Source organism: Marmota monax, unplaced genomic scaffold (assembly GCF_021218885.2).
Source record: "Marmota monax isolate L192 unplaced genomic scaffold, Marmota_monax_Labrador192_F-V1.1 WCK01_AAM20220418_F8-fsc00004, whole genome shotgun sequence".
Taxonomy (NCBI): domain Eukaryota; kingdom Metazoa; phylum Chordata; class Mammalia; order Rodentia; family Sciuridae; genus Marmota; species Marmota monax.
Genome location: NW_026692881.1, coordinates 24,649,916 through 24,794,094, shown reverse-complemented (window position 1 = coordinate 24,794,094; position 144,179 = coordinate 24,649,916). Strand labels below are relative to the sequence as shown.

Genomic DNA, 144,179 nt, shown 5'->3' with positions numbered 1-144,179 from the left:
ATTGCTAGTTATTATTGCTAATCTCCTGTGCCTGATTTATAAATTAAGTTATGTATATGTATATACATGTGTATATATGTATATATATGTGTGTATATATATATATATATATATATATACATATGTATGTGTATATACACACACACACACACACACATATATATATATATATATATATACATACACACAGTATATATACAGTTCTATCCATTGTTTTCGGCATAAGTGAGGGGTCTATTGTACATGATAAAGAAGTGGAGCTTAAAGAAACACTGCCTTTCGCAGTGTTGAGAAAATGCAGTTAAAGGACAAAAAATAACGTTTTTTGGTTGTCAGTATTTCTTTGACTACTTCCCTGCCTTTTTTGAGACTGGACCAACTTCAACAAAGATGCACACATTCAATACCAAGTCCTTCCCTCTTCACTAGCTGCCAGCCACCCCTGCAACTGGCTCTGATTTCCTTCCATAACACTCTCCTGAGCTCTGTGGCTGAATGTCATTGATCTTCCAACTGCCAAAGCCAATGAGCACTTCCAGCCCTTATCTTATGCAACCTCTCTGCAGCACTTGTCTGTTGCCAACTCCACAGTGCGCCCCATGTCATAATCATCCTTCAGGTTCAAGGTTCCAGGTGCTTTCTACTCATTATTTATTTAATCCTCACAAGTTCAGGAGGTAGGTTTCATTTCCCTCTCCACCTTACTTTTGCCAAATGAGGAAACTGGTGCAAAGAATCAGTAACTTACTTAAGTTCTGAGAGTCCTAGAAAATAACTGAACTAGGATTTAAGCCTTGGACCGATTGGATTCTGAATCTTCCTTATTATTGCTATTTTAAAAAGCATTATTATGATTTTTAAAAGTTTCTTATAAATTATTAAATTGTTATTTATTAGTATTATAGCAGTGGTTTCAGCTTTCAGATTTCATAGACTAGAAAAAATTAAAAAAAAAAAACCCTTTCTGTGGCTCTGGTATGGGGTTGCTAAATTGTGTGTATGTGAGTGATATGTGTGTGTGTGTGTAATCTTTCATTCATTAAAAAAAAGCCCAACAACAATATATTATCACTATCATTTATTTTTGTTTTAAAATTACCCAAATGTACTAATATGGAAGCATTTCCATATGCTACCTGCTGTATTAAAAATGAATTTCTGCAGATCTATCTGCTAGAATATGCACAGAGCATTGTTTGGAAGAATAAGAAATCAGTGACAGTTTGGTGTTTGGGAATCAGAACTCTGGTTTGGGAGGGAGAGTTCCCACATAGTCAGTGTAGGAGGTTTTGTACGTCTGTACAGTTTTGTATATGGAGTATCATGTATTAATTTTATTATTTGAAAATATACAAATTAAATAAATCTCTGAAAGAAAAGATTTAAAGCATCCAGAGAGGTATGGCTAATATAATTACAAAATAATTTGAATAAATTTAATTCTACCCTTATGTTTTCTCTTTTTGACATGCCTTGGTAAGAAGTTGACCAGGGTCTAAGATTGGCCTTGAGGTTGATCCCTCTGGCACACTTAGCTCTCACTTGCCACTCCCTATGGGCAGAAGGCATCCTAAAGTACTCCTATGCTCTCAGGCAGGGGCATCTTTTTCACTCATTCTTCCTATATCCCCAAAATTCCAAACACTTTTCCCAGCATTAAAAGATAAATAGGAGAGTAAGATCTGGCTGGAGCCAGTCACCTATGATTAGGAGCCTAGATTTGGGCATTTCTCATCCTAAAGGAACTTTTTGAACTTGACGGCATTTATTTTAGGACTACCTGGGTAATTGGTTAAACTAGAATATTTCTAAAGACTGTGTCAAAATCTGAATTTTGAACAAAGGTCCTGGGGAGGTGTTCTGATGTGCTAGGAGCCACTCTTTGAGGAACATGAACAGTCAGACTATGTATCTTTACTGGGAATGATGACTGAGCTTTAATATCAAGCTGAGCTTTTGAAGGAGGAGAAGGAGGAGGAGGAGAAAGAGAAGGAGAAGAAGAGGAGAAGAAGAATAAAGGCCCTGGGATCAATGACAGTCAAAAGTCAAACAGAGCAGTTCCCTTCCCCCGCCACACCAGAGGTCAAACAGGATGTGTCTCAGATGGAGTCCACTAATGCAAACAGGATCTGAAGAGAAATAGCAATTTTTCCTTTTTACTCTGAACCTCCATCTGACCAGTTCCGGAAACAGTCCTGATTAGAGCATAATTGATTTGGACTCAGCGAGCAGAGCAGCCAGGCCTGCACCCCGCCTTCCTGTGCTGAGCAAGCTGTGCAGGATCATCTGACTCTTTACTGCGTTAAAAACAATATGATATGACATGTGCTGGTTTTCTAACATTTGCAAACTAAGAGAGATTATATAGTCCATAGCTGTGCCATCTGTACTAAAGAGAACCGCTGGGGCATTTCTCTCCAGCCTCCAATGACAGCAAATAAACCCAAGGCATGTTCATTACATAAATACTAACTCTTTGGTCACACAGGATTTGGGGTCTTTCACTGGTCAGGAAATAATCATGTATTATTTTCAAAGCTGAATCCGTTATTCTAGTTTAAACAAGGATTCTAAACACTTTTTTTTTCCCATAGCACACATCATAGAGTGACTATAATTCAAATTTATCAGGGATTGAAAAAACAAACCAAATAAACAAACAAACAAAATCCCCATCATACCAGAAGGCTGAAAGGCAATGAATTGAGTCAAAGAATTCCAGTAGAGGTTTTGGTTCCTTATACTAGACTCCTTACTTTCTTTCCTCTTTTTGCCTTAGTCTGGGTCAAGACCACACTGAACTGCAAAGGGATCACCTACCAACCACGTAATAACTGCTACTCTGGAGCATCTCTACTGAAATGCTCAGAGGTTTGGAAATGAGTCCCACTTTTCAAAAAATCCTACTCCCTGAATGTATTGTCTCTCAAGATTGGGTTTCACTATTCAGTTATTCAGACAGGATTGGTGCAGTCTGACTCTGCACCAATTGTGCAGCACAAATATTATCTGAAATTACAGGAAAATATAGATATTTTGTCACGAACTATTCAGATGTTTGTTTATTTCTTGGCTCCAAAGGGCTAGTTTTGCTTATTTTCTGTTACATTGTGCTCTATGCAGACTTGGAGCCAGTATCTTTCATGCTTATAAAACAAAGCAGAGCAAGAAAAATAACCCTCAAAATCCAGATTGTTAGATCTTACATTTTAAAAAAATATTTATTTTTAAGTTTTAAGTGGTCACAATATCTTTATTTTACATTTATGTAGTGCTGAGGATTGAAGTCAGTGCCTTAAGCGCTAGGCGAGCACTCTACCACTGAGCCACAACCCCAGCCCCTAGATCTTACATGTTTATGATGCAAAATAAACGCATCTTTTACAACTCTTATTTTATAAAAAATCTCAAGCAAAATTTTTTAAAGTGGAGAAAATAATATAATGTTCTCTAAGCTTAAACAATTACCAGTTTATAGCCAATCCAGTCCCCATTCCCAGATTATTTTGAAGCAAATCCACAACATCATAACATGTTCTATATATGTCCCATATGTGGCTCTAAAAGATAAATGTTCTTTTTAAAAATATAAACATAATACCATTCTCACACTTAAAAGTTAAAATTATTTCTTTTAATATTAATTAGTTATTAGTCATCTATAGCTTTTAAACAGAAATCATACAGAAAGTTCTGCTCATGAAAATTTAGCATAATTCCTGCATTGAACTATGTGAAGACCCTTTCCATGAGCCCTCTTCAAAGGCAGAGATGCTTAAGAATTAGATGCACAGAAGTTCTTTCAAGGTTTTGAGACTGAACCCATGTGTCAAAACCTCTCCGGCTGCGGAGACCAGGTTGGCTGCCCTAGCACTGTTGACTTTGGTCTGGATGTTTATCCATTCATTTTTCAGACCTCCAGTCGCTTGTTTATCTTGGCCATCCTTTTCCAGCCCGAGACTTCCCACACCCTGCCATCTGGCACCCTCTCTGGTTTCATTCCCACAGCCCCAACTCTGAGCAGAAACCTCAGCGGAAGCTCAGATCCAGCAAAAGGTCCTGAGCCCTGGGCCCATGTTTCTGTCCGCAAGTCCTCCTATAGGAGAGAAGGGAGCAGAAGGAAGTTTTGGAGAAGATCCTCAAGGTTTTATTACCAAAAAAGTACAACTCTTCTTATTGTCAATTGATAGATTCATAATCAAGATCTCAATACCCGGATGAAGGTTGTCTTGTGAAAGATAAGCTTGGAAAGGAGATGCAGTGACAGATACCAAGTGACAGAACTATGCTTGGTGTTTCCTTTGTTTTCTTTCGTTCTTTTTTAAAAAAAATCCTTTTACTGAATTTTCAAATTGTATCCTCAGACCTGTAAATTGCTTTAGTCAAGATGGCAATTTTCTTTTTCAGTTATGAGGACTTAAAGTTTATTTATATTTTGACAGTAAAGATGATTTTGAATTAATCCCAAAATAAACTGAAGCAACTAGGTAAGTCTATTCACCATACCCCCCAAAATGAGTCCCACTTTTGTTGTCCTGAGAATCTCCCCTAAAATGTCAAACTAATCAATCCTTAAAGAATCTATTCATTACCTAGTCCAAAGAGTTGCCCTCTATAGGTTCCCATAAGAAGGACATCATCTCTCCTCCCCACCACAGGGTCTACCCTTTCCTGAGACATTGCTGTGTGCTGGGCACTGTGCCAAACCTTCAGTGTCGCATCTCATTTAATCTTCACCAGCAGTCCCAGGAGGAGAGGTGTAGTAGCATCATTATTTTATAAATGAGAATAAGGAAAGATTAGATAAACAGCCCAGGTCAGAGGGACCATAAATGGCAGTGCTGGATCATGTGGCTGAGTGCCTTGCCTTAATCTTTAAACTACATTGCCTTAACAAAAATCATACTCTACCTTGTATCAACACACACACACACACACACACACACACACACTCCTTGAAGTGATGTGAACTATTTAGCATGGTATCTGATAAATAGAAATGCTTAGTGCTTAATAAATGTTAGATATTATGATTGTTTTTTATTGTTATCTTACTGATGTGACCTGAAACAGTCTTGCTTCCATGCTGGGTGTTACTACAGGTGCAGAAGTGTGAGGGTCTGGCCTTCCTGCTGTAGATGTAGCAAATGAATACATGGGATGTAATACTTGAGACACAGCAACAAGTTATTTGTTGTTTACCTGAAATTCCAATTTGACGGGGCATCCTGTATTTTATCTGGCAGCCCTATTTTTGGGACTTAGCAATCAAGAGGGAAGAGCACAGCTTGATGGAGAAAGAGCAGCATCCCCTGCTAAGCCATATGGTGCTGATTAGCAGCATTGCTGCAGTGCAGAGCAGGGAGGGCACAGGGTGCTGGGCAACTGGGGAGGGCTTCACAGGGGAGGTGGGGCTCCCCAGCCAGGCAGAATGGGGATTTCAAAGGCTTCTAGGCTGGAGAAAGATAGCCTAGATTAATGGAAACAGTGACTTCTAAAAGGTGCTCAGAATGGAAATAATTTCACAGGAACAGAACCAGAAGAAAGGGATGATACCCCCGTTAAGTTGGTTTTGAAAGTGCATGAAATAGAAGGTTTTCCATGACATTAACCCAGATTGGCCAGAGACTTCTGCATTCCTGGTCTCCTGTAAGGGATGTGAAATAAGCTCAGATCTACCTTCTAAGGTCCTGTGAACCCCAGAGAAAAACAGGTAAGGTGTGCTGGGAAGCAGGTAAAGATTGAACATTGTTGTAGCACAGGTGCTGCCCTAGTCCTTTCTTGTTGAATATATGGGGTCAAGGAGACCCGCGTGATGTGTTGCACGGGACAAGGACTTATTCAGTGCCTTTATGTGTCAGGCACTGTAAAGAAGGACATACTTTAATTCTCATAGTAATTATATTTTACATTGTAATTTTCATTTTGTAAAAGAGGAAACAGAGGTTCAGAGAGTTTAGGTAACTGTGGCAGATAGAGGATTCAAATGCAGATCCCTCAGGTTTTGAATCCTATTTCCTTTCTTCTCCCCAACTCTGGCCTGAGTCAGTTTTTCTCAGTCATTCTAAGGAAACACTTCTGCTTTCTCTGTTTAAGGGACAATGATTGTGTTCTTGCCCTTTGGTGGTGAATTTCTTATGGCTCATATTTGTAACTGGAGTACTGCTGGGGATTCAGGCCTTCCTTCCTTCCAACAGTGGGGACTGTTGTCTTCCTTCCTATCTTGTGTCCTTGGATGGGTGAATCCCCACCAGGTCCTCTCACAGGAACTCCTCAGGCATCTTTTGCTGGAGTGCTAGGTGAGACTTCAGTATCATGCAAGTCCCCTAAGAAGCTTTCTTCAGTTTGGGTTAGTGACTTCAGAGGCCCCAATTCCCCCAGAACCTCAATTTTTGATGTCTCCACCAAAGAAAAAATGCATCTAATTAAAAGAACTTTCCAGGTGCAGGGTACAAAATCCAGACAGATTACAGGTCAGGGCAGGCTGCTGCCAGCTTTCACAGAAGTCTAGAAGCAGCTGCTTATGACAAAGACAAGGGAAAGGCGCTTCATACCAGAAAGAGCAAAGCATTGAAGTCGAAGGGCTATAAAAACAATCTATCTGACTTATTGGAACATGTTTTTCCAGCAGCCCTGGGTTGGAGCTGTGATGGCCTCCTGCAGGGGAATTGTGACCTCAACCTCCCCGCCTCCACCCTTCCCCACTTCAGCTAGAGGGTTTTCCCTATAACCTGACATGTGGTTTGCAGCAGGAAGTGCGAAATCCCAGGAATGAGTCCAGGCTCAGGTTTCAGACTCTAGAGAGACTCAGGTGAGCGGCAAGGAATGGCCTTTGTTTCCTTTAAAAACAGAGTTGAAAAGAGCCTTTCGTGACCTCTTGGTTTGGAATGAGGTAATTAGTTCTCCAGAAACTCCCACCAGTTTCCAGGACAACAAAATCAATGTGCTGTTGATAGAAAAACCAGGGATAACAAATTGGCTAAAATCACAGATTTTCTGTATTTTTAAAATAGGGACTTTTTTCCCCCTTACCAACTCAAATATAAAACAAAACAATTCCAAACACAACACACACACACACACACACACACACACAACCTAACACTCCCTCTCTACCCTTTGATTCACCTTCACTTTTTAAAACAATTTTAACTTTTGTGCTGGGTAAATATTATTATGCTTGAGAAGATAAGAAAAAAAAAAGGTGGGTCAAGTCCATGCCTAATTGTAGACAGAATAAGAACATTTTGGATATTTTCAGGCTGAACAGTTTTACTCTGAAGGGGTGATGGTAGGGTCACCTTATCAGAATTCCTGGGGGTGTCAGAGAGGAGGGAGAGAACCAGAATGAGAGTTTTGTTTATCAAAAGCGTTTAGGATTAAAAAAACAAAAAACAAAAAACAGAAGGTCAAGAAACTGCCTTGACTTTTTTTCCCCCCTGTTTTCAAACCAAGTAAGTAAAGTTTTGGTTTGTGATGGTCTATTTCAGAAGGAGGTACATAGTAGGGTCTTCTTGGAAGTCCTACCTTGAGCCAAGCACAGGCCACACCTGTGACCCCACCAACTTGGAAGGCTGCTGACACAGGAGAAGACCAATTTTGAGATAAGCCTGGGCAACTTAGTGAGACCCTGTCTCAAAATACAATTTAAAAAGGACTGGGGGTGTACTCAGTGGTCGAGTGCTTGTCTAGTACTTGGGAGGCCCTGGGTTCAATCCCTAATACTAAGGCAGGGGAGGAGAGAGGGCAGCGGAGGAATCCTACTTGATGAAGTTTCTGAACTCTGGGTTGAAATCAAAGCCTATTTCTTCCCTCCCCTTCTCACCAGGGCAGCTGGAATCTCTCACGGCATAGCCTGAGAATAGAGAACTCACTACTGTCTGAATACCCTCTTGTCCCCAGCTTATCTCACCTTCCAAACCCCATCAAATGTAAACTACAATAAGACCTTAAAGCATGACCTTATGCATCACTATAAAAAGGAAAAAAAAAAGCTTCCTGTTAAATTATGACACAATTCTAATATACCATCAATTGTAGGATACAACCCAATTTCAGTGACTTTAAAATGGGGCAAAAAAAAAATTCTTAGAATTGATAGACTGTAGTAATGGTTTAGGAAATTAAGTCTCTGTCACAGAACCTCTCCATGTTTCATCTTTCCATTTAAAAAATGAGAATAATAATAGTGCCTACCCATAGGGTTGCTGTAGGGATTCAGTGAGTTGGTTTGTGTAAGGTGCTGAGAACATTCCTTGGCATATTGTGTTCAATTGTTGTCATTCACTATATAAAATCCAAATCCACAGACTCTTATTCAGTTGAAGCGTGGAGGTTTTCCTAGTTGTTATTCTGCCAGGGAAAAAGCACAGTAACACCCACACATTGCAAATCATGATTTCAGAAAAATAAAAGCAGGCCAAATTGGGAGGATGGTAACAGATCGTTTCTCTCTGCCTTGGTCTCTGGGTGATTTCTTCAGCCAGGCTGGTCTGGTAATTGTTCTGTTGTGGGAAGAGGTTTTGCATTCATGATGCTCTTGTGGATTATTTTTGCCAAGTTTTTTGTTTCTCTAAGCACTTCCTGGAGCCACCCTAGCCATAGGAGGATTCTGACCTCGGGGGAAGCCAGGCGGGTTCAATGCAAACAATCCACGCTGAGCTGGGGCCAGATGGTCCCACACAGCAAACACTGATATTTCATTTGTGAGAAGCCAGAAACAAGCTGATTTCACCATTTTAGGCCTACCAAATGGAAAAGTGAACAGCCCATCTAGATGCAACTCAATTTTGCAAGTAGATGAACATAGGTGCAAATGAGAATTCCCTAAGTAATTGCTGGGTTCCATGTAGACAGCTCAGAGTAAAACCCACGAGGGCAAGGCTCCAAGTCCACATATGTTTTCCAGTCTCTTGGAAACTCTTGTTTTTTTGTTGTTGTCCTCAGCCTTCTGCTATCCCTAACTTCCTCCTGAGGTTATTGAAGAAATAGATACTTGGATGATTAGAATGTCATCTAGCTGGCACTAATTTAAAAGCAGATAACAATTTTCACATCCAACCAACTTTGATCGAAAAAGAAACTGCGTGGGAACGCTGAGGCTTAGGATGCCTAGATACAGAATTTGAAAAAGCACTGGACTGGGACTTAGGAGACCCAAGTCCTATTCTCTCTTTTCGGTGACCCAAGTGTCATTTTCCCCCAGTGTCTGGTTCTTAGATTCCTCATCTACAGAGTATGTCCTAGCCCTATGTCTCCATGAGCAGGGAACTTGGTAAATGCTTGGTTCTCTTGGCCATCTTTATAAATACCACACGATGGTGAAGCCAGATTTAAAATTAGGTAGTCAGTGTAGTTAGGTAAATCGGGTCTAATATAGAGTGAAATCTAAAATGGAGGCTATGAGAATGAATTCCCGGAAAAGTTGAGCAACTCTCCTGGAATGTTAATGAAGTCCAGGAAACAGCCCCCAACAGATTTGAAGATAGACCATCCCAAAGAAATGTTAATGAACAGCAAACTTGAAGATGCTGACTCAGAAGTGCCCAGATTACTTCTTTGGCCCACCTGTGTCCCAACCCTTTGGCCTTCCCACCTACATTCTATCACCAAAAACTATAAAAAGGGGAAACAACCGCACTTTCACGGATTCCATCTCTTGGGTCCCCTTCTTCCTCCGGGAGAAGTCTTTTCTGCTGTCCTTTAATAAACTTCTAGTTTCCACTCTACACTTGCCTCGGCGTGCTTCTCTGGTGTTATACTTCAACATTGGGGAAGCAAGGACTTGTCACCGGTCAACAGCAGTAACAATGGTAAATTTTATGTGTCAAGTGTCTAGGTCGTTGTTTGGTCACGTCTGTATGTTGCTGTAAAGACAAGGGGTAGATATGGTGTACAGTTACAGTTAGTGGACTCTAAGTCAATCATTGTTCTCCGTGATATGGTGGCCTCATTCAATCAGTTGAAGGCCTTGTAAGTAAAGACTGAGATTTTCTGGAGAGGAATGAATTCTGTCTTAAGAATGTAACATAGCATCATGGGTTGAAATTCTGTTAGCTCACTCTATAAATTCCAGATTCAAACCCATAACACTAGGTCTTATTTGAATTTCCAGCCTACCGGCCTGCCCTGTGAATTTCAGACCTGCCCCCATATTACATGAGCCTATATAATAAATAACCCCCCCCCAGCCATTTGCTCTAACTTACCTTGCACTTGACCTTCCTGCCTGACCTTCTCAGCTTTGAGCTTGTTTCTCTATATTTGCCTCACCTCTTAGCTCCACATGTCTAGCTTCAACCTTGTGTTTTTCTCCAAGATGACCATGATTTAAACTTTCATTTTGGCCCCAACTACTGTTTATTTTCCTGAGTAAAGCTTCCTCAGGTCTGTTCTCAGTTCTGAGATCTCACAAATTGATCTGGAGAGATCTTAACAGAGACAAGTGAGCTCAACTAGGTACAGGAGTGGCTGTCTTTCTACTCATGATGCCCTCGGTTTCTGCGTTTTTGTGGTTTATTTCAATGGTTTATTCCACTCTTGCCCTACATACTTCTGGTTAGAAGAAACTGCATTCTTTATACAAAGGGTTAAAAACAGCTGGAGGACTGGGAATGTAGCTCAATGATAGAGCACTTTTAACATCTGAGGCCCTGGGTTCAATCCCTAGTACTATAGCAACAACAACAATACAACAACTGGACTCATTTCCATCTCCTGGGTATTTTATTTCTTACTCATGTCTCAGGAGATATGTAGTTATAGGAGGGCATGTTTGTTAATTAAAAGGGAGTGTGTATAATCATTTTCGGCTTATTCACAAGGGTGATTTTTAAAAGTAAGCACAGGTGTGTGTGTGTGTGTGTGTATGTGTGTGTGTGTGAAGTTATTTCACAGCAAATGTTTGCAAAGTTCTTGGAGATTCATGGAAAGAGGTTGCCTGGCCAATGCCAAGAATTATTAGAAATACAGGCTTTGCTATTGTTGGCCCTACTCTAAAAGACTCTTATCACATACGAGTGTTTGCCTTTATAAGAGGCACCTCATAGGAAGTCTAGGGCATATTAAGACTTCAATGCATTGCCCGTCTGTCAAAGTCTGACAGGCCTTATATATGGTCTCAGTCTGCGGTATGTTTAAGCTATTTAGGTATTTTCCTCTCCTTTGTACTCTAGTGGAATCAGGCCGAGCTCATGTTATATAACAGCACCGTCTCACTCTGTAATGAGCAACTTCTAAGGAGGAGGTAGCAGAGGGAACAAAGCCACCTGGCCTTTGCCAGCCCCTCTTTACTTTGCCAGTGCACCTGCAGAGAGCTCTCAGGGTTCGGCCTCGAAGAGAGACTGCTTAGCATGTCTCATGGTGCGAGATGACACAGTGCCTGTCCAGGACACGCTGGACCGAAAAAATCACTGCCTTTGTTTCTTGGCCAGGTTTTATTTGAGCTCTCCAGGGACGTAGGGATCACCAAGCAGCTGTCCCATTGAACCTGCATTTTCCACTCTCACCTCACCTGCTTTGAGAAATCTGATTGACTCAGACAGAGACATGAAATATTAATAGGAAGCTCTCAGCAATCAGTGGCTCAAGAACCTGCAGGGTTGAATTGGGACTATGTCACGTGTTGGTTTTACGCCTCAGTAGAGCTTGTCCATGACTCACGTTGGAACCACTGGTGTGTTAAATCAGACTGAGGTTTCATCACTATGTCTTAATTATAAGAAAAATACCACAGGCTCATCCCTTGTCTGCTATTGCTGGAGTGGGAGGGGTAAGAGTTTAGCATTTTCTGATTAAACAGAAAACCTGATTCGAGTTGGTTTAAATGAAGGAAACAGATTGGATCTACTAACTAAAAAGCCCAGGGTGATGCTGGCTTCAGGACTGGCTGGCTTTGTGGCTCAGATGAGGTCATCAGGGCTTGGTTTCTCTCCATCTCAAGGCTCTACCTTCTGTTGGATTGGCTTCATTTTCAGCCTCCAAGTGGTGGACCCCGGCAGGTCTAGACTCCCCCTTGTGGTGGTAAGATGACTACCACAGTTCTAGCCTTCGTGGAATGAGGCTGGTGCGTTAATTTTCTATTACTTTAACAGTTGACATAGGTCAACTATAAAGAGGAAAGGTTTTATTTTGGCTTACAGTTTCAGAGGATTCAGTCCATGGTCACTTGGCCCTGTTGTTTTGGGCCTGTGGTGGTACAGTACATCATGGCAGGAATGTGGGGTGCAGTAGCTGCTCACCTCATGGTAGCCAGGAAGTGGGGAGACAGAGGGAGAGAGGGAGAGAGAGAGAGAGAGAGAGAGAGAGAGAGGCAGTCATAGTGATGAAACTCCCAGTATTTATTTTCTTCAAGGGTACACTTCCAGTGACCTAACTTTTTTTTTAATATTTATTTTTAGGTGGAATATATATATATATATATATATATATATATATATATATTATGTGGTGCTGAGGATCGAACCCAGTGCCTCACAAATGTGAGGTGAACACTCTCCCTCTAAGCCACAATCCTAGCCCCTTGACCTAACTTCTTTATAAGAGATCCCAACTCCTAAAGGTCCACTATCTCCCAAATAGCGCCATAGGCTGCAAACAAGCTTTTAACACTGGGCCTTTGGGGCCATTCAAGATCCAAACTATAGCAGCAGGGGTTAATAACTGTTTTCCCTAAAGGTGCCAGATAGGAAATATTTTAGGATTTGTGGAACCCATGGTTCCTGTTGCAACTCTGCTGTTAGAGTGCCAAAGCAGCCAGAGATAATACATAGATGAAAGAGGACAGCTGTGTTCCAATAAAACTTTATTTACAAAACAAGGCAGTGGGTCAGATTTCTCTAAAGGCTCTAGTTTGCTGGGTTTTGGAAGTAGAGAGTTGTTTTGGGGAAAAGGCTGCTCAGTCAGGGCCTAATCTTCTGGCTTTCCTTGTAATTGGGAGGCCATATGACTGAATTCTTGCTAATGGACCATGGGTGGAAGTTATGTGGACATTTGGGGTCAAAACCTGTAATTAGCAGATGAGCCCCTTTACAGCCTCCTTTCCATCTGCAGCTGAGTGCATATGAGCAGGAAGTTCTAGGAGCTGCAGAACCATAGGTAAAGGAGTTTAATTCCTGAATCACTACATGGAGCAGAGCCACCCTGCTGCGTCAGACTGTAATGTGAGTGGGAAACAGAATTCTATGTGTCTGAGTCATTATATAATTTTGGATCTATTTTTAACACCAGTTTACCTATTTTAAGTAATATAGAAATTTGTGTCAGAAAGGGAGTGAGACTATGTGAAATACCCCAAAGAGGTGGCACCCTGCAGTTGTACAATGGACGAGAAAGAAACAAGACAGTTGCAAAAGTGGTGACCCATGTTATCAATGGCAAACTATTTCTTAGAGCTGTTGCCCATAGTCTCGTGGTAGTGGTCATCTGCTGAGTCTGTAGCTCTAGGGGAAGCCATTATAAAGAGACAGAATGGGGCTGGGGCTATGGCTCAGCAGTAGCACACCGCCTGGCATGTGTGAGGCACTGGATTCGATTCTCAGCGCCACATATGAATAAATTAAAAAAAAAAACTAAACGTCTATAAGCAACTAAAAAAATAATAATAATTTAAAAAAAGAGACAGAATGTTGGTGTGCATTTGAGATAATTCCTTGCTAATCACAACAAGTTATTACAAGAAAAATTCAATACCTGGCAATAATTGACCAGTCCATAGGAAGAAATGAAAGGGAATAAAGAGAGCCTTCCGACTGGGAATAAGACTGGAAACACGTGCACACATACCCAGACTCTGAGAGGAGAAAAGCCCATTAAAAATTCTCAGTTAGCAGCAACTGAACCCTGAAGCAAAGATCAGATTAAGGGTGCAGCTCTTTCGTCCAAACTTCGCCTCAAGGTGGCTGTCATTAAGTCTAGAGAAAGCTATGGAAACAGGGAAACAAATAATTCAGGCTTTAGAACTGAGTCAAAGAAAGAACTTTGGGTGTGGTTGCTGGCCCTTGGAATTTATTGGAAGCAAATTAATGAGAAGTTTACTGTTTTTGAGGGAATTGTATTACCAGAGAAATCACAAGTCTGGGCAAAATAATCTTTGATCGCTTAAGCCTTACTCTGTGGTCCTAAGTTTTTGTGAGCCGGAAGCAGGGTCTAAAGGCTGAATAGCCTTCGAGGAGTGCACCCCAAAGTGGTTGGACTAGATAATGGACAAGAGGGATACCCAAGAGGGTAAGATAAGGGGCCCTAAAAAAAGAACAGACAAGAATTCTTCCCAGAAACCAGGCTAAGGGACATAGCAAGGGACTTAACTCTTAACCCTGTCAGAGGGTCTTCACTCTGCACACCTAGCAGGATTCTCTCACACGGTTAACAAAGGCTGGATTCCCCATTCTTTATGTTCTAAATAGGAGTCATATTGCTGTTATCAGGTTCCTGTTCCATATGGTATAGTGGATGTGTGTTAGAGGGGTGGTAAGTGGGCTATTGTTCATAGATTGCTGAACCACGAGAGGCTACAGATAAAACTGGCTGAGAAGGCCTGGGAGTGGTGATGGAATGGGACTTTGGGTTGTCTTCCTTGAGGGGGCATGAGATGGGGGTCTCTGTGGGGCCAGAAGGGTGCCAGCAGACTATTAGTGACGTATAAAAGTCTGCTCTTTAGTAAAAAAAAATCACTTTATTGAAGACTTGTCTTCTCTTCCATGAGCACGTGGCTTCCTGGGCTGTGTGAGTGCTTAGGTGGCCTATAACAGAATGTGAGTGCAGGTAGTGGAGGCCATGTTCAGGCCAAGAAGCCTGTGTGTCCCTCCGGTTCTCATGCCCCTTCTGCAGACTGCATGCAGCCGAGGGTGAGGCTGAGCTGGTGAGGCCCCAGGGGATGGTGCAGCCCCAAGCAGGAAGGACCCTGAATCACATGGTAGAGAGATGTCTTTAGGCTGTTGGGTGAGCAAAAAGCAAACTATTATTTTTAAGCAATTTGACTTTTTGCATCCTTGTTACCACAGCTGAGTGTTCTCAGTACAAGAACAACATGGTCTCTCTCTGCGTCTGCTTAGCCCTTTCTCTTCAGGTCTTATATTTAAATCTTTAATCCATTTGGAGATGATTTTTAAAACTAGAAAACTATGGGGGTTTACTTTCATGCTTCTGCATGTAAATATCCACTTTTCCTGGCACCATTTATTAAAATGATGGTCCTTTTCCCAACATGTACTCTTAGCACCTCTGTCGGAAATCAGTTGGTTGCCGTGAGGGGGTTTATTTCTAGGCTCTCTATTTAGTTCTGTTGGTTTAGGTATCTATTGAAGTTGTTTCAGAATTTACTTATGCAATCATGTCATGGGAGGCTCATCCCAACCTCATGCAGCTTCTCAAAGTATTTGTTACAAATGTACCTTCTTTTTCTGAGTTTTGGTAACCTGAAATTTCCCATTTATTTCACATTTCCAGAGACATTTTTTATTGCCCTCGTGGACTTTTACTACTGCTTATAGATTATCATTCCAGGAAATGGCCTATCAGCCTTCCTCCAACGCAGCATTGTTCAGTTCTCTCTCTCTTTTAGGAGAAAAACAAAAAAATTCAAAAATTTTCCTTTGTCTCAGCAGAATGGCTTCCTTCTTCCTCTGATGTCATGGCACCAAATTATGTTTGTTATCAAAAGATTCTCTAAGGAGCTTATCAAGTTATTTTCCTATACAAAGAAAATACATTCCCTAAAATGAACTCTGGTTCCAGCTGGTAATAATCATGAAAAATATTTAAAACATTATTTTATGTATACATGATAGGATATGGCCATTTTAGCCAGAGGACTTAATTAACTTCTACTTCAGGTAGGGTTATCACATACAGTTGTACAAGTTGAACATTAAGCAACTCTAGGAAGTGCCTTTTACATTATAGTCTATGTAATTAGTAATCCCTGAAGCTGTGCAGTCCCAACCTGTACAAACATATGTTATAGCCCTGTCTCCAGACCACCTGCTATCTTCTCAATGGCCTAATTCTACATTCCTGGGAGAAAACATTTGGGTCAGTTGTCCACTCCTGGTCAATCAAATATGCTCAAGTTGGAAACAACATGTTGTAGACACATGGATGCAGAACCTCACTTCTTTTGAGAAGTCCATATCAGGGAAGTAGAAACAGTTCTCAGAAAAGGTTTTATGAGAACATTAGACAGCTCAGAATGCAGCATTGCCAAGGGCCATGATAGAAAAAAACGAATAACCAGAAGGGACATAGAAATATAATCTAGGGGCTGGGGTTGTGGCTCAGTGGTAGAGCGCTCACCTAGCAATTACGAGGCCCTGGGTTCGAACCTCAGCACCATATGGAAGTAAATAAATAGAATAAAGGTATTGTGTCCAACTACAACTAAAAAAAGAAATATAAAAAAAAGAAATATAATCTAAGATAATCTTCAAACTGGTGCAAAAATTCTGCACAAGAGGGAAAGAATGATGAATTGAACCATTCATGTTTTGTTGCAGGGGTTTGAAGTCAATAAGTGAGAGAACTGGTTAGAGAAACAGGGAGGAAGAAGTAGTAAGAAGTGGAGCTGTAGAGACCCTGAATGGACAGCTCTGAGGGAGGGACGTTGGTGGAGAGGACTGGAGTGGAGTGGATGGGGAAGAGAAAGGAGACCACTGAGTCCTGACAACGGTGAGACACTGAAGACCAGCTAGCCTGCTGATGGGGATGAACTCCAACCATCTGGTTCCCAGACCAAGAGCCAGGGGCCCATTCCCTTTCTTCCTGTGCGGTCTGGTGTTTAGTTTTCCTTTGGTTCACATCAGAGACCTGCCTATTTGGCTGACCTTTCTTTTTTCAGTTTCTATCCTACAGTGAACCTCCATAACTGCTGGGATAGAGTTAACCTCACCCAGAAAGGGCACACTCTGAGCCTGCTTAGCTCTTCCACACCCCTATCCTGGGGAGGGGACTCACACGCCCACCCCCATCTCCTACTGCCAGGCAAATCTCCAGATTCTGATGCCTGCTGGAACCACCTAGAACTCTGGACACCGTACCTTGTACCCTTGCTTGTCCTTGCAAAATCTCAGTTTTGATATCTTCTTGTCCCCATCAACCTAATAATGCCCAGCACAGTGCTGGCACATGCCTGGAGACCAGTGAGTGCAGATACAAATGGCCTCTGTCCCTCTGGGATTGTGGCTGTGGTGTTGAGGAGTTAGAAACCCAGTGAGCTCTAGCTCTGCCAGTCCTTATGTCACCTTGGGCAAGCAACCAAATTTTCAAAGCCTCTCCACTTCTTTCCCCTGTAAAACAAGGGTGTTGTTATCTATCTGCTTGGGCTGTTGTGAAGTTTAAAATAGCAGATGTGTGAAAGTCTATACATAATAAGCCCGCTGAAAACATTAACAGTGTCTGAGTACAAGGACCCTGCATTTTATATGAGACTTGCATGTTACAACCTCATACAAGTAGAAAACAATCAAGTCCATCTCATGATGCAAGGTTCTTATTGACAAAGGTCAGAAGCCATTTATGTTGTTCAGCTGGAAGAGAATAAGAGTTTATAGTTTGCTGGACTTTCAGGTTGAAAATTTTGTGATGTTGGACGAAGTTTTAGTTTTAGAGTTATATATTATTTTCAAAAGAGAACCTTTATTATTATGTTTATACTAATCTCCTTTAAATATGCCTATATCAAATTTGCTTTGAATGCCCCTACACTCAACTCTGTGATTTGAGAGAGAGGTCCTGCCCCGCGGCTTGTTCCAGCACCGCCTTAGCCTCTGGATCTGCTCTGCATTCACTCTGGAATTTTTTTAAAATGTCATAACAACGTGCTTTCAAAATAATATGCTCATGCACCCCCGCCCCCAAGTGTGTAATATTGTCAGGGTGTTTTATCTGCTGTCATATATCTGGCACATGACAAGTCCATTTCCCCAAACAAACCATCACATATGTCCACACTGTCTATAAATTTAGAATTCTGACACCTATGCAATTACCCTCTGATGTTTGGATTAGTCTGAGTTGGGCATAATTGGAGGGAGATGGTTTTAAAGAATGAAGGGGATGTCACTCTTCTCTTCCTGATGTGTCCCCTCTGGAGAAAGTGATGTCAGAAATATGTAAGACTTAACCTTGCTGGAGAAAGTCCCAGCTACTTTCTCCAGGGTACAGGAGATGAAGCAGGACTGATCTGTAAGCATCCCCATCTCTGGGGGTGATAACAAGGTCACCTTGTACTTAGGTTTGGCTTTATAGCAATACATCTGGCATCCATAGAGTTTCTTTCTTTCCAACGTGCTTTCCTATTTATGATCTCACTTTGCCCTCACATGAGGAGGAAAGGGAACTGGTAAGGGAGACCAAACCTGAGTTTCCTCTGCTCGGTGGTGGTGGCAGGGCAGGTCACTTTGCCCTTCTCAGGTTGTTTTTCCATCTGTAACCAGCTAAGATAATTACTGCTGACTGTTCAGGGCTGTGTAAATGCAAATATGCCTGTGGGTTGGGCAGGGGGGTGCTTTGGGAAATACAAAAAGCTATAGACAGAAATGGGCTGTGATGTTACACACCTTGGAAGTTGGGGAGATGAGAGAAATCTAAGAAATGACACGATAAAGAGTTTTTTTTTAAGAGAGAAATAATTTTTTAAAAAATATTTATTTTTTAGTTTTCGGTGGACACAACATCTTTATTTTTTATGTGGTGCTGAGGATCAAACCCAGCGCCCCACGCATGCCAGGCGAGCACGCTACTGCTTGAGCCACATCCCCAGCCCAAGAGGTTTTCAACCTTTATCTTGTGAAGACACGCAGATGGCTAAATAAGACACATTGCTTTGGTAGCCTCCGATTTCTGATCTCTTGTCTAGAGATGCCCAAACTAGATCAACTGTGATTGATGTCATTGGCTTCTTTACCTCCAGCTGTCCCCAGGAAGTCTATCAAAGTACAAGTGGGTTAGACATTATGATCCTCAAACTGTATTCCACTCTAACTTACTTTCCACAAATGCAAACTGAGGATTCTTCTATGTAGCAAAACTTAAAGAACACAAAATTCATCGTTTTGTGAAGTAAAAGGATATCCAACAGCAGATGCTTCCGCCATGGCTGGATCCAGGAACTAGATGGTTTCACTATTTGTCCATCTCTGGGTTCTGCTTTTCTTTGTATGGAAAGTGTCAGACTGAGTCTTTTCATGAGTGATAAATAGCTCCTGGCAGTCTTAGCTCATACTCTCAAAGCTTAGCACCTTCTGTGGAAAGAGAGATTTCTTCTCCCAGTGGTTTCAGTGTACATCCTAGGATTAAGGCTCATTGGACAGACTTGGAATCACTGCTTCCTGTCCCTGGATCAGTCTCTGCTTTCCAGGCAACGGGGATACGGGATTGGCTGAATCCTCTCTCTTTTCTCTCACTCTCTCTCAATCTGCAGGATGGGGCATGAAGGTGGGGGTCAGCTTCATCTGAACCATATCATATGGACTAAGAGTGAATGTGGGATATTTCCCCAAAGGAAAATGGAGGGACTCTTACTAGCAAATAGGAGAATGGAATCTAGATGGGCTGAACCAACAGTCACTGCAGAACACCTGATGCTCGGACAATCATTAGAACCTGCAGCACACATCCCTAGTGGGTTGTGATTTACCAGTATGTCAGAACAGTGTGGTCGAAAAACCCTGATACAACTCAACCCTTTCATTTGCAGATTGTATAGTTGTTGCATTCGTTTGTTGGAGGCATAATAACAGTGTAAGTTTTGCTTGTGATTTTGATGCCTCATTAGAGGTTTTCTCAAGGTAAGGAGCCGACTTGGGGGGCTCTTCTCGCAAGTTTCCTGAGAGAATTTGCCCCACTGAAGGTGAGGAGGCCTGCTTTATTTAGACAGCATTTGCTCCTGTTGCTATGGAAAACAAAAACTTACGAAACTGAATACCTTTGATCTCCCAACTTTTTCATGGCCCAAGGGTGGTGGAAGGAAGTGCAAGTTTTATCACCTGGATTTAGAGAGAAGGAAATTGGAATAAAGAGAGAATTCAGGCTCATGTGTAGACAGCAGAGTTCACTACCTCCATGGAGGCCCTTCATGAGGCCCACTGTTCCTATAAACCTCTAAAATAAGCAGCCTCTGATACTTAAGTGCTTTCTTAATGAGATCAAGTCATTCCATCTTCTGGAGGTGAATGCATAATTATTGAATTTTTAGGGGTCAGTTGAGTTCAAAAAATGGTTGTTGAGGACTTACTACTGGTTGTATCACTGGGAGCTTTTGGTCATGAGTAGAAAACCCAATTCCAACAGTCTTAAAATAGAAAAGGACTTTATTTATTTATTATGGTATGGTTCTGAAGATCCAGCCCACAGCCTCTCATGTGCTAGGCAGTGCTCTACAACTGAGCTACACCCCCAGTTTCAAAAGGGTTTTTATTAACCACTTTGATGATGAGGTGTCCTTCAGGCAAGGCTTGACCCAGAAGTTCAACAATGCTATGAATGACCCAGTTTTTCCTCTCTCTCTTTTTTTTTTTTCCTCAGACTTCCAGGATGTCTGCTTCATTCTGTCTTACCTGGCTGCCTCGTGATCACAGGGTGGCTGCCAGGATATTCTGAGAACTTTCTTATTTACACATGTTATGAGAAAGCAGCTGTCCGGGATTTATAAGGGTGAAGCAGTTCTTTCCCAGAGAGCATTTCCTCACATTCTGAAGTTCAAATTGGGCTATGCACTGCCTGTTCCTAAAATAAACAGTAGGAGGGGAGATGATGGTAACCAAGGACCATGCCTGGTCCCACATTTCCCAGAGGCACATGGGCTGTGCGTGCGTGTGCAGGGGGAGAGGGAATGTATTCCCTCCATGGAATCTATGGATTAATAGGAGGAAGGGGAGAAATGCAAAAATGGATCTCATTAGAAGCTGGATTTTTTTTTTTTGTTAAATAAGTAGAACCTTACCACATAATTCTAAATATAAGAAAAAAATCAAATTTCAAGGTGAGAAGAGAGAATGATTTTAATTTTGGACATGGTAGAGTTCAAAATGTCTGTAGAATATTTGGACAATGTTTTTGAGGAGAAAGTTAAAAATAAGGGCCTAGGACTCAGCAATTCAGATTTTGGCTGGAGATCTAGATATGGTTATTAAAACCATGATAGTGGAGGTGAGTGGGGGCAGGGCAAATCCCCAGGAGAGTGCAGGGTGAGTGAGAAGGAGCCCTGACACCTACAGACATGGGGAAAAGAAGAGGGACCTAGCAGGTTGAAAATGGTGGACCACAACATGTGGGTGCTAGATACTTCCTCTTCCTAGACTGGGTAAGGGCTGATGTCATCCCAGGGTGCCATCTGCAATGTGCTCAGGAATCCAGGTACCTTTCTGTTCTTCCTATCCACTCTGAGCCAGCTCAAGGGCGTCTTCCAGTAGCAGCTTGGACGTTCTGGGTGTTAGCTATTGCCATTTCTCTCCACCTCCAACTCTGAAGGGAAATACTAGAGCTCCTCCAAATTCCGCCCAAGACCTCCTTGATTACCTAATGTAGAGACTACTTAGCACAACGTCCAGGCTCCACAAGCCCTCTCTCTTTCCCTCCTTCCTGCATCTTGCAGCCTATCATCTGTTTCAAAACTCCTTTTACATTTGTGGAAAGGCCTGGGCCTTTGGAGAATCTGATGACCATTCTTTGATAGACCTTAGCCTCTTGACTGTGTCTGTCTTCCTGTCTCAGGGACCCATAGCCCCATCTTTCTATATGTTGCTAAGAGTACCCCACCTAACCTCCCTCCTTCACATTTGTCCCTATAGATAACACCCTAGACTGCTGGACAGGGCTTAAGGACAGGATTGGTGACAAGGCCACATCAAAGGTGTCCCCAGCCCAGCTTTTCTCTTTCCACTTCTGTCATTTCTTCAGAAAAAAATTCCAAGGAGTTATTTCTGAGGCTTGGGGAAGGGAAAGGGGTTCAAGTTCTAGGAAGCTGCAGTTAATGCCTGTAATCTATACCCTCGGGCATGCCTCTCCCTCTGGCCTAGCATTGTCATCTCCTCTGCACCCCACCTCAGACCTGCCTGCTGGAACCCTGCACTTCTTCTGAGTGCTAGAGGAATATAAGAAATGACAGGAGGCCTCAGAGAAGTTTAAGTATTTGGCCAGGACTAAAGTTTGCCCTCATCAAGGTCGTAGGTACTGAATTCGACAATAGGGGGTGATTGGCTTCTTCTTCAAATCCACCCCTCACCTTGGCAGGAATCCACACTCCTCCCCACACCTTGATAGCTGAGCATCAGCTACTTGGGGTTCCCATTGCACCAGGCCTTGTTTTCTATCTCTGCTTATTTTGAGCGGGCAATTGATGTAGGCAGGAAATCACTGACGTGGACTTCCTCGGTGCTCAGCACTGTGTACCAACAGCAGAGCCACATGAGTGAATTTTTCATAGCTTTAACTCCTTTCTTATGCCAATGGTTTGCCTTCAGACAAGAATTATGCAAGCAAGATAATTAGATTAACTTTGTATTAAGATCTTGAATCGGAACGAAGGGAACGTAGGAAGTGAGTATAGTCTGAAGCCCTCCTGTCCGACATGGTAGCTGCCAGTCACAGGTGGCTATTTAACTATAAATTAAACTAAATTAAATTATGAATTCAGTTTCTAAACCATACTTTCCATAGTAGGTACTCAATAGCCATCTATGATCATCATATTGGAGAGTGCAAAATTCACATTCTCACTATGTACTGAGCTCTATTGGAAAGTGTTGGCCAGAGTAATAGAGGCCAACTTCAGAATATAAGCAAGGCTCTGCCTGGGCAGAATCAAATAGAAGAGGAGGGAAGAGCTGCAGGTGGGAGGAACTGTGTTCAGAGGTTGGAATGAACTTGGTATGTTGGGCCAACCCCTGGGAGGACAGGACTAACCGGAATCAGTGTTCCTTTTGAGGTGCCCTGAGAGCCAGCCTCACTCTGAAGATAAAGATCACAGGAGAATGAAACAGAGAAGCCCCTTCCTTCTCTCAGTTCCTAATCCCACAAACTCACCTTTCACGCTTATTCTACCCATTAAAATTGTTCTTACCCTGGCTCCTGAACTCAGGGGAGCTGTGACTTGCCAGCATAACTTGAATTATCCTCTCTATTTGAAAACACTGCTGGGGAAGGACTGGGATAAGGATCAGCACCTGTCACCTATGGCCTCACTCTGCTCCTAACCTGGTGTCTGAACCTCCTTTGCTAATTGGGAAATGACAAAAAGCCTAGAACCCCAGGGCCTTAGGCAAGAAAGTGAACTCTACAAACCTCAGTTTACCTATCTGCAGAAGGGGGTGGTCACGGCACTGACCTCACAGGATAGTTACAAGGGTTAAGTGGGATAATGTTTGCTGAGGACCTTGCGTATTTTCGGACAAGATGAATGTAACCTCTTCATGAGGTCATTCCTTATGTGGAAGATGTTGACAGCTTCACTGCCGTTATTGTTTCTGCTTCCCTCTTAATTTTTAAAATTTTTGAGTAAATGAATCATCAGATTTTTCTTTAACCATTTATGTTCTGTGTATTGTATAAGAAAATTTCCCTAGCCCAAGATTTTTTTTTTTTTCTTTTCTGATACTGGATTGAACCCAGGGGTGGTTTACCACTTAGCAACAATTTTTTTTTTTTTATTTCCAGACAGGATCTTGCTACATTGCTCAGGGACTTGCTAACTGAATGAGGCTGGCCTGCCTCATGATCACCCTGCCTAGGCCTCCTGAGTCACTGGTATTAGAGGCATGTGCTACCAAGTCCAGCTCCTATCCTAAGATCTTAAAGACAATCTCTTATATTTTTGTCTAAATGTGTCTCAAGTAAACTTTGTTTCCTACATCTTTTTTATTGGTTCTTTTTAGTTATACATGACAATAGAGTTTATTTTGGTATATAGAAACATGGAATATAATTTGTTCTAATTCAATCCCCAGTACTTCCTCTTCCCCCCCTTCCTCCTACCTGCGTTCCTTCCCTCTACTCCATTGATCTTAATGTAAAAGTTTTCTTAAAAGTGTGCAAATTATAAGAGTGCAGTTTGGGGAATTTGCCCCAAGTCTATGGACGTGGGGACGCCCTTCCAGGTCTCCTTTAGTCCTAGCTCCCCCTGGCCAGGGTAACCACTAACCTGACTTCTAATGTAGCAAACTGGCTTTTCTGTTTCTGAGCATTATAAAGACAGATCCTCATTGCATGCATTCTTACCGTGTTGTTTCTGTGATTTATTTATATTGTATAGGAATTATTATGTTTGTTCACCTTTATCACTTTATATTATTCAACAGTGTGGCTATACTACAATTTATTCATTGTACTCTTTAATTTTTTTTTTTTAGTTTAGATACCTTTATTTTGTTTATTTATTTTTGTATGTGGTGCTGAGGATCAAACCCAGTGCCTCACACATGCTAGGCGAGCATTCTACCACGGAGCCACAACCCCAGCCCTATCCATCGCACTCTTTTTGAACATTTGGGTGGTTTTATTCTTTGGGCTGCAGTGAATAGTGAGTGCTGCAGTGGTGTGTGCCTTTTAGTGAACGTATGCAAACATTTCTGTCAGTTGTGGACTCCTCGGAGAGAAGTAGCTGGCTCATTCCTCAGTTGGTACCAGAGTTATCGGAAATAAGGCCTGAGGCACATCCAGGTTACTCTATTATAGATAAAGGTGGGCTATGACTTGCCTGAGGTCACACAGCTCAAGTGCCACAGAACTGGGAGCTCATGTCCCACTTTGTCCTGCTGCTTCTCTGAGAGGTCAGTTGGACCCTCTTCAAGCTCTATGCCAGTCTTCTCCTCAGTCCCCAGATTTCCATCTTGTGAGCACAGCTGCTGTTCCAAGGAACACTTACAATATTGCTTACTTGACTCAGTTTCAAATTTCCTCTTTTTGACAGAAAATTTCCCCAAAATCCCAGAATGCATCTATGCCTCTTTGTTCCAACTCATGCTGTGATTATTGCCCCACCTGGGGCCTTCCCTGCACACCCACTACTGTCCTGAAGCACCTCCTTACAAGTTCAGCTCAGCTGCTAGCTTCCTTCTCCAGGGATCCCTAGTACTGGCTAGAGGGTGGCATGGACCTGTCTGATAATCCCACCATCCATGTCATCAGAGAGCCCTAGCCAGCCCGCAACAGCTGGTGATAACACAGATGTAATCCATGGACCCCAGCTCTGCTCCGCCCCCTTGTGGATTTGCAATGCCCGAATGTATTGCAATGTATTGCCATGATCCCAGAGTAGTGCTGGTGTGGGAGGTAGCCTTGGAGGATGAGAGATGCTGCAAACCCAAATGTGGACAAGGCCTAGGCTGGACTGGGTCCCCTATGATGGAGGTGGCTCTGGGGCACTGGCACACCTGACACAGGGCAGTTCTTTCTTCTGTTCAGTGACTTTGGCAACTTTGGTGTTGCTAAGCTATTGATACATGCGGCGAGAGCCCACTCCCTCACCTCCTTTAAAAATATCAAACTTCCAGAGAGCCTGGCAGTCCTATATATATTGCATCGTATACCGCTTCTGGTATCCCACCTCCCCTGCCTTCATTTCCCTCCCCTGTAGCACTTAACACCACCTCACATACTATATTTTTATTTTATCATTTGTTTTTCCGCCGAAGAAAAAAAAGTTGGATGAAGGCAGAGATTTCTGATGACTTTTGTTTTCTGCTCTATCATCACTACCTAGAATGGGGCCTGGCACACAGTAGGACTAAAAATAATTTTTCTAAATATGTGATTCTGTTTCCCCTCCTTTTTTTAGGTTCTCAAAAATCAAAAAAGTCAAGTTACCATTTCTTAAGATTACAAGGTATCACCTAGACATTTGCCACATAAAAGAGCTACTTGTGATTTTTTTTTTTTTTTAATGGGGACAATTTATTCTTTTGTATCCTGTAACACAAAGACTGGGCATGTGACCTGGGAGGAGGTGAACACTTCAGCTGAAGGATAGATCACCTTTTGTTGAAGCTGAGAATGAAAGAACCTCCAAATTCAATATCCCCAAAATGTTCTGCTGCAAGATAGGGGCTCCATCATCTTTGACTCCACAATGGTGCTGCTGAGCACAGTGCCTATCATATAGTAGCTGCTTAATAAATATTGCTGGATCCAATCTTTTTCAAGTGCTCTGTTCACTGCTCTTCTCAGTTTGAAAACTGCAACAAGGTGATTTTTCTCCAGCTTGAGACATCTAGACTTGGGGAACCTGAGCTCCTTGGAGAAGAAAAAAGTTCTGAGTATTGTGGACTATGTATGTTATCCACATTGAATGAGAGACAGCATCTATTATGCACTGGGAACTGTGCTAAGCCCTGGGAGTGTGGAACAAAAACTGAGGCATACCCTGCCAACAGGGAGCTTACAGTTGGGGGAAGCTGGCTCAGATGATACTTAACATGATTGGGATGACAAGAAGGCTTCCTTACAGGGGAAACATTTTATGTGGACCCTGGTGATGAAATTAGGTAAAAGTGTATTATTATTCAGTGGTGATGTGGGTTCATTCTGAGGGAATGGGATATACAAAGATCCTGAGGGAACAAAAGAAGGTAAGACTGGAGCCCAGACAGGGTATATAGATTAGAGGGTTGGACAGAGCCTTGCCTAGCATAGCAGTTTAAGGATCGTTATAGTTTGAATAAGTGTTCCCCAAAGGCCCATGTGAAAAGATTTGTACCCCAGAGTGCTGGGACTGGGAGGTTCTGTGAACCTTTGAGACATGGTGTCCAGTGGAAGGTCTTTAGGTCATTAGGGGTGGGCCTTAAAGGGAATTGTGGGAGCCTGGTGTCTCTCTCTCTCTCTCTCTCTCTGTCTCTCTCTCTCTCTCTCTCTGGGTCTCCTGTGAGACTACTAAGATGTGACTACTTGCTCTGACATTCCCTCCTGCTAGGATGTGCCACCCTCACCAGAGAGGCCTAAATCCATGGGGCCTCCTGATCTTGGACTCAATATAAAAATAAACCTCTCTTCATGAATATCCTGTGTCAGTTTTTGTGAAAGAAAGCTCACCAATACAAGATTTTAGACTTTTTAAATCCTGTTGGTAATTTTATTTAATGATACACATTTAATGTATACAAAATGTTTTGACATTGTGGAATAGTTACTACAGTTGAGCAAATTAACATATCCATTATCTCACCTAGTTACCCCTTGGAAGTTTGTTTTGTGGTAATGGCACCTAAAATCTACTCTTTCAGAGAATTTCCAGCACATGATATGTTGTAATTGCAGTCCTCATGCTGTATGTTAGATCTAGACTTATTCATCCTACATATCTGCAACTTAATACCTATGACCTACATCTGCCCATTTCCTCCCTACCTCCCACTCCTGGTAACCACTATTTTCTGTTTCTATGTGTCTGACTTTTATTTTTTATTTTTTTCCTCTCTTCAGATACCACATATAAAAGAGATCATGCCATGTTTTTCTTTCTGTGTCTGGCTTATTTCACTTAACACAAAAGCCCTCCAAGTTCATTCATTTTGTTGCACATGGCAGGATCTCCTTTTAAAATGCTGAATAATAGTCCACCATATGTGTGCATTGGACCACACTTTCTTTTTCATTCATCTGTCCACAGCACTTGAGGTGTTTCCCATATCTTGAGCCTGCTTGCGGTGGACAGAAGCTGCAAACTGGTGATCATAGTGTATGAGATTTTTAATCGATTGCTGCCCCCTTCCCTCGTTACTTTACACCCACATAATTCCAATCCCATCAACTCCAAAGAAAAGAAGGAAGACCTGGTTGGTGCTGGGGTCATACACTTTGGGATTTTCATTTTGCTTTCTCTATTTCAGGGTAGCTCCAGTCTTGGCTTAAAGCTGTTGGGAGGCCTCTTTATGTTAAAGAGCTGGGCGAAGTCATGGGGACAGGCTGTTTTCACAGCTGCGCTGAACTCCAACCCCCAATCTGTCCACCCTGCTCCTCACACACTCTGTGACTCTGGCGAAGAGGGAAAGATGTAAATCTTGCTCTCCCCCGTGTGTTCTGAGCTCATTTGTCTCTAAGCCTCACCCAGGGGCCTCTTAAGCTCTGACTGTGAAGTACTGAGCCAGAACTGCAGGAAAGGTGACTGCTGAGCAGAACAGCAGGGGCGGGCAGGGCTGCCCTGGTGTCTGCAGGTGTGCCTTGCTGTATACAAAAAGGACATTGACAAGACCCTAGACTGATGGGCCCACACTCTGGTCTGGGCCATCACCTCTTCTCATGGAAGAGGAAACTGCTTTTCTCATAAGTTTAGTAAACTAGGTGTTCTCCAAGGATTCCTCCAATTTTGACAGCCTATGATTTTATGACGATGTATAGATAGCAGATTTTTAAAATGCACCGTGGGAGCACAATTCTTTCTGTGCTGCAGACAGTGCACAGTGTTTTTCTTTTCTTTTCTTTCTTTCTTTTTTTTTTGTTTAGTCTTTACAGCAGCCTTTGGAATCAGGTATCTTTTTTTTTTTTTCCCACTTTACAGGTTTAGAGGGGAAAGGTCAGTGCCAAAGCTCTCCCAGCTGGCAAGGGGCAGAACAGGCATTCTGATGGTGAGCATCTAGGATAAGGGGCCACTCCTTGCTGTGTTGGTGACCCATTGCAGGCTGAGCTGTGGTCACTTCCAAGGACTAAAAGAAAACCCCAAATGGGCAAAATGCTTTTCACACTCACTACATGAGTGCCGGGACCCAGCGGACAGAGGACTTGAATTTGTATGGTGTTTTGCTTCTTAGGATTCATTGGGGCCTGAAGGTTACTATAATCTAGGCCACCAATTAGCAATTGAGTGGAAGAGCTATGTACTGCATAGCAGAGCCGAACTAGAAGGCACTTTCTGGAAACAAGTAAAGCCCAACTCCACACATAAGGGGAGGTGAAGGCTTCAGCTCACAAGAATGCACACAGTTCTTCCGCCTTCCCTTCAGGGGCTTCAGGCAAGGTGCTATCTTTATTTCTCTTTGAAATCTGCAGAGGTCTTGCTGCATCTGCTTATTTTGTGAACATAAGCCAATGGGAGGCTCTAGAAAGTCTCCTCCTCACTTTGCTGCTTTCTTCATAAGCTCTGTAAGCCTGCAAAAGTCTCAGTTGCCCAACAGTATGTGTCTGCCCTGCCCCCCATCCCCGCCTTAACCATGGCCATGTATTGTGGGGGTACTTCTACAGATAGAAATGTACCAGCATCTCACATATATCCCAATTATCTGGATTAAAGTTCCAGATTCAAATACTTTCAGAGACTAGGCAGGTAGGATGACGAGTGAGGTCCACTGGGTAAGCACTGGACTCTACTGGTCAACTCTAGCCTGTTAGGTGGCAAAATTTAAGCAGAAACTATGCACCCAGTGTCAACAGATTTTTTGGGGGGGTGAAATCTCTTCATTTTTTGAGTTGGCAACTTATTAGTCATTTTTCCTTTGCTTTAATAAAATATCCAAAGCTGGGTTTTTAATAAAGAAAGGAGGTTTATTTAGCTCACAGTTCTGGAGGATCGAGGGTGTGTTACTGATTTGTACTTGTCTCTGTTGAAGGCCTCTAGTTAGATGGCATCACATCGCCAGAGGGAAGATCCTGGCGAGACAAGATGCAAGAGAGGGAGGTTAGGCTCCTTTTCTAACAACTCCTTATCCTGAAAATTAGGGTCCAGTGAAAAAAAACCTGTCTTAATCCCTTCCAAAGGTAGTGCCCCCAATGACCTAACCAACTCTGATTAGGCTCTACCTCTTGAAAACCTCACAACCTCTTAACATTGCCACAGTGGAACCAAGCTTCCAATGCACGTAGTTTTGGGGGTTAAGTCACATCCAAATCAGAGCAGCAACTATTAAAAAGATTATATATATATACATATGCATATATATATATATATATATATATATATATATATATATATACATATATATATCTTAATGGCACATGCCTGTAAACCCAGCTACTTGGGAAACTGAGGCAGGACAACTCCAAGTTCAAGATCAGCCTTGGCAATTTAGTGAGACCCTATCTCAAAAACAAAACAACAACAAAAAGAAAGCCTAGGGCATTAGCTCAGTGGTAGAGTACTTCTGAGTTCAATCCTCAGTACAACAAAACAAACAAACAAGCTTAAAATACCATGTACATGTAGGGCAAGTTAAATACATTTATGAACAAGAATCAGCCCACAAGTACTCAGGAATCAGCTAATTCCACACTTGGCTTGTTGCACGTGTGGACGCAGCCCCTCCTCTTGAGTTTATTCTTGCCCCAGGGTTTGCTAAACCAGCTGGCTGAGAGACTTTAGCTTGAACTGATAAGAAGACTCAGGTTTCATTCTATTATAAAGAGCTGTGTGACCTTGCTCACATGAATCTCTTGGTTTGATTTGAAAATTCTCATCTATAAAATGAAGGAAAGTGAAGGAATCCCTAAGGATGCCTAAGAATCTTTCAACTTCCAAAATTCCATGTCATTGGCTTTAATTTGTATAATTGAATTATTTAATTTTGTTTGTATCTAGAATATTTAGACTAGGTACTTAAGAGCTACAGGATTAAGATGCAAAACAAATCTAATTTACAAGAGTGAAGTGACCTTCAAATGTGATTTTTCCCAGTGGATTCCCTAAAACGAGAAGCTAGGTAACTGCTCACTCTAAATTTAAAAGCCAACCCACTTCTCCACTGGGCAAAAGCCAGTTAGGAATTTCATTTGAAAACTGGGGAGAGTTGAAGGAGGAAGGAAGATAAACATATTAATAAAGAATGGTAAGAATAGGAAGCAAGGGTGCAGAGGATTGGAACTTTCATCCATTGCTGGTAGGAATGGAAAACGATGCCTCCCTTTTAAAAAAGTTTGTCAGTTCTTCAAAATATGAATCATAGAGTTCCACTCTTCGGTATATATATATATCCAAGAGGAGTGACAACATGTATCTTCAAAAACTCTTGTTCAGGATTATTTGAAGCAGCAGCATTAATCAGAGTCGAAAAATGGAAACAATTCAAAGGTCCACTTGAATGGATCAATCAAATGTGGTTTATCCATTTAATGGGTTATTTTGCAACAAAAGGAATGAAGATCTGAGACATGCTACATCAAGAAAGAATTCTGGGAATACTATGTTAGGTGGAAGAAGCTGGTTGTAGAAGGTGATATATGATTTCATTTATATGAAGTGGTTGAAGAGGCAACTTTATAGAGACAGAAAGCAGATTAGTGGTTGCCTGGGGATAATGAAGGAAATGAGGAATTATGCTACAGGATGTGAAGTTTTTAGGTGGTGATAAAAATGTCCTAAAATTAACTGCGATGATGGTTGTGCATGTACTAAAACCCACCGAATTGTATTCTTTAAATAGGTGAACTGCATGTTGTATTATACCTATATCTCAATAACACTGCTTAAAAAGGAATATTATGGATAAAATAATATTTAAGTGAAGTGGCAGATAGGTAGATAGTTAAGAAAGGTTAAGAAGGTAAAGGGAAGGGGTGGTGGTGCATGCCTGTAATCTCAGTGGCTTAGGAGGCTGAGGCAGGAGAATCATGAGTTCAAAGCCAGACTCAGCAACTTAGCGAGGCCCTAAGCAACTCAGTGAGACCTGTCTCTAAATAAAATACAAAAAAAAAAAAAAAAAAAAGGGCTGGGGATGTGGCTCAGTGGTCAAGTGCTCCTGAGTTCCATCCCTGATACAGGAAAAAAAAAGAAAGAAAGAAAGAAAGAAAGAAGGTCAGGGGAACCAGGCCCAGTGGTGCACACCTGTAATTCCACTGGCTTGGGAGGCTGGGGCAGGAGGATCGGGAGTTCAAAGCCAGCTTCAGCAACTGAGTGCAGCCCTAAGCAACTCAGCGAGACCCTGTCTCTAAATAAAATATAAAAAGGGCTGGGGGATGTGACTCACTGGTTAAGCATCCTTGGGTTCAATCCCTGGTACTCCTTCCCCCCACACACAAAAAAAATAAGGTAAGGGGAGAAGAACCTTGTGTGATTAGGTTACACTAATTACTAATATATTTTGGGGGATACCCATTTTATTCTGAGAGGGGACTGCATTTAGCGTGCGAACTCTGATTGGGGAAAGAGACGGTTAACCCTAAGAAACAGTGATTTTCATTCTTGGATGTGGTCCTAAGCACTAAATTGTTTTTCTGAGTATTTTTATGTAGTATTTTAAAGCTCGGGCAGCCTGTTAATCTATTTTTCAGTTACATGGGTTTGGCTGGTTTGAGTTAGTAATGAGGATGCATTATGGCAAGGGACGCTCATGACATCAGTACCAATGAGTCTGCCAAAATTCTGGGGGCTCTGCCAAGCCCCAGTGACTTGTCCCAGGCCTTGAAACATCCAAATTGCAAAATAGGAAGAGTGAAGGACTTGCTAGTTGGTGCTATGTTTGGGCGAATTCTATGTTTAAGTGCCAAAGGTGACAACATTCTGGCAAGAAGTAGTTACTCTAATTCAATTGCAAAGGTAATTTCAATGGAGTTGAAACCCAGGCCATGTTTTGTCAAATTCTCTAGGAGTAGGAGTCACACATCAAATGTCAACAGGAGTCTGGCAGGTAAAGTAGAAGAGCCTACTTATTCAATGGAGGGCTTTCTGTTCCATCTCGTGGGGGCAGCTCCCACTCTGTGTGTGTTGCTATTGCTGTATGGAAGGAAGGACCAGTGTTGTCAAACTAAACCTGTGATATTTCAAAGGAAGCTGAAGATGTAGATTTTTTTTTTTTTGAACTTGGGTTTGAACCTAGGGTCGTTTTACCACTGAGTTACATCCCCAGACCCTTTTTTTTTTTTTTTTTTTTGAGACAGGATTTCTCTAAGTTGCTGAGGCTGGCCTCTAACTTGATATCTTCTTGTGTCAGCCTCCCCTCCCCGAGTTGCTGGGATTACAGATGAGTGCCACCACACCTGGCTTGGATTTTTAAAGAGTGAAATCTTCCTTTTAAAGTCTTCCTATCTAATTAGAATAAAAAAGCGCAAGGACCCACAGAATTATTTGCAAATCACATATCTGATAAGAGATTTGCATCTAGAATATACAAAGAATACATGCAAGTCAATAATAATAATAATAGACCCAATTTTAAGAAGGAAAAATGATCGGAATAGACATATCTTTTTACAAAGATATACAAGTGGCCAATAAATAAGCATGTGAAAAAAAGCTGAACATCAGTAGCCTCAGGGAAATAGTAACCAAAACCACAGTGAGATACAACTTCAGACCCACTAGGATGGCTAAAATGGAAAAGAAAAACAAGTATTGGAGAGGATGTGAAGAAACTGGGACACTAACTCAATGCTGGTAGGAATGTGACATGGCCTAGTCACCTTAAAAGAATACAGCAGTTCTTCAATAGGTTAAACATGGAGTTGCCAGATGACTCAGCTGTTTTGTTCCTAGCTATCTACTTAAGATAAATGAAAACACACATCCACACAAAAAGTTGTACACAAATGTTCATACCAGCATTGTTCACAGGATCCAAAAAGGGGAGGCAGTCCAAATGCTAATCAACTGATAAAAGGACAATATTCCATCATGTGGAATGTTATTTAGCATATTTGGCAATAAAAATGAATTAAGTTCTGATATATTCTACAACACGGGTAAACATTGAAAATGCTATGCTAAGGGAAGGAGATCAGTCAAAAAAAAAAAAAAACCTTCATATATTATATGATACTATTTATATGAAATGCCCACAAGAGGAAAATCAAAAGAGACAGAAAGTAGATTTTTGGTTGCCTCGGGTAGGGAGAATGGGGAAAATGGAAAGTGAATGTAAAGGGCATGGATTTCTTTTGGGGGTGAAGAAAATTTTCTAAAATTGATTGTGGTGACGGTTACATAATTCTGTGAATATACTAAAAACCATTGAGTTGCACATTGTAAATGGGTTAATTGTACGGTATGTGAATCATTTCCCAATAAAGCTATTATGAAAGAATACTATAAGGACCACACAGAACGCATCTGCTGGGCTGCCAACTTTTAGTTTTCTGCATAGGACTTGATCATTACATAAAAGGTCTGGAAGGGGATCATTAAGCCTAGTCCCTTAGGAAACCAGAGAAGAGGGTGCTCTGCTAGTGGCAGAAACAGGGCCAGAACTTGCTTCTTGCTTTTGACCTCTAGGCCATACTAACTCTATCCAAAGCCCAGTTTTCAAGGCTTAACCAGGAGGATCCTGAGAATCATCATCAACAGCTGGATAGTCTCTTCCCTTTCCTACATATTGCAAAGGTCCCCTGAAGGCTTGTGAGGAGGGGATAAAATATGGCAAAAAGGGTGTACTCCTTAAAGGAAAAGACAGGCATAATGCTTCCCTGAGCCTTTTTCCTTACAGCACAGGAGGCTCTGCAAGTTCCAGAGAACACATACTCTGTATGTTTGTGATTCACTTACACTTAGCTCATCAATATGTTGTTTGTGCAAGAACCATTTGATGTCCAAGAAACCCTGGGGGCCTCTTAAAGGGTATTTTTTTTTTTTTGAACCAGAGAACTGAACTCTGCCAAGAGCAAATGAAACTCAGATATCAAAAGGTCTGAGTTCAGTTTTCTTTGAATACAAAGGGTGAGTAGATTCTGAGCTGAGCCAAATGCATTCCCCCCACCCTTAATTTACAGTACATTATTTTGGCAGACTCTACAATCCTGAAAGTTGGCTTTCTTCTTCCATTCCTCTCTAGGGTGTAACCACAAGCCTATCTTTTAGTTAACTCTACCAAAAAATAATGCCATATTATAACAATTTATGAGAGCCTCACTCATCACTGTTCTTACAGCTGTCGGTTTTATTAGAATGAATTGAGATGTTTGAAAAGGGTAAAACTGTCCTCTGAAGCTGTAATTTTGTTTGATTTCCTTCAAAAATTTATTTCTTTTTTCTTTTGTTTTTTAAGTCCTTTCTTGTGGGAGTTTATTCAAGGGATATTGCCACATCCCCTTCCCAGCAAATGGTCAGGCCACCGCCCAAGATTACTGTTGCTTGGCGTGCTCAGATTTGGAGGGTGCAACATATCCCTCACTGTGCTTTCCAAGGAGACAGGCTCAGAGTAATGATTAGTACTTTTATTTTCTTTTTTATAAAAAACAATGTGTCTGTTGGGTTTGATCCCCAGAACCAGGAAAGAGAGAGAGAGAGAGAGAGAGAGAGAGAGAGAGAGAGAGAGAGAGAGAGAGAAGAAAGAAAGGAAGGAACAGGAAAAGTTGAAATCATCCCAAATTCTGCCACTAATATAACTGAGGATAACAGTTTGTGGATCACTATTCTTTTATTCTAAAAAAGCATTTATATCTATATATCTATACCAATATATATCTAAAGCTATATCTGCATTGTTATAAAATACCATATTGTTTCATAATCTATCTTTTCCACTTGTTAGTTCATGATTATCTATTAATGCAATTATAATATCTCTTACATAAAGTTCAAATGTGAAGGAGACTACTTCAAAGATTCCGTAAGAGTTGGGCATCTGTACATCCCAGTAGCTCAGGAGGCTGAGGCAGGAGGATCATGAGTTCAAAGTGAGCCTCAGAAAAAGTGAACTAAGCAACTCAGTGAGACCCTGTCTCTAAATAAAATTCAAAATAGGGCTGGGGATGTGGTTCAGTGGTTGAGTGCCCCTGAGTTCAATCCCTGGTACCGAACAAAAAAAAAAAAAAGAGATTTCAGTAAGGAGTCTTTGATTTCAAGTGGTAGAGAACCAATGTCAACCTGACTAAAATACAGTAGGTCAGTTTTTGGCTGATATCTGAGAAGTCCAGTGGGAGATGTGATTTAGGGTATTGTAGTATTCAGGGATCAAATAATGTTACAAGATCTGTTTTCTCCCTTTTTGGTCTCCTTCTGCTGCCTTTGTGCTATTGGCATGTTGCATGTAAAGGCAGTAGTTCTAGAGCCTGTGCTTTCAGGCTCTTAGCTGGCAGAAGAGAGCAATGCCATGTTCCAGCACATACCAGGCAAACCCTATTGCATGGCATTGGTCCCATCGCCATCTCTGAGCCCATCATTTTGGCTTATGCTTGGGCCACATACTTGGAATCCAAGTGCTTCACTCAGGATAATTCAATTCAACTTTTCCCAGAGGTTCTCCCTAAAGAATTTCAAGAGCTGGAAGGAGGCTTCACTATGCTGCAGACACAAATTTAAGCCTGGTTCAGGGAACATCAAGTGCTTCTCCCTCTCTCCGAAAGCTAATGCCCTAAATTCTGAGCCAATTCTTTCCCCCAAGGCAATGAGATTATGAAATACTTGTCCCCTTTAAGTCCTCATTTATCTCTTTCGGGTATCTTAAGTTTTCTTGCTTACCACTTGATTTTTCCTACCATCTTTCAGATGTGGACTGGAACCACTCATTTTATTTAGTTTCTCTCTTCTTGGCTCCATGAACTTGAACACGGGGGAAATGGAACAGATGTTCTGATGCAACACATCTTTGGTTCTTTCATGGCTTGTCCAAGTGCTTATTGACTGCTGACTAGAACTTGGAGTTCTTGTGAGCAGCAAAACCATTTGGTAGGGGTTGGAGTTGTGGCTCAGCGGTAGAGTGCTTGCCTAGCACGTGAGAGGCACTGGCTTTGATTCTCAGCACCACATAAAAATAAATAAATAAAATAAATATTAAAGAAAATGCTAAGATATTACCAAAAGTTCTCTATAGGTTTAATGCAATGCCAATCAAAATCCCAACGGCATTTCTTGTAGAAATAGAGAAAGCAATCATGAAATTCATATGGAAAAATAAACGACCCAGAATAGCAAAAACAATGCTAAGCAGGAAGTGTGAATCAGGCGGTATAGCGATACCAGACTTCAAACTATACTACAGAGCAATAGTAACAAAAACAGCATGGTACTGGTACCAAAACAGGCGGGTGGACCAATGGTACAGAATAGAGGACACAGAAACCAATCCACAAAACTACAACTACCTTATATTTGATAAAGGGGCTAAAAGCATGCAATGGAGGAAGGATAGCATCTTCAACAAATGGTGCTGGGAAAACTGGAAATCCATATGCAACAAAATGAAACTGAATCCCTTTCTCTCGCCATGCACAAAAGTGAATTCAAAATGGATCAAGGAGCTTGATATCAAATCAGAGACGCGCCGTCTGATAGAAGAAAAAGTTGGCTACGATCTACATACTGTGGGGTCGGGCTCCAAATTCCTCAGTAGGACACCCATAGCACAAAAGTTAATAACTAGAATCAACAAATGGGACTTACTCAAACTAAAAGGTTTTTTCTCAGCAAAAGAAACAATAAGAGAGGTAAATAGAGAGCCTACATCCTGGGAACAAATCTTTACTCCTCACACTTCAGATAGAGCCCTAATATCCAGAGTATACAAAGAACTCCAAAAATTAGACAATAAGAGAACAAACAACCCAATCAACAAATGGGCCAAGGACCTGAACAGACACTTCTCAGAGGAGGACATACAATCAATCAACAAGTACATGAAAAAATGCTCACCATCTCTAGCAGTCAGAGAAATGCAAATCAAAACCACCCTAAGATACCATCTCACTCCAGTAAGATTGGCAGCCATTAGGAAGTCAAACAACAATAAGTGCTGGCGAGGATGTGGGGAAAAGGGTACACTTGTACATTGCTGGTGGGACTGCAAATTGGTGCAGCCAATTTGGAAAGCAGTATGGAGATTTCTTGGAAAGCTGGGAATGGAGCCACCATTTGACCCAGCTATTCCCCTTCTCGGTCTATTCCCTAAAGACCTAAAAAGAGCATGCTACAGGGACACTGCTACATGGATGTTCATAGCAGCACAATTCACAATAGCAAGACTGTGGAACCAACCTAGATGCCCTTCAATAGATGAATGGATAAAAAAAATGTGGCATTTATACACAATGGAGTATTACTCTGCATTAAAAAATGACAAAATCATAGAATTTGCAGGGAAATGGATGGCATTAGAGCAGATTATGCTAAGTGAAGCTAGCCAATCCCTAAAAAACAAATGCCAAATGTCTTCTTTGATATAAGGAGAGTAACTAAGAACAGAGTAGGGTCGAAGAGCATGAGAAGAAGATTAACATTAAACAGGGATGAGAGGTGGGAGGGAAAGGGAGAGAGAAGGGAAATTGCATGGAAATAGAAGTAGACCCTCAGAGTTATACAAAAGTACATACAAGAGGAAGTGAGGGGAAAGGGAAAAATAATACAAGGGGGACAAATGAATGTCAGTAGAGGGGGCAGAGAGAGAAGAGGGGAGGGGAGGGGAGGGGAGGGGGGATAGTAGAGGATAGGAAAGGCAGCAGAACACAACAGACACTAGTATGGCAATATGTAAATCAATGGATGTGTAACTGATGTGATTCTGCAATCTGTATATGGGGTAAAAATGGGAGCTCATAACCCACTTGAATCAAAGTGTGAAATATGATATATCAAGAGCTATGTAATGTTTTGAACAGCCAACAATAAAAAATTAAAAAAAAAAAAAAGAAAATGCTAAAAAAATTTTTATATAGGTGAATCAGGCTCTTCACCAGGATCAATGCAGGAGGAAGTGCAGATCACCTCTTAAAAATGTAGGCACTTTGATTTAGTGTCAGATGTTGTTCTAAGTACCAGGGACAGAAAAAGAACAAGAGACCCATTTTCCCTGCTCTTGAGGAGTGCACATTCTGGAGATCTTTAGTCCCACAGAAAATATATGATAATTTACTAAATGCCACTTATTGCTCATCTTTAATTGAAACAGAAACAATCCCTCCACAGATGGTTATGTTTTGTATGTGTAGGGTGTGTGGGGGGTACAATACACATAAATCAAATTTTTTATCATGTTAAAAAGATGTTAAGTGCTATGGAAAAAAATAAAGCAGGGTAAGGAAGGTTGGGTATGTCAGAGAGAGTTTACGACTTTGAATAGGGTAGTCAGGGTAGGCCGCATTAAAAAAGGTGATTATTTGAAGGAAAATGAGGAAGGGAGGCCTGATATTTGGGGCAAGAGCAAATGCAGAGACCCTAGGGCATAAATGTGCCAGTTTTTAAGGCTATCAAGGAGGCCAGTTCAGCTGGAGTAGATTCAGCAAGGTGGGAACAGTAGGACATGATGTTCCAGGAAGATCATGTAGGGCTTTCATCCTGAAGGAAATGAGGACCCACTGCCAAGTGCTGAGCAGAGAAGCATTTTGATCTTAGGCTTCCAAGCATGGTTCCAGCTTCTGTGTTTAGGCTAGACTGTGCAGTTGCGGGCATAATCGCACTTGTGAGGTGGTAGTGATGCACACCACAGGGGTGACAGATGCAGTGGGTGGAAATGGTCCGATTAGGAGATCGATTTTGAAGACAGAACGAACAGGATGTGCTGACAAACTGGATGTGGGGTAGGAAAGAGAAGAGGTAGGGACGATTTAAAGATTTTTGACCTTAAAGAATAGGAAATCTTGCCCTTAAAGAATGGGGTAGCATTTGAGACGGCGAACACTGAGGGAGAACGTTTCTGTTTTGTTCTGGTGAATTGGGTCAGGAGCTCCCTTCGGACACATTAGGCTTCAGGGGACTATTAGCTATTCAAGTGGAGTGGGCAGCTGGATTTTGAAGCTCTCTGGAGAAATCATTTTTGGGGCATCTATCTGTAAAGCCTTAGAAAATGAGGCCCTGCTACAAAACCTTGGGGCGCCTGTCGAGAGTCCTCCAGAACTGGCCATGTCCCCTCCTCTCAGCTCTCCTAAAAGCGGGAACATCCCCGGTGGCACCCCTTTAACCCTCAAAGCCCTTGTCTTTCCTCTTTGGGGAAAGAAGATAAAAATGAACAGTAATGATGACGCGCCCCGCAAGGCGTCCTTTCCGGAGGCCAGCCTTGCAGGAAGAAAGGCGGGTTCGGCGGCGGCCTCCAGCCTCTCGACGTGCCAAGAGGCCCAGGCCCGGAGCTGGGCGGGGCCTGGGGGGTGGGCGGGGCCCGGGCCGGGCACGCCACAGAGGGGGCGTGGCTGGCTGAGCGCGCACGCCCGCCGGCCTGTTCGCGCACCTCCCTCTTCCTGCCTTTCCGGGGGTGATCAGCTGGTCTGCGCTCCCCTGACGTGGGCCGGGGCACGTCACCACCGAATGGCAGCCTCCAGAAAGCCACCGCGAGTAAGGTGAGGGGACTCTACCGGGGAGCCGGCGTCCGGGCAACGCGCGGCTGCCCTGTCGGTTCGCGCGTGCTGCAGCCTGGAAGGCAGGGCCGAAAGGGTAAGCCGCGGTGGGCCAGCCGCAGTCGGGCGAGGGCCGAAGCTGCCAGAGTCTCTTGAGAGGGAGCCAAGGGACTGAGCCATGCAGCTGGGCAAGATCCGGTTGGTTTCCGGCGGGGCCACCGGCGCCCCAGAGCAGCCTGAGCCTGTCCCGGACTAGTGTGCTAGAAGACCTGCCCCCTCGACCCGAGGGTGCGGTGGGGGTCACCGCCCTCCACCCCGTGGCCCCGCCGCGAGGCCCAGCAATTGCAGGAAGTTGCCTGGTCTTGGATTCTCCCCGGGTACTGAGAGGTGGGCGACCCCGTGCCCTCGCCTCTCTTCCCCAGCCATCTGATCTTCAAGTTTTCACCTGACACTTCTGATACCTGCATTTCATTTTACAGAACCTCACCACCACAAAGATAGGCACTTCTGGGCCCTCCTCACTCAAGTGTTTTCAGAGGCTGCATTAGGGCAATATTTTGGCATAACGTTTAAGAAAATCCCACCAGTTACCTGCCGTGGGTTCTTCTTGGGCACAAAGAGATGAAAAGGATAATCCCTTTGCTTCGAGTGAAATATGTCTTAATTTATTTTCCCCAACAATGAGGGTACATTTACTAACAAAGTGGGAGACCAAGAGAATCCATCAAAGTACACAAAGGTCGGAATCCAAACTTTCTGATAATTCCCAGAGGTCACTCACCCTCTAAACATATGAGATTTGAAGGAACTCATCATGACAGTATGGCCAGGCTTACCTGCCAAATTCAGATCAGAGCTTGTGAGTTGACAGATTACAAACCTACCTTGACCTTGACTTGATTGGCCTTGCCACACTTAGGAGTGAGCTGAGATCCAGACGTACATTAATGGAAGGGTGTGATGAACTTCACTGTGGAGAGATCTAAGTTAGGTGCTGGCAGTGAGGCCAGGTAAGTTGATAATGATGAGTTAGGCTCTAGACTGGAAGGCAGCCTTTGAGGACCAGATAGTCATTGCTGGATTCATAGAATGACAATATTTTAGAAGCAGAAGAGTCAAGATGGTAGCCTGAAAGAGGGGAGGCCACTTGCCCCAGGCCTTTTCCATAAGTAGTAGAATTTCAGTGCTATCCAGTGTAAAAGTGAGGACTTCTTTCAATTTGGGTGATAGAAACTGAACTCAGATTGACTTCAGGTAAAAAAGGTTGGTGCAGCTGAGTCCAGAAGCACCCACACTCACTCTTTTGTTTCTTTTCTCTGATTTCAGTGTTGGCTTCATTCTCAGGCAGACCATCTTCTTATGACAGGTTATGAGAGCTGTAGGCTAACAGCCCCAGCAGAAATAGTATTATCTTTCCTAGTAGTCAGAACAGAAGGTCCAGATCTGATTCTCACTGGTTGACTTCATTCTTATGTTCATCCCTGAATCAGTCATTATTGCCAGAGGGGTGGATTAACCTGGGACCCAGAACCTGGTGGGTGAGTGGGTGATACTCATTCCAGTCCCTTGGACTGAAATGGAGAAAGGGATGTTCTCAAAAGGAAAACCAAGGTGATCATTCAAAGGAGGAGGGAGAGATTCTGGTAGACAAAGACAACATTTCCCCACCCTAAGAACCATTCCAGTTTGCCTTTATCTCTTCTCACTAGGGATGATTGAGCATCATGGTTCTTGTTTTGCCCTGTCCTGAGCGGTAGACATGTATGATTCTCATCATGGACTAGGGGTAGCGTTGGGAGTGGGTACCTAGAACCCCATTGGGATTTTTTTTTTTTAAAGAGGGAGAAAAATGTGTGGTTGTTAGTAGTTCTGGCCATAACTATCTTGCACAAAGGTTGGACAGGAAAGTGCCCTGCATACCTCCATTCCTTTTACCCCTGCTGTGGCTCATCATGACTCTGGGAAGGTGGAGGCTTAAGATGTCCTGGGAAGGGGGAAGAGCACGGAACTCAAGAGTTGAAAGGTCTGGACTCTGGTTCGGTTCTATCACTAAATTGCTCTGAGCCTTTGAGCAAGTCATTTAATCTGTTTTTCAGTTTCTTTGTCTAGAGGAGGGAGTTGGATTAGGTGGTCCCTGAGGTACAGCCCCTTAGCTCTAACATTTAATGATGGTCCTGCTTTGATAGTTTGTAAATGTGTCTGGCAAAATAAGTGAAGGGAAGATGGGTCTGGGAGTCTACAGAGACCACAGTACTATAAGAGCAAGAGCAACTGTAGTGTTTACCTGCTTGTGGCTCCAGGGATCCTGAGAGAGTTCAAGTTGGTGATGTTTACCTGGAGAGCTTGAGCCTGCCTGTCAAACCTGGTTTTGGCTCATTACTTTGCAACTATGGAGGTGTATGGTCTCTGTTATCTTTGTTACTTCTCCTGTAAAATGAATGATAGGACTACCTCTGGATAACCTCCTCCTGCCTGTCTAGTCCTGTGTCTAAACCAGTCATTGGGACCAGCTATCCATAGATAGATAAGAGGTACTGACTTCTTACCCTCAACATCTTGGAAATTTACATATAAAGTTATGAGAAATTGGTTGAGAATGTAGCCTTGCTCAACAAAAAGAAGTGTCTTTGTTTAAAAATTTAACAGCATTATTTAACAACTTTATTGTATCATGCATGAAACAATTCATCTGCTAAAGTGTACAGTATACTAGTTACTAGTATATTTACCAAGTTTTATGGTCATTACCACAGTCAATTTTTAGGGCATTTATCATTCTCCCCCCAAAATATTGAACCACTTAGTAATCACTCTTCACTACCCCCAGTCTTTGGCAACCACTAATTTGCTTTCTGCCCCTATGGATTTGCTTATTTGGATCATTTTATATAAATGGAATCATATAGTTTGTGGTCTTCTGTGAGAGGTTTAAATTCTTAGTGTAATGTTTTCGAGGTTTACCTATGTTGAAAGTATGGTTTGTTATTGCCAAGTAACAGTCCATTGTATGGTTAGAACAATTTTATTTGTCCATCTATAAGTTAATGGGCTTTTGATTGTTTTTGCTTTTTGGCTATTACAAACAATGAAGCTGTGAACATTTGTGTATACATTTTATTTTTCTACAGCACTGGGGCTCGAACCCCAAACCTCACACATGCTAGACATGGGCTCTACCACTGATTTACAGCCCTAGCTCTATGTACATGTTTTGATGAGGATATATGTTTTCAGTTTTCTTGAGTATATAACTGGGAGTGGAATTGCTTGGATTGTATGCCAACTCTGTGTTTCATCTTTTAAGGAACTATCAAGCCACACCATCATTTTACATTTCCACCAGCAACGTTTGAGGGTTATAATTTTTCACACCTTTGTCCATACTTGCTATTATCTGTCTTTTTTGATTATTACCTTCTTGGTGGATGTGAAATGGTATTGTGGTTTTGACTAATGACTAATGATGTTGAGCATCTTTTCATTGGAAAAATGTCTATTCGGATTCTTTTCCCATTTTAAAATTAGGTTATTTATCTTTCATTGTTGTTGTAATAGTTATTTATACATTCAGGATACTAGACTCTTAACCACATTGCAAATATTTTCTCTTATTAGTGGGTTGTTCTTATGGTTTCTTGATATGGTATCTTTTGAACCACATAGTTTTTATTTTGATGAAGTCTGGTGTATGTGTTCTTTTGTTGCTAGTGTTTTTGATGTTGTATCTTTAGAAGTCATTGCCAGATTCCAAGTCAGGTGGACTTATGCCAATATTTTCTTTTAAGGGTTTTATAGTTTAGCTTCTATTTTATATCCATGACCCATTTTGAATTAATTTTTGTACATGGTGTGAGGTGGGTCCAACTTAATTCATTTGCAGTGGTGATGATTGTTCCAGTACCATTAGTTGAAGAGACTATTCTTTTTCCATTGAATGGTCTTGGTAACCCTTGTCAGAAGTCATTTGACAGTAAATTTGAGGGTTTATTTTTTGGCTCTTCAATTCTATTTTATTGATCTATAAGTCTATCCTCTTATCTTGATTACCATAGTTTTGTATTAAGTTTTGAAATCAGGAGGGGTGAGTTCTTTTTCAAGATTATTTTGGCTGTTGTCGGTCTCTTGCATTTCCTTATTTTAGGATCTGCTTGCCACATGTCTGCATTGAAATCTGCTAGAATTTTGATAGAGAATGTGTTGAGTTTGAAGATTTGTTTGGGGAATATTGTCATCTTAATATTAAACCTTCCAATCCATGAACATGGAATATCTTTCTACTTAGGTCTTATTTATTTCAGTAATCTTTTGTACTTTCCATAGTATATATATTGTATTTATTTTGCTAAATTTATTCTTCAGTAGTTGTTGTTTTTGATGCTATTATAAATAGACTTTTCTTAGTTTCATTGTTTGTTCATTGCAAAGATATGGAAATAAAACAGATTTTTGTATGATTTTGTATCCTGCATTCTTGATGAATTTTTTTACTTTTAATTTCTTTTTGGTGAATTCTTCAGGATTTTCTATATTTAAGATAATGTCATTAAAAGGAAAGAGTTTTACTTCTTTACTAAACTGGATGCATTTTGTTTTATTTTCTTGGCTAATGGCCCTGTGTAGGACTTCTAATACAGTGTTGAATAGAAGTGACAAGAGTAGTCAGCCCTGTCTTATTCCTGATCATAGGGAAAAGCATTTAGTCTTTCAGCATTAAGAATATTATTAACTGTGGGTTTTGAAATATTATTTCTCAGGTTGAGGAACTTCTCTTTTCGTTTTTTGAGTACTTTATCATTAAAGGGTTTTGGATTTTGTTAAAAGCTTTTCCCATGTCTCTTGAGATGATCATGTAGTTTGTGTTTTTTATTCTATTGATATGGTGTGTCACATTAATTGACTTTCATATGTTGAACTAACCTTGTCTTTCTGAGATAAAATCCATTTTGTAATGCTGTATGATCCTCTTTATAGCTACTGAATTCAATTTGCTGGTATTTTGTTGAGAATATTTGCATTTATGTGTGTGTGTGTGTGTGTGTTATGTAATGTGTGTGGTATTGGGGATTGAAACCAGGGCCTTGTGCTTGCTAGGCAAGTGTTCTACCACTGAGCCACACTCCTGACCTGGTGTCTTATTATTATTTTTTTTAATGGAAGATACCTGGTTCTCTCTAGTTTATTATATCTTATTCTGCCCTGTGAAACTAAAGTAGCAGCCATATGAAAGCAGGCCTCGAGTGACTGGTAAAAATGTCTGGTCTTTAGTTCTGGCCATGTGATAGACTGAGTTAATGTGGACCTGTCTCTAGAAACACTTTGGTCAAATTATTACCCAATTGCCTTTATGTTCATAGCTGAAAATAAAAGTAAAATCCTAAATCCCTACAGTAGGCCCCTGGTGCCTTTCTGGTCTTACCTCCTAACCACTTACCTTCATGCATCCCCCCAAATGTGCTGGCCTCCTGCTTTTCCTCAGGCACACTAGCCATACTTCTGCCTCATGTGCCTTATTATTTGCTGTTCTCCTTTTCTGGAATGTTATTCCACTAGATATTAATGTGGTTTACCCCTTCACTTATTTTTAGGCCTCTGCCAGAATGTCAGCTGTTATCAGAGACTACTTCATATGAAACAGCCTTCTACTTATCGCCTAAACACCCTCTTTCCCTTTCCCAGCTTTCCTTTTTTTTTTTCATAGAACATGTCTCCCACTCCCCTACTCCATCCCATGTACACTTCTTGAAGTCAGATATATTGTCTTTTTTCGTTTACAGTTGTGTAGAATATGGACTAGCTTTTGAAAGATTCTCAGTAGATATTTGCTTGTGTAGACTTGAAAGAGAAATCCTCAGGTACTGGAAATTTAGAGAGAACTTAGAACCTGAATGGTACACTGCTAAACTGAGCCCGGGAAGTTTATCCAATGCAATGAGACCTTTCTGCCAGGAGTCTGGGGCATCATACTGCCCTATGTAGGGATAGGAGACTCATGTGCAAATCTTCTAGCTAAGATATTAATGTGACAGTTGTACTAGAAGCACACAACAGTGGAAGTAATGCTTGTAAGAACCAGGACACATCTCATTCTCACAGGCAGTGTCTACTGACGAGAGCTCTTAATAGAAGATTACAAAGCATACAGGCATGAGCCACCAACAGCAAGAGGCTGCAGAATGCAGCAAGCGGGAGGATTGATATCCCAAATGGAAAGTCTGAAAGGAACTATAAAATAAGAACCTAAAATGGTTAAATTGCTAAGAGAAGAAATAGAAACCAGAGTAGAAAAAAATAGTATACTATTAAAAAAAAAAAAAAGCCCAAACCAGGCGCAGTGGCGCACACCTGTAATCCCAATGGCTCAGGAGGCTGAGACAGGAGAATTGGGGGTTCAAAGCCAGCCTCCACAATGGTGAGGCACTAAGCAACTCAGTGAGACCCTGTCTCTAAATTAAAAAAAAAAAAAAAAGGGTTGGAGATGTGGCTTGAGTGGTCGAGTGCCCCTGAGTTCAATCCCCTGTACCAAAACCAAACCAAACCAAACCAAAACAACCCCCCCCCCCCAAACCCCACAAATGTGAAATAGGACCAAACAGAGCTGTACAAGTGAAAAAATAAAATAAAATAAAATGTTTGAAAATAAAATCTTCTTAGTCTGGCTATATAGAATAAAAGACATAGTGAAGAGAACTCATGCAGTGGAAACTCCAGCTGAGGTTAGCCTGCCATAGTGATGTTTTACACCTGCAAGTTTATCTAAAGCTTTTGTTTATTCCATCACTGATATTGGGGTGAGAGTTCTTCTGACTCATGGAAGAAAACTGCTAAGTTGACTTGATGTCTTTGACTGAGCTTTGCCACGTTTACTGGTCAAAGTCTACAACATCCTGTTCTTTCTCTATTTAAGGGCGAATCACCAGGATTTTCAGCTGAGAAATCTAAGAATAATTGAACCTAACGAGGTGATACACTTAGGAGACACAGGTGGGAAAACAGGTAATAATCATTTTGTCTGTAAATTAGATGGTGCATCTCAAAAGGATTTTAGATATCTTCATCCCAATCCAAATTGGGTGAGAAGAGAGGATAACGAATTAATAATTGGTCATGACTGGGGTTGAGGATCTAGAAATTAAAAATCATTTTGTTTTTTGGCTTCTTGAGTGTGGTTGGTTACTGTTTTTATTTATTTACCACTTTCTTTGGTTAGCAAATCTGAGAATTGTAGTAGTTTTCATTTCCCATTCTTGTGGGGATGGGCGGTGATGGTAGTAGAGATAGGCTATTATTGAAAATATATTATTTTTATTTTTCTTATCTTGTTCTTTATTTTTAATATAGTCCTTTATTGATTTACCTTAGAAATTAGCTTTCAACCTTTCATCAAATTCTGAAATGAGAAAATATATTATTGTGCTTTGTAAATTAAATATACCTTTAGGAAAATCTTTCTGGGAAGAAATTTCTGGGACCATCCTTTCTTCCCTGGGCTTGTTAGTTGTATGAGGGGTTGACAGAAACCTGGATTCTGAAAGGGATGCATTACTATATTCCTATCCCAGATAAGCCAGTGCTTTTCTGTGGAGAATCTCAGTGTTTCCTTGTAGCTGACTGAAGAATTCAACCCTTGAAGTGCATAAAAACTGTTGACTATCTAATTTCCCTTGGAACAGCAGAGCTATGATCGCTATGATTGAAATTTTAGGTCTTTTTTTTATTTAAAAATACAGATATATCTATCCAGCACATTTTGGGCAATATTAGGAAATAGGAAAGGAAAGAGGAAGGAGAAGTATGAAAAAGAGGAAGAAAGGGAAAAAGGGATAGATTCATCAGAACTGGAAGAAGACTTCTCTTTTTTAATTGTAGTTGGACCCAATACTTTTATTTTATTTAGTAATTTTATGTGGTGCTGAGGATTGAACCCAGTGCCTCGCACGTGCTAGGTGAGCGCTCTACTGCCGAGCCACAAGCCAGCCCCTCTCTCTTTACTACATATGAAGAATTAATTTCAGGAAACTTAAGTTGTTTGGGGTTGTAGATGCTGGCTGGTTAATAGAGTTTACGTATTTTGATTCTGCTGGTCTTAGAATGCTGTAGCCTCTTTTTAAGTCCCCTAGGTAATATGGTGGTAATGGAGCATGGACTTGAGAATTGGATACATTTTGTGTCCTAGTTTATGATGATCCAGCTGATTTGGGCAACTATTTAACTCCTTTCAACTCCTGTTCCTTTCTGTGTAAAATCCTAGGAAGATTATTGTGAGAATTCACCACTAATGCATGAAAGCCCTCAGCCTTCCCTCAGCCATGCCACAAGGACACCAACTACCACCTCAAAAGCTGTTGATGCTGGAAGAGCATCTGTGCAAGCGTTAAGATGCTGAAATGGGAAGAACTAGCCCTTTCTATTCTTATAACAAGAAGGGTGGGAATCCCAGATGGTGCTTCAGTCCAGGTTCAAATAGTTCTTGAGCTTCAGCAATGAATGCATTGCTGTATTAGTATGTACTTTCACACACATTATCATGTTTAATTCTCCTAGCACCCAGGGAGGTAAATATGGAGGGCTGTCATGTGAAAGCAGTGAAGAGTTGTGTTCGTGATAAAAACTGAAGATTTGGGAGCTTATTTCTAAAAGCAGAGCCACACGCACAAGAGACCTTTCCATGAGTCACTCTCTTTAAGTTACAATTTAAAAATACCTGGCAGTGTATGGGCTAATGTTACATCATGGATTAGGCCTGTTGCTCTTGGCTTTCTACTTCCCTGTACACTTAGCTCTTGGCTGCTTCTAACATTTCTGAAAAATAAGAGAATATGGAATGAGCAGATGTTATAATACAGTATCTTCTAAGTTCCTAGCTTTCTTCTTTCACTGAAGATTTATTACCATTTGTTATATTGGTTTTGAAAAGATCATAGACACAAAGTTGTGACACTCTTTTAGCCCTCTTGGGGTGAGTTTAGGTGTGTTAGATGCTGAGTTGGATACATGGATACAGAAATGACAAGGTTTCTGCTTCAGGGAGAAGCAGTATGCAAACCTGCTATACCATTATCACATTGCATTTATAGTTAGTTGTGTATTTAGCTCTAATGATTGTAAATACTGATGTAACATTTATTTTGTACCAGGTACTCTTAAGTGCTTCACATAGAGTAACTAATTTAATCCTCATAAAAATTACCCTATGACTTTTACCTCCTCCATCTTTTTTAAAAAATATTTTTAATTGTAGATGTACACAATACTTTTATTTTTTATTAATTTTTTTTAGTTGTAGATGAACACAATATCTTTCTTTCTTTATTTTTTTGTGGTGCTGAGGATTGAACCCAGTGCCTCATACTTGCTAGGTAAGCACTTTACCACTGAGCTACAACACTAGTCTTACCTCCTCCATCTTTGCTGCCTTTTTGACTGCTGCTACCTTAATGGCTGAGGTTTATAATTGTGATGTCTTGTCCTTTCCTTAGCTCTGGCTTCTTCCCCCATTCAATCCCTTTCAAGGCCCTGTTGTTTTATGGCTATAGCCGCCCCAACCGCAGTTGCCTATTATACTCACCTGACTGGTAGCTGTTCCTGCTGCTGTGGCCCATGACTTTAGCCATTGCTCGTTGATGTCCTCTCTACATTTACTCTTGCCACAAGAGCCCCTAACCATATCCTCACTGTCAATTGTGTTATTGGGAGTTCTCTCATTGGGTCTGACACAGGTGACAAAGAAGTGGTTGCCTTTGACCCAGGACACCAACCAAATGTGTTGGGCTTGAAGGGATAGGAAAGAAGAAAGAGGGGGAGTGTTGAGAGTGGTGATGAAGACAAGTAACACTTTGGAGGAAGTAAATATGCACTGTGGTGGAATGAGACAAGGCTGCTGCTGAATCTGAGAAGGCCTAGTATGCCAATCCAGAGGAGGAATGCAGTCATGAGGCAGGAGATCAGGAGTTCAAAGCCAGCCTCAGCAACTTAGAAGGTACTAAGCAACTCAGTGAGACCTTGTCTCTAAATAAAATATAAAAAAGGGCTTGGGATGTTGCTCAGTGGTTAAGTGCCTCTGGGTTCAATCCCTGGTGCAAAAAAAAAAAAAAAAAAAAAAATCCTGAAGTTAGAATGTGCCTGAATTAGAAGCCAAATTACATAAGGAAATTAATGATCTTGAAAGAAACTATATTGGACTCTTTATCAGACACTTGCTGATAAAATTAAAATTCCAGATGCCAAGGATGCACTCACTCCAGATCAATTAAATCAGAAGTCCCCCAGGTGGTTTTCATGTGCAGTCAAGGTTGAACCACTGTTTTAAAGGAAGCATTTTTGTTTGACCCTTTTTAAAAAATGTTATCTTGCTCAGAAATGTAGTTTGAAAATATGATAAATCTATTTTGAAGCTCCTTATAGAGAACAGAGTCAAATTTTCAAACGCTGGCAATCTTATGAGGTCACAGTCAGCTACCTATCGTATGATTCTGACTATATGACATTCTAGAAAACACAAAGCTATGGAGACAGAAAGATCAGTTATCGCCAAGGGCTAGAGAAGAGGGAGGGATGAATAAATAGGTTGAGCACAGGATTTTTACAGTGGTAATACTTTGTATGGTACCATAATGTTGGATGTATCGTTATGTATTTGTCAAAACTCATAGAATGTACAACACCAAGAGTGAACGGAAGAGTAAGCTGTGGACTTTGGGTGATGTGTCTTTGTAGGTTCACTGATTGTTAAAAATGTGCCAGTCTGATGGGGGAATGCTGGTAGTGGGAGAGGCTGTTTGCAGGTTAGGGCATTTGTCACGTGGGAACTCTGTGCTTAATTTTGCTGTGAACCTGTATAAGGTCTATTAAAAAAAGAATTGGAAAAACTCATTATTCTATTTTGAGTTGTATAGTTTTTTGTTAGTAACCTATGGGATGTAGTAAAATGTGCATGATCCCTGGTCTGTGTGGGTACTTGCAAGGTCATTTTGTTACATGAAACTACCACTATAATGTTTAAGAATTGTTAACTGTTACCTGTATTTGTTGAGAGAGGGTCTTTTTGAAGATCCAGCTCAGTCATTTCTGTCATCTGTGCTTTCATCACATAGAAATGGAGTTTCTGTGTGCAGTATTCATTGGAAGCAGTGTTCTTTTGATTTTGATACTCACATATTTGTAAAAGCTTCAGAATTTCTAGTGGGACCACAGTCAATGTCCTTATTTCTTTTTAATGACTTTTATTTTTCTATTCATATTTTGTGTTTTCTAGAGCTGGTGACTCTAGCTCTGATTTTGTTGGGCTGATAGGCTCCTCTGGGCCCCTGAGACTTCTTGGGGCTCAGTTTGAAACCTTGAGTCTAATCTATCCCACCATGCTTTAGAGAGGAGAACACAGCACTGAGGCCCTGGTCCTCTTCTCCCTGAGTTTTGCACAGCTGGTTGGTAGCTGGTCATCCCTAGAGCAGAAGACTTGAAGACTGTTTTGAACCCAGGGCTTCAGGTATGCTCAGTAAGAACTTTGCCACTCTATATCCCCAGCCTGCACTTAAGGCTTGATTCCTGGTGGACTGGGCTTTCTACTCTAAATCTATGGTTTGTTAGTTGACTAAAAAAAAAAAAAGGTTTATAAAGCAACTTCTTTTAAAGCACTCAAATTTAAGAAGCAGAAAAACATCAGAAGAAAAAATGATAATCATTCTAAACTTACCCCAAAGTAACTACTCTTAACACTTGGGCGACTCTCCTAGAAACTCCTCTATGCATATATACATATATAATTTTAAATAAGAATAATCTATAGGTATTCTTTAAAATTTGTTTTTTAATCACTCACCAGTGTTGTCTAGCCATCTTTCCAAGTGAAATGTAGATCTATATAGTATTTTTCTAGTTTTGTGTAATTTTTAATGGTTGCTTAGTGAACTGTTGTATGTGTTTAAGTTTAACCAATTGTGTTTTTCCCATTTATTTTTTACTTTCATAAATAGACATCAACACATATTTTTGTGTAGTTGCTTATCTCCTTAGAATAAAGTACTAAAAGTGAAAAAGGTAGCCAATTTGGAAATGAGTATTAGTAGCTAAAACTTTCTTGCCACATAATTACCATTTGAATGTGTTTAGAATCTGTACCCATTAGTGTTTCTGGCAGCTTTGGGCTTGTTCTGGTGGTGGGGTCAGCAGAAGATGCTCCTGGGGAGGGGCAGAACATGGCAGGCCCGATGGCTTGCTTTGAACCAGTCACTGAATTGCAGGGTGCAGGCTGGTTTTGGAACCAATTCTCCATCATTGCAGGTTGCAGAATGGCTCCAAAGGTGACTTCAGAGCTGCTTCGGCAGCTGAGACAAGCCATGAGGAATTTGGAGTATGTGACGGAACCAATCCAGGCCTATATTATCCCGTCGGGGGATGCCCACCAGGTACAGAGTGGCAGTGGGTGGGGACAGAACACATCAGTCTTCCCTTTTGTGTCTTTTGCCCAACTCTAAGGTATTTGTAGAATTTCATTTGTTAACTCACAACCAAGCACGTCCTCTAGAGCTTGATGTAGGGACATGTGTCCAGTAGGGTCTTGCTGAATACTCATGGATTTCACCCTCTTTTCTTTGTTTTCAGTGAATTTAGCCAGCTTTCAATAAACTGTGAAAGAATAAATGGACAAATTAAGTGGTGGAAGTCTTGGACCTTTCTGTTACTGATACAGTCCACCCATCTCTTCTGTCATGCCCTGCCCCTAGCAGAATTGTCTTCCCTGAAGGACAGGTAGCAGGTTATCATGGAAGTATCATGATCATGGTAATGTTGGGTTATGAAGATGAATTTAAGATTGAATTCCTTCCCTCACTGTGGTTATAGTTTTTAGTGAGAGATGGAAAAATATACAAAGTCCTCTTCTTCCTTAGAGTCATTTAAATATTTTTTTAATTATTTATTTTTTAGTTGTTGCTGGACACAATATCTTTATTTGTTTATTTTATTGTGGTGCTGAGGATTGAACCCAGGGCCTCGCACATGCTAGGTGAGCGCTCTGCCACTGAGCCACAACCCCAGCCCCTAAGTATTTTTTTTCTTAATAATTTTTTTTTAGTTATAGGTGGACACAATATCTTTATTTTTATGTGGTGCTGAGGATCGAACCCAGTGCTTCTCCCATGCTAGGCAAGTGCTGTTCCTCTGAGCCACAACTCCAGCCCCTCATCTAAGTATTTTTTCCAGCCTTTGCTTATGTGCAAGGCACTACCTTAGGTATTATACATGTTACAAAGGTGACAATTACTCCTGGTCTCTAGACTTCAGTTTAGTAATGGAGTTACGTTGTATACACATGTATCTGTATTGCAAGGAAGAACGTGGTAAATGCTATCAAGAAAATTTGGACAGTGGGCCTTGGAATTTTGATGAAGAGATTCACAAAGCAAGAGAGGCATTTGAGCTACACCCCTAGACCTTGACTGATGGGTGGAGTTTGGATAAATAGAATTGGGGGTGAGGTGGAGTGAAAGAATTCTAGGTAGGAGGATTAATAGGAACAAAGGCAGAGAAACAGGAAGCTTCAAGCGCTTGCCAGATACAGTGTGGTAAGTTTCTCCAACTAGAACCCAGGGGAGTAAAAAGTAATAATGAAAAATAAGCCTGGTGTTTTAGGATTCCTGTGCAGATAACAGAAACTGCCTTGAGGCACCTTGAGAAATGGAATGCCTTGTGAGGGCTTAGGGGCGGAAACACTGAATTGGCAACACTTGAGGCCGTGTGTGTGTGTGTGTGTGTGTGTGTGTGTGTGTGTGTGTGTGGCTGGGCCTGGAGTATGCTTGCCAGGGCCTCTTGTAGGTGTCTGGTCCTGAGGATAGGAACCTAGCTGACTCTGAGCAAGAACTGGGTGGAGGATTTGACTCTTAGTGCACATCTGTTTTTCTGGCCAGCAGGACAGGTGGTATAAACTAGACAACTCTGGTTTGTATATCTTTTTCTCTTACTTTTAAGATACCAGATTGAGCTAGAACCTTAATCCCAAATCTAGAGTCCCTAATGAGAACATGATGGGCATAAACCCTTTGTTCTGATTTCTTTGCATGTGTGTATTTAAGAGAGAGATACCATGTGGAACAAATATAAGAGGTGGGGGTCTACTTGATTGGAGCGGGTAGCTGAGGCAGGTAAGGGTATTATGGTCAGCTGAGCAAAGATCTCAAAAGACATCCAGTCTGGCTGACCTCCTTTCTGCCTTCCCCAATGTCCTGGCTCATACGGCTGTGACAGGGTCAGACTTGTGTTAACTTGGGGCAGCCTCAATATTAAACCCTTGCCTGGAGACCTGGAATTTCCTGGCCTCAGGAGCAAGTGAAAATCTGAACTGAATAAACAGAGCAATTGAATGAGATTGAATGAGACAACAACCTAAAGATTAGGATACCTTGATATTTAGAAGTGTTCACCAAACCGTGTTTGACAGCATTCCTGTTGTGTCTTGTAAGATGTTCTGCAATAGTGCAATGAACTGAACATTTCTTTTATTGTAGTAAATACATAACTTGAAATTCACCATGGTAACCATTAAAAAAGGTATATTACTGTAGTGTTAATGTATACATACATTGTTATGCAATAGTACACTAGAAGTTTTTTCATCTTGCAAAACCAAAACTCTAGACCTTTTAATTGACAAATCCCTGTTCTCCCTCTCCTCCCTACCCCTGGTAACCACCATTCTACTTTCTATTTCTAAGAGTTGTCTACTTCAGATACTTCATATAACCAGACTCATGCAATATTTGTCTTTTTGTGACTAGCTTATTTCACTTAGCACAATACTCTCAAGGTTTATCTGCATATGACAGTGACTGACAGGAGTGAGGTGATAACTTAAAGTTAAAAAAAAATTTTTTTTAATTGAACCCAGGACCTCACACATGCTAGGCAAGTGCTCTACCACTGATCCACATCCTCAGTGCTTTATTTTATTTTATTTTGAGACAGAATTTCATTAACTTGCCCAGGCTAATCTTGAACCTGTAATGTTTCCACCCCAGCCTTCTGAGTAGCTGGTATTACAGACATGAACCATTACGTCCAACTTATTTGACTTATTTCTTAACTGCAGGACTTCTCAGGACCTTTCATATGTTGATATACATTGCATAAATAACTCTAAGAAGAGGGTAAAATATTCAGCATTTCCCCAGACTTAAATGATTATGGAATTCCGGTAGTCATCTCAGGTGTGGAGGGGGATATTCTAGTGTCTCATGAAATACTTTTGTGATTCCACAGTAGCACTTTTCATGCCATGATGGATTAGAACTTGCTTCTTGAAGTGAGAGGATGGAGAGATCCATGCGTGGAGAGGAGAGGCCACTGACGATGTAGAGGTAGATGAGAGGGGGGTGCTGAGCAAGCCTGAGGAATGTTGAGGGAATACTGGCTTTTGAGCCTAGTCATGTATTGGAAAAGTAGATGATCAAACTAGAAAGAGGGTTGGTGGCCTGTGAGGAAGCCATAGAGCTGGTATGATAATGTTACTAGCTTTAGTAGGCAGAGGGGAGGTAAGGCTAGCCTGGGGAATTTTAGGTTTGGATTCTAGAATTGGGTTTCGTAACAGAATCCTTCCATCCATCTGTGTTCACTAGAAGAGATAGTCAAGATTCACCACATTTTCATCTTCACCAAGGAATGAATGAGTAAATAGGCTGAGCTGGGCACATCACCATTTAAGAAGGGCAGACCTTGGCTTTCCCTTCTAGGAATTTCTTTTTCCTTATGCTTGGGCTCTTTGCTGTCTCCCATCAGTCCTAGGCATTGGCCTTTGCACTTGGAACCAGAGGCCCATGAATTCTCTGGAGTATGCCAGTGGTGTTGTGCATTTTCTGCCTTCACGCGTTGGGCTGTTTGCCAAGGCTGGTTTGACCTCAGCCGTCCTGCCTCAGGACTGGGCAGAATGGTGCGGCTGCTGCAGAGCTCGTCATGTAGCAGTTGTTTGGGGATGTTCTGGACATCCCTGGCGCTGTTTGAAATTGGGGATCTCTTCTGAAAGGAGTTTCACAGTCTGTCATGGAGTCCCAGATAAAGACTCTTGATAACTTTTAATTATTTGTGAACCTAATAAAATAGGGGAGGCCTAATTGTGTGGGAAGATTGACCTGCGAGGGCCACTAAACGAAAGGCTGAAGGCTTCTGGTTAAGGGGCTGTTCAGAGGTTTTGTCATTTTTGTGTTTCAGTTTCATTTTGCCTGGGGTTAGGATACGATCTGTGCAATCTGTGTGTTTACTAGTCAGGAACATTCTTGTAACCAAGCTAAGCCAAGTTTATCTTGACGTTCTTAGTCCTGGGTACTGTTCCCTAGCAGCTTTTTTTTTTGGTCATTATGAAACTGGTTTTTGAATAAAAACCTGATGGAGTGAGGGTTTTTTTGTTCTTTTTTCTTTTTGGTCTTTTTTAAAATTGAGACAGGCTATTTGTATATCTTTATGGGTTACATTATGGTAATTTGATAATAATAAGGGTAATAAGCATTTCCATTTCTTCAAACATTATGTGTTGGGAATTTCATATTCTTCTAGTCACTTTGGAATCCGTCATAGATTGTTTTAACCATTAGTTACCCTACTGTTCTATAGAAAACCAGAATGAATTCATCCTCTGTAACTGATTGTTGCTCCTTACTGAAGTTCTTTCTATCCCCCACCCCCAGTCTCTAGTGACCACTATTCCATTCCACTCTTCTATGGGATTGACTTTATAGTCCCACAAATGAGTGAACACATGTATTGCTCTGTGTCTGGCTTATTTCACTTAACATTAGTGACCTACAATTCCATCTGTGCTGCTACAGAGGATGAAATTTCATTCTTCTTTATGTCTATAATATTCCATTATGTATAGATAACATTTTCTTTATCCGTTTATCTACTGGTAGGCATCTGGGTTGATTCCATACTATAGCTGTTGTAAATAGTGCTGCAATAACCATGGGAGTGCAAGTATCTTTTTTTTTTTTTTTCATTTTGATTGAGGATTGAACCTGGGGTGCTTTACCCACTGAGGTACATTTCCAGACTTTTTTTTTTTTCTTTTGAATTTTTTTTTTTTTTGAGACAGGATCTTGCTAAGTGCTGAGGCTGACCTCAAATCTGTGATCCTCCTGCTTCAGCCTCCCAGGTTGCTGGAATTACAGGTCTGTGCCAGATGTCTGGCTATAAATATCTTTTTGGTATAATGATTTCCTCTTCTTTAGATATATACCCAGTAGTGAAATTGATGGATCATATGGTGGTTCTATTTTTCGTTTTCGTTTTTTTTTTTTTAAGGGATCTCCATACCATCTGCACTAATTTAAATTTCTACCAGCAGGTATGAGAGTTCCCCTTTCTTCCCCTTTCTCTTCATTCTCATCAGCTTTTTTTTTTTTTTGTCTTTTGGATAATAGCTATTTTAACTGGAGTGAGGTGATAGCTCATTGTGGTTTTGACTTGCATTTTCCTGATGATTAGATGTTGAACATTTTTCAACTTGTTGGCCATCTGTATGTCTTCTTTTGAGAAGTATGTGTTTAGTTCTTTATCCTGTTTTTAATTGGATTACTTGTTTTATGGGAATGTAAAACATTTTCTGTGTCTGACATTAGGTGTGGCCTGATGGGAACTGCAGTGAGGCTGGCCAAACCACAGGGGCTGTTCCAGGCTCCCCTCAGCTCTTTATCTCCTACTAATGATCCTGGAATATAGAATTAGTTTTAAAGCCATAAAAAAAATGGCTTTTCCTTAGATGAGGAGAACGAGGCTCTAATCCCAGACAAACATGTCTTTCCAGCAGCATTCTGAAAATAAAGTCAAGCTTGCTTGGTAGTAATTGTCACTTAGTGCAGAAGTTACTGTTTAGACTTCACAAACTTACATTCTGTACTCTGGCTGTTCTCCCATTTTCGCCACCCTGTTTTTCTTTTCTAATCTCTAACTGGCCTTTCTGTAGCTTAGCTCTCTGTCCTGCATATATGGGGAAATTTGTGTATCTCTTCTGTCTGCCTTGTCAGCGCCTGCTGCTGGGCACATGCTGAGGCAGGAGGTTAGCAATCTATTTGGGTTCAGAGTTGCCACTTCCTAGTTGCTTGACATTGAGCAAATTACTTCACACTTTTAATGATTATGTTGAACTCTCTGGGTCTCTCTACCTGTAAAAGGTGGGGGGGATAATGATAGTACCTACCTCATAGGACTAAATTAACTTGGGATTAATAGATGCAGATGCTTAAAGCTTGTCCGTCTCCTAATGAGTTGTCTTATATAATAATACCTTATTATTATTATTTCTATTATAGAAATGAATGAGATTTCCCTTAAGAAGATCACAGAGTAGATAAGTCACAGTTAAAAATGCTAACACAGTTGGAAACTGGCAAATGTCATAGGAAAGAACTCAATCAGCACTGTCCAGTAGAAATATATGAGCCATTTATGTAATTTTAAATCTTTTTATAACAACATCAAAGTAAAAGAAACAGTGAAATCAAATTAATAATATATTTTATTTACCCTAGTATGTCCAAAATATTATAATTTTGACATATTAATATAAAAATTAGAATAGGACAGTTTATATTTATTTTTTTTCATACTGAGTTTTCAAGTATGGTATTTTACATTTAAAGTCATCTCAATTTGGATATGTAATTTTCAACATAAATTTTTGATCTGTATTAAAATTAATAGTTAAATTTATTCATTAAATTTATAGTTGAAAAAATAGACCCACACACCCAAGTTGTTCTAAACATACCTAAAGATTTTCCAGTAGGTCGTGGCTCAGTGGTAGAGCTTTTGCCTGGCACGCTTGAAGCACTGGGTTCAATTCTCAGCACCACATAAAAATAAATAAAAATTAAAAAAAAATTTTTCAGTAATTTAATCTTGAGTATCAGTTTTATTTCAATTAATTAAAATGAAATATTCTGTTTTTCAATCATATCAGCTACATTTCAAGTGCTCAGTAGCTGCATGTGACTGGTGGCTGCTGTAATGGACAGCATAGGTTTATATAAAGTGTAGAAGGCATTCATAGGTGAGAGAGAATATTTTAAGCCAGCCAGGGTCAAAGAAGGCTTCATGGGGGAAGTACCATTTAAATTGGAATGTGAAGAGGTAGAATTTGGATGTATGGAGAGAGAGATAGGCATAGAAGATATACCATGAAAAATCTTTGAGACCAGGGGAACAGGCATAATGACAAATGTGAAGAAAGCCATAGAGGGACCTGTCCAGCCATGGGTGGCCTTGGCTCCCAGACAGGAGTTTGGGTTTGTGGGAGTAGGGACCCACTGAGGGCCTTTGAAATGAGGGTGACAAGATCAGCAGGAGCATATGTAATATGGATTGGAGAAGGCACACACTGGGAATTGAGAAACATGTTCAGAGGCCATTGCAGGATCCCAGAATCTGGGAAAAGAGGGCCTGGACTTGGGTCCAGCATTAGGAGCAGAGCAGAGAAGAGGAACTGGGAAGAGAAGTAGTAGAACCTGGATTACATGTGGGCTTCATATGCAGGAGGCAGAGAGGATTGGGAATTTTGGGGCCCAGGGTATTTGTGGTGCCATCAATAAAAAGAAATAGGCTTTGTTTCAGTTCCTGTGGAGAGCAGGGGCATCGTTGGGGTGACTCTATTAAGTGGGTCTCTGGGTCCTTGCCAAGACTGTGAGAACAAGAAGGAAGGGTTGGCTTTGTGTGTGACCTGCACAGCAGCCTCTTCAGCAATAGAGAGGCTCTGTTCTCTGTGACTCTTGCTCCTCATTGTTTCATTTCAGGCTTGATTCAGGGTTGATGGAATTTCTCTTTTTGGGTGGGGAAGGGAGGGTGTTGGAGAAGTGAAGGGGAATCTTGAATTCTATCCTTTGTGTATTTTCCAAAACACAAATACACACACCCACACACTGTTCCCTACTACAGAGAAACGTACCCCAGTTGCACAATTACTCAAGGACTTGGCACTCCAGTGGTCTGCTGCTCTCTGTCCTCTACCCCTCTGAGGATTTCTTTTTTTAAAACTCAGAACAAAGGTTGTGGTATAATGAATTTAGGCCCAAGGGGACTTTTACAGTGAGGACTTGTCCTTTTTCTCTGGTAATCTGGAGGCTTTCATGTAGTGTCTTAAGTGAAACATTGGGATTTGTGGGCACCATTGGCTCCAAATCAGGAGAATCATTGGTTGGGCCCAGAGCTGTGTAAGTACTTCCTTTTAGAAATCCCAGTTCCTCATCCTCCCCATCTGAAAGGATCCATATTAAATTCTTGGGCTTGGCTTATAAAAGGGTCATATTTGTCAGAGACTCTGCCAATATATTTCACTGTGTTTATGGTTCCTTCTTCTGGAAGATACAAATCAGATTTTCCTAAACTCTTTGAAGGCTTTTCTGTTCCTCCAGCTTCCTGGTTTGTTTGTTTTGTACTTTAAGAAGCTTTTTCCTAGGAGGGGTAGTGATTTTGGCAACTGTGTGAACTAGGGTAATGCCAGCAGTTGTAACCCATCTTAAAGTGTCAGTGGCTTGATACTGTGAAGGCTTTTATCTTCAAGTACAAGAGTGGATTTCCTGGGTAGGATCCAGGCTCTTTCCATCCTATTCACCCCTACCCCAGAAAGGAGTATGGAGAGGGAACACTCATATTTAAGTGTCCTGACCCAGACATCACTTCCCATACACATTCTATCGGTAAGACCTGGTTACATGACATCGCCTAGATACAAAAGGGCCTAGGAAATGAAGTCCTGGTTGGGCAGACACTTTTCAGTGACTCTTCTACACTAAGGTAGGAATATGAATCTTTGGACAACTATTTGTTTTCACCACATACCTCGACTTGGTTCCATTTAGGAGAGAATAAGAAATTTCCAAAGACTGGGAGTTATCTAAATATCTGGGCACAAGGAATCCATGTCTTCATTCACAATTTACACTCTGGTACTTCCTGTGGACAGTCAACATTTATTTATTCAGTTTTGTTTTCATTGAGAACCTCCTATGTTTGAGGCATGTGCTAGGCGTATGGGAGTGGAGGGTCAGGGAGGGGAAGGTGTCATCCCAGTACGTGCTCTGGTAACCTCAGTCATCACTCAGCCATCAGTCTTCCTTGCCCTGTTCCATATGCATGTGGCCATGGTGACCACTCTTTTTAAATCCCAGCTCTCGTCTTCAAGTGTCTGTCTAGAACTTGCAGGATAAAGTTCAAGCTTAGGGTAAGGGTTGAAGTCTTTGACCTTGTCTTCAGACGGCCTTGCCAGAAATCTCTCCTGCTTCCTTGAACTTCCTGCCCTGTTAGGCCAGTAGGCTAATGCCGCAGTCTGGCTGGGCACAATCAGGAGCCACTTGTCAAAAGAAACTAACTTTATTTTTAGAACCACACACGCCAAACAAAACAGCCTCTCAGGAAAAACCCTCAGAGCCTCAACTGCCACCACCAGCTTTCCACAAGCCTCTCTCTCCCACACAAGCTTCTCTCCACCTCCCACAATCCTCCTGCTCTTGAGGCCGATTGGCTGGGTCACATGGGCGGAGCCAAAAAAGTCCCCCAATGAGCAGCTCCGTGGTCTGAAAGGGCAGGGAAACAGCCCAATGAGCATCACCGCAGAGGAGCCAATCAGCTAGATGTTGCTGGGGCCGCTGTGAGCCAATCATCAGCCGGCAGCTGGAAGTTTGCTGGGGCCCCTTCGGCTGTGGCTCTCAACATCTCCCCCTCTCTGTTTAAACAACAAGTATGTGGCTTAGGGACCGTGCCTGCCTTAGGTTGTCCAATAGTACATATGATCCTTTGGTACCATTGCAATTGGATCTTACCCGTCACTGACTACCGGTCCAGTATACAGCCACACCTGTGGAGAGGTCTTTGTACCAGCGGGGGGGTGAGGTTCTTTGCCTCACCTCTGTTGGCCCCCAAATTTTAGCTGGATGATCATGACAAGCAGAAGGGAGGAAGATACACCAGGCCAATTGTCGGCTCCTTTTGGAAAAATTGTACCACCAATGACATCATCAGCAAAAATACCCCAACACTACCACAAGTCGCTGCACCAACAGATAGTTCACAATGCATACAGGTGAGTTCACAATGTGTCCAGGCAAGTTCTGCAAGCAGTTCAGTGATGGCTATTGTAGAAGCTGTAGATTGGTTTTATCTTTGACTTCACCAGCACTGGGATGAAGATAGGAATTCTGGCAATAATGGCTAAAGAAAAAATTATGTAACATTACAGAAGGCACTAAAAGAAAACAATTTTCTTAACAATTTACATTTTCTTCACCAGCACTGGGATGAGGATAGGAATTCTGGCAATAATGGCTAAAGAAAAAATTATGTAACATTACAGAAGGCACTAAAAGAAAACAATTTTCTTAACAATTTACATTGTCTTCACTGGCACTGGGATGAAGATAGGTATTCTGGCAATAATGGCTAAAGAAAATATTATGTAACATTCCAGAAGGCACTAAAAGAAAACAATTTTCTTAAACAATTTACATTGTCTTCAAGAGAATTATTAAATATAATGAAAAGGAAAGGTGAAAGTAAACAAACAGATCTGTTAACCTTCTTTTTTGTTTACATATTAAAACAATCCTCAACAGTTGTTTACCCAATTTAAATTAAACCATATAAATCACGTGAAAAAAAAATATTTGGATCCATTTTATCATGAGCGCTCATCATATATGATATATGGACATACGTACATTCAAACATATAACACAAAACACAAGTGTGCACACATAATATAATACATACAACACATAACATTATAGTAAAGGCCTTATAACTTTTTACAGGTGAAATCTCCATTGCAATGTTTAAAAACTCTATAGTCAAAAAATAGAACTGATCAGCAAAACATTAACCTAGGTCTGTATGAGCTCAAAAAACAAAATAGAACTTCATGATATGGCAAAGGGCGATAATAAAATAGATATTGAAAAAAGCATCCTGGTTCTGTTGCAGATGTAAGAATAGCCAAACTGGAGTTTTGGATATCAGTTGTTATGGATTTGAGCCAAATCATCTTCTTTTTGGTCTGTAGAAATCGCTTTAGTTAATCTTTCTGGAATCCAAATCGGCTGCTGTTCTCCCTGTGGAAACACATAAACAGACCCCCGACTCCAGACAATCACTGGGTCAGGACCTTGGTTAATCTCTCTGGAATCCAAATCGGCTGCTGTTCTCCCTGTGGAAACACACAAACAGACCCCCCCGACTCCAGACAATTACTGGGTCAGGACCTTTCCATTGTCCTGTTAGAATATCCTTCCAAAGTACCTTGGGCTTATGCACATTTTTTGGACACATATGCCTTTCTGCAGCACTAAGTCCTGATGAATCCAAATTTAAAAAGTTTAGAGTAAAAAGGGTTATTTTAAGTTTATCTTTGGGGAATATATACCCCTTCCCAATTCCTTCTTTTTGCTTTAATAAGTACATTTTAATAGTTTGATGAGCTCTTTCAACTATGCCTTGTCCCTGTGGATTGTATGGGATTCCTGTTATATGAGTAATGCCAAATGTTGAGCAAAATTGTTTAAAAGAGGTAGAAGTATAACCAGGGACATTATCTGTTTTTAACTGTTTTGGAACACCCACAGTGGCAAAATTTTGTAAGCAATGAGCTATAACATCTTTAGTTTTTTCTCCGGCATGAAGGGAGCCCATCAAAAATCCAGAAGAAGTATCAACTGTAACATGCAAATATTTTAATTTTCCAAATTCTGGCAAGTGTGTGACGTCCATCTGCCAAATATGGTTAGGTATCAATCCTCTAGGATTGACTCCAAGATTAACTTGTGGTAAAAAGGTCACACAATTTTGACATTGTTTTATTATTTGTCTAGCTTGTTCCTTAGTTATTTTAAAATGCTTTTGTAAAGTGTTAGCATTGACATGGAACTTTTTATGAAAATTTATAGCTTCTTCTAGTGTAGAGAAAATATGTATGTCATGTGTAGTTTTATCTGCTAAATCATTGCCCAAACTAAGGGCTCCAGGCAATCCTGTATGTGCCCTGATATGTCCTATAAAGAATGGATCTTTTCTGTCCCAGATTAGACTTTGTATAGTGGAAAGCAAAGAGAAAACAGTAGAGGAAGGGGAAATCCTACCAGCATCTTCAAGGGATACTATAGCGTTAACTATATACTGACTATCGGAAAATAAATTAAATACAGAATCTTTAAACATCACAAAAGCTTGTAATACTGCATTAAGCTCTACCTTTTGAGCTGATTGTTTGGGTACTAAAAATGTAAAAGTTTGATCAGGTGTAACTATTGCTGCTGTACCATTATTTGATCCATCAGTGAATATATTTGGAGCATTCATGATAGGTGTTTTTCTTGTCATTTTTGGAAAAATTACAGGATGCAATGACCAAAAAGACAATAAAGGATTAGATGGTAAGTGGTTATCAAAGAAACATTAGATTTGCACATGATTATTGCCCAAGTATTTAACTCATTAGCTAACTCATCAATTTGATTCATAGTATATGGAGTAATAATTTTATTGGGAGAAATTCCAAACACTCCCTTTGCTGCTTTTATTCCTTTGAGTATTAATTGTCCTACAGCCTCAGGATACCTAGTAAGAATAGTGTTAGGAGAATAAGATAAATGTATCCATAATAATGGACCTTCTTGCCAAAATACTCCTGTAGGAATATTTTTTGTTGGTAGTACAATAAATAATAAAGGCAAACTTATATCAATTCTATCCAAATGCATATTTTCCATATATGTTTCAATGATTTTTAATGCCTTTCTTGCTTCAGGCGTTAACATTCAGGGTGAATTTGGATCTGATGGACCTTTTAGGATATCAAATAAAGGTCCCAACTCTCCTGTTGGTATACCTAGATAAGGCCTTATCCAATTTATGTCTCCTAATAACTTTTGAAAGTCATTAAGTGATTTGAGTTGATCTACTCGTATTTGAATTTTTGGTGGACGGACCATGGTTGAGGATAATAGAACTCCTAAATAATTAATTGGAAAATTTAATTGTACTTTATCTATTGCTATCTCTAGATTATAATTTTTTAATAAGTTTGTAAGTGTGGCATAACATTCTAGCAATGTGTTTTTATCTTTGTGTGCTAATAATACATCATCCATATAGTGAAATATTTGTAGTTCAGGATTTTGATTTCTAAGTGGCTGAATTACTTTGTTAACATAAATTTGACACATAGTTGGGCTGTTAGCCATCCCTTGAGGGAGTACTTTCTGTTCATATCTCTGATCAGGACCTTCATGATTCAGTGCAGGGATAGTAAATGCAAAACGTGGACTATCCTCAGGATGAATTGGAATTGAAAAAAAAACAATCTTTAATATCTATAACTAAAACATACCAGGTTTTTGGCAAAGCAGACAATTGAGGAATCCCTGATTGAGCAGGTCCCATAATAACCATCTCATTATTAATGGCTCTTAAATCTTGCAATAATCTCCATTTACCAGATTTCTTTTTGATGACAAAAATGGGAGTATTATGGGGAGATACAGAAGGTTGTATATGTCCTTCCGCTAATTGTTGTTTGACCAGGTCATGGGCTGCTTGTATCTTTTCTTTTGTCAGGGGCCACTAAGGAACCCATACTGGTCTTTCTGATTTCCAAGTAATTTTTATTGTCTCAGTGGCCCTTTCTGAAAATCCAACCCATGTCTGTCTGTTCCTTGATCTATTTGTATTGGTGCTGCTATACCTTGTTCTTGTTTTTCTAATCTTTTTCCTTTCCTAAAACCTTGTCTAGTCATAATAGTGGGTGCATTTTGGTTGATGTTATTTGTTAATGTCAAACCTAATTGATCTAGGACATCTCGTCCCCATAAATTTACGGGAAGATGATCCAATACATATGGCTGTATAGTTCCTTCACATCCTTCAGGATCCTTCCAATCTAATACCATTGCACTTCTATGGGGATTAGTTGCCACTCCTAGGCCTCGAAGCGTTTGAGTGGCTTGTTGTAATGGCCAATGTTTTGGCCATTCTTGACAAGAGATGATGCTAAGATCTGCACCTGTATCCAGTAGTCCATTAAATTCATGTCCTTGAATATTTAGTTTTAGCATGGGGCGAGAATCTAAATTTAAAGAAAGCATAGCCCAATCTACACCTGTGGAGCCTAATCCCTTGGAACCTCTTTCTACAGTACGACTGGAAAATTTATCATGTAGGCTGGGTATTATTAGTAACTGTGCTATTCTATCTCCTGGTGAAATTACTGATATACCCTTTGGAGAACTGGCTATAATTTTTATTTCACCTTCATAATCGGGATCAATTACCCCAGGACTTATCATAAGTCCTTTTAGAGTAGAAGAGCTGCGTCCCAATAATAAGCCTACTGTTCCTTTGGGAAGAGGTCCTTTCACCCCTGTGGGAATGATTTGAACTCCCATCTCTGGAGTTAGTACTGCTCTGGCGGAGGCGCAGATGTCCAACCCTGCGCTCCCTCTGGTTTGTCTGATGAGGGATCTGATGGACAATGTGTCCTGGGCACTACCCTGATGGGGTTGCTGGGTTCCTCCAGTGCTCCGTATATTTGTGGTTTTGGGCCCCGGAGCATTGGGCCCCCCTGTCCATTTTTTGGCAATGGAGCCCAATGCCTTTCTCCACGATATCGTGGATAAACACCTGGTCCTTGTTCGTTTTTTGATAATGGAGTACCCTCTATGGTGGTTTGAGAACGGCATTCATTAGCCCAATGTCTCCCTCTACGGCATCGTGGGCAAATACCTGGTATTCTACTCCTTTGATACCTAGTTTTGTTAAACCCTCCTCCAATGGGGCAATTCCTTTTAAAATGTCCTGTTTGTTCACAATTGTAGCATGTTCTTGGCCTGGCATCTAAAGCCTGTTTTACTGCAGCTGCCACAATTTGCCCTTGTTCATTAATGTCTCTGGCATCTAAAGCCTGTTTTACTGCAGCTGCCACGACTTGCTCTTGTTCATTAATGTCTCTACATAATTTAATATATGTGTTTAAATCTTCATGTTTCCATGGTCTAATGATATCTCTGCACCAACGATTCGCTTGCTCATAAGCCAGGTGTTTTAGTAATGGCATTGCTTGTTCTGTATTCCCCAAAACTCTGGTAGCTGTTTGAATAAGCCTATCTACAAATTCAGCATAAGGTTCATTAGCTCCTTGTATTACCTTAGATAATTGACCTTGTAAACCTCCATGTCCTTGTAAAGTCTTCCATGCCTTAATTGCATCTACAGCAATTTGTGCATATACACCAGGATCATATGCAATTTGTTGCTGCTGATCCTCATAAGGTCCCTTTCCTAACAACATATCTAGATTTCTCTGAGGATAACCAGCTGCTGCATTTCGCCTAGCCGTCTCCTTGCAAAATTCCTCATTGGCAACCTTCCATAACAGGTATTGTCCTCCATTTAGCACAGCTTTACACATATTAGCCCAATCTGCTGGCGTCATGTTCAAGTTGTTAATGGATTCGACCATGCTTACAGTGAAGGGTGCTTGAGGACCATAGGTTGTTACAGCCTCTTTTAGCTGCTTCACTGTTTTGAAATTTAAAACTTGGTAAAATCGCTGCCCTCCTGCCTCAAATACAGGGCATGTTAATATTTGAGATCTTGTCTCAGGATCCCAACTATCAACTGCGGGGGTTGGGGGCCTCCCAGCATATGGAGGTGGCGCTGTTGGTTGGACACTTACGTCCTCTGGTGATAGAAAGGTGTTAGTAGCAGTCTCCTGTAGAGGTGGTGCTGTTGGTTGGACACTTACACCCTCTGGTGATAGAAAGGTGTTAATAGCAGTCTCCTGTTGTAACTTTCCCCCTGATGGCTTTTTCTGTTTTACACTTTCTTTCTCTGTCTGACTAGCTTGAGAGGCCTTCTCTTTTACTTGAATCTTTTCCTCTGTCTGACTAACTTGAGAGACCTTCTCTTTTACTTGAATCATTTCCTCTGTCTGACTAACTTGAGAGAACTTCTCTTTTACTTGAATCAATATGTCTTCTCCTTCCTCTACCTTTGTCTGAACTGAAGGCTTTGGACTAAGCAAACAAGATATGAACGTCCACAATGGCAATGTGCCAACTGGCAGAGTCCCTGGGCTTTTCTTTTCTATTCTTTTTAAATCTTCACCATGATGGTTCCATTGTGATATATTCAACAACTCCTCCTTAAAAAGCCATGGGCTACATTTTTGTATTGTATCAACGTATGCCCTGACTGTTCTTGATTTTACTGAGATGCCTCCTTCCTCTAACAATTTACTTAACACTCTTTCAGTTTGTTTTTTACTAATTTCTGATCCCATATTTCTACTATAATACAACCCAACAAGATGACGCCAAACAAAACCGAGACAGAATGAAATAAAAAGGGAACAACAAAAAGTCATTATAGCCTTTCTATCCTCCTGATATGTGCATCCGTCCTTTCTCCCTATCTGTTCCTCAGACGTAAATAGTTTTTCCTCAGATGTGAGCGGTTTTTCTTCCGTCTCACTCATCTCCAGGGACAGGCAACTTAAAACAAAAGTGAAGCAAAATAAAAGAGGAATCTTAAAATGGCTACCCATCCTCTCGCCCTGCCCTCAGGGGCGAGCAGTTTCACTTACCCTCAGTCGCTCCCCGTGTGAGCCACCAAATGCCGCAGTCTGGCTGGGCACAATCAGGAGCCACTTGTCAAAAGAAACTAACTTTATTTTTAGAACCACACACGCCAAACAAAACAGCCTCTCAGGAAAAACCCTCAGAGCCTCAACTGCCACCACCGGCTTTCCACAAGCCTCTCTCTCCCACACAAGCTTCTCTCCACCTCCCACAATACTCCTGCTCTTGAGGCCGATTGGCTGGGTCACGTGGGCGGAGCCAAAAAAGTCCCCCAATGAGCAGCTCCGTGGTCTGAAAGGGCGGGGAAACAGCCCAATGAGCATCACCGCAGAGGAGCCAATCAGCTAGATGTTGCTGGGGCCGCTGTGAGCCAATCATCAGCCGGCAGCTGGAAGTTTGCTGGCAGCTGGAAGTTTGCTGGGGCCCCTTCGGCTGTGGCTCTCAACAGGCTTGCTGCCTCCTGTGGGAGTTGCTCTGGAAATGCATGCCCTTAAGTCCTCAGCAAGAGATAGTAAACAATTACTGTGCCCCACAATAACTTGGGCCTTACCTCTGCTCCGATAATGAGGCGTGGCTCCACAAGTAGGTGTCACCCGGTGGGGTTGAGTTACACTCACTTGTTTCTTTATAATCCTACACCTTTGCCCTTTTTGGGATAGAATGTTCCATGGAACCTCCCCTTGTGTGTCCCCTATATAAGAATAAAGAATCCCAGTGATTCTCTCTCTTTCCATGGATCCTTAAGGTCGGAGAGTCATCACAGATTTTGGAGAGGTTATTTCTGTACGTTTGTGTGCTTTCTTCCCCCATTTTCGTAAGTTATTGGAATAGTGAGATTTTGTGAACCCAGCATTTATCGCCAGCCTCCCCCAGACCTTGCCTCTTGCTTCTTAGCCTTCTCACACCTTTCCTTCTCTCCACATTGTTCTCTTGCTCTTCCTCACCTGTCCATGGTGGCCTGGGTCAAACCTCTGAGCTTGTCCTGATGGATTTAAGGCAAATGTCTATATCCTTAAAACTGTAGCAAATTTTTAAAAAATATATATTTTTAGGTGTAGATGGACACAATACCTTTATTTTATTTGTTTTTATTTTTATGTGGTGCCAGGGATCAAACCTAGTGCCTTATGCATGCTAGGCAAGAATTCTACCACTGATCCACAACCCCGGCCCTGAAAACTGTAGCAAATTTTGTATTGCCTATTCAGCATAGTTTATGTGGCTGTGCATTACTGCTGACATTTCATGCAATAACTCTCTTATTTTGCTGGCCAGATTGTCTGCTCTAAGAAGATATTTCATTATGTTTCCTACGGAGTCTAGCTCATTGCCTGATGCAGAGTAATATATGCTACAGTCCATCAGTGCTGAGCGTGTGCTCACTGCTTACATCACACCTTACCCCTTTGCTGTGGGCATTCTCATCTTCCTCATTTTATACATGGGCAAGTTGAACCCAACATATGCCCAGCTCATAAACTGAGAGCCAAGCTTGAATGTGGGTCTGATTCCTGGTTGTAGGCGATATTGCATGGTTGATGACTGTAGAGGCAAGTGTGAAACATGATTTGTATTCCTTGTTCCATGGGAGTTTATAATCTAATTGTGAAAGTAGATGTACACAACCTCTGAGATTAGAAGAGGTGACTTGACACCTAGCATGGATGGGAACTTGTTTTTTTTTTTTTTTAATTGTGCTGGGGATCCAACCCAGAGCTTGGTGCATGCTAGGCAAGTGCTTTACCACTGAGCTACACTTGGGTGGGGACTTTTATTAGTTGGACCGGAAGTTGGATCCTGACCCTGCCATTTACAGTGGGGGTTCCTTGGGGAAGTAAGTAATTTTCTCCTCTGGGCTGTTGCTTCTCCTTCTTCTTCTTTTTTTTTTTTTTTTCTTTTCATGGGTAGGTAGAAGGGTGGATCCTTCCAGAGCTGCTGTGGGTTAGAATGAGAGGAAATGAATATATAGTTATCGGCAACTAACAGGTGTTCAGCCGATTTAGCAAGTGTTTTATCAAGTATTGTTATCATTCAAGGCACAATGTGGATAAATACCACTTGGATGGTCCTGTAAAATTCAGAGATGTGGGAGGTCTCTGAAAGCTGGAGTTGGTTAGAAAGCTTCGTGGAAGACCATGTGTTTGAGCCAGATTTTGAGAGAGGACTATGGCTTTTTCTTTTTTCCTTCCCAGTAGTTTATAGATGTGCTTTATTTAGCTGTGTTTTATTTATGATGTTTGAATTAGATGCCAGCGTTTAAAACTTGGGTGATTTCTCATGAACACATATACTTCTGCCTTCTTCTGAAATATTGAAGGTTGACGACATGTGACCTGAGTCCCAGCAAGACAAGAATGAGAGCCGAGTAAGGGCTTCTCTCTTTAGAAAAGACACCTCTTGTCTTGCTTGACTTGTTTGGCTTACATGCCTGAGGTATTGGAGTTTGAAATTCCAGTTATAATCCCTTCAGATCTTTCCCCTGTTATTAGTTTTCTGCCACTGCCATAATCAAGTACCACAAATGTAATGCTTAAAACAGTGTAAATTTGTTCCTTCATATTTCTAGGGGGTCTGAAGTCTACAGTGGTCACTAGGGCTGCATTGCTTCTGACGCTCCAGAGGAGGACCCACTTCTCTGCTTTTTCCAGCTCCTAGGGGTGACCTTTACTCCTTGGCTCATGACTCCTTCTTCCATCTTCACAGAGATGGTTAAGGTTTTAACTGGCCAGAGTGAAAAGATTCAGCTTTCCTCCTCTTGTTCATTTATTCTGTTAAGTATGGTTTGAGGACCTACAACATGTCATCTGTACTGTGTATAGGCACAGTGACAACCACTGTGATGTCATGGAGCTTATATTATGGGAGGAATAATACAGTAAAAATGTAAATTCTTAACTAAGAGGAGAAAAATCTAGAAAATGTTCTATACAGAGAGTTCAAAGTGGCCAGGTGGCTACATTAGCTGGGTAGTTCAGGCAGGTGTCTCTGAGTTGGTGACAGTGGATCTGAAATATAAAGTGAGAAGGAGCTGGCCATGCCATGATCAAAGAGAGGGCTCTTTATAGAAACAGGAAAGAGCATAGACAAAGGCCTTGAAGCATCTCGGAGTTCAGGATGTGGAGAGAACTGAAAGGAGGCTGGGGTGGTTGGAGCATTGTGAAAGGGAGTGAGAGTCCCCAAGAAAAATAGGGCCAGATCCAGTGGTGCCTTGGGGACCAGGCCAGGGATTGGACTATATCTTAAATGTGCTAGGAAGCCATTAGAGGGTTTTAGGGAAGATGCTAATATGATCTCATGTAAATGTGTATGTGTGTGTGTATTTCTGAAAGACTCCCTTTGTGTGTAAAAAACGTATTATAAGGGCAGTGATTCAGGTAGAGATGATGGAGGTTTGGACTGAGTCCTGTTATCAGAGATAGAAGTGAGAAATTTTGGAGAAGTGCCACCAGCTATGTTTCTTTGTGTCTTTTTCTGAGCATGCCATAGGCCCTTTGCAGTGCTCTGGGAAGAATGTCCCACACACTGCCAGCTTTATGGCTGGGGAAGAATGGAGACCCAGGCCCCATGCTTGCCTGGGTTCTGTGTAGTCTGTTGGTGTGGAGGTGAGGCTGCGGCCAGCCTCTTCGGCCGTGTCTTCCTGGCATGTTGACCACTTAGGTCATGTCTGGTTCTTGCCTCAGACCTTGTCTGAATCCCAAACTGAACTGTGCATCTGGTGTTAATTCTACGTCCCTTCAGAGAAATCCTTCCCCTGCCTTTCTGATGGGAAGTCTGGATAAACCCTCTGGGTTGCCTGTCCCCACTCTCAGACTTATCCAGCCGAGGGGGCTGGCTTCCTGAAGAACTGTGCCCCTGAGCAAAAATGTTCCACCAGATGAGATAAGCATTGCCTTCTCTGGCAGCTGTAGAGCCTCTTCACTCTGTGACACAGGGAGGAGGGCCCAAGTCAGTGGAGTCATGTCGTCAGTTGAGATGAGTTCTCACTGTGTATTCCCCGTGTGTGCAGTGATTTTCTAGCACAAGTTATTTTTGTTAGCGTTGTTGCCCCAGTCTCTAAGAGACTTTCTCACTGTTCAGGAAGAAGAGATTAGCTATCTCGTCTTGTGGCATCCATGTAGCACTTATAGGTTTCAGGCAAGTTTTGAGACATTAACTTACTGTCCTGTTAGTACTTTTATTATTATTATTTAAAAAAAATTTAAAGAAAACTGTTTTTTAGTTGTAGATGGACACAATACCTTTATTTATTTATATGTGGTGTTTATTATCCAACCCAGTGCCTCATACGTGCAAGGCAAGCTCTCTACCACTGAGCCACAACTCCAGCCCCTTTTATTATTATTATTATTTGGTGGTGCTGGGAATCGAACCCAGAGCATGTAAGGTAAGCATTCTACCAACTGAGTTATATCCCAAGCCCCCCTTTTTTTTAAAAAAGTTTTGTACCCAGTGATCACTGGGTTAATAAACAAGGATTCTAGCTGGGTACAGTGGTGCATGCCTGTGATCCCAGCAACTCAAGAGGGCTGAGGCAGGAGGATCACAAATTTGAGGCCAGCCTCACCAACTTAGACTCAAAAAGTAAAAAGTAGTGGGTGTGTAGCTCTAATGGTAGAGCTCTCCTAGTGCCCCCGGTGCCTCTCCCACAACCCCCTAAGTCTTATAAGGATTCTCCAGTTCATAAGTGATGCTGAGGCCCTTTCTGTTTCCTTAGGACTCTATGAAATAGTCATGTTTTGGGGATAAAACATGTGCCTGCAGGTGCATGTCGCATGAAATGACCAGTTTTGGAGAAGAGAAGCTGAGGCCTTGTGGCAGGCCACGCAGCTGGGCTAGGTGGGAAGTGGGTGTGACCCAGAGCACCTTCTTGCTGCATTGGAGTTCTATCTGCTGGCCCTTCCAGCATCTCCTTGGAAGGGTCCTGGGCTGGTTTTAGGGTGTAATGTGGCTGCCTTGGTGAAAGGGCCAGTTCTCACCCACAAGGCAGGAGTAGAACATGGGCATGTATTCCCCCCCCACCCCCATATCATGTTGATTGTCCCCAAAATGCCTCGGGCTCTGACCAGCAGCCTCATACCCCACCCTAAGGATTCTTAGTCTTGCTGAGTCCTTTGGTGTGGGAGAAACCCACTAACAGAAGGAGAAGCAGCTCTGGATGTGAGCAGAGCTGATCTTGGATCCTGGCCCACCATCACCCTGTCAGTGGGCACGTTACTTAAAGATTGTCTCTTTGAACCTTGTTTTTCTTACTTGCTATTTGTCTTATCCTGAAGAGTTGTCACAAGGGTCAGAGAGAGGTGCCATGTATGGGTAGGCAGGCACGGGGCTTCAGAGTCGAGGCCCTGGAGCTGACTGCTTGGGTTCAAGTCCTATATCTGCTGTTGGCCTGAGGCAAGTTCCTTAAGCTCCCTGTGCCTCTCTGGCTATTCCATAAGTTATACATATGCCTCCTGTCCCCTAGCCAGGTTTTACTTTCTTCACCCGCTCGCCCCTCCACTCAGAGGCAAGGGGATTCTCAGTGGGGAGGACCTGGTTTTGGACTTGTTTTCTTTTGCTGAAGCCTTCTGGGTTGGAGGAAGCGTTTCCGCTCATTCCCTAACAGGAAGGGACAGGGCCTGCGTGGGAGAGACTGGTGACGCTACCTTGGAGGGGATGCAAACAGGAAGTTCAGAAACAAGTTAGAGAATTATTAGCGCTTAAAACAGAAATTCAGCTCTACTTTTCAGAAAAATAACAGATGCCTAAATGTCAGTGACAAGGGAGGGGAGAAGGCTATTGAGGAAAGAGCAATTTTTATCTGTTTCTCTTCACTTGCTTTGTTTTCCAAATTAAGAAAGGGGGTAGAGGAGATAACTCTTTCAGCCCTTAATTAGCCTTGTGTGGTGTGTGGTAATTTAAAAAAATAAGTTCAACTTGCCTTTTTAACTAGACCATTGGCTTTTCTGGGGAGGTGCCAAGGATTCCCTGACCTTTGTAGTTCCCACTGGCCCCGAGCAAGGCTTGTACTGATGTGTTGTCATCTGTTTTCCAGAGCGAGTATATTGCTCCATGTGACTGTCGGCGGGCCTTTGTCTCTGGATTTGATGGCTCTGCGGGTGAGTGGCTGAATTGTCTTTCTTCTTGTACTTTTGTTCACCTCCCCCAAATAACTGAACCAAGTTTCAGCCTGTGATATAGAACCAAAAAGAAAATGCAACAAGAGGTCCCCTTTGAGCCTCTGTGTGAGCCTCCTCCCAGCTCAATGAAATCACCTTTTGGTGACCTTTTTGTTGTTCTTTGAGTTTTTAGTTTCAAGGTTTTTTTTTTTTTTTTCCTAAAAAATTTTAAACTTCTTATTGAACATGGCCTACACACAGAAAACAGTATCAATTAAACTGAATGTGCCTGTGTAACTATCACCTCAAATAAGAAATGGGACTTCAGTGGTACCATAGGACTCCTGTCTTGACTTATTGGTCCTGCATAATTCTCCAGGTGCTTGGCTTTTGTTTTCTCTGTTGACTTAAATAATGTTGAGCTTCATTTTTCCTAACTTTTCCAAAATGGTTGTACCCTTGGGTATTTCAGGTGGTTTTCTTCAGGCTCCCAGGCCTTAAGTGAGCTGGACATAGGGTGAGCCCCTCTCCTTCTGTGGGTAGCACACTGCTTTCTTTGGTGGAAGTCCTTGTGTTGGTTGGCCCATTAGGATTGGTTTTGGCTGTCACTTGCTGAAAGCCCCCAGGCCTATGGGAATCAAGGGCAGGTAGAGTTAGGAGGCACAGACTCCTGACTTTTGACTGGTGAGTCACTGGGAACACTCAGGGTGGAAAGGGTGAAACACCTCCTTTGGAGTGTCTGATAGAGCAGAGGAATGGCAGTGACCACTAGGCAAAAATTGTCATTGGTTAGAAGACCACTTTGGCTATAGGCCTACAGTTCTCAGTTCTTCTTGCCTTAACCTCTGTGGCACATGTGGGATCCTTTCTGCTCAGAGGCAGTACCCCAGCAGCCTAGACCTCACGGCTGCTTCCTTCAGAGCTTGACCCACAGCTGGTTCTTTAGTGTTATTGCTTTCTTGCCTGAGTCAAGAACACACCTGCCCCACTGGGACTGTCCTTTCACAGCTGTCACTTGCCTGCTGCCATTTTGTGGAACTTCTGGATGTGGTCAGAAATCTTTCTCTTTTATTTGCTTCTCTACTACAGGCACAGCCATCATCACTGAGGAGCATGCAGCCATGTGGACCGATGGGCGCTACTTTCTGCAGGCTGCCAAGCAGATGGACAGCAACTGGACACTCATGAAGATGGGTGGGTAGAGGCATGGTTAGCCTCACTTTAGTTGACCTGATCTGGGACATGACCAGCTCTTTGGGACTCTTGGATCTTAATCTTTTATCACATCATGGACCCTTTTGAGAATTTAAGGAAAACCAAGAAATTGGGCCTTTTCCTCCAAATCTATACCATTGCACATTCAATTTTGGAGGGGTGTGATTCAGGGTAGTCATTTTACAGAGGGGAAACTGAGGGCTTCTCTCTTTGGGGTCCACAAGCTCAAGGTGTCATGTCCATTAGCACTTTGGGGTCAAAATGGCAAAGGGGCAAATGCTGTCTGTTTGTTAAAGTAGCTTGGGGATAGCAGGTGAGTCAGTCTCCCTTTCAAGCCCCTCTGGTTTGCTGTCTGTCTCTAAATCCATTTTTCCTCAGGTATGTCCCCTGTGTTAGGAAGATTATAGTGGGTTTTGTTGGCCAGTGAGTGATTCACCACAGGTGTTTTGCCAAAGATTTATCTGCTAGGAAATGATGTGACTTCATCCTGTAGAAGTTACACCAGGGGCCCTAACAAAAACTTCGTTAATAAAGTGGTTTGTTTAGTGGCTTGTAAAAAAATAGGAAAGAATCAAATAGCAAAATAAAACTCCATGCCAGCCTCCAGGCAGCTTTTTAGAATTGGGATTCATGAGCTCATTTCTTTATAAACCTTTGAACTTCCCTTTTGTGGTTATGTGGTTATACCAAAAGTCAGTAGAGAAAACAGTTAGGGTAAGGACTGTTTCAGAAAATGTGAGCTTTTATTCTGCATGTATTTTACCTGAATGTTAATTGCTTAGTAAAAATCTGCTTCAAAAAATACAGATAGAGAAGATAGGACTTTATTAAAGAAAAACTGGATTGGAAAAATTATAGTTCCCCTTTGAAGTTTATTTAGTAGAAACAAGAAGAAAGGACTGTCTCTCTCAGGAATTGGGAAGCCCAGGACTGTGCTGACTGCCATGACAACAGGCTCCTGTGTGCCCTCTGTAATCTTTGAAAGATTTTTTTGTGACCAAGACTGTGCTCAACTCTCAAGTGGACCGGGGGCCTTTTCTCTGTGACCTTGACCTTGTAGATGAGGGGAAGGAACTGGTAAAATGTTGTCCCTTGCTCTGCAGTGTGATGTGAGGGAAGGATCCCAGCACCTGGCCTTGACCAGATCACTGCTTGGGTTCTTGTCAGGTGAATAGTGATGGGAAGGGACCAAATGCTGACTGAGGTGATTTTTTGCAACAACACCAGCCATGTACCTGTGTTGCGGTGATCCCAGGAGGACGTTTTGCCAGGAGTTGAATGACAGTCATGCTTTTTCTCCCATTGGTCTCACCCTTATGTTTTCTGTACACACCATCTCATGCTCTTCCCACTCTTTCTGTATCCTTCCAGGATCTCAATCCTGGTTCAGCTTTTCTAAATGCTGTCAGTGCACCTTAAAGAATGTCCTTAATATAGGAACCTGCTGCTGTCCTGGTGTGGATGAGTTGCACTATCTGGAAATCGTTTCTCATTAGTTCTCCTTCCCTAGGTCTGAAGGACACTCCAACTCAGGAAGACTGGCTGGTGAGTGTGCTTCCTGAAGGATCCAGGGTGGGTGTAGACCCACTCATCATTCCTACAGGTGAGTGACCTCAGTCCCTTCCAGCATGGGTAAGGAAGTGACTTCTAGACTCCTCTTGATCCTTGTTTGTGTGTGGAATGTGGCTCAGCATGATTTGGTGTCATAATAGAGGTCAAGATGGGAGAAGAGTTCTGGGACAGAGCAGGGGAAAGCCATCAGTGATGAAGACGTCCTCTGACAGTTCCTCACCTTACTCACTTCTCACTGGGCCCTGAGAGGGTGGCCCCTCAGTTGGGGCCTGGCTTGCAGGGCCCTGCTGCCTACCTCAGATGAAATGGTGTCCAGTTCATGGCTGGCCGTATGCGTGTCTTTTCAGATTACTGGAAGAAGATGGCCAAGGTCCTGCGAAGTGCTGGCCACCACCTCATTCCTGTGAAGGAGAACCTTGTTGATAAAATCTGGACAGACCGTCCTGAGCGCCCCTGTAAGCCCCTTCTCACGCTGGGCTTGGATTATACAGGTGAGAACCATGCTGTGTCTAGCAGGCCCAGCTTCTGCCCCCCACCTCTCATCCTTGCTGTCATCTGAATCAGTCGAATCTGAGCTGCCCAGAGGACCGCCCACTGTGGACTAGCAGGACATTTGACAAAAGCAGGGGCTCTGTTGGTCTCCAGTGTTGCCATCAACTTGCCACTCACTTTGGCTTGATTTTTTTTGCGAAGCTCTTCTGGGTGGCTTTTTGGGTACTACTGAGAAGACTTAATTTTTCACCTTTCACCTGCTAACTGATTCTCTACTGTCTAATACTAGAAACAGAACTTAGCAGTTTCTAGGATTTATTTCCTTTTCTGACGTTAGGGTTTGTAGGTTTACCTTCGAGGCCCACCTCCATCTTTACCTGCTGTCTGGGTGTGGGTGTTTATTGGCCTGTGTGGTAGTGGTGATGAGCAGCATGTTCTGTGCACTGTTTGTAGGAGACAAAAGTGTGGATCTATAACAGCAGTGAAGGGGTAGAGTGAGAGAATTGGGAGGTGGAGTTACAGAGGAGGGAGTCTTGCTGTAGAAACAGAGGTGCTTGGGGGATGTCTGGAATGTAGGCAGATTGCCCAGAGGGGTCTGGGAAGAAAACATTACAGCCTAGTCTCTCTGCCAAATTTTAAATAGCATTCTTGAGCTGATCTTCAAAACAACCATTGGTGGTGGGGCAGCCCCCAGCTTGCTTTCCTGTGTGACACCTCACCAGAGGGTATCACACATTGGGGAGGATGGGTCCAGGGTCAGCTAAATATTTTCCATCAGCATGGTTTGAATTTTTAATTTTTTAATTTTTACTAAAGCAGAGGCTCTGATGTATTGTTATAGGAGAAAGGAAAACAAGTATTGCTGGTAAACTTTCATTTTACAAACATTTGTGTGTTTATTATGTGCAGGGCACTGTGCTAGGTGCCGAGTAAATAAGAGATGCTTATCCTAGATACAGGTGACTGTAACTTTAGTTACCAATGCCACTGTGGTGGGGTAGTTGGGTGACTATGGGTGATTTCCTCTAGGCTGCACTTTCTTCCTGGGAGCAGCAGGGAGGCCTTCATAGTGTTGAGTGGAGTGAGTGTGAGTTGCAACGGGTAGTTACAGGCACAAGGAATTCCTAGGTCTTAACATTGAAAGCAATTCTCGAGACCTCAGGAATGTAAAGTGATATTCCTATCCTGTGAGACTGGGGTCACTTTTCTCTGCTTTGTGGTGTGTTCGCATAGCTTTCTTTGAATTCCCTGTTGCATCGGTCTTTAGACAGTAGTGTAATTAATTGCTGATTTAATTGTCCTCTTTTCTAGATTATAAACCCCATCAGGACAGGGTCTGTGTCTAGTCCAGGGCTGTAACTGCAGCCAGTGACCAGCATGGTAGAGAGCTCTGGCATCTGCAGTAGGTGTAGGTGCTTCATAGGCGTTTGTCATATGAACAAATGAATAAATTTTGCTGGTGAGGCGGTCAGGGCTCTTGATGGGCAGGTGGCTTGTCAGAGTCGTGCCTCTCGCACAGGACTTGGATCTGGGCCTCTTGCCTATGCAAGCATCATGCTTCCTGTAAGTTATGGTGGTAGCTAAGTGTTTGGGATGGGATTTTTCACTTGACTTCTCTTGCTTCCTGGGATCAGAACTGGAGTCACAAGCATGTTTGTTTTCTATAGGCATTTCCTGGAAGGACAAGATTGCAGACCTTCGGTTGAAAATGGCGGAGAGGAACATTGTGTGGTTTGTGGTCACTGCCCTGGATGAGATTGCCTGTGAGTACCCTGGTTTCACTGCTTGGGAGTGTAACCTGATCTCTTCTTTTGAGTCTTTGGGAATCTGTGTGTTCATGCCATTCAGCTTTCTGAGTGGCCAGGGAATAAGCCTTTTGGTGACTGTGTCACCAAATGGATATAGGAGATGTCAGTTAGGATGAAGGAGAAAGAATGACAGCATGTGGGGGAGGGGCTGTAGCCTCACCTGGAGCTGTATTACAGCCAGGGGGCTCCTGGTGAATCCATGGGTGATGCCCACTTCTTGGGACTGTGGCTCCTCTGAGGAAGGGCATTTCCTCCAAATATTTCCTGTCTGTCAGCCTCTTATAGCTGTAGGAGTGGGATTTTAAGAGATATTTTTTTCTCTATACTTTTCCTATGTCTTCTCAGTGAGAATGGTCTAGAAACATTTCTACCTCAGTAAACTCAGGAACTGAAAGTTCCTCTCAGGTCCTTTGATATAGTAGCAGTTTCTCAGTCCTTAGATCTTAAACTCCTTCCGCAATTGTTTAGAACCTTCTATTGTCTTCTAGAACCTGAAGGAATCTGGTTGAAACTTCCTCTCCTGTCTCCTATTTTCTGGCTGGATTTCACCCAGGTTGACCCAGAGGGCACTGCTTTATCTTTTTACCTCCTCCCTGGAAAAAAGAGACCCTACTGCACATAAGTGTCCTGTCTCTTCAGTCCCATCTCATCTCTTTAATCCCCTAAACTTGTCAAATGTGTCAGTGATTTATGTCCCTAATTAGCTTAATAATTCCACCATCAGAGAAAAAAACATACAAAGCTAGTTTCTCCCCTTGAGTGTAACAGAAACACATTTCCATTTTGGAAAAGCTGGAGAGTGCAGAGGAAATAGAAGGAAGACAAAAATCACTTATAATCCTGTGAGCTAGAGACAGTGGTAATATTTCTATGTACATGTCATTTTTTGTAGCCTGTTTTTAAAAATACATCAGTGTGCTCTAAGTGTATACAAGCATATTTTAAGTATTAAGCATTCCATTAAATGGCTATGCTATAAAATTTGCATAGCCATCTCCCTATGGATGACCTTTGGGTTATTTCCAGTTTTCCCACAATTTATTATAATGCTACCACCCAAATCTTGGCTCATAAATCCATATCTTGGTTTCTGATAATTTTCTTCTTCCTATTTCTTTGGCTTTGGGGTGGTGTTGGTATGTGTATGGTAGAGCTTTTGATCCATCTTTTTCACCCCTCACCAGCCCCAGATGCTGTCATTTTTTAAAAAAGGCTAAGGATAGGCAAAAACTATGGTCTCACCGTTTTGCTTCAAGAGGCTGTTATGTTAAAATGGAGGCAGCGTTTTTTGTGCTGGGGCCTTTTTGCCCTTTGGTCCTCCTGAGAGCAAGCATTTGGGAGCCAGAAGCCCTGGGAGTAGAGCTGTGCTCTCTGCTGGTCTCTCTAGTTTCTCAAATGCTCAGTGACCTCACTAGACCCCAGACCCTGGCTGCAGGCGGGTCCTCCACCCATCTTGGTAACAGCAGACCGTGGGTGGCCTGCAGGCTCTGGTTTCATTCATGGGCCACAGCCTCATGACTCACTGCTTTTCTTCTGCTTCTGACGGGAAGCTCTGCTTCCATGGGGCTCAGAGGGGTCCTGATTTGGCCTCCCTTGTGGGTGGGTCCTAGTTTTTCTACCCCTGGCTATTTTTCTCAGGAAGGAGAAAGTGCTTGGCTCTCCCCTTTTATTTGGGAGTGCTAGAGGTTTGTGTGCAGGAAAGCCAAGCCTGGCAGGTCACTGCTAGGCGGGTCATTTCAACCATTTGGTGGGCATTTCTCATATTTTCTGACTAAGAATTCTTCTGTTCCCATCTCGGGACAGTGACACAATGGCCTAAGAAACAGTTTTGGCGCCATCAGGTGGCAGACACCAGCAGTTGCAACTCAGAGGTGGAGCCAGGACTGAGGTTCTTGCTTTTTGAGTGATGCTTGAGTCCTTTAATAGTCATTGGAGTCCACATGAAAGCCTTTCCTCCCCTATAGGCTACCTCTTAAAGCATGACTTGGAAGCCAGGCAGGTGACAGGGACTTTGCTTTCCTTTTTTAGGGCTGTTCAATCTCCGAGGATCAGATGTGGAGCACAATCCAGTATTTTTCTCCTATGCAATCATAGGACTAGAGACGATCATGTGAGTGTTTAACCCCCACTTGGGCAGCCTCCCCGCAGCTCTTTGGAGCCCCAGGCTCCCTTTCAGGTCCCAGCCTGACATTTTGCTGATGTGCTTCCTTTCTCCTGCCCTTTCCCCTTTTCTCTTCTTGTCTTCCTTACCCTAGGTGCTTATTTATATCCTGCCTCTCCTTTAACCCCTCATATGACTTGAAATCTATGAAAGCATTTATAGTACCATGAGATTAAGAAATAAGTAGGTGAGGATATTTGGACAGAGCTGGAGTGAGGTTAGTTCACAACATTCCTGCTGCAAGGTCTTGTTCGGGCTGCATATTTGATTCCAGGTTTATAGCAGCCAGTGCAAAGGGATATACACATGTATAGGTTTAATTATGCCATGCTGGGTCCACAATGCAAATAAACGCAGTCATTTTGAAGGTCAGAAATGATCATTTTAAGGTCAGAGAAAGTCCTCTGAACTGTGCTTTGTTAAATTGTCAGTTTATCTTTTCAAAGCCTTGTTTGTTCTTCTACTGGATGGCTTTCTTCATTTGGACAGTACATTTATTGAGTGCCTGCTCTGTGTGCTGGGGGCCTGTGTTAGGTGTTAGGGTGAATGACAACAGACAATCTTGGGTTAGAGTTGGGAAGATAAGTGTCTCTTCTGCCTAAGGGATTCAGGCATGTAAGTGGGCACCAGCCTGTCGGGGGGTATGAACAACTTCTAGCAGGGGCCTAGACTAGACTTGGGGGTCAGAGGCCACTCTTAGGGAAAGTAATATTGAAGCAAAGATTATGGGTAAGTGTGAATTAGCTGGTGAATGGCAGGGTGAGGAGGAGTGCGCAACGTGATCCAGGTGGAGGGAACAGCATTTTCAGAGGCCCCAGCAGGAGTTAGCAGCGCATGTGGAGGACCCGCAGTGGTTCAATGTGGTCAGAGCCAGAGTGTGGCCAGAAGGTAAGCAGGGGCCACAGAAAAGAAAGGCCTGTGGGCCAAGCTTAGGAGCTCACGCTCTTGTCCTGAGAACAACAGGGAGCTACTGAATGAGCTGTTCAGAGCTGTTCAGAGGGAACCACATGATCAGTCTTATAAATTGTAAAGAATGTAATGACTGAAAAATAGAATGGATGGGGCCAGACTTGGAAGCTGAGAGTTGGTGGCCCAAGCCGGGGTGGCAACTGGCCAGGCTGTAAACAGAGCTGGACAGATGTGGTGGGCAATTGGCTGTAGGTTCCAAGATCTTAATGGAGGGAGAGGAGAGATGTCAGGGAGGACAGTGTCCAGGTTTCTGACTTGGGTAGTTGGTGGATGATAACCGCATACACCGGGATGGGAACACAGTTGGGAGGGCAAGATTCATGGAGGCAGTGGAAGGGAGGAAAAGCTGCTTGGATTTGGTTCCTGGCAGAAAGAACCCATTTTGTGTGTGTGTATGTGTGTGTGTGTGTGTGTGTGTGTTAGAGTGTTCTTACCTCCTTACTCATGTGCCCTCCTTTTTCTGTCACCCACCTCTGACCCTTATGCAGGCTCTTCATCGATGGGGACCGCATAGATGCCCCTAGTGTGAAGGAGCACCTGCTTCTTGACTTGGGCCTGGAGGCTGAATACAGAATCCAGGTGCTTCCTTACAAGTCCATCCTGAGCCAGCTCAAGTCCCTGTGTGCCGACCTCTCCCCGAGGGAGAAGGTGTGGATCAGCGACAAGGCCAGCTATGCCGTGAGCGAGGCCATCCCTAAGGTTGGTGGTCCCACTCTGGCCTGCCTGAACCCTGCTAGTCCCTCTAGTTCTGGCATCCTACATACGTGTTTTTGGAGCAGAGGCTGTGGGGTCTGTGCTGTTGTCTTTCTGGATCAGCCCTAGAGCTGGAGCTATATTGAGGTCTGAGGCCCTCCGAGCTCTTTGAGGCCTGTGTCAGCCAGAGTGTGGCATGAAAGATGGTCTTAGGTGGCATACATTATTACTTAGGTTTATTTAAATGTGTCTGTTTCAGCATTTAGTGTGTATGAGAAAAAAATATAAATAGTGTATGGGGCTTTGATGTTGTGAAAATTATTTAGGACAGAATGCTAAGTAAATAAGGGTGCAGATGGGGTGAGAACACCTTCTGTGTACACCCCGTCTTCCACCTACTGTTTTAGCCTAGGAACTTGAGGCCTTTGAGGGCATTTGTCAAAGATCAAACGATCATAACAACTTGCCATTTACTGAGCTCTTTCTGGGCAATGCTAAGCAGTGGGTACCTGTTGCCTCATTTTAGGTGGAGTCGGGGACAGGACTGGAATCTAGGCCTCTTTAGAAGGAAGCTTTTCTTCTGTCTTGCCCTGGGCTTCTGGTTGCCAAGTGGCCTGTGGCAGGCTCAGCATTGTCCTCTCCTCCACTGAGCAGTGGTCCCACCATTCTGGGAGAAGCCGAGGCCTGGTTCTCTAGACACAGCTTGTCATTGCATCCCTGCCACTGCCATACTGTGTGTGACCTCTGGCAAGCCACTCAGTCACGAAGAGCTTTACTTTCTTTATCCAAGTAGTGATCACTCTTGCCTTCCATGTTTCATTAGGGGTGTGTGTGTGTGTGAGAGAGAGAGAGCGAGAGAGAGAGAGAGAGAGTGGGAGAGAGGGGAAAGAAAAGCAGTATGAGAAATTATATGCCAGGTGCTCCGAGACCCCTTCCTAGGGCTAAGTTTTAACTTATTCTCATCCTTGATGAGCAGGTAGTGAACTCTGACCACAGCTGCTGAGGCTTGGAAAGGGGTATCTTGCCCAGGGTAGCAGCCTGCGGCCTCTGAGCTGTGGGGCAGGGATGGAGGAGGACGTCCTATATGATATTCTTACTTCTTTCAAATGAACTCAGACTCCTTTTATCATGCTCAGGGTCATCAACCAAAGTGGGGGGTCTCCAGGCCCCAGGGGGCTGGTGCAGCCTGAGTGGAAATCCTCAAGTGTGTTTTGTTTGGTGAAGGGGTGACTACATGGTCAGGGCAGGTGGAGCAGGCCCTGTTTCCCATTCTACTGCCCTGTGCCCCCAGGATCACCGCTGCTGTATGCCTTACACCCCCATCTGTATTGCCAAAGCTGTGAAGAATGCAGCCGAGTCAGAAGGCATGAGGCGGGCTCACGTGAGTAGAGCAGCCAGAGCAGAAGATGGGCTGGGAGGGGCCAGAAGGTTCAATCCCTCACCTACTGAGTGGTCCTGGGCCTGGCACAAGTTGGACTCTCTCAGCCTCAGGCTTCTGGACCTTCCAGAGATGATTAGAGAATGAAATAAAATACTCAATGGGTTAGGTCTTTACAAAGTATAAGGCACAGCCTTATACTTTGTAAAGATGGTGGTCTGGAGGATGGTGAAGATGTGAAGGTGATGAAGAAAAGGGGCTGGATTATGTTTCAAGGTGGGGTGGGGGGTGCCCAGAAAGATCTGGTATCAGAGACAGCTTTGGAGCAGTGTCTTGTCTTTCCTGGCTCCTGTAGGGCAGGAGTTCAGCCTTGGGGAACTGCCCACGCTTTGAGGACCCTTCTTGCCTGTGCTTCAATTACTGCTAGCAGAGGAGCCTGTTCTCTGTTAATAGGAATTGCTGCCAACTAGCTTCCAGGAAATGTCTGCCTGTAAAACCCTGATTGCTGGTGGTTGGTGGTCCGATAGGTGCTACTCTTTCAGGATTGTCTTAGGGATGGCCCTCTGAATTTGGCCCTCTAACTTTCAGTAATAATTTAAAAAATGTCTCTGTGTTTGTACAGATTAAAGATGCTGTTGCCCTCTGTGAACTCTTTAACTGGTTGGAGAAAGAGGTTGGTTCTTAGACATCATTGAACACATGGATATAAATGATTCCGAAATACCTACATGGGATCTCTAACTGTGGCTTCCTCTGAGCTCTGTTGATCATGTGGTCTAATTTTAGTGATCTCTTTTAGTAACTTTTTCTCCAACTTTGGTGTGTATATGCATATTTAAAAATTTTTAATTATAGAACATAGTAACAAGGAAGAAGAAAAATTCTCTAACACAGTGGATCCTTTTTGGATTAGGAAGTCATGCTAAGTGGAATTTAAGGAAGAGTAGAATAGGAAAAATGACCCTTATAATAGGCGATTTGATTATACTTGGAGAAAACAGACCTTTGTGTACATTTTTTTAAATATTTTTTTTAGTTGTAGTTGGACACAATACCTTTACTTTATTTATTTGTTTATTTTTAATGTGGTGCTGAGGATCAAACCCAGGGCCTCGAATGTGCTAGGTGAGCACTCTGCTGCTGAGCCACAACCCCAGGCCTCTTTGTGTACATTTTGAACTTTAAGCCATAAAACTTTTTGTATTAAATTGGATCAGCCATTAATTTCTTGCCTATCCATCCCTGTAGTTGACAAGAATGCAACTTCTTTATTAAACAATATTGTGTCCCCTTTAAATTTTATGTTATAAACAACTCTTTAATTGGAAAAAGGAAATATCCTTATTTCCCACTATTTTTCTCCATGGTTTTATTTGTCTGTATTTATATTTTTTCAAATGATTTCTGTTTTTCAAGATATAAATAATTTTGTATGTCTTTCAGTCTATAGACATAATTTTGTGTTTTATGTTCTTCACTTAGGATCATGAACATGAACATTTTCCATGTGCTTTGAGGCCTTAAGAAAGGATCTAAATAGAGACTGCATCTAATGGGAAGACTGATTTACTTACCCATTCCTCCTATTTTTGATTGTTTCATTTGTTTTTAATATTTTTTTTTATTTTCAGTAACCCTACAATGATATCTTTGCATTTATCCTTTTTATTTCTTTAGGGTGAATTCCTAAAAAGGGTGAAAAATTAAACAAATAGAAATGCTTCTGCTTTAGATAGCTTTGGTGAGAACCTCTGGAAATTCCCTTCCTGTTAAAGAGCAGACAGTTGTGTCTTGTAGATTAGACAGCCAGTACTGGGAATTGAGGAAGAAGCAAGCTTTTAATGTACCTTCTTAACATGGATGATTTATAAGCACTTTTCTTGCAGGTTCCTAAAGGTGGCGTGACAGAGATCTCAGCTGCTGACAAAGCTGAGGAATTCCGCAGGTGAGGTTCCATTTGGGAGATCAGTGAACTGTATGCTGAGTTGCCTGGGAAGCTAAATGAGGCTGGAAAGGTCCTGATTCTCAGCATGGTCAAAATGTTTGAGCAGCTTTGCCCTCTGTGTCTTTTCCAGGCAACAGGCTGACTTTGTGGACCTGAGCTTCCCCACAATTTCCAGTACGGGACCCAACGGCGCCATCATTCACTACGCGTAAGGCATGCGGAGGAGCACATGGCCTGGCTTTGCTGCTGCTTCTGCACAGGAGCCTGAGCAGGGGAGAGACATTATTTTACCAGAGGCCCCTGTGCCCACCTCTGTATGTCTGTTGAGACTATAAAATTCAGGGAAATAAGACCTCAGAGGTCTTACTTTCTCTAAATTCCCCAGCCTCTACCCTTTGGAGGTCTCCTTTTAGGTGCAGTATGGCATTCCACAGTGCAGATAGATGCGTGTCCTGCTTTCTTTCATGTTTGAGGCTGCAGAAACTGTCCATTGCTCTTGCCTCTCGATGACTGGAATTTCTGAGTGCTTTTCTTTTTTCATAGTAATGGTCTTATTGGTGTCCTAGTTCATCCATCCTGTGAGTTCCATCACCTCCATACCAAAAATACAGCACTAGGTGATATGCAGCCTGTTTTGGATAGAGATAACAGAGCCCTCTCCCCCATCCCTTGGGCTTGCAGCCTGGTCTGTGGGAGTTTGTATCACATGATCTTTGAGAGCCCAAGGACCCAGAGCAGAGCCTCCTTAATCTGTGAGACAGAGGGGCACTGATAGGCTTAGGACTGGCAGAATTGCTTGTGGAGATGAAGGAAAATGTCACCCTGGGTGTGGCCAAGGGCTTCAGCTTCAGTGTCACTCAGCTCAGCCTTCACTTTGCACTGGGCATCTTGAGTTCTGTGTGTCTGTATCTACTATGTTCAGAAAAAGTCTCCCTGGTCTGTCTCCCTGGCTGTACTTGAGTATGATCCCCCCCGCCCCCTTTTAGTAATCACATTTAGAGTTTTTAGTCTCGGGGCAGATTTTGAAGCTGTGTGGGAGATAGTCACAGATGTGACAGTACAGTTCTCTCACATTAATCCTTCTGTTCCAACATAAAAATATCAAAGGGATTTCAGTTTAATTCAGATGATGAATTTTCTGGCTCGAAGTTACCCTGGAATTTTTCATGTGATTAAAGCATTAAAAGTTTTTAAACCAAGTGGGGAGAAATTTGCTTCTCCTGTGGTATTCTTCATTGCAGGCTGTCAGAAGACTGTTTTGAGGCAGGGTGCTGAAGGCTGGGTACACATCTGTTTGTCTTTGGGTTGGTTGTGCAGCTCATGTGCCTACTGGTGCTCTTATTGCTGGAGAGGGGTTGGTGTCTGCAGAGCCAGGCATGGAATGCTCTTATCCTTTTGGGCATTTCCCATCAGTGATATTGCCTGGAAAATGGCCTGGGGAGACCAGACCACTTTTTAAAATACCTCACATTCATCTGGAGAAAAGTGTTCCAGCTTAAAAGTATTGCGATCCATTCCTTTCCCAGCAAAATCCCTTCAGTGTTTCTCTCAAATGGAGACATTCACAACCCCCGCACCTCTGCCTGTCTGATGGTCTCAGAAGTGAGTAGGGAGGCACATGAGGGGATCAGGACTAAAGGAGGGACCCAGAAACTGTGGCAAGTCCTAAGGTCCCCAGAAACTAATGAGGCTGCCAGTGACCCTTTCCCATGGCTCTAGCTTAGTCCTCCTGCTGCTATGGATCCTTGTTTCTGTGGCTTTTATGAGTCACTTCTTTTAAATGCTGGTTTTGTTCCAGCACAAACACAGGTAGATATAGATAAATGTGTTATTTTTCCTTCCTCTTGAACTCTTTATCTAGTTGGGGAGATAGTTTTGAGTGATTCTTTGAATTGTATAGATTTAATACTAGTTAGAGGGGCTCAGGCTGTAGCTCAGTGGTAGAGCACTTACTTCGTATATGTGAGGCATTGGGTTCAATCTTCAGCACCACATAAAAATTAATAAAGATATTGTGTCCATCTACAACTAAAAAATATTTAAAAAAATAAATTTATTGGGTAAGTTTCTTTTGATATAATTTCAGACTTAAGTTTAAGTTTTAAGAATAGAACAAGAAACCCTATGTGCCCTTTTCTCAGATTCATCAAGTGTTTACATTTGTGAAATAACTAATTTTTAATTAATTTTGTTAGGCCGGTCCCTGAGACGAATAGGACCTTGTCACTGGATGAGGTGTACCTCATTGACTCAGGCGCTCAATACAAGTAAGTGAACTGGACCAGGGCTGCCACAGAACTTGACCCTGTAGGTTCAAGGCAGTTAAGTGGGTGGATAAGCCGTACTCCAGTCAAGAGTGCTCAGCTGCGGATCTCATTCTGTGCTGCCACTGATAGAATTGTTCCTGTCTTGTCCTTTTTCTCACCCTTAGTTGAAATAGCCCAGTTGTGACTCTATTCTCACAAACGACTGATAGAAAATGTTTAGTTCTTGGCTAGAAGTTGTTAAAGTACTAAATAAATAACTGTGAAATGAACCAAGCTTTTGACACCCCTGGCAAGTTTTCTGCCCTAGCCCATAGAATTGTCTGCCAGCCCCCCAGACTTGTAGCTTCTCCTGGGTCTTAGGAAGTAAGGGTTAATTTTGAATGAATGAATGCCCCTAAATTTCTGAATTTTCTTCTTTCTGTCTTGCTGCTTTCATGGTCATCTGCTCCACATAGTTTCTCAGAAGGGATCCTAACATTTGGCTGGGTGTCCATATGGAACTTTGAGGAGGAGTGAGAATAGATGCTGTCTCATCTGAGATCTCACAGTCGAGGCCTTGGGGTGCTCCATTCATCACTGCAGTTAGGATGGAAAGCCTAGTTATCAAAGGAGCTCAGCCAGTTATAGGATAACCATAGCCTGGCCTTGGAACATGAGGGCTGGTGTATCAGCCTTATGCCAAGGGCTCTAGGACGGCTTAAAAATGGTATAACCTGTTCACTTTCAAGTTTTAGCAAGATTCCGAGACTTATCCTTTCTGTGCCAGGGATGTAAGCTAGGGTGTATTAAGAGATGCATTTGGGCATTTCTAATGTCTTTGTCCAATAAATTCCTTGCCTTCCTAATGAGGAATTGAATTGGCTCTCTTATGCTACAAGTAGACGCCTGCGTATTTCTCATTACCTTAGTGATGGTGTCTCTCACAGAAATGTAGACCAAGAATGTGTTTCAGGGTCAAGTTCACTCCCATTTATCAGGCCATTTTTACACTTACGCTTTGTCTTGTATTGAGATATAATTCATGTACCATACGATCCACTCAAAATGTAAAACTGATTTTTTTTTTTTTTTTTTAGGGTACATGCACAGAGTTGCATAGCCATCACCACAAACAGTTTTAGAACATTTTCACCCTGGAAGGAAACCTTATCCCCATTAGCAGTCAATTCCCCCTTTATTCTTCCCCAAAGAACCCATAGTGGAGTAAAGGGGGAGTGGATTACCTATTCTGGACATTTCATGTAAATTGGAATTATATAATATATGACCTCTCTGGTTTTATTTTACTTTGCATAATGCTTTCAAGATTCAGCCATGTTGTGGCATATATCACCAGTATTTCATTCCATTACATGGCTGAATAATATTCCATTGTATGTATATGCCACGTTTTGTTTATCCACTCATCAGTTGATGGACTCAAAGGAGTTGTTTCCACTTTTTGGCTATTGTGAATAATAGTGCTGTGAACATTCCTGTGCAGAATTTTGTGTAGACTTGTTTTCAGGTCTCTTGGGCATATGTACTTTGGAGTGGAATTACTGGCTCATGTGGTAACTCCATATAACCTTTAAGAATGACGAACTGTTTTTCAAATGACTCCATTTTACATACCCTTCAGCAGTGTGTGAAGGTTCTAATTTCTCCTCATGTTTGCCTGCCTCATATTGAGAGAAAGCTATTGTTGACTGAAAACATTTTTTTTCTTCTATTTTCAAAAGGGATGGAACCACAGATGTGACCCGGACCATGCATTTTGGGACCCCTACAGCCTATGAGAAGGTAAGGTGGAGGCAGAAACTCAGAAGGCTCTTTCTGCTCTCTTCAGAAGAGCATTGCTTTTGTGAAAAGGGACTGTATATGTAAATATAAATTATATGTCAGATAGTAAAATTGTTCATTTTTGTGAAGTCAGGCTTATCTGATTTATGAAGACTATTTAACTAATTATTGGAGGGTAAAAACATTTGAGAGTTTTTAAAGCATTCTGTAAGGTTAAGGCAGCTCAGGTTCAAGTTTAAGTACCTCTGGTCTTCTCTGGAGTCAGGAAATCTCCTTGGGGATGGGGGAGTAGTGGAAGGTCTGCTTCCCAAGCAACCTCTAGTTTTGATTGTAAAAGCTATCCCCTTTCTTTTTCAAGTTCAGGATTTCTATTTGCAGGTTCACCTCTCAAGGAACTTTTTGAAATGACAGATGTTGTCCTGTTTCTGGTGTGACTTGGTATGGATAGTGGAAATAGAGCCATGAGGCACAGATATGTGTGCCAGGGGTCTGGAGTCCTGGCTTCAGATCTTCTCTGCTGTTTACTGGCTCCTTGACCTTGAACAGAGTATTTACCACCCATAAAAATGGGGTAGCAGTACCCACCTCCTAGATCGGCTGTGTGAAGCTCCATGAGCCAGTGAGTTCCCAGGTTGTAGTCTCTGCTCAGGGAGTGTTGGTTCAATCTCTGAGAGAATGCGTCTGGCTGAGGTAGCTTCTACAGGAAGATTATCCAAGGAAGAGGGTTTTATGTGATGCACTGGAAAGATTGCCTAGTCTTGGTGCCTGTCCTTGTCCATTTTTAGGCACCACACTTTAGGAGCATTTGCACCTGTGGTCAAGGATCCCTTTGATGTGACTCTTTTGTGCATGGAAGGAGCACAGATGAGATTGGGGAATGCAGAGTTTCCATCATACCTCTGCTCTTCACTGGGAAGCCACTAACCTTCCAAGTAGCATTTTTCTTATCTGGGCAGTAGGGATGATCCCAAGGATAGCATGGTGGTGAGGAGGCCAGATGTCAAAGCCAGACTGCCTGGCTGTGAGGTCAGATGCTGCCACCTGGGGCCTGTGTGACCTGGCTTGCTGCTCACTCCTGTAAGTGAAGGTGATGATAGTGGCTCTGTAGTGAGCACTGTGATTGTACAGTCCTTAGTATAGTGCCTGGCACTGTCAACCTAGCTTGGACCCTCAGCACCTTTTGTGACTTTTCCCAGTCTTTCTAAGGCTTATGTGACACAGTGTATCAGAATGTGCATTATGTAGTAAGTCCTGTGGGTTATCTCTCTGATAGTGCTTTTACTAAATTTAATTTTAAGATTTCTGGAAAATTGGTCCACGGCCATTCTCTTTTTGCCGGATTTTTGTTTATTTGTTTTTGTCTTTTCACTTAAGTTTTCTCTGTGGTGTTGCTAAGAACTTTAACAGGCATGTTTTTTTTTTTTTTTTTTTTTTTTTCCCCTGAACTAGTAGAAAACTATAGGATCTGAATGTCCCTCTTCTGCAACAATGTGACCCTAAATTCTCTTTGGCAGGAATGCTTCACATATGTCCTCAAGGGCCATATAGCTGTGAGTGCAGCCATTTTCCCGACTGGAACCAAAGGTAGGTGGTTCCTTCTATCCTATGGCAGGCTCTTTCTTGTTCAGGGATCTAATGTGTCTTAGGTTTGACTAGAAAAACATATCCTTCCCTTTGCATGTCAGTCTCTTGTGCAGCTAAGGGCCAGCCAGGTATAGCAGGGTGAGTCTTCTGGACTTATTGGCTGAGCTTAGGTGACCCTGTGCCGCAGAGAGCCTTGCTAAGAATTGGGCCTGATGTTGGTTGTGGTTGCTCTCTCAACCACTTACAGCATGGACAACATGTGTGGGTGGCTCTTGGCAAGGGCAGACCAGGCAGGGAGAGACCTCCAGGCCCACTGGGATTGTTGAAATATTAGGCCAGCACTTCCTTTAATGATCCTGTTGGAATTTATTTTACTGGGATCCTTACTTTACTGCTTTGCTAGAGGACTGGTGGATGGGACAGGAGACTCACAAGGCCTGGACCTCGAGTCTGGTACTCATCTTTCCTGAGCCTCCATTTCCATATCTTTCATGCCTACCTTTCTGCTTGCAGTCTGGTTAGAGTTTCTGAGATCTTAAGGTTCCTGAGGTGGGAAAGGAATATCTGTGTCTCCTAATACAGCCTTAGTTTGCAGTTGGGGTCTGTCCCCTTACAGCATCCTGGACAAATGATCCCCTAGCTTCAGACCGAGAGCTGACTGGCTCCCGAGGAGCTTTGAATATTAGGAAGTTCTTCCTAGTGCTGCAGTCTGAACTTTTACCTGTTGGTTTCTGTCTCATTTTCTGGAGCCAAACATAATAAACCTAATCTCTAAAGTGCTGTACAAATATCATTAAGTAAAAAAAAAAAAAAAAAAAACAAATATCATTAAGTGGTTCTTTATATGTCTTTCAGGCCACCTTCTGGACTCTTTTGCCCGTTCAGCATTATGGGATTCTGGCCTGGATTACCTGCATGGAACAGGACATGGTGTTGGATCTTTTCTGAATGTTCATGAGGGTCCTTGCGGCATTAGTTATAAAACTTTCTCTGATGAGCCCTTGGAGGCAGGCATGATTGTCACTGATGGTAGGTGTCCCTAACATATAGGGCATACATAGATCCTTGAGTCTTTTTGCTGGTTCTTTGTTGTTTCTGATTTTTTAATTTAAAGTCAATTTCTCCCTCCTGTCACTTTGATTACAATAACAACAACAAACTTTTCTGATTATAAAAGTGGAACAGGTTTATTTTAAGAGTAAGTGAGATTGTGGAAGAGTGTAGAAAGAAATTGAAAATCATTTGCTATCCCACTGCCCAGGGAAGACATGACTTAATATTTAGCTGTATTAGTTTTTTTGTGTTTTATGTAGGTAGAAATATCTATATCTATCTATCTACATAGATATCTATATACACACATATAAAAACACATACATATATGCACACATAGTTTATTATTGATCATACTGGACATATTTTATTCTGCTTTTTATTTAATATTGTTGTCTTTTCCCTTGTCATTGGCAAATCTTTGTGAACATATTTTTTTTTAAATTTTTTATTGTTGGTTGTTCAAAACATTACATAGTTCTTGATATATCATATTTCACACTTTGATTCAAGTGGGTTATGAACTCCCATTTTTACCCCATATACAGATTGCAGAATCCCATCAGTTACACATCCATTGATTTACATATTGCCATACTAGTGTACGTTGTATTCTGCTGCCTTTCCTATCCTCTACTATCCCCCCTCCCCTCCCCTCCCCTCTTCTCTCTCTACCCCCTCTACTGTCATTCATTTCTCCCCCTTGTATTATTTTTCCCTTTCCCCTCACTTCCTCTTGTATGTACTTTTGTATCACCCTGAGAGTCTCCTTCCATTTCCATGCAATTTCCCTTCTCTCTCCCTTTCCCTCCCACCTCTCATCCCTGTTTAATGTTAATCTTCTTCTCATGCTCTTCGTCCTTACTCTGTTCTTGGTTACTCTCCTTATATGTGAACATATTTTAATGTCTGTATCATTGTGTCCTGGGAACATGCATCATGTTTCATTTGGCAGATCTCCTGTTATTGTACTCCCCACCCTGTAGCCATTTTCCACAACTTCAGAGCCTATCCTCCTGCATTTCCAGTATCTGTAATACTATGGTCTTGTGGGAGAAGGTGGTACCTTTGGACCTTCTCTTGGGGTGGGGTGGCCGTCTCTGGTGTGATGTGTTTCTCTCTGTGCATCTTCACTGTGGGCTGCTTCTCATCCTGGCTTTGTTTGTTTTAGAGCCAGGATATTATGAAGATGGGGCTTTTGGGATCCGCATTGAGAATGTAGTCCTGGTGGTTCCCGTGAAGACCAAGGTGAGAGTCTGCTAATATAAAAACTTCCTGTTCCTTAATGTAGGAAGATGAAGATTTTTGGCTTTTGGAGTCAAGAATATGCCATTCTGGGGTCCAAATGGAGCTTTCTTCCCTCATACCAGGGTGTTTTACTGGAGGTCACTCTGCTCCCCTTCCAAGCTAGTAAGAAAACCCACTCACTAATGAACTGGGTCTAGAACTCATGGCCTCCCAGGCTGGCCCCCGCTTGATGTGATTTTAAGCTTGAGTTTACTAGAGGTGGCTTGTGGTGAAGTCCCCTCTGCTTGTTCCTACTGGAAGCCAGAAACTGGAAGCTATGATTTCTTTACACCCACAGGTGTCCTTGGAGGAATCCTGAGTTATAGGGTGGGTTAGGGCTCCAGGCAATATGAGACACATGCACTTCACTTTCTCACCTTTGGAGTTACCAAGAGGCTGCAGGATTTTAGGTACAAGGTTCCACCCAAACTGTCTGTTTGTGCCTCCCCCTTTGATGTTTATGCAGATGAATAGCCAGGGGGAAGTAGCCTCCTAAGTCTGCTAGGAGGTTGACCTTGGGGATCTTTTTGCTTGCAGAAGTCGCTATTCTTGGAAGTGTCACCAGTGAACAGAGTCCCAGCATGCTCTTGTGTGCCCTGATGGACAACCATGTTGTCACCTGATGGGTCAAGGCAGTCACACAGATGACTGTTAAACTATGATTCTGAGAGCCTACACCCTAGCAGAACCTTGAGAATCAAAACCAGAAGTGCTGCTCAGTGCAGATACCCCACGCCCTTGTCCCTGCTTCCTCCATCACAGAGGACATCAACCTTATGGACCTGCTGTTGAGAGCCCCTCAGTGTTTGTGGCTTGGCTATTTCTGATGACATAGCCACATGCCCATTGGGGCCGCTCTTAGAAAGTGTGTTCTTGTGCCTCATGTAACTATTAGAAATGGTGATAACAGCCAAGCACTTTTCAGCTCCCAGTTACATCTGGTTCTGAGAGGTGCGGGCCTTGGAGTGCCCTCATGGCAAGTTCATGGTGGTAAAGAGGGCTGAAAGCTGCTGTTTCTTCCTTCTCCCACAGTATAATTTCAATAACCGGGGAAGCCTGACCTTTGAGCCTCTAACTTTGGTTCCGATCCAGACCAAAATGATAGATGTGGAATCTCTTACAGACAAAGAGGTAATGGGAAAGTGTTGGTGAGGGGGAGAAGTGTTAGTAGTTGGGGATGAGAGCTTCCCTAAATTCTCTGCTTCATTCTCACTTTTTAATTGAGAAGTTTGAGCCAACAGTCTAAATGCCCGAAGTCCCCTGAGGACCTAGGAGCTTTTCCTGTATTTGTTGGGTCTCCAGGCAGAGGCAATCCTGTTCTCTCAGCCATGTGGGGCTCTAGAATTTGTGTGTAGGAATAGTAGCCATTGCTTTTCTAGAGGAAATAGCTGTACTGTTCTGCCATAGGTGCACTGAGATGTGTTTAGCAAACATGGGCTTATTTGCTTCCCTGCAGAAAGCCAGATGGACCTTGGGACCTCTTGGCCACTTCACATGCCAGATTGTTTTCTTGTGTTGTATGAAACTTTAAGGACATGAGAAACAAAGTCTATTATATGTCCAGTGTCACCCAGATCAGGAGAGATGGTACCAGCCTTTCTGTGACTTTTGTGGTCACTTTGGGGCTGTGAAGCCCTTCATAATACCTGGGATATGATAATATTGGTGGATTACAGGTTATAAATACCCTTTAAATTGTGGAGGAATTCCCAGCTCTTGAGGCCAGGTGAGGTGGCAGGCTGGGGGACTTGGAGTCAGGCTTGAGGGATCAGGCAGGTGATTAAGATCAGAGTAGAAAGAAGCATGGCAGGAGCAGTTAGCACCTAAAGGACAAACCAGTTCTCACACCAGGAAGCCAGAAGCCAGACACAAATTCCAGAGCAAGGCTGGGGATCAGAAGTCTTAGTAAAAAGCAGATGACTGATGGAAGCCAAAGGCAGGATAAGTGTGGCAGGATACCTAGGAATGAGAGATTTTTCATTTGGGGCAGTCATGGGCCACTTAGGAGCCAATCCTGTTTAGAACTCCTGTGCCCACTAGGAACCAGTGTCTCTTACAATGACCCTTGGGCACAGCTTCCAGGGTCTTAGCAAGAGATTCTCCAGTGATACATCACTTTGCATTCTTGGAAGCCCAAGGCTATGGCTTCTTATCAAGTAATTCTGTGACATGCAGTCCTTCCTGTCTACACAAAATGTATGAATCAGGAGGCATCTGCCTCATATGATGTTCTACTTAGGAAAGCAGTGTGTTAAGCAAGGCCGCTTTTCCTTGAAGGAGAAAGCTTTGTCAACCTGTGACCTGTATTTCCCCAGGATACTGGACATAGACCAGTGGGATCAATCTTATCCAGATCCCACCTTAGCACCTGGTCTAGCTGAATCATCGAAAAATTATTTTGCTGATTATGCTTTGTAGTTCAGATAATATATTTAAAAATTTTTTTTCTGTAGTTGTAGATGGACAGCATACCTTTGTTTTGTTTATGTTTTTAAGCAGTGCTAAGGATCAAACCCAGTGTTTCACATGTGCTAGGCAAGTGCTCTGCCACTGAGCCCCAGCCCCAGCCCCCAAATAACGTCTTCTTATTCTGGGGATCATAAACCAATTTCTGCAAATAACAGCGTGCAAGAGTATTTAACATCCTGAGTAGTATTTTGTTTATTATATTTTGGCAAAAGTTCCCTTTTCTACATACTTCTTTGTAAATCTGGGGCTTCATTCTGGCTGAAGGGACAATCAAATCCTGCAACAAGATTTTGTCCATTGGGCTTTTAAAATACCTGGCCATTGCCTGCTACTTCTCCCAGTTGTTTCCTTAGCAGTCGCCTTGAAGTTTTCCAGTTTAGTCTGCATTCTATCATTTGTCACCAGATGGCACCAGAGGACCTTAGAAGTGAATTTGGGCAGCTGCAGTGTTGGAGCCTTGGGATGTTGCTCAGGCCCCTCTGAGGCTATCTGTATCTCCTATTCCTTACCCCCATTAACAAAGGACTTTTGTGAGTGTCCCTGGGACCCCAGGGTTCCTCAGGCCACCATCACCTTCACTGTGAGTTGTTGTGGATGGCAGGCTGCTTTGTAACCTTGCCTGGCCTCTCTTTGTTTCTCATGTCCTTAAGATTTCATACAACACAAGAAAACAACCTGGCATATGAAGTGGCAAGAGGTCCCACCATCCATCTGGCTTTTTGAAGGGAAGACAGTGGTTCACTTGCTCTTGCCCCTGCCCTGCTTTCCTTAATTCCCAGTAGGGCTGGTGGCTCTTATTGGGATCAGAGCCCTGGCTATGTCATACCCCCATTTCTCTGCTTTCTTGTCTCCTCAGCTGGGCTTTGGAAGCTGGTCCTGACTATATTCCCTGAAGCCAGCTCCTTTGTAATAATACTACTGCCTCCACGAATGAGTGTGGCTCATTTCTTACAGCCACTCCAGTGGCAGTGGGGTCCTGTCAGCCTTGCTATAGCTAGGTGTACACCCTGGGATGTGGAGAGAGCAAAATTTGCTTTATTTCATCTTCTCCTGCACCCCCACCAAGAGGGAGATTTCACCCTTTTACCTGCCACAGAGTTTTCCCCCTCCCTCATTTCTAGTGGATCAGTCCCTACCCAGACACCTAGTTCCCTCAGCACCTTCTTCCTTGTAATCTTTTTTTTCTTTCTTTTTTTTAAATCTCCTGGTGTGGTGGCATCTAGACAGCCACACACATGACCCACCTGGGCTCTGCCAATCTAGTTTATTCAGCTCTGTTAGTAGATATGGGGTGGGAAACCCACTGTATCGGCAGGACAGCTTTGGGCACATCTCTTAGCATGAGTCTTCTACCTCCTCAAGACAGCTGAGATGAAAGAGAATGTATCCACATGGGTGGGTGCAGCAGCTACAGCTTAGTGGCCCCTGCTCCATCTCTCTTTGTAAAGGCCTGTAGGTATCACTTCTGGGGTGTTTCTAGTAGGGGACTGCCTGTTACAAGTTGCACCACACTCAGGGAAGCCCAAAGCCATGACTTACCACCAGGTATTTTGGGTTCCCTTGCAGACAGTGTCAGTCCATAGGATAGACTCTTCGGGTAGTGTTTTCACCATAAGCACTGTAGCTGGTCCCATCTGTTTCCAGGGAAATAGGCATGAGGAATTGCCGTCTGTGAGCAGGAAGAAAGGGTTTTGTGCACCTTGACCCCCAGCTTATGCTCTCAGTTCGTGAGTCCCTCACCTTCAGTCTCTATAGCTTTTTGGTAATGGCGTAATGACGGTGTCCTTCTTCTCCTCCCTGCAGTGTGACTGGCTCAACAATTACCACCTGACCTGCAGAGATGTGATCGGGAAGGAACTGCAGAAACAGGGCAGACAGGAAGCTCTGGAGTGGCTCATCAGAGAGACGCAACCCATCTCTAAACAGCATTAATACCTCCCTGGTTTTATTTTTTGTAAAATTCTCTGGGGAAAGAAGAAACTTGGCAGACCCCTGACATATTTCCCCTTTCCTCTTCTCCTTGCCTAACTCCCCTTTTTACTTTTAGACTCTAAGAAGAACTGAAAATCTTCTTACCTTCTTTGATATTTTCTTGAAAACAGTCTTTTATGACTTTTTAATTGTTGAGAATGAGCCAGGAATAAAATTGCTACCCCAGAAAGAGGGTCCCCACTAAGCTGAAGACTCAGTGAAGGGGAGGCACCCTGAGCTCTCTGGCAGTGATGGCGAATCAGCGAGGGCTCCATGATGGTCATGTTCCAGGTGCTAGTCCATCATTCATGATCACTTTGATGTTCATGGGACTATATTTATGATCAGTGAATAAAAATGTCAGATCTCTGCTCTGTCTCAGCTGTCTTCTTTCCTCAGGGTGCTGCCCGCTGCATGTCACAAGCTGATTGCCAGGGCTACTGGCCTCTGAGGCATGGTTTTCCAGGTGGAGGCCCCTTTAGGAGAGACCCTAGCCTCCCTGCATATTTTCTGCATTAATTGTGACCATTTATTTTATTTTTTCTTTCCTCTAGAAAACCTAGTATTTTGGTATTTTTATTATCTCATTAAAAATATTTTAAATGTGTCATTGATATGAAAATAAAAGAAAACAATAATAATTATGTCAGAAGTGACGGTCTTCCCTAATCTGCCCTATAGGAGTTGCTGCAACTCATTTATCTCATTCATGTTTACAGAGCCGTAGTACTCATCATCCCATTTTTTTGTAAATAGCATTTTACATCAAGTGTCCCTTGACTTTCTCTTGATGCACATGTGGAGAAAGCCCCATGGGCCTAGAGTTAGTGTTCCCGTGACTTCACACTATCATAGTTGGGGGCAGACAGACTTCCTCATCCCTTGGCTGGGATATTGTCCTACATTTTTTCTGGATGTCCCTGGTGCATTGAGTCTCAGGTGCCCACAGTAGTAACTTGCTCAGTAATAGACTCAGTGTTTTCTTCTTTCACTTCTGTGTCTTTTTTTCCCTGTCTCCCATTAGTGTTTCCTAGTATCCCCCCAAAATGCATTCTCTTTAGGAACCCGAAGATATAATCCTTAAGTATAACCACTACTATCTGCTACATATTTTTGCCAACTTCTTTGTATTCATCATTAAAAAAAATATTGAATCTGTATATATGTATTTATAAAAGGATATATGTGCATACACTTGAACATGTATTCCGCATGTGCAAATATTGGATCATTCTATATACAGTTGCTTTTTTAACTTGGCAATATATTCAATTTTTTTGCATATTGATACATGTATACCTAGTTATTTTTAATGAATAGTCCTTGGTATGACTCTTCTTTTAAAAACTGGTCTGATTAAATTTCTCTTTTGTGATGTTAGCTTTTTGAATAATTTTTAAAAAAAGTACAGGTCTCTTAAAAGTAAAAGTAGAAAACAGAAAATGGACTCTCAAACCATTTTTAAAACAGGAGCTTTTGTAATTGCCCATGTATTTACCTTTATTCAGGTCTTTATTTCTTTATATGATTCCAGGTTATTGTCTTTTGTCCTTTCATTTCACATTTTAGGAACCCTTAAATATTTATGGCAGGGTAAGTGCACTGTTAATGATCTTCTTCAGATTTTGTTTTTCGAAAATGTCCTAGTTTTCCCCTCACTTTTGAAGAACAGTTTTTCCAGATACAGGCTTCTTAGTTGACAGTTTTTATCTTTTAGCACTTTGGATATTTCAGCCCACTGCCTTCTGGCCTCAGAAGTGTCTGATATGAAATCTGAGATCATCTTATTGAAGATCCCTTGTTTGTGATAAATCACTTTTCCCTTGCTGCCTTCAAGTGTCTTTGTTTTTGATTTCTAAAAATTTGGCTATAATGTGTCTCAGTGTGAGTCTTTCTGAAATTTATTGAGCTTGGATTTTATATTCATGTCTTTTATCAAATTTGGGGATTTTCTAGCCATTATTTCTTCAAACATTCTCTCCACTTCTTTGTCCTGAAACAGTGTGTGCACTGTTCTTTCTGGGACTGCCAGTTGTGTATGTTGGTCTGCTGTATGGTATCCCCCAAGTCCCTATACTCTGTTCACTTTAACTTTTTTCTCTCTATTCCTTAGACTTGATGATTTCTGTTGTTCTGTCTTAAGTTTATCAACTCTTCTGCCTGTCTTTGAATTCTTCTAGTGAATTTTTCATTTCAGTTACTATACTTTTTGGCTCCATGATTTCTTTTTAGTTTTTTTCTACTGCTATTTTTATTTTGTCAAAATATGATTTTCTTGACTTTCTACACATTTCCCTTTAGCTTCCTGAGCATCTTTAAGATAGTTGTTTTAAAGTCATTGTATATCTCCTGTCAGTTTTTTTTTCAGGAATAGTTTTTGTTGATTTGTTTTTCCTTTGAATGGATGGTACTTTCCTGTTTCTTTATTTGTCTTGTGAATTTTTAAAAATATCTTTTATTTGTTGGTGGATCTTTATTTTATTCATTTATTTATATGTGGTGCTGAGAATTGAATCCAGTGCCTTATACATGCTAGGCAAGTGCTCTACCACTGAGCCACAACCTCACCTCACTGTCTTGTGAATTTTTGTTGAAAATTAATAATGTGGTAACTCTGCAAATCACATGCTTTCCTGGAGTTTATTTATTTTGTTACTGATTATTATTATTTTATTGTTGTAGTGATCTTTATGCCAAATATCAGTTTGTGGTAAAAAAAAATTAAGGTCTTTTCAGTTCTTTTCTGAATCTGAGCCTTTTCCTAGGGAAATGTGTCACTTTCTCATTTCCCCTGTGTACACAATTGTTTTTGAATGTTTTTGTCTGTAATGCCTGGCTCCCAAAAAGGGAAAAAGAAAAATGAAGGAAGTTCAAAGAATGCTGGTCTTTTCAGTCCTTTGGATGTTAGTGGCTTTAGCTGGATGGAGGAAGGCATCTATCCACAGGGAGGTATGACAATAGCTGTCCACATCTGTATCTCTGTGATTAGAAGCAGTGACCAACAATCAGAGCACATGTCCCGTATATTTGGCAAGGTCTTTTTGCCCACACAACCACCCCCCCCCACCCCCCCGCCCCAAGTTCTGTGCATGTTGCTTCAGGGGTGTATGCACAGCTGCCTGCCAAGAGTTAGAAGTGAGGTTTTCTAGCTGTGGTAGTGCTAAGAGCTGAAATTGACCAAAATTAACCTCAATTTACTGTCAGCTTTTCCCTGGAAGTTGCAAGCCTTCAGAGAGGTGCTAAGTAGTTAAAACAGACAGATTCTGCCAGAACAATTACTGTCCAGGTAAGGAGACAGATTCTTGGTGCTTCCTACTTTGCCACCTTCCCAGAATCTTACACCATATCTTTAATTTGAATGCTTTGACTGATGAATAAATAAGAGTATACTATGGCCACTAATCAGCACATGGTTGCATTGTTCATTACTTTTCCAGTTGAGGGAGTGGAAAATAAAAGATCCAATCTATACTTACCATTGAGAAGCAGCAAGGAAAATTTTACTAGTAGGGTGAGCCCAAGATCAGAGAATACTTAAAAACAAACTGGCCAACAGTTTTTTTGTATGTTTATTTTCTTATTCAAGAATCCTTGATTCCAATGTGGTGTGTGGGAGGAAGCAGGATATGCTACTGCTTCTTAGGTTATATTTGTAGTGAGGTCAGCGAAGCATAGCAGTAGAGCCTCCCAATAACAGGATACATTTTGATCCCCTGAAGATTCAATTCTCAAATGTCTTTTGTTCGTGCTTGCTCATATTTCTAATACGTACTGTAAGGTTGGACTTCAAAAAGAAATCTCTCCCCAAATGGTAGAACGTGTTGCTCATGTTTCTCATCTGTCCTCCCTGTGGAAGCCAGGAGGCCTCCCCCTAGGACTCAGGCTGTCATCTCCTCTGATGTCCTGAAAGCTTCTCTCTCCAAGGAAATGGGAGCTGTGAATCGCAGTTGACTTGGAGTTGAAACAGACCATAATTCAAGTGTGACGGCAACTCCACTGTTTGCTCATCAGACTGTTAAGCCTGTCACTTCCCAAGGCAGCCTCAGAGCAGTTGGACTTAATTGGTTCCAGCCTGAGAGGCAGAGCTAACAGGTGCCAGGTGCCTGGCTTCCTGCCTGGGCTGCCTTGTCTTAGCATTAAGTCCAAGAGACCTCAAGTGGACAAGATGGTCTCATAATGATTGTGGACCAGAATGAAACTCAAATGTTCCAGAGATCAGAGGGAAGATGGCAGGATAAAAACGTGGGTCAAAAGAATTATTCTTCATTTTTAAATAAATGATAAGATAATATGGAGTGGGGAAACAGGCTTATGATAAATTATAGAATAACTACAAGGAAACTGAGTTTGTTTTTCTGACTTGCTCACTTTAGTACCTGGGGAAGTGTTAGGTGCAAGGTTCTTAGGACTCCAGGAAGGACATGTGCTTACGTGCACTTGGTTTTTTCAGATTCCATGGACTTATTTCCTAAATTGCTGAGGTCAATTCCTTTTCTCCTCTCTCTCTTCAGAGAGATTGTTTCATATGCTTTAATAGAGTTAGGTCACATTCTACATCCCCTCTTGGGCTTCCTTCAACCCCCAAATGCTTTTATTTTTAAATTGTGCATACTGAGTTTTATTCTTCATGCTGTAAGGTTCTGTGGGTTTTTATAAGTGCAGAGTGTCCCCTGTTCACAATTATAATGTCATACAGAATAGTCTCACCAACCTAAAAAAAAAAAAATCCCCTGAATTTTACCTGTACAAGTCTCCTCCCTGTTTTCCTGAAAGTTCCTGGCAACCACTTATCTTTTTACTCTTTATAATTTTGTATTTTCCAGGTGTCATAATTGGAATCACACAGCATGTAGATTTTTAGACTGGCTTCTCTTATATAGTGATATATATTTAAAATTCATCTTTTTCTTGGCTTGATAGCTTATTTCTTTTTTAAATTACTGAATAATATTCCAGTGTATAGATATACCAGTTTGTGTATACATTCACCTATTGAAGGAAATCTTGATTGCTTTCTATCATATCATATATGTGTGTGTGTGTGTGTGTGTGTGTGTGCATGCACACATGTGAGATCGCTCTCTCTCTCTCTCTCTATACACACACACACACACACACACACACATACACGTGTGGATTTTACCCAAGGCCTTGCATGTGCCAGCCTGCCAGCCAAATACTCCACCACTAAGTTACATTATACCAGTATTCCAATATTTTAAGTCAAAAAGTTTTATTTTCTTACTAAGGAAAATTCAATCTTATTTTTCCATTATAGAAATAACATGCTAAAGGAGAGTATTATGGTGGTTAGAAACATGGTTCCAAAGCAGATGGCACTGTATACCAGCTATGAGTCTCTGGGCACCACTACCTCTCTGAACTACCCTCTCCTTCTCTTAAAATGAGGGTGGTTGTGGTTTCTCCCCCTTGCCTGATTGTGAGGCTCAATGAGAGAGCTCAGGTAGATAGTATTCTTGAATGTTAGCTTATGTCCATGTTTTCCAACCCAAGCCAAGACATGAAAAAGAAAAATTAATTGCAGCTTTATTGAGATAAAATTCACATGCCATACAATTCATGTAGTTTAATAAAGTGGAGATGGGCTGAGTCGTGGAAGGAGAGGTGTCTGGCTTATTATTCTAGTACCCCAGGCTCGCTCTCGTTCACGTTAGCCTTAGAAGGGCCCACAATACGCCTAGGTGGGGTAGTGGAGGACATGCATTTATGAACAAGATACAGATTTTTGAGGAAAAGAGAAATGAGTTCTGGGAGATGCTGGGAGAACAATAAGGAAGGGAACCTGGGGTTTCCAAAGCTGACAGCCTCACAGGCCAGGGTGAAGAAGGCTAGCTTGGGGAATGAGGCACTGGAGATCCAAAGCACTCCTGCAGAGTGGGCCCCGCTGCACCTCCTGTGCATCTGTCAGCAGATGGCGGTGTGGTGCTTTGGAGAGAGCAGAGACCACCAGGCAGCTAGGGATGCAACTTGAATTACAGGTGCTATGTAAAATCTGAGGAGGACCCTCAAGAGTGCTGTCTTACTGATGTGAAGGCTGAAACATGGCTGTCACTCCGTGTCCTCTGAGAGGTTGTTGTGCCCAGTCCACGAGTGTAGGTGGAGTTCATTTAACACAGATGGATTGAAATGCCAGCTCTTCTGGGATCCTTGGCTTGGTGTGATGGGAACAGAAAGATGCATGCCATGGGGCCCCTCACAAAGCTTCAGTGTGCTTCAGTGGAGGCATGGCATGTTCAAATGCAGCTCTGATGTAGGGGAGTTTCTGATCTAAGTGGAACAGGCAGGTGTCCACTGCTTGGGTCTCAGTGCTCTGCCCTATGGGCATATCCTATGTATGCCTGGCTCACACTTTCCCCAGAAACATGTGTCCATTTAGTTGGGAGAGCAGCCAACCCCTAACCTCTGTATAAGAGGGCTCACCATGGTAGAAATTCACCACAACCTTGTTCCCTGGTCTTTTTTTATCATCACCACTGATACTATTGCCTCTCTTCTCTTTCCCCTGAGACTCTTCATCTGTGCTATTGGTCTTAAGTGGGAAACTTGGTGTGGACTGCATTCTCTGCAATATAAAAAAGAGGGTTAAGGGCTCCCTTCTGTTATGCTTTTTCCTATTTAAACAAAGGCTTTGTACTGTGACATTGATACAGGTTAATGTTCACTCTGACCCCAGAATCCTTTCCTGCTCTCTCCACATGTGCTTTGTACTCTGTAGCCTTGGGTAGTCTGGTTAGTTCAATAGTCTGGCACTCAGCCCCAGTAAGATCACAATCTGCTGAGACTTCAGGTGATCCAGGAGATTTCCTTTGTTCCATGATGACAATAGTACCTTTAATCTTGGCCCCGTTGTTATGCTGTCCTGACTGCACTTTCCTTATCCCCATCTCTTCAGTCTCAAAATGAACTTCCTTAACCCCCACCTTCAGGATTAGCCCCACCCAGGCTCTAAGACCTCAGCACTTGTCAACCTGAGTCCTCTTTCTGCCAGTCCGTTTCTCCCTTGTGCTCACTTCTAGAAAGGCACCCGGCTTCTGAATTCTTCTGAATTCTTCTGAGAGCCAGCTTTGGTTCCTGCTTAGTTCTCAGGTGGTCTTAGACCCCTAGGTTCTGTGAGCCACAATTTCTTCCTTCCCCCAAAAAAGGAATGGGAGTGTTTAATAATGCTTCCTTTTACAAATGTTGTATAAAACAGATGTTCAATGCTAGTCTATTCTCCCATCTACCCCGATCTTTGCATTCCTCTGGCCTGGAGTTCCCCAGCTTGACTGATACCAGCTGTTTGCTTGAATGACTCTTTTTCCACCCCAGTCTACAGAATCCTACACTCCCTCATGCCTGATGGGACACTCCCTCTTTTTGCTGGACTTCCCAGATGTGCCCCCAGCCTGGGCCACCACCTCTCCCCACCTCTCCTATTTGATGCTCTGTCACTGTGTGTTTGTGTGGCGGCCTGGGATCATGTTTAGGTTCAGATCCCTGGTCCTGCTAGTTCACTTACTCTTCTCTCCCCACCCTCCTGCTGTACCAGGCTCCGTGACAACCAGGTGAGGGAATGTGGATGGATCAAGGCAGCCCATCATAGCCCTGAGCGTCTGGTAAAGAAGAGGAATTGCTGCAAAAAATGAAATAGAATAATGACAAGTCACATGAAGAACATTTGTGTCTGTGGGATTGCTGTAGAGATTGACAGAAAGTGCAGAGATCAAAGGCAGAATAATAGCAAACATTTACTTTGCTGAACCCCTTCTAAGTGCCAGATCCTCCTCGCCAAATCCTATCAGGTGAGTGCTATTAATAGTCCAATTTTACAGGTTAAGAAGCTCAAGTGGAGAGAAATGAAATGACTTGTTCAAGATTGCACAGCCAGTTAGTAATGGAATCAGGAACTTCACCAGCCACCTGACTCAGGCACAGTGCTGGTATCTGAGAGACAATGTAGTTCTGTGCCTCTATGGCATACATGCCCATCTCATGTAGGCAGCTGCCATTTGCAGATTTGGACACACTCCTTGCATATGCTGGGCATGGTGGGAGGGCTTGGGGAGCGATGTGAGGGGCACACTCAGTGATTCAGTGAAAGAAATTGTATTTGCTTCAAGGAATAGCATCTCCAGATGCAAGCATTCATGCTCTAACTGTCCTTTGACAGGGAGATGACAAAAAAGTGAGGCACCAGCAGGTGAAGAAACCCATAGGCAGAAATTGACAGAGTGGTCATTGCTCCCCCTGCCTGGCATTGCAGTGTAGATTTGGAGGACATGTAGGAAAGCGACCTGTTGCTAACTGGCAGAAATGCTCCTCACTGCGTTGTGAGGCAAGGTTCATTAATTAAAACATAATGTTCAGTGTGACTTTAAAATTAAATACTTAGACATAATATCTCATGAGGCAGATGTGAAGTGTAGTTATTTATATTCTTGTATGTTAGCATGGGATTATTTGAAATTAAATCCACTCTCAGTGACTTTAAGATGCTTCTGTGTGGCTCTTAGTGAGCCTCACGCCAAGTTTCTATGCCTTGACTTAGGAGATCATCTAATCCTATGGGTTAGTGTCCCCTGCCTCCCTTCTTGAGCACCTATTTTCATTGGTGGAATGCAGAGAGATAAAGGGAAATGAATGGAAGAACCTGCAGTGAATCAGAGCTGAAGTTTTTTGGGTAGACATGTGGACTTGTTATATGTGTGATAGAAACAGAACCAGCTGTGTTCTCACTTGTGAGAATCAAAAACCTATTTTGCCCATATTTAGGAAGTACAGATGGAAAGAGGAAGAATTTATGAGAAATTATTGGTGGCATTGACAATGAGGCAAGAGGAAAGGTATTAAAAGGCTATAGTCGCTGTGCTGAATCTGCTTTTCAAACAATCCCTCTGACATAGCATAACTCTGCCCAGGCTCAAAGTGCCATGAATGAACATTTGACCTGTCATGCCTGGTTGGTGGCCAACTGCAGAGGGTGGTAGAGAAGCCATGTGGCCTCCTTGACTTTCACTAGTAGAGAAGGCAGTGCAAAGTGGCAGGGGCTGGGACTTATGAGGCTTTACAAGTTAGAGAATTCTCCCAAACAGGAGATGGAGGTGCTAATGGATGGAATGGAGGTGTTGCAGGCTGGCCAGTTGTAAATAAAACAAAACTGTCCCTGCAGAAAAAATGTCAAAACCAGACAACTCTGGAGAGATGCTAGTACTTGTCTTGCTTTGTGCAATATATAAAGTTGTGTGGACAAAGAATCTTATGCCAGATGGACGCTTCCTATGAAAAAAAATTTCTTGGTGCATCCTTTTGCAAACAAGTGATGCAACACCCAACACCTCAGGAGCTTCCCTGCCATGGATTGCACTAAAGGAGATATATATATATATAACTGCCCACTCCTAGGGAAGGGTGATCTGTGTTTTCCTTGGGAGGTTCCTCTACTTGGATAGAGCTGGATGGAAGATTCCATCATATGTTCTGTAATCTCACCAGACACTTATTCCTTAATAATTAGGAGTGCTGGGATTCCCTTTAAAATTATTTTTCCCCCAACAATTTATTCTGCTTCCAACATTGCTCTTTCAGGGCAGGGAATAACCTGGATAATTTTTCTCTTAAGGTTTCTCCATGGGGTGCTCACGTTGGATGGATGCCATTGCAGGTTAACTCAAACCCCGTCCTGACTAGTACGTGTGCCAGACAGCCTTGCCTTACCTCTCTGTCTCTCTGCCAGGGAAGTTCATGCAACACGCTTGTCTTTCCTTTTTGTTTCTCCTCTTCCCAGGATTCCACTGGGCCCTGTGTTGAAGACAGTCAAACCTGAGCTCATGCTGCCTTGCTCTGGACTCTGGTCTAGCCCCATAAAGGTTTCACTTTTCTTTTTGCATACCTCCCTCCCCCACTCCATCCCAGGTCTGCTTTGCTGCCTGATAAACCTCATCTGGTCTGTTCTAATGAGCAAGTGAACTTACTGTCTATGGTCACTCTGTGAGCAGTGTACAGAGGTTACAAGCCTACTATCCATATCTCCTCTGTCCTCTCAGGATAAGCCAAGTTTTATTTCTGTGGCTTCTGCAGGCAGGGCCCACAGTCTGTGGTCATCTCTTCTTTCACATTCAACCACCAGAGGGGCTTTAACCAGGAAGCTCAGAATCTCAGAGTTTGGCCCAACAGGCCCCAGAGCCTGTTCAGACCAGCAGGGCTCACAGCTGGTGACTGTCTGGCTGGCTTGAATTTTAAGACAATATAATTTAGAGATTGAATTTGCTAAATGAGGACAAAAGATATTAAAAAAAAAACAAAGCAAAACAAAATATCAAAGTTCCAATACCACAGAAAGAGCTTTTAAAAACACATTTTTATTGCAAAATTAGATAGAAGAACGTTATCCCACAGTAAAGGACAGTCATTTAACTCAGACTCACTAAGCTTGATGAATAACATGCAGCACTGTCTTTATTTTGGGGAATGGTAGTTGAAAGCTTCCCCATTACCCACATTATCATGAACCATGCTGAGGGGAAGAAAACAGATGCCAAATAGTGCCAGACAGTGCCCAGAATGAACCCAGGTGACGCTGATCTATGCTGTTAACAGTCAGGAAAAGGTTTCCTTTGCTGGAGTGTTAGTGACTGGAAGGCAGTATGAGAGGGCCTCCAAGCTAACGGTTATGTGGTGTCTTTTTTTTTTTTTTTTTTTTAATAAGAGAGAGGGATAGTGATTTTTTTAAAGAGAGAGAGAGAGAGAGAGAGAGAGAGAGAGAGAGAGAGAGAGAGAGAGAGAATTTTAATATTTTATTTTTTAGTTATTGGAGGACACAACATCTTTGTTTGTATGTGGTGCTGAGGATCGAACCCGGGCCGCACGCATGCCAGGCGAGCACACTACCGCTTGAGCCACATCCCCAGCCCTATGTGGTGTCTTTTGTAACATGTTCAGTCTGCGAAATTTCAGAGAAACAAACACTTAAGCAATGTGCACTTTTTATTCTCTGTGATACTTGAATTTTTAAAATGCACTCTTGTCTAACCTGGGCCTTCAATCCTCAGAGACCTAGTGTTAAAGTTCAACCTTCATGCACTGGGCCCCTGAGAGGGTCCTGTCTCCTTCCAGGTTACAGAATGTCAGTGGCTGAACTGGAAGTAGGTCCCTGCTCTGCGGCTTACCTCGGGCTCCTAGTCCTTGGGTAACCATGTGACTGGAGGCAGCTCGGGGTCCTTCCTGGCTGCCACAGGAGGCCTGTTCACCACGGGGAAGAGGCTCAGTCCATTCTTGCCGTGTGAAATGTAGAATGGCTGTTGCTGTGCTCCTGTCCTCAGCCGAGGCCCACGCTCTCTCTGCTGAAAAGCCGTCCTCGTCCTGCCTATAAGTCCTTCATTCCTGGTCGCTTCATTTTATTCCCTCTTTTGGAGATGATGATTCCTTTTTTTCAGGGCAAACTCTTCTTCCCTTGAGGTTCTCTGACCCTCTTTGGTTTATAAATTTCTCTTGCATCTTGCATCATTTTTTTCCCTTCCACAGGTCCTCTCCTTCTGACTACAAATCTGACAAATACTTTTATCTTTTTTAAAATTTTATTTTTTATTCTAATTTGTTATATATGACAGCAGACTGCATTACAATTCATAATGCACATATAAAGCACATTTTTGCATATTCGCACCATTCATGTCTTAATACATGTACTTAGGGTAATGATGTCCATCTCATTCCACCATCTTGTTTACCCCTCTTGTCCCCTACGTTCCCCCCACCCCCCACTTTGCCTTTCCTAGAGATCGTCTTCCCATGCTTCCCCTCCCAACCCCACTATGAATCACCCTCCTTATAGCAGAGAAAATATTTGGCATTTGTTTTTTTGGGATTGGTTAACTTCACTTAGCATTATCTTCTCCAGTTCCATCCATTTACCTGCAAATGTCATGATTTTATTCTCTCTTATTGCTAAGTCATATTCCACTGTGTATATATGCCACATTTTCTTCATCCATTCATCTACCGAAGGGCATCTAGGTTGGTTCCACAGTTTAGCTATTGTGAATTGTGCTGCTATAAACATTGATGTGGCTGTGTCCCTGTAGTATGCTGTTTTTAAGTCCTTTGGGTATAGACCAAGGAGAGGGACAGCTGGGTTAAATGGTGGTTCCATCCCCAGCTTTCCAAGAAATCATATTGGCTGCACCATTTTGCAGTTCCACCGGCAATGTATGAGTGTGCCTTTTCCCACATCCTCGTCAATACTTATTGTTGTTTGTATTCTTTTTTTTTTTTTTAATTTTTTATTGTGGGTTGTTCAAAACATTACAAATTTCTTGACATATCATATTCCACACTTTGATTCTAGTGGGTTATGAACTCCCACCTTCACCCCATACACAGATTGCAGATTCACATCAGTTACACATCCATTGATTTACAAATTGCCATACTAGTGTCTGTTGTGCTCCTGTTTGTATTCTTAATAGCTGCTATTTTGACTGGAGTGAGATGAAATCTTAGAGTAGTTTTGATTTGCATTTCTCTAATTGCTAGAGATGTTGAACATTTTTTCATATACTTGTTGATTGATTGTATATCACCTTCTGGAAAGTGTCTGTTCAGATCCTTGGCCCATTTATTGATTGGGTTGTTTGTTATTTTGGTCTTTAGCTTTTTGAGTTCTTTATATACCCTAGATATTAATGCTCTATCTGATGTGCAAGGTAAAAATTTGCTCCCAAGCTGGAGGCTCTCTTCACCTCACTGATTATTTCTTTTGCTGAGAAAAAGCTTTTTAGTTTGAATTATCCCATTTATTATGAAAAAAAAAAGTCCATTCCTGGGTCCTGATTTGTGGGTCAACAGGTATTTGTGAAGTGCCTCTGTGGGATGCTGTGTGAGATGCTGTCCTTGCTCAGTGTCCAGCAGGTCTTGCCCTCTCTTAAGTTGTTTTTAATGTCTTTTGTTGCTATCTGACTCCCATCCCCCACTGCCATTTCATTTTTCTTACAATTTTACTTTACTTGCTGATATCCTAGGTAGCTCGGGACATCTTGTCTCACACCAGTTCTCCCAGTGCAATCATTAATAGCACCCTGTTTCACATGCATTGGTTTGGATTTTAAGCGTATGGTCACTCATGATCGCTAGGCATATCTGGTGGCCTTTTCCTTTTCTCATTTGTGCTGCTCCTTGGGTCAGTTTTGGCCAAGTATTAGTTGAGAGCTCACAGTTAGACAATGGAGACTCAGTTCACATCTCAGCCCCTCTGAGTTTCTGCAAACCAAGGAGTGAGAGTACTAGTGCTGACTTCCCAGGGTGGCGGCTGGGACCTGGGAAGCATTTGAACTGCTCAATGGGGCCCTGAAAGTAGGGCTGTTTCCTGCTGTCTCCCTTCTCCCTGGATTGCTGGACTTCCAGGTCTCTGCTTTGCTCTTGCATGCTTTCCAGGCTCCTTCTCCACCCTGTCAGCCTTTCCCCACCCTGACCTGCTGTACTCTTGGAATTCTGGCGTTTGGGAGTCAGCCTCGCTTTGTGTTGAAGAGGGTGGACTGAGGCCACAGGTTTCAAAGCACTGTGGTGTCAGGTGCCATCTGTCACCTGTTGAGTATACTTAGGTGCGTTATTTAACCTTTGTGCCTCTGTGACCACACCTGTAAAACAGGGAGGCTGACTTCCCAGGGTGCTTCTGAGGATTCCATGTGCGACATGCGCCTGCAGTGCTCTGCATGATGCCTGGCATCCAGTGAATAGCTAATGCACGTTACCATCCCCAGCTTCCCTGGAGTCCTGCCTGCATCGATTCCATCCTCTCCACACTCCCTTTGTGGAATCTTATTCTATCTCAGGGGGGCCCTCTTCCCTCTGCTGCTGTCCTGGTTGTTTTAGGTTTTTGGTCCTTATTTTGATCTACTAAAATCTCATACCAGTATCCTTGCTACAATTTCTTCCTTTTTCTGGTACGTTTTCTATATTAACAGCAGCTAAATCTTTCTGATGCACAGTTTGGATCATGCCACTCCCCTGCTCTAAAACCTCCTGTAGCTCCTCCTTATCCATAGACCTGAGATCAAATCCTTAGTCCTGCCTTTCCTCCCATCTGGACCTCACTGACATAAACTGTTTTCATTCTCCTACTGCACCCTCTCTGCACCCAATGATCCAGCTAAATGGACTTATTCTTACCTCCTCACGTCCTCCCTATGATTATCCACCTCAGGGCTTTTGTCCCTGATGAAGATTTAATCACCCATCCCCTCCAACAAACTTAACTTCTATCATCCTTCAAAGCTCAGAGGAAATGTCACCTTCTCCTAGGAGCCTGCCTGGATTTTCCTTATACCCCATATTAGAAGGATTCTCTAGAACTTTGCATGAACCTTCCCAATGGCTGTTGTACTTTTCGTCTATTTTATCTGAAGATCATTTCTTCACAAATCGGTCACCTGTCACTTCTTACATCAGTCTGTCTGCCACCCACTGACACTCACCACAGAAGTCTTCTGTGTGTCTGGGCCAGCTATTAATGCCACTGTGTGTAGAATCCAAACCAGGTTGGTGCTACAAAAGACGTACAAGGCCTTTTCGCCACCAGGAGGAAACCAAAGGCCGTGTTGAGGAGTATCCTGTGTGCATGTGCACACACGAGGAGGACTAAGGAACATCTTCAGAGCAGACAGTTCATACGCAGAGAGCTGGCAGGTGCTGAGCGGCTGCAGAGCAGGGAGGACCCCCCGGTGTTCAATGCAGAAAGGCTCAGCAGGACAAGGGGCTCTGCACAGAGCCTCCAAGGTAGCGGAACAAGGCTGACAGTAGATAGGGTCATTGGGCAGGTGACCATCATGTCTGTTTCCTTATTGTCTCAGGAGACTTCCCTGTCCCTGTCGGGGACCTCTCTAAGTCTCTTTCCTCATCTGCCTCCAGCATGGTCTAGTGATTAGGACCCCAGTTTCTGGTTGTATCTGAGCAACTTGGGTTGAATTCCAGAATCCTCTTGAGAGCTGAGTGACCTTGGGATGGTCATCTGAGCTTCAGTTTTCTCATGGTCACCAGATTGCTGGTGATGGAGTGGTCGAGGGAGTCCAAGGACCCTGCAGATCACACATGTTCACTGAGCTTAGGATGCGTTTATAGCCTCAAGCTTCTTCTATCAACAACCTTCTCCAGGGCTGTTGTCAGCTGGGCTCCCTAGATCCCTTTAAATCACAAGTTACATCACAAATGCGTGTTTAATTTCAAAAACTGATACCACTCTAATTAATTGTCATCCTATCCTTCTAGGGAGCGTTGAAGGATGATTTTATAAAACAAAGGATTAAATCATGATTTTTACACAAATAGATACCACCCATGTGTCAAAGGTTCCATTTAACTTGTTACGAAGAGGGGCCTTCCCCGCCAGTCTCTCCTTGTGTCCACTGAGCATTGCAATTCTCTCCCAGGGATTTTATTCCTACTGTACAGGTTGGAAAAAATGTGTGTGGGCCTGTGTAGGTGGGGTATGGGGTATATGGTAATAACTATAGGTTTAAGAAACTGTTTTCTATTTTATAGTGTATTTTGTTGTCATTTTGCCTAATTAATGGCAAGCTCTAATTAGATCTGAGGAGGGAGGAGTTTTCTGAGGGTGAATGCTCTAGAGGAAACACCAAACGGAAAGCAAGAAAGGGGCCAAGATGTTGTCATGGAAATCTAGCTGAGCCATACTGTAGCAATCCTACAGAGAGGCTAACAGTTTCATTCATCTTCCTTTATTGAGTACTTACTGCATACGCCGATACAATGTACAGTACCAGGCTTTGTGAAGATTGCAGAAATGATCATGACCATGACCTCTTCTCTCTCGGGGCTTTGTAGCCTGGATGAAGGGATAAAATCACCTGGAACCCAGCTGCTGAGAACCTTGATTTTAAAGTCAGAAAAGAGACCAGGATAGTGAAACAGTCTGGAAACTTGACTTTTTTTTTTATTAGTTGTTCAAAACATTACAAAGTTCTTGACATATCATATTTCATACATTTGATTCAAGCGGATTATGAACTCCCATTTTTACCCTATATACATATTGCAGATTCACATCGGTTACACATCCACTTTTTTTTACCTACTGCCATACTAGTGTATGTTGTATTCTGCTGCCTTTCCTATCCTCTACTATCCCCCCTCCCCTCCCCTCCCCTCCCCTCCCATCTTCTCTCCCTACCCCATCTACTGTAATTCATTTCTCTCTCTTGTTTTTTTCCCCTTTCCCCTCACTTCCTCTTATATGTAATTTTGTATAACAATGAGGGTCTCCTTCCTTTACCATGCAATTTCCCTTCTCTCTCTCTTTCCCTCCCCCCTCTCATCCCTGTTTAGTGGTGATCTTCTTCTCATGCTCTTCCTCTCTATTCTGATCTTATTTGCTTTCCTTATATCAAAGAAGACATTTGGCATTTATTTTTTAGGGATTGGCTAGCTTCACAGCATAATCTGCTCTAGTGCTATCCATTTCCCCGCAAATTCCATGATTTTGTCATTTTTTAGTGCAGAGTAATACTCCATTGTGTATAAATGCCACATTTTTTTTATCCATTCATCTATTGAAGGGCATCTAGGTTGGTTCCACAGTCTAGCTATTGTGAATTGTGCTGCTATGAAAATTGTTGTAGCAGTGTCCCTATAGCACGCTCTTTTAAGGTCTTTAGGGAATAGTCCAAGAAGGGGAATAGCTGGGTCAAATGGTGGTTCCATTCCCAGCTTTCCAAGGAATCTCCATACTGCTTTCCAAATTGGCTGCACCAATTTGCAGTCCCACCAGCAATGTACAAGTGTACCCTTTTCCCCACATCCTCTCCACCACTTGTTGTTGTTTGACTTCATAATGGCTGCCAATCTTACTGGAGTGAGATGGTATCTTAGGGTAGTTTTGATTTGCATTTCTCTGACTGCTAGAGATGGTGAGCATTTTGGAAACTTGACTTAAGAGAGAAGTTTAAGCAGGAAGATCAGGTAAACATATAGGTATATATTGTATCATATTTGCATATCCAAAAGGGTGGTATGTGGAAGGTCAGACTGCTGTGAGAGCTAAGACTGATTCATTCATTCAAGTGATATTTGATATTTGTTGAGTGTTGCAATAATGCAAAAAAGAAAAAAGAATCCTGCCATCAAGGAGCTGATTTTTTTTTTCCCAGCAGGAAGAAGTTTCTGGGAAGACAGGCTCAACATCAGGATGAACTCTCTTCAGCCAGAGCTGCTCCAAGATGAAATTTGAGTTCCTTAAGGGGATCAGTTTACTGGTTTGACCATCTCTCAGTTTTGATGTGGGTAAAGAAGTCAAATTCACATGAGACAGAACCAAGGGGTTTTCATTCACTCAGTCTTTTTTCCCCCCTCCCTACCCTGTTTGGGAGGATCTGCATCCACCTTATTCCTGGGTGACTGAGAACATTCTGGCATAGGATGGCCTGGCACTAGATGAAGTCCATTCCTGGTACTGGGCTTGGAAAGGGCAGGAGGGCACTGTTCTCTGCTATCAGCAGTTGAGGTTGTGCCCATAATATTGGTCAAAAATACCAAATTTGTATATTGTATATTTATTACTCTGTGCACTTTTTTCTCTGTCAAGTGGCCAAGGAGTACTCACAAGACCCAGCCCTGATCCTAGAGAACTGACCCAGAGTTGCGAGAACAGGATGGCACCTGAGAGGTGATGGGTGGGCCCTCCTATGTAGGTGGACTGAAACAGTCCAAGCAGCCGACTTCACTAATGATCTAAGTTGAGCTTTATTTTCTGCAGTTTTCCTTTCAAACAAGTATTTCCAGGGAGTGGTAATATTGCTAGTAATGTGAACTCTGCTCGTGGTGGCAAGGTATTCCAGAGATCAGTTTCCACAAACACGGGTGGAGCTTCTTCCAACCAGGCACAGTTCTGGGTACTGTGGATAAAAAGCTAGAAGTAGCCTCAATTCCTTAACAGCTTAAGTTTCTGTAAGGAATAATTATTATAAACAATGATTTATAAATTTATTAACTCCCTACCCATAGTAAGGGACATGGCATTTGCTCTCTTTAAGTGATTTTCACACATTTGTACACTTGGAATTGCATTCTCTCAGCTACAAAGCTTCTCTCATTTGTTAACTTTGAATTCGTGCTTATTGTTGTCTTGGCAGCAGGAACACGTCGCCCTGCTGATGGGAACAGCAGCTTGAACCTAAGAAATGTATTTTCAAAGTCTGATGGCAGACTGATGATGTTTCCCCTATTGTTTTCTCTACAATGGTAGCATCTCTGAAAGCCCTAAAGCCAATCCGGGATGTAGGTTGCCAAGGATCCACTTGGATATGATTTCAAGTCCACTATTCCTCTAGAAACAGATGTGTCAGTGTATCAAGAAGAGAGGACGCAGTGCGAGCTCAATAATGAAAGCATATTGTTATTATTAACCTTCTGCTTACTGTTCCTCTCCTCTCACCAGGCAGCTCTGCAGCCGCCTTCCTCCTTTTGCATCAATAAATTTCACGCTGGTTTTGAAACCCAAATCCAATTATGTCAATTCTCTGCTTAAAATCCTCCAACACGTCTGCGGCTCTCAAAATGAAGCTCTGGAACATGGAGCTGGGGGTGTGCCTGACCTGATGTAGGCCTTCCTCTCTGACTTCTCACTCACCACGCCTTGCTGACTCGCTGGGCTCTAGCCCTGCATCCTTCATTTAGCCCATGTTACGTCTGGATTCCTTCTTGCTGCCCTCTGTGCATTGCTACTCGCTCTGCCCTGCATGTTCATCTTCTGTGTCCAGCACCTCCCATGAACAATTCAGATCTCAGCTAAAGCTGCACTTTCTCAGGGAGGCGCTCCCGATCTTCCCCACCCACTCAGATCTTGACCATGAACCTTCCTACGACCCTGTGCTGCTTCCTAATTAGCAGTTGATGCACTTGTGAGTTAGCATTTGCTTTGTGATGATTTGACTGATGATCCATCTTCCTGACTAGACTTTTCACTTCACAGTGTAAGGAACCCATATTTGTTCTTGCCACAATTTCTGCTCTGGCATAATATCTGGCACATGGCAACGAAGTTTCATGAATAATTTTTTATTTATTTGACAAACTTTATTGAGTATCCACTAGCTGCTTCAAGTACCTATTGCATGAAGTGAGACAGGAAGACAAAACAAAAGATAATGATGGAATCACCGGAGGAAAGGAAGTTGCAGAGGAAACATGATTTAAAGAATCAAATGAATAAAATATAGAAGTTAGAAAAACAGTTCCAGTCTCTAACAAAGAAAAGCCCTTAGTATGTCCCACTTTAACTCCCATCTGTTACCGAGTACTTATGATTTCCCAGGATTGCAAACTCACTGATGTAGCCAGAACTTCCTATGAGACATCAAAACAGTAGTGGGGAGTCATTCAGAACCCTGGGGAATCCAACTGAGACTTTTCATTTCATTTAGCAAATATGTACTTAGACGTAGCCTTTTATGGGGTAGCTCTAAAATGTTAGGAGCAGCAGGAACCATCTCACCTGTTTGGAAATGATTCAGCCACAAGGCAGGATGTACTTTGATGGCAGTGGAGAGAGTTACAGCCGTGATTTATTTATGTCATATAAGACATATCTGGAGAACATCTTTCAGAATGGAAATCAAACTCTGGAGATGAACTGTTTTTTAAGGAAAATTTGTTTGCACTGACATGATAATTTGAGAGCATCAATTTGAGTCTTTGTATCCAGAATTTCCTGAACTGTAGAATCAATATACTATACATCATCTCTCAGGCACAGCATTATAAATATTTCATGTCTTTAAATATGTGCCATGATTAGGCATGTGTTTTAGTAGCCAACTGAAAAGGGTTTAAAGCAATGAAATGAAAATATATCCTTTCAGTTCAGCATGTTTTCATCTGGGAGCTTTAAAAATACATCACAATGAAAATCCTATATATTACAAGGAAAAGTCTAGCTCTGAGACTGAAGCTCTTCTGGTGATTTCCGAATTGAGCAATGAGTTTCTGGGTCTGGGTCTTTAGTGCTCCCATTTGTTAGAAGGAAATACCCTAAAAACGCTCAAGGAGTCTTCAGGATTTTTGCAAATTTGTTTTGGTATTAGATAATAGTACTCTAAAAGTGAATAAAGAGTGAAAAAGAGTTTTAAGGTAAAAGTGGCCTTGAAATCAAAAGAACAAATAAATAGCATTCAACCAATATTATTGGGCATCATGTAATGAGCTTTCAATATTTGATCTGAGAGGTAAGGGAGGGGTCCTGGCACCCTAGACACCAAGATGTGGTTGGTATGAATTTCTAAATCCACGACCTGTGCAAGTCAGTATTCTGCTAGACTTAAAGGGAATGTACTGTTTAAGAGGAGGCCATGGGGTAAATTTCATAGCAATAGAAGAGAGAAATAAGGAACATAGAGGAGAAAGAGGAATGTATCTGGAGGAGAAAGAGAGAGCAACATTTCAGGCTGGAAGAATAAGAGGCTGTTTTTTGGAATAGTGGAAATGTGTGGACACAGAGGAAGAAAACACAATCATAAGCTGAGAAAATTGGCTGAGTTGGGACAGGGGGGGAAAGTGTGGGCAGGCCAGGGAAGAACTATCCTTTGTCCCTGTGGAGAATACAGTACATGAAGCAGGTGGTGAGCACCAGAAGAGAAGGCAGATTATTGGTGACTTTGGAAATTAAGGGTTTGCCCTTTCTTCTGTAGTCCATGGAGAAGTGACGTAGACATCCAGCAACATAAACATTTATTCTTACTGTGGACACGAATGACATTCATGTATAGTGGTTTGTTTTAGGACTTGTTTTTAATTTTGTGGGAAACCCTATCATTTCTCCTGACTTTATGGACAAGCTCTTTCTACTTTCCTACCTTAGTCTCGGATCTGATGCTCCCTGAAAAATTCGGAAGTACCATTTCCCCTTTATCTTGAGAGAGTTTCCTTTTAAATAGATCTCATATTCTCCTTAGAGAAAAGGTGTCATGGAAGCCAAAAGACCAAAAGAACAAAAAGACAAAAGACCAGAAGTCAAAAGACCCAGTGCGGAGGACAAGTTCTGTTATTGGGTTAGCCAATTCTATCCTTCAGTTTAGATAAACCTCAGTTTTTTCAACTGTACTGCCTTTTCCTCTCCAGGTTGGGATTAATATCAAGACAATTTGGTGTTTTCAAAAGCATTTCTCAAAATATTGATGATTGCTTCGGATAGCTATGGACTCAGAACTTAAAATTTTACACCAGAAGTGACTTTTAGAGATTAACTGTTACAAAATGCTGTCGTCTCATAAATCTAGATCTGACTCGGAGGTCTGGACCAATTCAACCTGATCATTTCCAGACTGTGTCCTGAGGCTCAATCAAATCTTTTGTCCTTTCTTCCTCTAGTTAGAGACAAATGACAGAAGAAATTGTACCTGGGAGTCATTCTTCAAGTCATTTGAGCTCACATGTGTCTCCAGATCTAGATGCTTGGTGCCCTCTCCTGCATTCCAGCCTCAGGCGTGGGGGAAGTCAGTCCTCTTATAGCCCCACTGGTTAGAGTCACTGGAAATTCTCTTATTTGTATTCCTGTCAGTGCCACATTTAATGCACCAAAGCCTGTGTTTAAAGCAATAACCAACCTGAAGTTTATGAAATAAAAGATTGATATCAGCTTCATGAAACTCAGGCAAAAGCAATATCTTTTCTATATCTTGCTATGCCTTTAACTCCTGAATCCTTCACACTCAGAGGCCACTAAAAAATGAAATAACAATAATAATAATGATAATAATAAAAAAGAGAGATTTTCCAAGAACCAGAGTTTTGAGTAATGTTGTCTTTAATTTCTTTATTGATTTAATGACAACAGAAGATTATACTTACTACTTTCTTCAGTTTCCAAGTGTATTTTAACTTTTAAAAGAAAGATCAGTTGTATGTTGCTAAAGGTTAATATTCTGTTTGTCACCTGGCTTATTTATGCATTGGGGGCCTAGCAGCTGCTACGCATGGCCATAGCTACCCTGTTTCTCACCAGGAAAGTAGAAATCAGGAGATGGGAGAAATAAAATATTCTGGAAAGTGAATCAGCTTTATACCTGTCCCTCCAGAGGCCATCCCATTTCACAGACTGCACTATTTATTTGCACATAAAAGGCACAAGTGCCTGTAGTAAGAATAGTATTTGATGTCTACAACCCAACATAATATGGCTCCAGCTTAACTTTCCAGTTTATCACCTTGTAATTAACTTTCCAAACCTGATGAGTTGGTCGAACTGGATCCTAGGTACAGTGGCTGCTCCTGTAGTCCCTGCTGAGGGAGGCTGAGGGTGGTGATTCACTTGAGCTGGAGTTTAAGGACAGCTGGGGAACATAGTGAGATCCCATATGTACACAAAAAACACAACAGCAGCAACAAAACAAACAAGAGTGATAACAACAAAATCTGCATACCAGTCAATGAATTATCATTTGTTGAACATCTACTACACGCCCCAAATTAAGTAATAGGATATTAAAATAAAGTAACAATGACACCCTATCAAATACAACAAATTAAGTGTTCTTTATAACCACATCTTTTTTCTTTTAAAATAATCATTACCAGCACAATTGGTTAAAAAGAAAAGGGGAGCTGGTCTTGGTGGTGCACACCTATAATACCAGTGACTCAAGGGGCTGAGGCAGGAGGATTGCAAGTTCAAAGTCAGTCTCAGCAACTTAGTGAGACCCTGTCTCAAACTAACATAACATAAAATAAAACAAAATAAAAAGGGCTGGAGTGTAGTTAAATGTTAAAGTCTCCCTGGGTTCAATTTCCAGGGCCACAAAACACACTAACAGACAGATATATATGTATGTATACACACACACATAAACACACACACACACACACATATATATATATATATATATATATATATATATATATATATATTTTCCCCCCCCCTGGTACTGGGGATTGAACTCAGCTGCACTCAACCACTGAGCTAACATTCCCAGCCCCTTTTTTTGTATTTTATTTAGAGACAGGGTCTTACTGAGTTTCTTAGCACCTTGCTTTTGCTGAGGCTGGCTTTGAACTCTCGATCTTTCTGCCTCAGCCTCCCAAGCTGTTGGGATTAAAGGCATGTGCCAGTAGGAAAGATGGTGGAATGAGATGGATATCATTACCCTAAGTACATGTATGAAGATGTGAATGGTGTGACTCTATATGTGTAATATGAATTGTAATGCATTGTGCTGTCATATATAACAAATTAAAATTTAAAAATAAAAATATTATTAATGATAATAAAAAAAAGATGGGGGAGAGGCAACTAGAATTTCCACCCAAGCAAGGCTTGTTTTTCAAAGAGCTTCCTCACCTTACAAATCTTTTCATTCTGGCCTGTACCTGCTAATCCTCTCCTTTCCATTCTGGTCTAGAACTCAGTTAAAAACTCTCTTTTGAGAAAAAATGTGTAGGGAGAAAGCAAGTCCAATTCTTGAGCAGGCAAGACTTGCAAAAGCAACCCTCTTTTCCCCAAGGGACCCTGACCTAGGGAGCCCATATAGATTGGTGGTTACGGAGACAACCTGGACGTGGGCTCAGCTGTCCCTCACTCTAGTTAAGGTGAATAAGGAGTCACTGCAAGGATCGAACCACATCTTTAGAATTTCTCTGTGGGCAGCTCTGCAGCTAGTTGCCATGTGACTACTGCCTTCACCCCAACAATCACAAAAGCACTCTTATTTTTATTGCTTCTCATATCTTCAGTTCTGGTGGAAAAATTTCCAGGGTGATATTTACACTGCAAATTGTAAAGTCCAATAACCTTAAAGGCCATTCTTCCTTTTAGAAATTTCTGCATTCCCTTTCCAGTTCTTCTTTTGAATAGGTCACACAGAGCTGAGGGAAGGAGGGAGAGAGTAGAAAGAATTTTTCTATGAAGAACATTTACAAACACACATAGAGGGAGAGAAAGAGGAGAGAGAGAGAGAGAGAGAGAGAGAGAGAGAGAGAGAGAGAGAGAGAGAGAGAGAGAGAGAGAAAGACGAGAGAGAGGGAGAGAAATAACCAGAGACCAAGAGAGGACAGAGATAAAGCAGGATGTGGACACCTGAGAGGAATATGGCACATTTGCAAATTTGCTTTCATTCATTTACCTGGGCCCTGGAGTCTGGATAACAATGATGATTAAGAAATCCCTCCACTAACCTTTTGTGTTCCAGTAAACAGCTTTCCACAAAGACCCATCCTTCTCCAATACAGCTGAAATAAGACAGTGTCCATTCTTTTTCATGACTCTGAAGAGACTCATGGGTGGCTCCTTATTTGCCATGACAAGGACAAACACAGACCTCTCCCTTTTTGTCTGAACCTACTGTCAAGAATGGACATAGCTTTTGATTCCATGTTCATTGTTTTGTGATTGATTAGTTGAGATTACAACTGTTCATCCCCCTGAAACTTTCTAACCACAGAGGAGAACACTTCTTATTCTGATGGCTGACTGAGACTTGCCCTGCTTATGAAATAATTCCAACTGTAAATTATCTCACCTACAAATTATTTACCCTCCTTCTACCTCCTATAAAAGATCAGAGCAAAACCATCTTACTAGGATCTTTCTACCTGGGATGCTGTCTGTATTGCAATGTTATGGAAAAAAATCTCCTTACTCATCTGGTTTTTGTCTTCCACAAGCTCCCCCTGTTTTATTGATCCTCTAACATACACGTGAGAGGCAGAGATAACTCTGATGTTCGCTTCTCTAAGAGCTCATTGTGAATGGAGTAGAGATGAACAAGCCTGAGTAATCCTGTTGCTTGGCAGGTTTAAAAAGTGCTCAGACATAGAAGAAGAATGCCAAGGTAACTATGGAGAGAGAGAGAGAGAGAGAGAGAGAGAGAGAGAGAAGGAGGGGTGGGGAAGGAATTATACCTGGGGAATATGGGATTTAAAATAGGACTGGAAGAACAAATTAGGTCTTCCAAAGAGTGGTTTCCAGCTAGGGGTACTGAGAGGTGAGCTTTGAGAGTTGTGATTGTGCCTTGCTGTCAACTCTCCACAAGACATCTGTGATAAGCACTTCATTGAGTAAACCCCACATCCTATCATAGCTTTGCCACAGTCTCTGGCTTCCACTTCCAACCAGATCACGTTTTTTGGGGGGATAATCAGGGGCAGATACTGTCTCCTTTCAAGAGTCTGAAAGTCAGCAGAGCAGCCAGAATGAGCCCCACAGACAGAAGGGAATGGATAACAGCCAGCCTCAGGAAAGTGATGAGAGGACTGAGGTGTTGAGCTGATTGCCACCTGGAGGTCATTCACAAAAGCCCAATCTGACCCTGCCAGTGAAAAGTGGGTGACACGGAATTATCAATGGACAGTTCTTCAAGCCTTCAGCCCCAGCTTGATTTACACAGGTTCAGATTGCAGCAAGTAGGTTGGTTTCCCTCCCTTCCAAAATTGAGGATGGGGAAAAGGGGAGATAAATTGCCAAACAAAACCAGATTGCAGAGGGCAGTCTATTATAGCTTCCAGGGAATCATAAAGGGCATAATCTTTATCATAAATCATAAATGTGCATAAGCTCAAATGCACATTAAGGTAGCTGAAGCCAGGGCTAAATTGGTGCATTTTTGTTTCAATAGCATTTGATTATTCTTGTGATATTATGATGATGATCGTAACTATTGCAATTTGCCATTGTATAGAAATGGCTTGTCCGAAGAGATGAAGTTCGAAATCAAGAATAACAGAAATGATTTGCTGTGAGCGCTCCTTTGTGGCGATGGTGGTGGTGATTGGTCTGATAGAAAGCTCAGTGTGTTAGGGAAAGTCTGACCAAGCCCAGCTAAGAGAAAGACTCTGTGGAAAGAGAATCAACCTTGACCCCATGTTTTGCCATCATGGAGCTATAGAACAATGGACAAGTCACTTCACCTGGCTGTGCCTGGGAAGTTCCATAAACACATCATATTCCCAAATAATGCTCTTGTGGAGAATGTCCTCATCTCTTCTCCTCAAATGCCCACTTGCTAAATTGTCTTCCTTCAAGTTATGTATAGAATATCACCTCATGAGATCCTCCTGGGGTGTCTCCATGTACAGCAGATGGTAACATTTCCTTAATAAGACTAAGGACAACCATGAATGCCATTAATACTATGCATAGAAGATAGAATGGTGGTAGTAGGGTACATTTATTACATAGTACTATGATTCTTTGTCTTCTTGCACTATTGGACCATGTCTTAACTGGAGGCTCAACGTTCTGCCCACTGCATAGCGGTGCACAAAATGATGGTTGAATAAGTTTCTCTATATATATAAAGAAGAAAAATTATCACAAAATTGTGGCAAAGATCCAGTGAAATTATGAATATTAATGTCCCTGGTAGTGAACTGTACACATATGAAATGTTTCCATAATCTCCTCCAGAAATCCCACAGAATTTCTCCTAAAGAGCAGCTGGTGTTTCTCCATCCATTTCTGAGAATCCAAGTCCTCTACCTCTGCTGCTTATGGGAGAAAGAAAATCCCTTCTTATTGTGAGTCAAATGGGACAGGTGTTGATTTATTTATTTTAAAAAAATTTTTTGTAGTTGTAGATGAACAGCATGCCTTTATTTTGTTTGTTTGTTTTTTTATGTGGTGCTGAGGATCGAGCCCAGTGCCTCACACATGCTAGGCAAGTGCTCTGCCACCAAGCTACACCCCAGCCCTAATTTATTTTCTTAAACAGTAAAATATATAGAGGGGTAATGAATGACAGGATTGAGTGATGCTTTGGAACAAAACCTACTCCTCCCAATTTTGGTTCTATATACTCATACTTCCTTGGGTAGGCCAGCCTCAGGAAGCCAGCATCTTCCTGCTTAGGAGGCTGAGGATACAAGTGAAGAATGAGGTCTAAGACCAGAGAAAAGGGTTCGGTTCAGGGAGAAGAAGTGGTTGGCAAATATCCTGTCACTCTCTATCACCACTGGTTGGACTGGTATTTCGGAGAGGATGGCCTTGGCTTCTATCCTGCCCCTCTTGTGGGCACAGTGGAGGCAAATCCCTGAGCACACTGCCAAGCAACAAGGGGAAAAAAGACTTTTGGGCACAAAAGGCCCGAGCCTTGGTCTTAGCACCAGGATGTGTTATCCTGAAACTTGCCTGAGGCTTCGCCATTGACAGGCAAATATTCACCCAAACAACTCATTTTTAGAACTTGACATCCATCATTTTTTGTGCATGTATCTTCTGGAACTGAGGGCAAGACTAGATGGAGTGGTTACTTCTTCTGGTCAAGGAGATAGGGCAGAGCAAGGCCAGAAGCTGGATGTGGGCAGGAGGGACTGTTTTATTTGCCTTTAAAATTCCCAGGTGAAGGCTACGAAGGAGGATGTACACTTTCCTTCCTGCTAGACTGGACCACTCTCCCTGAGGGTGGAGGTGATTGATGGTCAGCTTCCCTAGCTTGGTATTTTCATCAACATGTACAGAATAAAAGTGAGTGAATGGAGAATGAAGGAACCACCTCTCACGCCCTCTCTCTCTCTCTCTTTTTTTTTTCCCCTTGTACCGGGGATTGAATTCAGGTGTGCTTAACCACTGAGCCTTATCCCCAGCCCTTTTTATGTTTTATATTTGAGAAAGGGTCTTGCTAAGTTGCTTTCAGCCTTGCCAAGTTGCTGAGGCTGGCTTATGAACTTGTGATCCTCCTCCCTTTGCAGCTCCTGAGCTGCTGGGGTTACAGGCACGCACCACAGGCAACCAGCAGAATGACCTCTCTTAAGAGCCATCCGAGGGGAAGGGAGAAGATGTGGAAGTGAGCCAGGTGGCAGTGCTGATCTCCTCACACCACAGAAAGGAGGCAGTGAGGAAAAAGCAGAACTGAGAGGTGAGTGATGACACAAACACTCGGAAACTCAATAGTCCATGGTCTGAGGCCTGGAGAGACTGGAGGAGAAGGTACCAGAGTAGAAAGCAAACGCAGAGTGCCCTAACTCACCCTCACCCAAAAAATGGTGGGTGAGAAGCTGGGAGGGACATCAGAAAAAGTGTGTGTTGGGGGCGGACATTCTCTTAAGCTCACCACTTAAAAACAGTTGAAAAACAGACAAAGTGCACTGGTAACTGAATCTCCTTAAAATAGTGCAAACAGTTTAAAACTAAATTGTGAAAAGAAGGCTGAGCTAGGGGCCCTCAGCCTTCTTGTGGCACCCTCAGCCGACCAGTCACCCTCTTAAATCAGCCCAGACAGCTGCAAATTAAAGCAGAGGGAAGTCCCCTGCAGTATGACCTCTTAAAAATCTGGCCAGAAAGAATTTCTAGAAGAACCATTGCTAACCCTAAGTCACTGAAACTGCCCTCCCCCTCTCCCCTCACCATGAACAAGGGGGATGGAGCAAGCTAGAGGGGACCTCTCCCCAGAAAGTGCTAGTCTAAGCCCTGCTCACCTTCTGTGACTCAGGCAAGGGCATCATTTGCTCATTTAACACAAAGGCAACAAAGAAGCAGCTTTGGCCCTGAACAAAGGAAGGCAGATTCACCAGCCCCCAAACACTGACCCTGAGGGGAGTCACCCTAGGACTACTAGGAACAGTTCCTGAGATGGAGACTGCAGGGCCTGGGATGGCAGGGCCTACCAGAGGAGAGTTGCCTGAATATCTAGTGACATAGAGACATAGCGGAAAATTACCTGAGGCTACGAGAGAGATAGGGGCTGATACCAGCTTTCCCGGAACTGTGGTCATAACTGGCAATTGACAGGGCATTATTTGGGTAATGGCTGGTCCTTGCACCAGGAATCAATGCACACCATTCACAACTTGTGGCAGTGGAAATGAGGGTCCAGGTGGACCACTGGAGACCCTTCACTACTCTTATGGTTTGGATGTGAGGTGCCCCCCAAAAGCTTGTGTGTGAGACAGCAAGAAAGTTTAGAGGAGAAATGGTTGGGTTATGAGAGCCTTAACCTAATCAGTGAATTAATCACATGATGGAATTAACTGGGTGGTTATTAACTGAGTTAACTGAAGGCAGGTAGGAGTGGAGCATTGGGGGCATGCTTTTGGGGGTATATATTTGTATCTGGCAAGTGGAGATCTCTCTCTCTCTACTTTCTGATTGTCATGTGAGCCACTTCCCTCAGCCACACTCTTCTGCCATGATGTTTTGCCTCACCTCAAGCCCCAAGGAATGGCACTGGCTGTCTGTGGACTGAGGTTTCTGAAACTGTGTCTTCAATAAAATTTTTCCTTCTCTAAAGTTTTTCTTGTCAGGTCTTTAGGTCACAGCAGTGGAAAAGCTGAGTGAAACAACTGTCATAATTCAGAGATTGTGGGCTGGGATTGTGGCTCAGCGGTAGAACGCTCGCCTTGCACGGGACCCTGGGTTCGATCCTCAGCACCGCATGGAAACAAATAAGTGAAATAAAGGCATTGTGTCCAACTACAACTAAAAAATAAATATTTAAAAAATAATTTAGAGAGTGGTGTCAGCCGGGGAATACTTCTTCACCACAGATCACCCGTGGAAAATCCACAACCAGAGTTCCTGTGTCCACAGACAGCCACCAGGACCTTCACTACTGTAAAAAGGATCCAACAGAGGGGAACAGTACATAGTAACACATAGCAATCACAGGGACACTCCAGAACCTGCATCCTGAACTACTCTACACAATAGAAACACTGTACCATCCCAGGAGTCAGCTGCAGGCCCTTGAGCTGACCAACCAGAAGCTGCTGGTCGGATGATCGCTGCAACTAGGAAATTGGCCCCTCTCCCCTCAGCAACTCAGGAGAGATCCATGACCTAAGACTGATGGATATCTGCTAAATGTCCAAACGTCAGTGAAATCCAAACCAAAATTCAACAAGAATTTTCTTCACCTGGACATAGTGTGCTATAAACAACTCTATAATGTCAACTTTGATCATATAGATAACTCTTTAACTTGAATGATAATTGTTAATCCAATAGCCAACATTGTACCTTCAACCCATTTGAATGTATTTTATCTAATGGTTTCAAGTATTAATTGGAGTCAATATTTGTTTTCCTAGCTCTAGTTTGTTCCTGCTTCTCTTATCCCCTACTCACCCCCTGGAACTATCTGCTACAATCCTAAATAACACCCAACCATCTTTCTCTCCTTTCTGCTTTGGTGTAAATGACATTTTTACAGCTTTTTCCTCTCTCTCCCTCTCCCTCTATCCCTCTCTTTCTATCTCTCTTTTTCCCTCTCCTACCTGCCAATCACATTCCTCCTTCCTTTTAGCTCTCACTTAAGGGTATAGTAAGCTTCCTAAATGTAACAACTAATTTTTGACCTGTTCTAGAACTTTATTGTACCTGAGTTTGAGGAACAGCAGAGATTGACTACAACAAACAAGGTTATGGTCTTATAAGTTTGAATAGAATGAGGCATGGCTCAGAAGTGGGTATACTAAATAGGGCTAAGTAGCATTGCTTAAAGTGGGGCTGATGTTGGGATCAGCAGAGATGGCACATTGAATGAAGATATTATTATCTGGATACTCATACAACATAGGACTCTTAAGAAAAATGAGCTCACAGAGCAGTCCTTCACTTAAAAGAAGAAGTAAAACAATATTGATAGATGGGTAGACATACAAACAATATTAAAAAGGCAAGGGAACAAACCATCCCCAAACAACCCGAAATGCTTTAACAATAGACTCCATTGACACCAAGTGGAGGAAATGACAGAGAAGGAATTTAGAAAGTTCATAATTAAACTGTTCTTGAGCTGAAAGATGACATAAAGAGTGAAATCAGAGAAAATACAGAAAGCGAAAGATCACTTCAATAAAGAGATAGAGATTCTGAAAAAGAATCAAAGAGAAATTCTTGAAATGAAGGAATTAATAAACCAAAGTAAAAATTCAATGGAAAGCATTACCAATAGACTACACCACTTTGAAGATAGAATTTCAGGCCTTAAAGATAATATAATCTTGAAAATAAAATTGGTCATAGAGAAAAGATGTTAAGAGACAATGAACAGAATATTAAAGAATATGGGATAATATTAAAAGGCCAAATTTAAGATTCAACAGGATAGATGAAGGCTCTGAAATACAAACTAAAGGAATGCACAATCTTTTCAATAAAATATAAGAAAAATTTCCAAATCTTAAGAATGAAATGGAAATTCAGGAGGCATATAGGACTCCAAATGTACAGAATCATAAGAGATCCACCTCAAGATACATTATTATGAAAAAGCCGGACATACAGAATAAAGATAGAATTTTAAAAGCTCCTAGATAAAAACAACTGGTCACATTTAGAGGTAAACAAATTGATTTATCATCCCAGACCCACAGGCTAGGAGGTCTTGGAATAATATATACCAAGCTCTGAAAGAAAATGGATGCCAACCAAGAATACTATACCCAGAAAAATTAAGCTTCAGAATTGAAGATGAAGTAAAAGCTTTCCATGAGAAACAAAAGCTAAGATAATTTACAATTAGAAAGCTTGAATTATAAAACATACTCTATGAAATATTTCATAAAGAAGGAATTTAAACATAAAAATGAAAACCAATAGAGGGAGGCACTACACAAAAGAACAGTCCATTAAAGGAGAATCAAATTCAATTTAAACACTAGAAATAAATCAAAATGACAGGAAATGTAAATCATCTCTCAATAATAATGTTGCATGTAAATGGTCTAAACTCTTCGATCAAAAGACATAGCTTGGCAGATTGGATTAAAAAGCAAGACCCAACAATATGCTGTCTCCACTCACCTCATAGGCAAAGACATCCATAGGCTGAAAGTGAAAGGATGGAAAAAACATACCATTCACATGGATCTTGTAAACAAGCAGTGGTTAATATTCTCATATCAGATAAAATGAACTTTAAGCCAGAATTAAATCAAGAGACAGAAGGCCATTTTATACTGCTTAAGGGAATCATATAACAAGTGATAATAATTATAAATATTTATGCCCAAACAATGGAGCATCTATGTGCATCAAATGAACTCTTCTCAATATTAAGAATCAAATAGACCAACCACAATGCACTAATATCTGGTGACTTTTAACATGCCTCAGTTCATCCAAATAAAAACAAAATGAAGATGCTGCAGAACTAAAAAAGTACATTAATAATTAGGACTTAACAGTCATCTATAGAATATTTCAATTATCAATGACAGAATTCACTTTCTTCTCAGCAGAACATGGGACATTGTCTACAATAGACAGCATTTTAGACCACAAAGCAAATCTTAGCAAATACAAAAAAATAATACTATCAGATCATAAGGGAGTAAAATTAGAAATCAATGATTAAATAAAAAAATAGAAGCTACTCTAACAACTGGAGACCAAATAATACACTTTTGAATAATGAATGAATAGCAGAAGAAATCAAGGGAGAAGTAGAAAAACGCTTAGAGTAAATGAGAATAGTGGACAGCCTATTAAAATCTTTGGGGGACACTGAATACAGTTCTGAGGAGAAAGTTCATAGCATTGAGCTCATATATTAAAATAATAGAAAGATACCAAATAAATAATCTAATATTACACCTTGAGGCCCTAGAAAAAGAAGAACAAATCAATACCAAAATCAGTAGAAGACGGGACGTAACTAAAATCGGAGCCAAATCAATGAAATTGAGATTTCAAAAAATTTAAAAGATCAATGAAACAAAAAGTCGTTTTTTTTTTTTAAAAGAATAAACAAAATTGATAAACTGTTTGCCAAGCTAACCAGAAGAAGCAGGAAAAACTCAAATTACTAAAATCTGAGATGAAAAAAAATTTACCACAGATAGTACTGAAATCCAGAGGATCATCAGAAACTATTTTGAAAATTTATACTCCAATAAGCTGGGAAATCTTGAAGACATAGAGAAATTCCTGGAGACCTAAAGCCTACAGAAAGATCAGTGGAGAAGGGGGAAGGGAGCAGAAGGTGGGAGGAGGGGAAGGGAAGGGTAGGTCCTGGGGACTAAATTAGAACAATCTATACTCCATGCTTTTATAATTATGTCAAAATGACTCCACTGTCATGTATACCTAAAAATAGACAATTAAAAAAAAAAAGAGCCATCCATGAACAGAGAAGGGAAACTGGCTCTATTTTAGAGGTGAGTGTTTCAGGAGAGTGGCACAGGCACTGGACGGGATGAGACCTGACCCTTGGAGGAGGACCAGCCACCTTAGCCCAGGGGCTGCTCCTCCTCTGTTTGTGTCCTAAAGGGCCAGTCCAGAGCAAGTGGGGTGGCAGGTTTTTCTCTCCAGTTTGAGCCCTTGACCTGCTAGGGGCAGAGACAGGGTCCTGGCCGCAAGGCACAGGTTGGCCTGGCCAAGTCCCTTTCTGTTTCTGAGTCTGCTTTTCCTCCTCACAGGGAGAATTCAGTGCTGCTCTGACATCTCCACTGGGCACCTGGTAGCAGACAAGGACAAGGCCTGTGGGTTTGGAGTGGAACTGAGGTAAAACCTAAATAAACTCACTAGCCTCTTTCTTCTAATTGACTTTAAAATCACTAGTTCTAGAAGTCACACAGCCTTGTCTCTCGGTAGCTCTGTTATAGATAACACCTCTGACGCATGGGTCACGATGATAATGGCTACTTTTCAGGGTCACTTTTGTTGAAACCACTGACTCTTCTCTTGAGCTTGCGAAGATGTCTCTTGGGTGATCTTTTGATATTGAGGGGTCACAAACTCTGTCCTGAAATCATACTAATGCTGCCATTTTCTGTTCATGGTTCCTGTGAAGAGCTATGAAGACTGATCACGCACGTACGGATCTCTGATTATTTCACTTCAACCACCTTTCCCCAGAACCTAGGTTCATTCTTCATCCCATAATACCTCTAAACCTTATTCTTGAGGAGGTAGAATTGTGACTGGGGTCTCCTATCTCCTCTTGAGTGGCAGCTTCATGAATAAACTCTCTCTTTCCACAATTTGTTGTTTCAATGTTAGGCGCATCGTGGGGGCAGTAACAGGAGCATGGCCCAAACTGACTACTGCCATCAATCCAGTTTTTTGACAATGCTTTTTTAAAGTTCAGGAAAATTTCTAATTATAGTTAATAGTGTACTGATGTTTGTTTTAATTTATGGTAGTATTTTGTTCAAACCTTCTAAGAGGACAGAATTATTTTGACACCTGAGCTGTGTTGGGAGCCTCAGAGCTAGATGACTCCCAGCTCTCCCTTCTGGCTCTAAAACCTCCTGAATTTTAAAGTTGAATTACAGTAGATGGGGTAGAGAGAGAAGATGGGAGGGGAGGGGAGGGGGGATAGTAGAGGATAGGAAAGGTAGCAGAATACAACAGACACTAGGATGGCAATATGTAAAAATGTGGATGTGTAACCGATGTGATTCTGCAATCTGTATTTGGGGTAAAATGGGAATTCATAACCCACTTGAATCTAATGTATGAAATATGATATGTCAAGAGCTTTGTAATGTTTTGAACAACCAATAAAAAAAAATAAAGTTGAAGCAGTTGGTATCTTCCCACCCCCCAAACAGACCCTTCTTTCCTTTTCTTGGTCCACAGTATTTTAATCTGAATGTTATTCTTTGATGAGAAAATTAAGGGCACAGCAAACTTACATAGAACTCTCTAATTAATCCTTGAATTGGGTCAGGTAACCATTATTTGACCTATTCCTGCCAGCCCACCCTGTTTCTCGAAATTCATGATGAATTTAGGTGTGAAAACATTCTTATTCAGATATGTCTCTTCTCCAAAAGGGAGCCATAACCCTCTTAGTGGATGCCAGCTAAGCTGCTTACTTCTTGATAACAAGGAGTGAAAAAACGGCAGGGAGAATACTTATTCAATGTTTCCCTTTGATTTTAGTAACTGGTTTTGTAATTTCTAGACCTATGTTGCTGCTGGTAAACAACTGCTTGCCATTTTAGAAGCATGCTGGGTTCCAGAGGATTCACAGATGTTGACAAGTGCTAGGGTTACGTGGCAGCCATAATACAGATTAACTCTGGGGTGGCTCTGTGTAATTTGCCAGCTGTTCCCACGTAGTAGCCCTGACACTTGAAGGTTGACCTCTCTGCAAGGGCCAAAGAGCAAGTCTCCCCAGTTGAAGCCGTGGGGAGAAGACGTTGGTTATGCTGACAAGGAAATTAGTCCTTTAAATCAGAACAGATCTTCATGCCATAGAACAGAAGGCAGAAGCTGCCACCCTCCCAATCTCCATACCCACAAGGACCTAAGACCTATTCAAGGGACTGTCTCAAGGACTTCTCTCAGGCTTTGCTTGGGATAGTTGCATGTTCCTAAGAGTAACTGTGGGCTCAGAACACCCGCCAGTCAGCGAGTGCAGTACATTGTCTTTTGGGTAAATAATACACATGAGAAATGGGAATTAATCTGAAAGGGAAAAAAGTATTGTTGCTCTTGAAGTTGACCCTTCATTTGTGGTTTTTAAAATCTTTAAAAATCTTTTAAAATCTTTATTGAGCTTTAATTTATGCATGATGAAAAGTACACATTTTAAGTGTACAGTTTAATATTTTGACAAGCATATCCTGTGTGGCTATCAGTGCAAAAATGATGTAGAACATTTTTATTATCCTCCAAAAGCTTTTTTTAAAAATTTTATTTATTTATTTATATTTTTAGCAGGGATTGAACCTAGGGGCACTTAACCACTGAGCCATGTTCCCAGAAACCCCCCCCCCCCTACTTTTTTAAAGAATATTTTATTTAGAGACAGGATCTTGCTGAATTGCTCAAGGCCTCACTAAGTTACTGAGGCTGGCTTTGAACTTGCCACCCTCCTGCCTCAGCCTCCAGAGCTATTGGGATTATAGGCATGTTCTACCACCCTCAGCCCAAAAGGCTTTTGTTTGTTGTGCTTCATCTCCCTACCCCTGGCCCCAGCAACCACTGCTTTTTTGTCATTATAGGTTAGTTTTATCAATTTTAGGAATTTAAAATGAATGAATAATATGGTCTGTACTCTTTTATTATTCTGGCTTCATTTATTCTGCACGGTTTCTGAGATTCACCTGTGTTGCCATGCACACCATTACTACTTTCCTTTTATTTCTGGCTAGTATTCTATTGGCATAAATATATAACAATTTCTTTATCCATTTTCCTGTTAATAGACATTTGGGTTGTTTTCAATTTTTGGCTATTATGAACAATGTTCCTATGAACAAAACTCTTTTCTGTAGTTACAGGTTTTCATTTCTCTTGGATAAATACATAGGGGTGGAACTGCTGGATCATATGGTAAATGTCACTTTGAATTTTTGACAAATGGCCAAATGGTCTTCAAAGCAATGATTCTATTTTATAACCAATTCATGAAAGTTCCAGTCCATCCACATTTTCATTAACACACAGCATCATCAATTCTTTTACATTTTTATTAATCAGTGCATGTGTAGTGGTATGTCCTTTTGATTTTTAATTTGCATCTTGGCAATGAGTAATGTTGAGATCTTTTCCTGTGCTTATTGAGCATTTTTTTTGAATGTTTGACCACTTTTTATTATTTATTTTATGGATTTTTGGTATGTTTTCTTTTTAAAAAAACTTAGAAACAAGTCTTTTATTCCATGTATGAAGTGTGTTTATTTTCTTCCAGTTTGTCACTTGCATTATTTTTTTTTTTGTTTTTAATGGCTATTTAGAAGTATGCCATTTTTTAAAAATATCTGAAGGTTTTCAATATGTCTTTTGGTTATAAATTTCTAGTATCATTCTATTGTGATCAGAGAATAGTCTCTCTAATATCAATCATTTACAAATTTATTGATATTTGTTTTATGGCTTGGCATCTGATCTGTGTGTGAAATTGAAAATAATGTGCTTTTTGCAGTTTTGGAATGTTCTAGCCACATCAATTGGGTTAAGGTGGCTATAGAATAATATGATAAGCTATGGCTATTTTATTATGGCTGTAAGAAATACCTCCTTCATTTACATTTGACAAGACACACTATAATTAAACTGGATTAAAGGAGGTCTCCAAACCAGCTTGAATAAAATGTAACCCTAACCCACACTTAAGAGAATATTGTTGATCCAGCACTTTCAGCTGGTTCTTTGCTAAAAAGAATGTGTAGCAATATTGGTTGTTGTTTTTGGCAGTCAAAAGCAAGTAAAACAAGAAGAGTGGATTACTTTGCTCTGGCTTTAATATCGTATCTAACTATTATGATTTAAAATTAGCAGATAAGGTCAGGATATACTGCTGGCCTAGCGTGTGTGAGGCCCTCCCCAGCACAATAAAACAAAATAATACCAAAAAACATCCACCACCGACAACAAGAAAAACAAAAATCCAGAGAGAATATTACCTATGTAGAAAGGAAATTCAATTTTATTCATGACTAACATGCAGAAACTATTTATTATCTGATAAAGGAATTGAAGAATTATGGACAAGACAGGGAGTTGCCACTTCATCAATAGTTCGGAGAAGCTGAGAGCCGTTTCAACCAGCTACACTTCCAGTCCACTCCAGCAGGCTGAGTAGACTGGCAAAGTCACAAAAGAAGGTTGGATTTAATATCACGGAACCCCGACTCCCTCTAGGAGGCCCCATAGTCCGATAAGTAAGGGACAGAAGGACAATAGGATGTAAATATTCAACTTCAGCTACCTCTGTGAAAAATTAAACTTTTTTTTTAAAGATTTTTTTTTCAGTTGTTGATAGACATTTATTTATTTATTTATTTATTTATTTATATGTGGTGCTAAGAATCGAACCCAGAGCCTCACACATGCCAGGCAAGTGCACCGCCACTAAGCCCCAGCCCCAGCCTCCAATTTAACTATTTTTAACTAAGAATTTTTCTTTTTTAGTTATTCTGGCTATATTTTCTGGTTGGCTCATGTATTTATATGTACACATATGTTTATGGTTCCCCCCTATTTTTTCATTTCTATTCCTTTTGTTAACCCTTTACTATTTCATTCTGTTTTTCAAAGAGGTAGTAAATTTTTGTTTGCTTTTTTATGTTCTTAGCTTTTTAATTTGATATTGGGGGAGAGGTTGTTGTTGTCCTGCTCTACTTGTTTGCTTATTTTATTACTCTCTTCACCTCTCCCTCCAATAGCAAAATATCTTGTTCTCTTTCTTCTCCTTCTTCGCTTCCTTCCTCTTTAGGGCCTGCATGCAGGACCTTGGTTTTGCTCTCTCTCCTCTCATCTTCTGAAGATTCCAACCTTCCTTTTGCCTTTATACCCCAACTTATTTACTGAACTACATTTTTAGCATTATTTAATCTATGTGTTTTATCCCTTTGGGGAATGGATTGAGGTGATTCAGAGGAATCCACACTATCATAGCAGTTCCCCAAGAATGAATCGAAACATCAATTCAACACCAGTCTACAAAGTCTACAAAGCTGGGAAGAGAAAAGCACCATTTCACTAGAAACAGGTGATCTGAGCTCTGGGACTAGGAGCCTGGCTGACCCTGGGGGTGTGGTGAGTGGGGAACTGAGAACAATCAAATTTAGACCAAATGTGGTGATCCCTGGTCCCCGAGTCATCTCTTCCAAGCCTAGAAAGTGCTGGAGGATAGGTTGATACCTACTCCACTTTCCTGGCCACCCCAGCACATGGTCTGAGACTCCCAGAAAGGGGGGGTCATCAGAACTGGCCAGTCAGGAAGCGAGTGAAACCCTGTAGGGAAGCCCTGCTTACAGACTCCTAGCAAGTGACCACTTTGCATCAGAGCTGAGGACAAACAAATTGCACAATAACTAAAATTCCAGAAAGAAAACACTCTTTTTTAAAAAAAACCCTATCAAGAAAAATATATACATAAATAAATCGCCTCCCAGAAAATAGCAGGTCTCAACTCCTCCACAGCCCAGAATGGAAGAAGTGGGAGATCAGCTGACCAAAGAGGAAAATATATTTTAAAAGCAATTTTTACCTTTTTGTATTATCTAATTTCTCAACTGATTCAAGAAACTCGCTCCAATTTACCACTCAGATTAGAGGATTGCCAGAGAACATTGTTAATAATTTTTTGAAAAGGGATTTACTAGTATAAGGCATTATTCTGAAGTGGCTGTAATTACTGGGGATTAGTATCTCCTCCCAATGTGATGTTAGAGATTGGACACAGCAGTGAGTTCAAACTGAGTGAAAATACTGACACCAAGATGTGTGCCCAACACAGGAAACATGGTAAACAGAAAGCTCACTAAAAAGTCCCTTATATAAAAGTAGAAGAGAAAATCATCCCAGAAAATGAGCAAAAATACTAACAATGTGAAAAAGCAAGGGAAAAAATCCCATTCCAAATAGTTCACAACACGACTGACCCCACTGACACCACAGCAGAGAAAATGCCAGAGATTATAGAAAGTTGATGACTGAAATGTTAAATTTTAATTATCTAACGAATTGACTAAAAGAGAATATACAGAAAGTGAAAGGACATTTAATAGAGAGATAGAGATTCTGAAAAAGAACCAAGGAGAAACATGGGAAATGAAAGACTCAGTAAATTAAATAAAAAATTCAGTTGAAAGCACAGCCAATAGATTGGACCACATTGAAGATAGATTCTCAGGTCTCAAAGACAAGGTACGTAATCTTGAAAATAAAGTCAACAATGAAGAAAGGTTGTTAACAGACCATTAATAGAACACTCAAAGAAATCTGGAATAACAATAAGAGACTAAATATAAGAATTATTGGTGTAGACAAAGGCACTGAAATGAAAACTAAAAGAATGCACAATCTTTTAAATGAAAATATTAGAAAAACTTCAAAACCTAAGAAATGCAATGGGAATCCAAATACAATAGGCATTTACAATCTCAAATAGACAATATTAAAAAAATTTGTCTCTAATATGCATTATAATGAAAATGCTTATTATATACAGGACAAAGGTAGACTTCTAAAAGCCAAGAAACAAATGACAGGTCACTTTTAGAGGTATGTCCATTAGAATTTCTACTGATTTCTCAGCTAGGAAAGTAAATGTCAGGAGGATTTGCAATATTATGTACCAAGCCCTGAAAGATAAACAGGTGCCAGTCAAGAATGCTTTGTCTAACAAAACTATTCTTCAGAATTGAATATAAAATAAAAACTTTCCATGATAAGCAGCAACTAAAAGAACTCATAATCACGAAGCCAGCACTACAAAACATACTCAATGAAATATTTCATGCAGAAGAAATGAAAAATAAGTATCTGCTATGGAGTGAATTGTATTCCATGCATATATGTTTATGTCAAAATGAACCTCACTATTTTGCATAACTATAATGCACTAATAAAAACATGAACATGTTACACATATAAATATATATGAGAAAATGCACATTACTGTCATGTCAAGGAATCTTCACACACAGGAACACCTATGAAACCACAACCCAGACTAAAAACAGCATTACCAGCACCCCAGAAGCCCCCCAGGTAACACCTCAAGGAGAAAGCACTGTCCTGACTTGTAGCACCATAAATTAGTTTTATCTTTCTTTATACCTCACATTAAGAGAATCATTAAGTTTGTATTTTTCTGTGTTTGGCTTCTTTTATTCAATGTTATGTTTCTGTGGAATTTATCCATAGTATATGATTTCAGATATGTTTTTCTTATTGCATATAGTATTCATCATATGAATATAACAAATCAGTTAATCCATTCTACTACTGATGAGCATTTGGGTAGTTTGAATAAATTTACAAAATATTTTTAATAGAATATTTTTAATCCTGGGGTTAAGAATACATGTTACAGAAAAATATATGCATATATGTATATATCTATACACAAATATATTACATATACATGTTTCATATTCTTTAAAAAATTTTGTAGGAAATATATCAAACTATAGCCTTGAATACTACCTCTAATTGATTTTTGAAATTACCTTCTATCTGTATTTTCCTGTTTTCTCTAATTAATATTTATTCATTCAGTACTCAAACAAAAATACCCCACCTCATAAAATAAAAGATGTAAGGGGCTGGGGATGTGGCTTAAGCTGTAGCGCACTCGCCTGGCATGCATGCGGCCCGGGTTTGATCCGCCGAAAACTAAAAAAAAAAAAAAAAAAATATATATATATATATATATATATATATAAAAAATATATATTTTTAATATTATATATTAAATATATATATAATATATTAATATATTACATATAATATTAATATAATATATTAATATATTACATATAATATATAATATATTAATATATTACTTACATCTTTTATTTTTTTTAATATATATATATAAAATATATATATATTTTTAATATTATATATTAAAAAATATATATATAATATATTAATATTATATATATTTAATATATATATATATATTAAAAAAAATAAAAGATGTAAGTCCTGCCAAATTAACCTAGTCATAAATTATTGGCACTGAAGAATACTCGATGACTCACCAAGCCAAGCCCATGGCATAGAGCAGAACTTCTCTTAGTGACTGACATAAGTGACATGTGGTGGCCCACACAACTGAAAGTTTACGAATTAATCTGAGTTGAAATTGGCAAAGAAAATGGACTAAATCCTCAAATTCTCCCATCTATTTTTTTTATAAAAAGGAAAATCTGTTATTCACTTGTCATTATGTAGCATATGGAGAAAGAGCAAAGACACACCAAACAGCAGATCAAAGCTGAGATTCTATTCCAGTTCTGGCAGCAACTTTTGTTTTCTCTGGGTATCATTATCATGTAATTGCTTTGCTTCAAGAAATGTTAGTAGAAATTTGCTTGGCTTAATTCCTCAAGCCCTCTTTAAAAATTAAAAATAAGTTTTTTTTTTTGAGGGACCAGGATATATTCTTTTGTTGCATATCCATCATGTCCACATTTTCCCACCTTCTCTCCACTCCAGATTATCTATTAACTCATTTTGAAACCCTAGTTTGGAGAAGATGTCCATATATTGAGTAGAAATCATGATATACACTACATTTTATGAAACTTCTCTTTTTATGAACACACAGGTTTAAAAAAATCTATTCTAACAATCCCAGCTGTTTTCCAAAATCAGTATTGCAAATAGGGTTATTGGGTCTTCTTTAGGAGAAAATTTTTTACTGTCAGATATATTTGAGAAATATCAAGTTAAAACAGCCTGTATAGGTTTCTTGTAGTGTTTTCAGAGCCATAAGTGAATGGTGATACTGTAGGTGGCTGAGGATTTATCATGAAGCATTTCTGCATGTGTGTGACCATGGAGGAGGTGTGTGTGTGTGTGTGTGTGTGTGTGTGTTTATGAAAAACATGCTAGCTTAAAGAAGAAGTGGGGAGTCTTAGAGTGTGTTGAAGTGTTGATTTGAGTTTTAAAGCTCCAAATCCTACAAATGCTGGACAAAAATCTGAATGAGTGGGGCCTTTGACATAGCGGGAAGGTGGGTTCTTCTGAACTGGTCAGTCACTACTCAGCTCCCCTTACTGCTGCCATGTTGAAATGTAGCCCCAGGCTACAAATCTTTTGATTTGTCAAGACAAAAAGAGAAATGTAGATTTCGTTTTTCTTTCTTTCTTTCTTTCTTTTTTTTTTTCCATAAACTGCCCCAAGTTTTAGGTGTTGGAAAACAATTTGAATGTTTTAAGAAACCGTGTGGATCACACAAAATATGCTTGCCAACTGGATTCAGTCCATAGGCTGACAATCTGCAAACTCTGAAGGCTACACATCCATCATTTACCACACAGTACTTTGTGTCATCCAACATATTTCAGGGTTATGCTGTATAATATTTAAACCATGCATCATATAATGTAGCTTATCATGTATATGACAACAATATTAATTCATTTGTTGAAAATATTAATCAGACATAGAGTTAAGTACTCAAACCTAAAGCATTTAATGGAAAAACTTTGCTATATTAAGGAACATATTAACTAAATTTTAAGGTGAGGGAAAGGAGAAATTAATGAAATCATGGTCATTCAAGGTCAAAAGTTAGTAAATGGTAATAGGTAAAAGAGGCAGGATTTAAATCTGGGGCTATGCTTGACTCCAGGTCTGTGTAGTTTACCTCTAATCTCATGTTCATGTCTCCTGTCTTCAACTAGGTTCAGGAATATGTAATAGACATCTCTTGCATTTATAATATTGAACATAAGCTTTTTTGAGAATGGGAACTGTACCTTTTACTTTTATCTTATATTTTCCACATAGAAAGTTCTTGGCAATCTTCAGGTAAATGGATAATTGGATAGTTGACTATTTATTCATCTACAGGAAACAATTCATAAAGCACATAGTTGATTTTCAACTTTCACTATGTAATATTTCTTAACACATTATTGAGTAAGTGTAGAGTAGTAGGAAAAAAAATCACTTGGATTTGAAGAAATGTGATCTTGACATATGGCTTGTCACCCATTAAGTCATTCAATCCATAAAACAAGTGTGTTGGACTAGGAGCTTGATGGGTTCTTTTCTAGCCTTAAAAAAATCTATAACTGATTGATCTATGTCACTGTGGAGATCAACCCGAGAAACCAGACTTTTGATCTGAATTTGCTAGTGGCAGCTAGGAAAATTCCTGTTGCAAAGAACAGAAAGCAAAGGACAAACCCACTCCTACACTAAGCATTTCAAACCAAAGAAGAATGTACTGGTTGATAGATCTCAAAGTCCACAGTTGGTGTTGGCTTCAGGTATGGCTTGGCATGTTGTCATTGGGTCCTGTCTTTCTCTGTTGGGTGCTTATTCCTCCATATGCTGGCTTTACACCCAGGCTCCCCAGAGTCATAGAATCTCCAAACTACATATCTTTGTCACATTACCACCAGCTACAAAGAGCTTTGTCTCCCCCTCTCTTCCAAACAGACAAATGTTTGTGGTCATGGTTGCAGTTAGATAATGCTGTGTTCTTCTTTCTGAAGCAATCACTAAGCCAGGAGGAGAGGATATGCTGATGAGGTCCACCACTGGGTTTGCATTGTGGCTTCACAGTATGCTTACCCAAGGTTACTTAAAAACATGACAGAATATCAGGATGAGATGCAAGCATTAGCACAGTGATTCTACTGTGCACCAGGTTTGAGAGGCATGATTTAGACTATTCAGTACCCATCCCTGAAAGGGAGATTGAGGCCAATTCTATATAAAACTTACAGATAGTAAATATGAGAGGTTGGTCTAACCAAGGAAATTTAGGCTACTGTTTTATCCAAACAAGGGTAAAAGCATCCTGGATGGTAAAAAAAATAACACATGTTCTTTACTTTGAACTAAGCAAAAATTGACTCCTTTTTCTTCTGTTTGCCTCCACATTTTGCCCTAAATAAGTAGCTGCTGAGATGCTCATAGGATTTTATAGTCAGATGGTTTGGCATCATATAACCTGAGAATTGGAAGTGCAAAAACAATTGGGTTTCACTTTCTTTTCTCTTAAGAAGTGACCATCTTACATGGGTCTTCAGAAGATGGAGTATAGCCTTTAATCGATGGGTGTCGGGGGTTACTGAGACCTTGCCTCCTACAGATATTCCTGCCTGAGAGTTCCAATCCAGAATTCATATAGTTTCCATTTACTCTTGGAATATAATACTTTTAATGGCCAACATACTTCCTGCAAGGAAAATGCATTCTCAGCTTTATGAACATACAGGACACTTGTGAAGAAAATAATAATAATAATAAAGGGAGACACAGAGACAAGGTGCAGAGTCAGGGAAGGTTACAGAGTGGCTGTGAGGCCAAGCTGACAAGCGTTATTTATATCAATAGGTTACATTTGGTCACTAGTGCCTTAACTACATTATTGTTTAGAG

The 144,179-nt window shown here is 41.6% G+C and overlaps 1 protein-coding gene across 8 annotated transcripts; it reads left to right on the top strand.

Moving 5' to 3' along the window:
* Positions 1-39,959: 39,959 nt before the first annotated feature.
* On the top strand, positions 39,960-99,808 carry Xpnpep1 (X-prolyl aminopeptidase 1). 8 transcript variants are annotated; one of them, XM_046450248.2, is made up of 22 exons: positions 40,040-40,195; positions 47,003-47,091; positions 51,462-51,580; positions 52,375-52,499; positions 74,728-74,791; positions 75,881-75,985; positions 77,517-77,609; positions 77,926-78,069; positions 79,738-79,833; positions 81,907-81,988; positions 83,497-83,707; positions 84,993-85,082; positions 85,702-85,752; positions 86,966-87,024; positions 87,155-87,232; positions 89,220-89,291; positions 91,013-91,073; positions 92,588-92,657; positions 93,513-93,686; positions 94,882-94,958; positions 96,030-96,128; positions 99,270-99,808. In XM_046450248.2, exons 4-22 carry the CDS (start codon positions 52,383-52,385, stop codon positions 99,396-99,398), a joined length of 1,872 nt encoding a protein of 623 aa, XP_046306204.1. In that variant the 5' UTR covers positions 40,040-40,195; positions 47,003-47,091; positions 51,462-51,580; positions 52,375-52,382; the 3' UTR covers positions 99,399-99,808. The 8 variants fall into 8 exon arrangements, with proteins under 8 accessions (XP_058437275.1, XP_046306202.1, XP_046306205.1 ...); XM_058581292.1 differs by lacking the exon at positions 51,462-51,580 and having other exon boundaries at positions 39,960-40,101; positions 47,003-47,079; XM_046450246.2 differs by lacking the exon at positions 51,462-51,580 and having other exon boundaries at positions 39,960-40,101.
* The last annotated feature ends 44,371 nt before the right edge of the window (positions 99,809-144,179 follow it).

Bases quoted from the DNA above. Each gene is read 5' to 3' on its own strand.
- Xpnpep1 (XM_046450246.2), top strand. From the start codon at position 40,070: ATGGCAGCCTCCAGAAAGCCACCGCGAGTAAG. The intron at 75,986-77,516 runs GTGGGTAGAGGC...CTCCTTCCCTAG, and splicing joins CTGGACACTCATGAAGATGG to GTCTGAAGGACACTCCAACT. The intron at 91,074-92,587 runs GTAAGGTGGAGG...TCTCTTTGGCAG, and splicing joins CCCCTACAGCCTATGAGAAG to GAATGCTTCACATATGTCCT.